Below are 135302 nucleotides of genomic sequence, written 5' to 3'. Positions count from 1 at the left end.
GCCCCGGGGGTCTCCTCACTAAAATGAGGGCATTGACCTTGACTGAGATCAGAGGCTCCGCAGAGCCCTGACCTTGGAAAGTGTGGTGCCCATGGGAGGGGCCGCTGCAGAGATTGGCACCGTGATTTTTGAGAGTTAGAAAGAACGGTCTTTTAAACCCTTTAAAGCCTTCAACAAATATTTGCAGAACGCTCTACTTCCACAGGGCCAGGGCAGGGAACTCTCTGGAAAGCCCTTGTGCTATCGGACAGCCGAGCAAAAAGGCCCTGGCTCGAGCCTCCTCCCCTCCTCCCAGCCCGGCCGTGGGACTGCCACTGCCTGAAGTCACCTGCCTTCTCCGGTGGCCTGTGATCCAGGGAGAAAATTAATCTTGTCACTGTGAGAATTCCAAGTGCAACAATGGCTGGAAAAATCACAGCTGAAATAATGGCTGGAGAAGGGGGCGCCCAGATGCGAGGGATTATGGTTACTCGATGACCTGTCGTTTCTTAAGGCACAAAAGAAAGGGAGAACCCTAGCCGCAGGGCTCCTCCCCACAAGCCCCTCTTCCTCCTCCCTTCCGCAGTCCACCGGGCTTTGTGAAGGAACAAATCCCCTCCCTGCCCTGCTTCCCACACCCGCGCCCCATTAAGTCCCTCAGCTTCCTGGTATCACTGTCTAATCCCTAAGCCCTTTCTCAGCAGTCTCTAGTTGTCTCTGAGAGTCAAATCCCTTTAGAATGAGGTGGCCCAGATAGCTGTGAACTGAGAGGCTGGGGGCAGGGAGCGGGGACCTCAGGGCTCCCCCAGAAGGGAGGGCAGGGCAGGAGGGGTGAGGGAGCCTCTGCTCTGGCTCTAGCTCTTGCCAGGATACTTCCCTTGGGAGGGTGGGTTGCCATTGGTACCCCAACGTGAACCAGGTTCAGGTCCTGGTTCTATTGCCTAGCCAAGTTACCTGGCCTCTGTGCCTCAGTTTCTCCTCCATAAAATGGCAATGATAACCTTAGTACTGAATACGGTTGTGATGAGATTAAATGAGCTGATTCATGAAAAGGACCTTGCACGGCGCCTGGAACACAGTGACTGCGTCGGCTGTCTTTACTTGTACTTTCTGTTTCTTCCCCTGGATATTGTTGCGTTCAGGCATCAACCCACGCACCCCGTCCCAGAGAGGCCTTCCTTCTCTGGGGAGGAGGCTGAAGTAGCACCCGGCCCCTAGCTCCTCTCTAATGCTGTTTTATCTCCTTCATGTGGCACTTGCCACAGCCTGAAATGATCTTGCCCGTGAATGTGGTCATGGTTGACCGTCTGTGCTCAAGGGCAGGAGCCGTTGCTGGTCATGGTCACTGTCCCACGCCTGGTGCCTGGAACCCAGCAGGCCCTTGATGTCCAGTGGTGGGCATGACCCCGAGGGCTGGATCCAAGGAAGGAGCGGGTCTCCCTCCACTTTCCAGCCCCTCCTTGCGCCGTGGCTCCTCTGCGTCTGCCCTGTGTGATCTTGGACAAGTGGTCAACCCTCTCTGAGTGTCTGGGTGAGTGGAGAGAGATGGCAATGGAACCAGGTCACTGGGGGACACTTTAAGATCTTCTAAGACAATTTGTTTTATGTCCTGGGGCTCATGCCTATAAGGTGAAGGGGTGTCAGGGAACTCCAAGTTCTAAAAACACCACCACCTCGGGCCCAGCCCTCTCTTGTTGCCACTGGGCCTGAAGCGTCACCGGTGGCGCATCCTGTGAGCCAGGTGGTGCCTTCCTCAAGGCCCTTTTTGTACAAAACTATAGTCACTGGGCCTCCCATGGCCTCATTCCCCAGGGATCAGCCTGCCATCTGGTGGCAGTTTGATTGCATTGCCTCTCTTCCTGGGTGGAGGGACCCAGGTCCACGGAACGGACGCATATTCCCGATGTGGATTTGCCTTCCCTGCCCTTCTACCATCTGCAGACTCACAAAATGTCTCACTCATTTTGATGGCATCTGTACAGCCTGTTGTCCAACTGAAGAACTCATTTCACAGCAAAGGAAGAGCAGCGGAAGGCTCATGCTCATGGACTTGACCGGCCTTACCATGGACTTGACCGGCCTTACCATGGACTTGACTAGCCTTACCATGGACTTGACCAGCCTTACCATGGACTTGACTAGCCTTACCATGGACTTGACCAGCCTTACCATGGACTTGACTAGCCTTACCACGCACCCCATGTACCAATTCTAAAGCATTTCACTCCCCACTCCCATCCACAGCAGGTAACACATCCCATATCTCACGCTTTGGCTAACGGCTTCACTTCTTCCTGGGTCCCCTGCCACTTCAGGGGTGAGGAAACATGGAGGAATGGGGGCCTCTCCACGCAGGTCACGGCCCAGCCCAGGGCCGGGAAACCTTGTATTCCAAGAATCAAGCTGCTTGGAATCACAGCATGTCTGATGAAAGGACCTCTCAAATTGTCCCAGTAGTCCAAGTTCCCATATTACAGTGAGGACACAGACCAAGAAAAGGGAAGTGGATTGCCCAGAGGCAATGAGAGAGTGACAGCCCTGTCCCCACCAGCTCCCCATCCTGTGCCGGAAGTCAGGCATGCTGCGATCTGTGGGCTGGGCTCCTCCAGTGGGAGCCCTCAGGGGCGAGTGTGCTGTCCTTCCCCGCAGCAGTGGTTCTAGTCTTCACTGCTCCTACACACACACACACACACACACACACACACACACGCACATGCACACGCACACGAACACACATGCACACGCATACGCACACACGCATACCCACCTCCAGCAGCAGAAGAGCCTGGCTGGGCCAGACTGCCCCCGCCCACATTGAGACTACATCCTCAAGTTCTTGTCTCTTCCGGCAATACCAAGGGTTCCCCCATAGTAGGACACACCACAGAGTAATTCTGGTTACCCACAGAATTTGCAGGGGGGCTCCTGCTCCTACTGGTGGAGGGCTAAGACTAGGATGTGGGTGTTTGTGGGGAAGTGGGAGGGGCACGCGTGAGCTAGGATCTGCATCCGGTTGATGTGTGTGTGCTGGGGGGCAATGAGGACCCTCTGCCCGGGCGGGCGGGATGGGGTGTAGGGAGCAAGTAGTGGGGACAGTGTATGTAGACCATGGAGCCAACAGCCTGACTAATTATAGGGTGTGTCCCTGCAACCCTGTCATCGGAGCTGCCCGATGGGCTGGGCCATCACAGAATTGGGGAAGCAAAACTCTCCGCAGGAAGCAAGGAACTTTCACAGTGCAATTTGCAACTTAAGAAGAGCGACTTCCTACGTACAAAAGGTTAGTAACAAAGACAAGTAGCGCCCCCTTATCCAAGGTGGATACGTTCCAAGACCCCCAATGGATGCCTGAGACCTCAGATAGCACCCACAATACACTGTGACTTTTTGATCTGGTAACAGAGAGGGCTATACTAAGTGACTACCAGGTAGGCAGTGTATACAGTGTGGATGTGCCGGACAAAGGGAGGGTTCGTGTTTTAGGTGGGACACAGGGGGATGGCATGAGGTTTCATCATGATACTCAGAACAACACACAATTTAAAATTATGAATTGTTTATTTCTGGAATTTTCCATTTAATATTTTTATTTTTATTTTTTGCCCAGGAAAAGAGGTATGTGGACCATTTACTATTTTTAGACTGCAGTTGACCACAGTTAACTGGAAACACAGTTAAGGAGAGGGGCCACTGTAGACCAATGGAACAGAAAAGAGAATCCAGCCACTGATCCACACAGATATGATTAAGTTGATTTTTTTTACCAAGTAGCAAAAGCAAGTTAATGGAGAAAGGATTGAAGGATTGTCTTTTCTTCTTTTTTTAGAGACAGGGTCTTCCTATGTCACCTGGACTAGAGTCCAGTTGTGTCATCATAGCTCACTGCAGCCTCAAACGCCTGGGCTCAAGCGATCCTCCTGCCTCAGCCTCCCAAGTAGCTGGGACTACAGGTGTGCCACCGCACCTGGCCAGGATTGTCTTTTCAATAAATGATGCTGGAAAAATTAGACTGAGGATAAGGGAGGATTACAGTGCAAAGAATAAAGAATGATACAATTAACACTCATGTGACTTGAGAAGCGGAACAATAGCAATGCCACTGGAGGCCTCTGGGTGTCTCTCCCCAGTTACATCCCGCTCCAGGGAACTGTATTGCTCATTCCCATAATTTTCTTTATACTTTTGCTACATATGAATGCATCTCTAAAAAATATAATCGGTTATGCGTGTTGGTTTTTTTTTTAACTGAAGTGAAATTCACATAACATAAAATTAAACATTGTAAAGTGAAAAATTCACTTAGCACATTCACAAAGGTATGTAACCATCACCTCTATCTAGTTCCAAAGCATTGTCCTCACCCAGAAAGGACACCATGTGCCCATTAATCAGTCATTCACTATTCCTCCCTACTCCCAGCCACCCATCTGCTTTCTGTCTCCATAGACTTCACTATGCTGGACACTTCATATAAATGTAATCATACACAATGTGACCTTTTGTGTCTGTTTTTGAGGTTTATCTATGTTGTAGCATGTAGTAGTACTTCATTCCTTTTTATGGATAAATGATATTCCATCATATGTACATACCATGTTTTGTTTATCCATTCATTTGTTGATGGACACTTGGATTCTTTCCATCTTTTGGCTATTACATATAATGTTGCTATGAATATTTCTGTACAAGTATTTACTTGAGTAGCTGATTTCAGTTCTTTTCGGTGTATACCTAGGAGTGGAATTGCTGGCTCATATGGTGATTTTGTGTTTAACTTTCTGAGAAGCCATCATTTTACTTTCCCACCAGCAATGCACTGGGGTTCAAATTTCTCCACATCCTCACCAGCACTTGTTGTTTTCCATTTTCTGAGGAACTCTCTTACTGTTTTCCACAGTTGCACCACTTTGCATTCCCACTATTGATCCCTTTTGAGTTAGTTTTTGTATAGGGTATGAAGTAGCAGTCCAAATTCGTGTTTTTGCATGTGGATATTCAGTTGAGCAACTTGTTGAAGAGGTGATTCTCTTCCCCAAGTGTCCATCTTGGCATCCTGTTAAAAATCAATCAATTGGCCATAGAGGCATGAATTTATTTCTGGACTCTCCCTTTTTTGTGGAGACAGAGTCTTGCTCTGTCACCCAGGCTAGAGTGCATGCAGTGGAGTCATCATAGCTCACAGCAACCTCAAACTCCTGGGCTTAAGTGATCGTCCTGCCTCAGCCTACTGAGTAGCTGGGACTACAGGTGCATGCCACCATGCCTGGCTAATTTTTAAATTTTTTGTAGAGACAGAGTCTCACTTTGTTGCTCAGGCTGATCTCAAACTCCTGGACTCAAGCAGTCCTCCCCGGTTGGCCTCCTAAAATGCTGGGATTACAGCCATGAGCTACCACACCCAGTCTGAACTCTCAATTCTATTCCATTGTTCTATATGTCTTTCTTTATGCTAGTACCATATTATTTTGATTACTGTAGCTTTGTTGTAAGTTTTGAAATCAGGAAATGTGAGTCCTCCAATTTTGCTCATTTTTTTTTTTCCAGTATGTTTGGTTATTCAGGGCCCCTTATGATTCCATGTGAATTTCAGGATGAGGTTTTCCATTTCTTCAAAAAAGATTGTTAGAATTTTGATCGCTTTGGGTAGTATTGCCATCTTACTATTAGGTCTGCCAATCCATTAATATGAATGTCTTGGCCCGGCACAGTGGCTCACGCCTATAATCATAGCACTCTGGGAGGCTGAGGTGGGCAGATTGCTCAAGGTCAGGAGTTCGAAACCAGCCTGAGCAAGAGCGAGACGCTGTCTCTACTACAAATAGAAAGAAATTAATTGGCCAACTAATATATATAGAAAAAATTAGGCCGGGCGCAGTGGCTCACGCCTGTAATCCTAGCACTCTGGGAGGCCAAGGCGGGCAGATTGCTCGAGGTCAGGAGTTCGAAACCAGCCTGAACAAGAGCGAGACCCCGTCCCTACTAAAAATAGAAAGAAATTAATTGGCCAACTAGTATATATAGGGAAAAAAAAATGCCAGCCAGGCATGGTGGTGCATGCCTGTAGTCCCAGCTACTTGGGAGGCTGAGGCAGTAGAATCGCTTGAGCCCAGGAGTTTGAGGTTGCTGTGAGCTAGGCTGATGCCAAGGCACTCACCCTAGCCTGGGCAACAAAGCGAGACTCTGTCTCAAAAAAAAAAAAAAAAAAGAAAAGAAAAAATTAGCCGGGCATGGTGGCACATGCCTGTAGTCCCTGCTACTCGGGAGGCTGAGGCAGGTGGATCGCTGGAGCCCAGGAGTTTGAGGTTGCTGTGAGCTAGGCTGACACCATGGCACTCACTCTAGCCTGGGCAACAAAGCCAGACTCTGTCTCAGAAAAAAAGAGAAATGAATGTCTTGCAGTTTATTTAGGTCTTCCTTAAGCTATTTCAGCATGTTTTGTAGTTTTCAATGCACAAGTATCTTACTTCCTTATTTATATGTATTCCTAGGTATTTTATTCCATGTAAGTGGAATCGTCATTTCCTTTTCAGATTATTCATTGCACAACTGATTTGTGTGTATTGATCTTGCAAGTTCTGACATTTTTGAGCTTAGATGGCATGTATTATTTGGAGACCTGCTTTTTGTTCTCTACATTAGAAATTATCTAAGGTGCTACATCTAACTAGTTCATTCATCTTTTTTCTGTTGTACGATATTGTCCACATGAAGATATCACAGTTTATCTCTTCTCATAGTGGTGGAGAGTTGGGCTGTTTCCAGTCTTTTACTATTCACTGTTGCTCTGCATGTGCTGAGGGATGGTTCTCAGCCAGGGGTTGGTTGTCAGCATTTTTCAGAAGATCTTTTTGATGCTAAAGGTCAGTCTGTGTTGAGAACCAAGTTCTAGAGCATACACCCAGGAGTATATACCCAGGGATACCTGACAGTGTGCACCTTCGGTTTTATTTGATGCAAAATAGCTTTTCCAGCGTGGCTATACTGTTCCAGTGCAGTATAACCAGTCTGCACACCATCGGCAGCATATAGATTCCACCGTTCCACATCCCCAACAACATTTGGCATTATCAGACTTTTTAATTTTTGCCAGCTGACCTCTCAAATGATTTTAATTTGTATTTCCCTGATTAATAACTAGGTCGAACATCTTTTCATATTTATCAACCATCCTTATTTCCTCTTTTGTTAAATGCTTATTTGTATCATGTGTACATATCTATGTTTATATATTCTGCATATGAATCATTTGGTTGCAAATACCATCTCCCAGTTTGTGGCTTTTCCAGGCACTTTATATGATATTTTCATTAACAGAAATTTTCCGTTTTATTGTGGATACATTTTTCAATCTGCTTTTTTTTTTTTTTTGAGACAGAGTCTCGCTTTGTTACCCAGGCTAGAGTGAGTGCCCTGGCGTCAGCCTAGCTCACAGCAACCTCAAACTCCTGGGCTCAAGTGATCCTCCTGCCTCAGCCTCCCGAGTAGCTGAGACTACAGGCATGCACCACCATGTCCGGCTAATTTTTTCTATATATATTAGTTGGCCAATTAATTTCTTCCTATTTATAGTAGAGACAGGGTGCTTGCTCTTGCTCAGGCTGGTTTCGAACTCCTGACCTCAAGCAATCCGCCTGCCTCGGCCTCCCAGAGTGCTAGGATTACAGGCGTGAGCCACCACGCCCGGCCTCAATCTGCTTTTATGTCATAAAAAATCTCTCATGACCTTGAAGTGATTAAGCTAATCTCCTGTTTCTTTCTTTCAAAATGTTTAAAGTTTTACTTTTTTCATATTTAGGTCTTTAGTCCACATGGAATTGATTTTCTGTATATGATGTGCAATAGGGGTCCAATTGATTTCTTTTCCTGATGATTAACCTGATTTCTCAGCACAAGAAGTCCACCACACTGACTCCTTTCATAAGTCCAAGTAAGTCCACCACATTGACTCCTTTCATCACCCCAAATGCAATGCTTCCTCTGACACACACCAGGTTTACATGTGTGGGTCAGTTTCTGGCCTGTTTCCTACCCTACCTGCAGTCTTTGGCTGATAATAGTCTTTTTTTTTTTTTTTTTTTTTTTAGGAGATAGAGTCTCACTCTGTTGCCTAGGTCGGAGTGCAGTGGAATCAGCCTAGCTCACAGCAACCTCAAACTCTTGGGCTCAAGTGATCCTTCTGCCTCAGCCTCCTGAGTAGCTGGGACTACAGGCATGCCCACTGCGGCCTGGCTAATTTTTTGTATATATTTTTAGTTGTCTGGCTAATTTCTTTCTATTTTTAGTAGAGATTGGGTCTCGCTCTTGCTCAGGCTGATCTTGAATTCCTGACCTCAAGTGATCCTTCCACTTCAGCCTCCCAGAGTGGTAGGATTACAGGTGTGAGCCACCATGCCAAGCTTATATTACAGTCTTATTCTCATATCTCACTCTTCTTCAGGTAACTCACATTGATGGTTATGCAGGTGTTTAAAATTCTTTGAATTTTTCTGGCAAAAACAGTGTCATGTCTCATCAGGCCTTTGCCCTTTTGTCAGTGTGCAATTTTTAAAATGCTCAGGTTTCAGACTGAGCCAGCTCCCCAGCAGAAAAGGACAAGTTTTAGGACAACAGTGGAACTTTCGCATTCCAGTAGGCATTTGAGATTATTTGTTGGTGGGTACTGGTTTTATATCACGCCCATTTCACAGATGGGGGAAGAAGTGACCCAGCCTCTCTACCCCACTGAAGGACTGTGACCTGCCTCATGGCTCCAAGCCCCTCTCCCTGCCCCTCTGAAACCCTTGCCTCAATCTTCCCCGTCTGCCTCCCACACGGAGCTCTGGTTCTTCGCCTCCTGCTGCCTGGTCAGGTGGAGAAATGGAGGCCCAGGGGAGAGGTGGGCGTGACTTGGCCCTGGGCACATCGTGGATCTGTTGGGCCGCGGCAGAGCAAGGGTAAGCCCCCAGGCCTCCAGATGTCTCTCGTTCCTGACCTTTCCGGGTTCTGATAGTGTCTCCGCCGCCCCAGGTCTCCCCTTCCAACTGTCACCTTGTCTCCGCCGTCTCTGACATCCGGCTCCTGCACCGAGGCCCGGGCTCCACCCCTCTCCAGAGCGCCAGTTGGAGCCTTTGCTCTCCTCGGCCACCAGGGGGCGCGCGCGGTCCAGCCCGGCGCTGGAGCCCCCGAGCGCGCACCCCGTCCGTCCCGACGCCCCGCCCCGTCCGGCCGCGGCCCCGCCCCCCTCCGCCCCGCCCCGTCCGGCCGCGGCCTTGCCGTCGCCGCTCCCCCCGCGCCCGGGACCCCGGCCCGCGTCTCGCCAGCTCGCCGGGTGCGGCCATGGGCCCCGCCGCTCGCCCTGCGCTGAGGTCGCCGCCGCCGCCGCCGCCGCCGCCCCCGTCGCCGCTGCTGCTGCTGCTGCCCCTGCTGCCGCTGTGGCTCGGCCTGGCGGGGCCTGGGGCTGCGGCGGACGGCGGCGAGCCCCGGGCCGGGGCGGGGCGGGGCGGAGCCCGCGCGGTGCGGGTGGACGTGAGGCTGCCGCGGCACCACGCTCTGGTCCTGGAGGGGGTCAGGATCGGCCCCGAAGCCGACCCGGCGCCCCCGCTCGGCGGTCGCCTGCACCTGGTGAGCGTCGCGGAACCATCTGGATCCCGCACCCAGAACCAGCCTTCACCCTGGACCAAGCGCTGAGAGTCCAGCGCCCCGTCCCCAGGCTGCCCAGGGCCCCAGCATACAGGCTTCCAGAGCCTGAGATCCAGATGCCCTCCCCTTCGGACTCGTTCCCAAATCCTGGCCTTGCATCCCCTGTGCCTGAACCCTGGCTCCCTCTTCCCCTCCTGCCTCCCTCTGGTCATGGCCCCTTGCCACACAGATGGACGTCGTGGATGCCGAGCAGGAGGTGCCGGCAGAAGGCTGGATTGCAGTGGCATACGTGGGCAAGGAGCAGGCGGCCCAGTTCCACCAGGAGAATCAGGGCAATGGCCCGCAAGCCTATCCCAAGGCGCTGGTCCGGCAGGTGCAGGGGGTGTTTGCCGGGGAGGAGGGATGAAGGAAAGGGTTCCAAGGCATCTGCTGGAGCCAGGCTACCAGGTGGGCCCTAAGGAGCTTCCAGAGAAACCCTAGGCCTGGGTGGGTCAGGGTACCCCAGTTTGGAGAATTGAGTCAGTATAGTGTCAAACCAGGGAGGTGAGGGGAGGCCAGAGAGAGGTCAGGAAGCTCAGCCGGGCTCTGAGAGTATAGGATCGGGCGTTCCTACTGGGAGCGGGTGGGGGGACTGCCCTGCTAGGACCAGGGAAGACACACCATTGTTTGGATCCCACAGAGCATCTGGAGGGAAGGCAGGAGGAATGAGTTTCTGCCCTTGACCTCCAGGAGCTTATAGGTGGTCCAGAGAGTTTCACTCACTGCATGGCCAGGAGCTAAGAGCAGCTGGGGCCGCAGGTGGTTAGACAGGTGCATGGGCAGGTGTATACTAGCCTCCCGCCTTCTGTCCTCCTGCAGATGCGGCGGGCCCTCTTCCTGGGAGCCTCTGCCCTGCTTCTCCTCATCCTGAACCACAACGTGGTCCGAGAGGTAAACCGGAGCAGGCTGTGATGGGGAGCAGGCTGGGGGACAGGGACCATGACCTGCTGACCTCCCTGTCCCCCTGCAGCTGGACATATCCCAGCTTCTGCTCAGGCCGGTGATCGTCCTCCATTATTCTTCCAATGTCACCAAGCTGTTGGAGGCACTGCTGCAGTGAGTTGGGGTCAGGCTCCAAAGGACTAGACCTGGGAGCTGGTTACTGAGGGTCCCTGCATCGCCCATGGGTTCAGGGGTCTCAGCCTTAAGACTGTTCTCTACCAGGCTGAAAAATGGGTGAGGGGACAGGCTGGAAGTGCCAGGGTCTGGAGCCTGAAGGTGGCTCTGTGGGCGGAGGGGACTGGCCCCAGCAAGGAGAAAGCCAGACACCTGATTGACCAGCTCTTCCCTGGGCTCATGGGCTTCCCTGGCTTGGCTGGCATGAAAACTGGAAAAACTAATAGCCAGGAAAGGCCTGGGGACCAAAGCAGAAGGCCTGCAGGGGTGACATTCTAGCGCATCCTAAAGGGCTGGGCTGGATGGATCTGTTTTGTTTCCCAAGAGCCCTTCCATCTGGCCTCTCTACGACTTTCCCTCCCAGGAGGACCCAGGCCACAGCTGAGATCACCAGTGGAGAGTCCCTGTCGGCCAACATTGAGTGGAAGCTGACCCTGTGGACCACCTGTGGCCTCTCCAAGGATGGCTCCGGAGGATGGCAGGACTTGGTGTGCCTGGGAGGCAGCCGTGCCCAAGAGCAGGTGGGTGCTAGCCAGTTACACGGGGCTAGGGAGGGGAGGCTCAGGCGGGGCTACATCCATGGCTTTCTCTTGCAAATCCTGTGGCCTCTCTCCGCCTTGGTGGCCAGGACAGCCGCTCCCACCCACAGGAGTGTTCAGTGACATGATGCAGGTGGGTATTCCATGCAGCACCTGGCTCAGGGTCCCGTGCGTCAGTGTCAGCTGTTGTGTGTTGCTCTCCTGCTCAAAGGCCGCCTTTGGCTCCCCATTGACTGCAGAATAAAGTTCAGTCTGGCTTCACAGCTCTCCTGAGCACTCACTTGTCCTAGTTTTCTGGTCTTTTCCTCATGCTCTGGCCACCTTATGCCATTACTTCCCTCCACACACACCCTGGTGTCCTGCCACTGGGGCTTGTCCATGCTTGGCTATAGGCATGGACACCCTTTTCCTCCAGAACTATTTTTATAACTTGTCCTGCTGGCCTTCTCTGGAAAGCTTCTGTCACTCCCCTCTGCTTGAATGTCCCCTCTCCCTCTGCTACATCACCACATGCTTTATCAGGCTTTTCCTGGCCCTCAGGACAGCCCATCCCGCGTGTGCTGGGGAGCGTGACTTTGTCTCCTGACAGCCAGGGCCGTGTTGTATTACCTCTGAATTTCCCAATGCTCGGCATCAAGGGGGTTCAAAGATATTCTGTCCACAAGCATTTCTTGAGTCCCTATCCTGCTCAGGACAGTCACACACCAGCCTCCTAGTGTGCAGCCTCCAAGCAGGCCTGGGCCAATGTGGGCCGTGCGGTGCTGCCTCAGGTTCAAATCCTGGCTCTGGGCCGGGCGTGGTGGTTCACACCTGTAAATCTCTGCACTTTGGGAGGCCAAGGCAGGAGGATCACTTGGGGCCAGGAGTTTGAGACCAGCTTGGACAATATAGCAAGACCCCCATCTTAAACAAAATTTTAAAAATTAGCCCAGTATGGTGGCCCATGCCTGTAGTTCCAGCTACTCAGGAGGCTGAGGCAGGAGGATCACTTGAGCCCAGGAGTTTGAGGTTACAGTGGGCTATGAGTGTGCCACCACACTCCAGCCTGGGCAACAGACTGTCTCTAAAAAAAAACAACAAAAAAAATCTGGTTGTAAGACCTTTGCTGAGTGATCTTAGGCCAAGTGTTTAACCTCTCTGGTCTTGTGTTCCTTATTTGTTAACACGTGGGCAGCCCACACAGACCTCTGGACAGGGAAGGCCCTTGGTAAGAGGCCAGGAGGTGGGAGTGTGTGCAGTCTGCAGGTCGGTCTGGCTGGAGCAGAGGGCAAAGCTGCCTTGGCCATCCTGCTGGCCAGGGTCAGGGTGGGCCTGTGCAAGCACTGCTGGCTGGGGTCGGCGTGGCCATGAAGCTAAGGCGTCTGAAGGGTGGCTGGGGCAGGCATCTCAGTGGCTGGCCGTTGGACTATCAGCCTTGATTCCAGGGCCCGGTCACCATCTCTCCAGAGCTGTAGCGCCCGTGTATCAGGAAGGCCTGCTGAACCATGTCCTTGCTGCTCTGACGATGAGCCCCTGCCCTGCCCTCCCGCCTCATCCGGGACTCTCGAAGTTATGCAGAGCCTGGGGAGGCTAGGTCTCTGCAGCGGCGCCTCAGGCTAGTCATACCTTCGGGCCACCCAGCACTTGCTGGCTGCTCCAAAGCACAGAGTTCTAGAGCAGGGTCTGCCCTGGAGAGCTTGCGCTGCAGTGGCCAAGCAGTTGGCCTGCCATGGGCCAGCCTGGCTCAGTATGGCATGGGACACAGCATAGCATGGGACACAGCATGGCATGGGACACAGCATGGCATGGGGCACAAAGGCAGGACAGCTCCAGCCCGGGGCTCATGAGGGCCCAGTTTGGGGAGCAGACAGGCCAGAGATACGCTGTCACTCTGCTGGGATGAGCACTGAGCTGGTGGTGGGCACAGGCATATCAGAGCAGCACCCGGAGCCACTGCAGGGGTCGGGGAGGAGGGCATATCAAAGTTACCTGAGCTCAGCCCAGAGCTTGGGGACAGCTTGTGGAACAGGTGCCACTGCCCAGCTGCAACTGGAGGGGAAACTGGGGCAGGTTGGAGGGAGGAGCTGGGGCTCACAGACATGTCTCAGTAAGAGCCCCCAGAGCATCTCCACCCCGAGTAAGAGCAACGTCTTGTGGCGCTAGCAGCACCCCACTTCATCTAGAGTAGTGGCCTCCTTAACTTTGAATCATTTCTAGGCCGGGCGCGGTGGCTCACGCCTGTAATCCTAGCACTCTGGGAAGCTGAAGTGGGTGGATCGCTTGATGGCAGGAGTTCGAAACCAGCCTGAGCAAGAGCGAGACCCTGTCTCTACTAAAAATAGAAAGAAATTAATTGACCAACTAAAAATATATATACAAAAAATTAGCCGGGCACGGTGACACATGCCTGTAGTCCCAGCTATTCGGGAGGCTGAAGCGGTAGGATTGCTTGAGCCCAGGAGTTTAAGGTTGCTGTGAGCTAGGCTGACACCATGGCACTCACTGTAGCCTGGGCAACAAAGTGAAACTATGTCTCAAAAAACAAAAACAAAACAAAAAAATCATTTCTCAGCTCCTTTCCCCGCACGCACGTGACAGTAGTTGAACTTCAGCACTGGTCAGGGAAGAATACGATGGCTGAGAGCTGTGTTTTGCTTCCTCTGACACATCCTCACCTGAGCCAACTGTTGGGTAGCCAGAGCCTAGCAGCATGCTGCAGGTGTGGGGGGTCAGTCAAGGTCCCCCTAGTACCTCTGCCCCCCACAAGGGGCCCAGGACCCCCATGTTTTCAAGTGTTTCCTTGCCAAATTCATGCATTCCACAAAGGCCACGTGAGGCGCTGGGGCTACAGTGGTGACCATGTCAACTGCGGCTCCCTCCTACCGCCAGGAGGACATGCACCCCTCAGGCGGCTGCATGTGCGGCCTGAGTGGGTGCGACGAGGGCGCGGCAGGGGGTGGGTGGGTCTGGGGGCCGCATTTGCCCTGCTGTGGTGGCCAGGGAGAGCTTCTGGAGCAAGAGGTGTCCAGGGGCTTTTGCTAAGGGAAAGGGCAAGGATGAAGACAGTGCCCAAGACAGGGAACAGTGTGTGGAAGAGCACAGACATGGGAGGAGGCCAGGAGCATGGGACGCTGAGAGGAGGGAGGCGGCACCGCAGGGAAGGGTGTGCAGGTGAGATCTTGCTGGCTGTGCGTGGGAGATGGGTGGGAAGGAGGGCATGAGACCCCCTAGGAGAGCCAAGCAGCAGGGCGTGGGTGCGGCTCCCACTAAGACTGAGGGTGCGCCAGCGTTCAGCCTGGGTGGCGGTGAGTGGGTGATGGCGGGGCCTGAGGAAGTACGGAGAAGGGGTGCGGTGGGAGGGTGTGCTGGGCTAAGGAGTCTTTGAGGCTGCCAGATAGAAGCTTCCATGAGTGCAAACACCAGGTTTGTTGCTGGGAAGAGGCCTGGGCTGGGGACAGATGTGGCTCTCCTCAGCAGTTGGACGGGAGATGTGTAGGGTGGAGGCAGACCCTAAGGAGGGCACACAGGTGGGAGGGACGCAGAGGCCCTCTGCACACCTCACCGGCTCAGGCCTTGGCGCTCCTGGGGTGGATGTTCCCGAGTGAAGAGTATGGGACAGCCCCAGCATCCTTGACACCTGCTTCCCTCCCCACAAGCCCCTGCAGCAGCTGTGGAACGCCATCCTGCTGGTGGCCATGCTCCTGTGCACAGGCCTCGTGGTCCAGGCCCAGCGGCAAGCATCGCGGCAGAGCCAACGGGAGCCGGGAGGCCAGGTGGGAGCCAGCCCGAGGGAGTCCCGGAGCCCCTAGCCCTTGGGCCTGCAAGACTGTGCCTGTCCTCTCCCCACAGGTGGACCTGTTTAAGCGCCGCGTGGTGCGGAGACTGGCGTCCCTCAAGACGCGACGCTGCCGTCTGAGCAGGGCAGTGCAGGGCCTCCCGGAGCCTGGCGCCGAGACGTGCGCCGTGTGTCTGGACTACTTCTGCAACAAGCAGGTCAGTGCCATGGCCGAGACCAGCCATCGGCTGAGCTGTGATGCTGCCCATCTGACTGCTGAGAGACCACCCCCACCAGGGCTACAGAAAGCAGAATTATGGGGCTGGGCAGGCCATGGGGTTTCAGTTTGCCAGCTTGGGTGAGGGGCATGGTACCAGGCACCCCCACCTGGAGTCCTGGCCCCGTGGCCTGAGCCTTCCTCCTCCCCGACCCCTGCAGTGGCTCCGGGTGCTGCCCTGTAAGCACGAGTTCCACCGGGACTGTGTGGACCCCTGGCTGATGCTCCAGCAGACCTGCCCGCTGTGCAAATTCAACGTCCTGGGTGAGCAGCAGACACAGGGCCCCTTGGCCGATGCCACCTGGCGCCCACCTGATCCCGCCCTCCCTGTTCTTTTTCCTCTTCCCCTGCAGGGAACCGCTACTCAGATGACTAGCTGCCTCCACTGGACTCTGCACGTGCAATGGACTCCTCTTGCCTGTACCTCGCCCTCAGCCTGGGCTACTGGGACAGGACAGTAGGACGGACAGGACAGCAAGCCCTGTGGGTGGAAGGAAGGATAAGGGCCCCCCCATGTCCACACTAGGAAGGAGGGACCCGCAGCGTCAGGCTGAGGATGCAGGGCTTAGAGCTGCCATCCAAGGAGGAGGGTTGCTTTGGTCCCTTTTCTGGAATCCTGGGACATCTGTGTCACCTCATCACAGGCAGCTCCCAGGTCACTGGGGGAAGAGAAATGTGGGGCTGGTGCAGCTGTCCCCGAGGCTCTGGGTGCTCTCTGTGGCCTGCCAGGGCATCCCTGAGGGCTGAGGCTGTGGTGGCCAGGTTTTGTGCTTATTTATTGGGGCCGTGGACTGAAGGAAGAGTGGGCTGGTGTTGGGACACCCTGTGGTGACCATCCTTCAGGATATGTCTTGGTCAAAGCTGTGAAGTTAAACCCAGAGACTCCTCCACTGCCTGTGGCCCTGGGACTCTTGGGTCCTGTGGCCTGTGCAGCTGGGCTGCCTTTCTGGGCCTGGCTGGGACCAGAGGCCTTAGAAACCATCTAGTCCTGTACTTCTGGTTGGGGCTGTGTGTCACTGACCAGCATACTTGAAGCCACAGGATAAATGTGGTGCATCTTCCAGGGCATCCATTTAAAAAAAAAAAAAAAAAAAAACAGTCAGGGTTGGGAAGGTTTAATAGTAAAATAAACATGGATATATTTTAACATAAAATGTAAAACGGTATGGATGTTTTAAGAAAAGGTCACCTTGGGTTCTACCGCATGTGGTAGGTGGAATTCTAAGGTAGCCCCCAAGATCCCCCCTTTGCTCCCCCCCCCCACAGACATGCCTTGTGTGATCTCTGAACTGTGACTAAGGGATTGCACTCCCATGATCAGGTGCTACATGGCACAGCTGACCTTAAGACAGGCAGTATCTGAGTGGGCCTGACCTAACCACGTGAGCCTGTGAAAAGCAGACTTTTCTCCAGCTACTGGAAGTAGTCAGGGATTGGAAGCACGAGGAGCATTCAGTGCCTGAGCAGCTCTCTGTTGCCAACTTGGAGCCAGAGGGAGCCACGTGGCAAGGGAGGTGGATGGCCTCTAGGAGCTGAGGGCCAGCAGCAAGGAAATGGGGACCAGTGCTACAGCCACAAGGATCAAGATTCTGCCAACCACCAGAGCCAGCTTGGAAGTGGATTCTTTCCCAGAGCCATGGCAGGGGAACGCAACTTGGTGGATACCTTGATCTCAGCTTTCTAAGACGCTGAGCAGAGAGCTCGGCCATGCAGAGCGTGCCTTCTGGCCTCCAGAGCTCAGAGCTAAGTAATAAATGGATGCAGAGTTGGTGGAGGCCTGAGAGAGTCGCTCAGCTGGGAGGGGCCCTTCCCTTGGGCCTGGGCACAGGCCTCCTGCTCAGAGCTGGCTCGCCCCTGTGAGGGAGGGGCCGGGGCCTCTCGGAGGCAGAAGTTGGGCAAACCTGGATGTGCCAGTCTGCTCTGCACACAGCACTTACTGACGCCTGTTAACTGAGGCATGCTGCCTGGCGGCCCCTTCACCCAGAGAGGATGCCATAGGCGGCTGGGAGTGTGCACCCTAAGTCCTCAGCAAGGTCTTGGAGCCTGTCCTTCACAGGGGAGGTGACTCAGGGCAGGCTGGAGGCTTTGTTAGCAAAACTTGATAGCTGTGTGCCTGGTGTCGCTGGCAGTATCAGTGCCCAGCCATGTGGCATCCTGGGTTGGGTGGGCCCCAGAGGACAGGCCTGGTCAAGCCAGAACTGGCTGGGGCATCCAGCTGTCTGGTTGTGCAAGGCCTTGCCCTGCCTTGAGTGGCCTCTGGGGCTCTCACCTCCAGGATTTAGAGAAACCCTTTGTGACTCTCACCATTTCCTAATGCAAGGAGTGCATTTAGGGAAAGGGGGCCTGACAATCTTGGGCCCTTCATGTCCCCAGCAGCAGGTTCAGAGCCAGGGTGGGAGGCTAAGGGCATTGCTGCCCTCTGCCTGCCTGTGAGCCCAGAGCCAGAGTCCCAGCCTCTGACTCCTTGCTCGTCTCAGGTGTCCTCACTGGCCCTTCCCCACACACCTCCACCCTGATCCTCCTTTCCTTTGGTGCCACTGAGTCCAGGTTTACCCCTTGGCCCTTGCTGTGGGGAAAGATTGCCCTTCACCTGGCCCCTGCACTAGAAGCTTCTTTCTGCCCTTGGTGTGCTCTCCTCTTCCATAAGTCTGCCAGGAAGGAGGCAGGAAGTTCCCATTTACTGAGGGCTCATAGTGCCAGGACTCTGCTGGCCAATGACCTGCATGGCTGGGGACTCAGTGGCCCCTGCCCAGGACAGGATAGGAAGGGCTGTTCCCCCGACTGAGCCACGCTGTGAGGCCAAGATTGCTGTGGGTACGTGGCGGGGCTTTATTACAGTGGGTGGGTGGCCAGCCGCCTGCCATCCAGCCCCAGCCTTGCTGCAGGCTACGTGGGCCGCTTCTGGGGCTGGTGTGCAGATCTGGCCTGGCTCCGGCCTGGTGACAATCTCCTCCTTAGCCTGGCCAAGGCCCGGATGGGGTTCTGGGCACAGATGGCTGAGTGGGTCACATCCTCCAGGGAGGGCTTGCTGGGCTGGCTGCAAGGCTGCGGAAGTGTGTCCTCTCGGGGCTGGCCTGGCAAGGTCTTGCTCGCACTGCCTGTCCTGCTGCCAGGAGGGTGCCCCTTGCTCAGGGGCCTGAGGGAGGACCAGATCCAAGATCCCCTGTGAGCGAGGGGGACCACTCCACCCAGCCATCTTCCCCACCTCTGGCAGAGCCTCACTCACCCTGGGGACACTCTCTGAGCCTGCACCGGGGGTGCTGCTCCCTGAGTTCCCTTGCTGAGAGGGGACCAGAGCTGGTCCTGCGGGATCAACTGCACAGAAAGCCAAGCTCAGATGGGCCCAGGAGGCTCCTCCCCACTGTACAGAGAGGATGTCATAGCTGGGGATGGGGAGGGAGGGCCCAAACCCATAACAACAGTCGCTTTCCTAAGGGGCAGGGTGTAAGAAGCCCTCCAGGGCCCATCCTCAGCTGCAGACTCTCGGGCAGGCAATAAATGTGGGAAGGCTGCTTTTCAACAAGGCTCTGGCTGCATGTGAAATACAGGTATGAAGGGCTGTAAGGGGCTTTGGAGCTAGAAGGCACTGGATCTGTACCATCCTTAGGCCTTGAAACGTGGAAGATGTTTCACAAAAGCACAGCCTAAAGCCACGGGTGATGAGGTGGGTTTTCAACACATTCCCATAGGACAGTCTAAAGACCTCGGATGGGTAGGGGCTTCCTCCAAGTCCCCAAGGGCTCACCCTCTCAGGCCCACCTTGAGGCCCCCCTGCTGGGCCACCTCCCGGATCTTAGACAGCATTGACTGGAGCCGCCCGTTCTCCTCCTGCAGGACCCGGATGCGGATGTCGTTGGCCTGCACTTGCCTCTCCATGTCGTCCGTGACGTTGCCAGAGTCTGCAGGGACAGGCTATCTGGGCCCCCACACCCCACCAGGTCTGCCTATTGTGCCCAGTAGGACGGGAGCACAGAGGGCAGGCACACCAGCGTGGGTGGGTGGCCTGGCAGGCACAGGTGAGCTGGGCAGAGAACTGGGCCTCCTGTCTTGTCTTCCTGCTCCTGAGGCCTTGTTCCCCCTTCCCTGTCCCCCCGCCAGCTGGGAAGGTGACCACAGTATTAAAAACCTTGAGAGCTGGGTGGGCCCTAGAGCTTGCAGAGGACTTAGCTAATAAGCTAATAAGAGGGTCTTTTCCAAGGCCGCCTGTTTTTGGCAGGCCAGAGAGAAAAAGTGAGCTGTCCAAAACCACACAGGACAGTGGCTCGGGGTGTGAGTCACGGGCATTCAGGAGGCTGCCCTTCCCCACGGCTGTGGGACGGACATTTCCTTCTGGCTGCGTGACCCTGGGAAAGCTGCTGCCAGCTCTGCTTCTCAGTTTCCTGGTTTGTCAAAAGGGGCTGCTGACCACCTCGCAGGGAGGTTGAGGGGGATGCAAGGCTTGGCACTTAGTGCCCAGGAGGGATGACTTATCACGAGCAGCTGCACTGAGCAGCTCCTCCGGATGCTCTGCGAGTGGACTCCCCCCAGAGCTTTACAGGGCTAGAGGGCTGGGAGAACCCAGGTTGCCTGACATCCAATCCTGTGCCAAGACAGAGACCTAGCACTCCTGTGCCATGGGGTCCAGGACACCAGACAACTGTGGGCTGTGTCCTTGGAACCAGCCCCACAGCGTGGTTTGGGGAGACACCAGGAAGAGGGGCATAGGGAAGTGGAGCAAGGGCATGTGACGTGGTGAAGAGCATGGGCTACAGAGACAGCCACTCTGGCTCTGCATTTGGCTCTTGTGACTGGGGGCAGTCACATCACCTCCAGGCTTCCACATCCCTGTCTACGCAGGGAGAGGATAACACACAAAGCACCTGGGTGGTGCTGTCTCCTCTCCTGCTGCAAGCTGGGGAACTGCAACCCTAGTGTCCCACCCATGTGAGCCTCAGCTGCCCGCCCCGGGCCCTGGCATGCCTTTGGCACCATCCCTGGTCCCCTACTTTGGATCTGGGCCTCGCTGGGCCTGTGCAGGTCTGGGAAGGCCACCAGCAGCCGCTCCCGCTCCCTCAGCTCCACCAGCTGCCGCTCCAGCTCCAAGATGGTCAGCCGCAGGTCTGTGGTCACCTGCTCCAGGCCTTGCTTCTCCCGCTGCAGGCTCTGCAGCAGCTCCTGGGGCAGGGGGAGGCTCAGGCCTGGCTCCTGAGCCACATGTTCCCGGCTCCCCTGGGGACACTGTTCCCAACCCCTAGACATGAGACAGGTCTGCAGGCACTCTGGTGGCTGGAGGCCCCTCTGGTGAAAGGGAAGAACCATCCTCACCTGCTGGGCCTGGAGCTGGCACTGCCCCTGCTCCCTCTCGCCCCTCAGGCTCTGCAGCTGCTCCTCCACACAGGCCCTCTGGGCCTCGGCCTCGTCCAGGCTGCCCTGCAGCTCCTCGCGCTCCTGGTCCAGGCTGTCCAGCTGCTGTAGCAGGGCTCGCTGCTTGGCCTGCAGGGACTAAGTGGGAATGGACGGGCAGGGAGGCCATTAGGCCCACGGGGCCAGGCCCAGCCACATGGGACTAAAGAGGCTCCAGTATCTGCTACCCTCCCGGCCGCTGCCCTAGGCTGTGTCTGTGCATAGGCGAGGCTGGCACAGCAGAGCGCAAGGGGCAGCCTGGTGGCACATGTGCCTTGGAAAGCACTTGGCTGACTCTGGGCCTCACCCTACTTCTTCCCAGTCACAGTCCCCACTTGGAGTGGAACTCTAGGAACCAGGCTTTTCTCAGAAACCTTAGGTGCCCAGTGTCACACATTAGCCCGTGTCACTGAAACCCACATTTCCCGACACCCACAGAGCATAAAGCAGGAAGAGCCTAGGCTGGTCTGCTCTGAGTCTGGGCTCCATCTCTCGCTAGCCGTGCGGCCTCGGGCCATTTCCTTAACCTCACCAAGCTTCAGATTCCACATCCTTAAAATGGGGATGACAACAGTATCCATCTCCTACCCTTGTGGCAGGGAGTGAGAATAAGAGGACTACAGAGCCTGAAGCCCAGTGCCTGGGTCACAGCAGACACCCCATACCTGGTGGCTGTGACTATTTGCAAGGCACTGAGAAAAGCACCCTCTGAGGCAGAAAGGATTCCCTATCCAGGGCCCATGCCTGACCCTCAGGACTCTCAACTGGGCTCCTGGCTCCCTACTGAGCCTGTGCGGTAAGCCCAGCCAGACCTGCCCCTTTCACTGGGTGACCTGTCACCTGTTCCCTCAGCCGCACCCCTGGGGACTTCTGTGAGACCCCACTGCCCGGAGTACAGCTGCACCCTGGCTCACCCTCTGTGCTCCCTGTCCTGCCCCTGGCTGATGGACTGATCACCAGCCACTGGCGTCCTGCTCAAAGGCCACCTCCTCCCAGAAGCCATTCTGGATTCCTATATCTGCTCATCCTTGCCTGGTGGGAAATCCTCCAGAGTGAGGCCTCTTGGGCAGTACTTGTCCTTGGGTCACTGTTCCCCAAGTCCTGGCTCAGAGCAGACTCTCTGTACATAGATACGTACATGAGCCCCCCAATCCCTGCCAGTGGAGCCCTCTTCCCGCAGCCCACATCGTGGGCGCCCAGGGCCTGGCCAGGACCCCGGCCTCACCTCCTGGTGGCGGACCATGCTGTCGACGCGGGCCTTCTCCTTGTCCAGCTCCGTGCTGGCCCAGCAGATCTGCTGGCTGGCCCCCTCCAGCCGCCCCGCCAGCAGCTGCACCTGCTCCTCCAGCTGCTGTACTTGCCTCTCAGCCGCCGCCCTGCGCTCACCTTCCTCCTGCAGCTGCTGGGCCTTCGCCTCTGCAGGGTTGAGCAGGTGTAGGCGGGGTGGGGCAGGGGAGCCCTGGGTGCAAGTCCCTGCACCACCTCTGACCCAGCTGGGATGGGAGGAGGGGGGTCACATCACATCTGGCATCAGTGTCCTCAGCCACAAAATGGGACTCTGGACCCCTCACCCGAAGTGGGTTTGTAAAACAGAAGGTGCTCTCTGGGTGGGAGGTGGCACCCCAGGTCGGTCATCGCCCAACAGGGTGGACGGTCAGGCCCACACTTTATCTTTGTCCTGGAAGCTCAGGGGACAGCAATGGAGGGTGCCTGTCCAGCTGTGGCACAGCTTGAGATGGGGCTTCTTACCCACAGCCTGTGTGGACTCCTGCTGCTGCTTCAGTTTCCTTTCCAGGGTGGCCACCTTTGTCTTTAGGTCACCGGTTTCTATGGCAGCCGAGAGAGAGGCCCTTCAGAGGCCCCTTGGGCCGGGCCGGTGGCCTTCATGCCCAGCGCACCCTGCAGCGTGGAGGCAGCCATCGCAGTGCAGAGGCGCCTGGGGTTACAGGAGCTCTGGGGAGGACCAGGGGGTCTGGGCCCCGTCTACTCTGCTCCTCACTGGCTGGCTGCTACCTGTCTGCACCTCTGGGCCTCAGTGCCCTCCATGGAGGCAACAGCGAGGGTGAGAAAGGGCAGTGACTTGCCCGAATCCCTCACGGCCTGCATCAGCAGGCACTGGCCGACCTCCAGTGCCAGCAGCGGCATCTCAGACAGCTTTTGGCAAGGCCACAGGGGCTGCTGCGCTTGGCTGGAGGTGCCGGGGAATTAACTCCCGGCAAGTAACCCTCCATGACCAGGAGAGTGAGTAGACACATAGCCCAGCCCCCACCCCTCCTGATGGGACAGGTCAGAGGCATCTCCTGGCATTTCCCAGTGGGACAGGGCTCCGGCTGCTCAGGATGTCACTGTCACTGCTGGATAAACACACCCTTCTTTGCTACCTCCCCTTCCCTGTTTCTTGCCCATGCCCCAACCTGGGTTTCTTCCATGCAGACTGCTTGCATTCGAAACCCTGTCCCAGGAACACCCATGCAACAGCTGTGGCAGAGCCCTTGGCACTGGGCGTCTGGCCCCTGGGGCACAGACCTGTGAGCAGATGCTGCTTGTCGTGCTCCCATTCGGCCAGGCGCTGCTTGGCCTCCTCCGCCTGCCGCTGCCTTGTTCCCTGCTCCCGCTGCAGCGCCTGCTCCAGCCTGCCCGCCTCCTTCCTCAGGCTGGCCTTCTGCCCCTCGGCCTCCTCCAGCTGGGCCCTGAGGGGCCCGACAAGCTGAGAGAGGGCCCCCACGTGCTTACTGAGGCGTGCCAGGTCCTTGCTCTGCTCTGCTGCCCAGTGGCCCACGGTGGCAGCCGGTAGCGGCCTGAGCCCCATGCTGTCCTGCACCAGCTGCTGGAACTGGCCTAAGGACGAGGGCAAGTTCTGGCTCTGACATAGGCTGATGACCACCTTGCCCACCTCCTGCAGGCTACCCTGGACGCTGGTGCATGCGTCACAGGGCACCAGGGCCGTCTCAATGGTCTGGCAGTGGACACTTGTGGTGTTCTCGGCTGTGGCTGGACACTGCAGGGAGAGTCTGACAGGGATGGTCTCCAGCTCTTGGCAGGTCTGGGGCAATCTTGGCATTGGGGAGGGGGCCTTGATGAACTTGGTAGTCATACGTTCAGGGCTCCTGGCTGGCTTGCCCTTGGCTGTGGGCTTGGAGGTGGGGGTTTCCCCTTGGTTTTCCCTTTGCTGTGGTCAGGAAAAGAAAAGAGGGGGGGCATGGGCAATACACATAACCTTAACATTTGTACCCCCATAATACACTAAAATAAAAAGAAGAAGAAGAAAAGAAAAGAAGGCAGGTAAGGGAGATGGGCCTGGGACTGACCGGTTCTCTGGGAATGTTCTGTGATAGCCTTGCCTGAGGCGCAGACCCTCAGATGTTATCTGACACCAAGTGACTGGGAGAGAACCATCTCCCTCTTTCTACTGACTCGCCTTACCAAGCCAGGCCTTGCTCTGCTGCCCCCACCCCCCACCCCCACCCCGGGCTTGATGTGATTACATACATGATATCATCAGGAGGGTAATGGTGACAGTGACAGCTGCCGGTTACTGGGCTCTTGCTTAGTGGACTTGCCTGCTCTCATGTCACTATAACCACTCTCACTTTTAGTTCCCTCCTCGACATGGTGATGGTGGTCGTTCCCCACTGGGTGGTTGTGAGGATTAAGGGAGAAGCCCTAACAAATAAGGCTCATGTTCCCTCATTGTACAGATGAAAAAAACTGAGGTTCAGAGCAGGGAGGATTTCTCCAAAGTCCTACAGCACAAATGGCAGAGCCAGGGAGCCCAGACACGGCCCCCAAGACCTGAGTTCTTAACTGGTGTCCTGTGTGGGCCTTGACTGGGGGGGCAGCGGGGAACCAGTGAAGGATGCAGCACACACGTGGTACCCCAGGAAGCTGGAGCTGCGCAGGGTGTGAGGGTGATCACAGTTGGGGGAGGGGGAGTCCAACCTACCTGGGGGGCCGCCTGCTGGTAGAGCATGCCCAGCCTCAAAAGGCTGTTCCAGAAGCGTCGCACTGTGAGCCCCACGGACATGCAGGGCCCCACTGCCTGGGCGGAAGGCATCATCTGCTCTGAGCCAAGGGTCTCCAAGTAGCTTGCACAGCTCTGAAGTAGCAGCAGGAGCCTATAGGCAGAGATGCCAGGGTTGCTGGGACCTCGGCTTGTGCCAACATGCTCCCTGACACTACACAACTGGCCACTACTGGCGCTGGGGAACCGGGCCAGGCATTAGGGCCTTGAAGAGTCTCAGCACATGCTGTTAGGCTAGCTTCAAACCCAACCCAGGGGTCACTCCCTCCAGGAAGTCCTCCCTGGTCCCAAGTTCAGTTCAGGGGCCTCTGTGGTCCTCCTGGGTGGCAGCACTTCTGCCTGGTTGTTTCCCCACTGGACTAGAAAGCTCTGGGAAGCCAGGCCTGGCCTTGCTTCAGTTGTATCCTGAATCCTTGGAAAGTTCTGGGTGAATAGCTGCCTATGCCAAGTGGCACAGAGCCTTTTCAGATGACAGAGCTGAGACCTCGAGAGGGGAGGAGCCTGCCCACAGCCACAGGGTGAGTAGGGCAGAGCAGGGGTGTGTGTGCAGTCTCCTGATCCTAGGCCGGGGCTTCTCCCACAGGGCGAGCTGCTTCTGTGACAATGGAGACTTGAGGTAAAGTACAGCTAGGTCTCTGTCCTAACCTCCAAGTTCAAAATTAGAGTCAGGTGCTAATTTTAAGGAACAAGGGCGTTAGAAAGATAAGTGGGGTCTTGGGTAGAGAAGGCCTGGGGGAGGAGGTGCCAACCACCTCTAGGGCCTGCCCCTTTCTGGCCAAGGTGTCCTCCTCTGTGAATGGGGACAACTGGCACTAGAGAATGGGAAAGCGTCTGGAAATAGGACAGATCATGGCCTCAACAGAGCCATCTGTCTGCCCAGACAGCTCCACCCTTGTGGTGGGAGACTGCTGTGCCGCCTGTGTCCTTAGCCACGATCCCGTCCATGAACTGAGCTCCTCTAAAGGCTACGCCATGGGCTGGAGACCATGGCCTTGACCTCCAGGCTTCCCAGGCTGGTCTGGGTCTCAGACCCAGCAGCCTCTGCCAGCAGTTACTTATACACACAGGAGCCCAGAGGCTCTGACTCAGTCAGAGGTGGGCAGTGGGGTCAGGCGGGGGGGGGGGGGGACATGTCAATAACAGCGTCAAAGAGAAGAGGGCAGTAAGCTGGGCCTTGATGGTGGAGTGGGGCTTGGCCAGACCAGGAATGGGGGTCAGGGCATTCCTAGCAGAGGGACAGCATGGTGCGTGGTGCAAAGCCGCAGAGGAAGGAAGGTGTGTTCTGCGCTCACACACGTCCAGTCCTTCATAGGTTACTAATGGTGCTTTCATATCGAGGGCTCCTTTAGGCCTCAGGGTGGTAACCCTGGCTTCTCTGTGCCAGGCAGGTTATCCTGCAACTGCTAGGGTCCCCCTCACATGTCTGCTGCCTGCCTGGCCCCAATGGCTTTATTAGTGTTTAAGGTTTTAGAGCACAGGGAGCCTGGGCTGGCGGTCCCCAGGAAGGAGAAGGCTGATGACCACATTAACCTTAATGATAGCACGGAAGTGGTGGGGCTGCAGGGGAAAAGAGCCTGGGATGGAAACTCTGAGAAGCAGCTATAGTGTCTCCAACACACAGAAGCCCTGAGGGAGCAGCTGGGAGCGGCTGGGAGACAGCAGCCAGAGCTGTGGTGCCACAGAGACCAACAGGCCAGCGACTCCCTGCGGCAGACAGGACAGCACAGCCTAGCACACAGCACAACCAAAGGCGAGATCGCTTGGAGGTTCCTGAGCTGGTCTGGTCCCTGTCAGGTACTTAGCCAGTGGTGAATGTTGTTCCCAATGTCGTCACCACCCCTGGAGGAAGGGGTGGGCTTCTACAGTTGCTACTGATTTAAGGGGCGGTGCCAGCATCCTGAGATGACCAGCATGGCAAGGCCCTCACCTGTCAATGACCAGCTCCAGCAGAACGGCGTGGGACAGCTGCGTGAACTCGGGGTCACCTGGCACATGGTCATAGTGCTCTAGCAGGGCCACCATGTCGAGGTCACAGGCCACGCGGTCAGGGAACTTCCAGGAGGGGAAGCGCACGGGCCCAGCACGGGAGAACACATCTACGATGGCGCCCTGCAGGTCAGTGAGGTCCCGGCGCAGGCTGTCCATGCAGGCCTGGCTGCCTAGCAGGTGTGCCATCCTCACAGCTCCTGGGGTAGGAGAGAGGGGTCCTGCTAGCCAAAGCCATGAGCTGCTATTGGAGGAACCCCCTAAAACCCTAATTTTCCTGGTGGCTCCTAGGCTGAAAGTCCACTGCAGACCATGGGGATAAGTCTGTTCTCCAGTCTCAGGTGACAAGGCCTTTCAGGACCCGATTCTGGGCAGCCTTGCCAGCCTCCCTGTCACCCACTCTTCCCCGTACCCCAACTGCTGAGCCCATCATCTCACGAGTCCCTCCTCAGAGCCTGTGTGTGCCAGGCCCCTGCTAAAGGCTGAGAGGACAGCTGTGAATAAGAATGTGCATCCTTCCCTCCCAGGGCAAACCCTTGAACATGGGCACAGACAACTGAAAAAGAATTACAGCTACAGTGTGGTGGAGTGTTGGGCCACACCAGGCCACTGTCATCTCATGCCTAGACCACTGCAGCAGGTTCCAGCTGGGCCACAGGTCTGCCTGCTCTGATCTGATCAACTTCAGCTCCAGAGATCTGGGCCAAACTCTATCTGACCACATCACACTGGCCAACAATGCCTCAGGACTCCCTGTGACCTGTGGGAGAAAGGCCACCTCTGGCCACAACCCCTACCCTTCCCTCTCCAGCCCCCTCCCATACTCTCCACTCCTACCACCAGCAGCTATGAGCAGCAGCTCGCGCACCAGGCACTTGTCTCTGAATCCTTGCCCACCTGCCCCTCTGCCGCATCATGCTTCCCCGTCCAATTCCCACCACCTGGCTAACTCCTTTCACCCTTCAGGGTTCCAGGATATCACCTTCTCCAGAAACGCTTCCCTGAGCACCCTCCAGGCTGGGTTAGATAAGCCCTCTGGGCTCCCCCATCTCAGCTCTGATTGCTCTCTGCCCTACAGCCTCCTCTCCAGGCCACCTTAGTCACTGTGGTGTGTCCAGTGTGGCCGGCCTGGGGACTAGCCCATTGTAGATGCTCACTGGCAAATGAAGGACTAAGGGCATGCTTCAATAGTGCTAGTTCTGGCAGATAGATCATGCCTATAATCCCAGCACTTTGGGAGGCTGAGGCAGGAGGATTGATTGTTTGAGGCCAGGAGTTCAAGACCAGCCTGGCAACAAAGTGAGACCTCATCTCTCTCTCTCTCTCTCTCTCTCTTTTGAGACAGAGTCTCTCACTCTGTTGCCCAGGATAGAGTGCCATGGCATCAGCCTAACTCATAGCAACCTCAAACTCCTAGGCTCAGGCGATCCTCCTGCCTCAGCCTCCCCAGTAGCTGGGACTACAGGCATGCGCCACCATGCCCGGCTAACTTCTTCTATATATTTTAGTTGGCCAATTAATTTCTTTCTATTTTTAGTAGAGATGGGGTCTCACTCTTGCTCACGCTGGTTTCAAACTCCCAAGCTTGAGCAATCCGCCCGCCTCAGCCTCCCAGTGTCCTAGGATTACAGGCATGAGCCACCATGCCCAGCCCAAACAAAACCCAATCTCTTCAAAAAATAAGAAAAATTAGCTGGTGTGGTGGCATGCACCTGTAGTCCCAGCTACTCAGGAGGCTAAGGTGGGAGGATCACTTGAGCCCAGGAGTTCGAGGCTGCAGTGATCTGTGATCATGCCACTGCATTACAGCCTGGGTGATAGAGCGAGACTGTCTCTAAAAATATTCTTTAAAAAATTGTGCTAGCTCTAATTAAACCTACTGTGTGCCACTTCCAAAAATCTTCCTCCTTTATACAGAAGAGGAAACTGAGGCTCTGGAAACTTAGGGGACTAGCCCAAGGTCGTTCAGGGAGCTGGGACTCTCAGTCCAACATCTCTGTTCTATCTTCAGGCCATGCTGTTTCTAGAGCAGCAGTGTCCAAAAGAAATATAAGGCAAGCCACATATGGGACTTTAGATATTCTATTAGATACTGATGGGTTACAGGAAATGCTACCCCAAAATATAGCACCTTGGAAACTGAGAAAACTGCAGAAGCAGGAAGACTACAATCACCTTCCCCTCATCCATTTCCCTGAAACAGGCCACTAGAAAGGTCCCTCTCTGACCTTCTCTTTCCCTTCTCCTCTGTGACAGGTGTCCTGCTCTGTACCTAGTTGAGAAGGAATGTCACAAAGGGACATCTAGAAGAATCTGAACAAATGGGTTTTGCTAAATTCTCCCCCACTTTATTACTAAGATCATGCCCTTCTGTCTTCCAATCATACTTCTGTACAATTGTCTACAAAAATACATAGATCACCCCATTTCTTTGAGTCTTCATTTCTGAAGGCTCCCATGTTAGGGAAAAATTTATTAAATAAATTTGTATACTTTTCTCTTATAAATCTTTCTTGCTATGGGCATCTCAGCCATGAACCTAGCAATAAGTGAGGAAAAGATATTACTTTTTCTTCCCTACACATTAAAAATAAATTAACAAATTTAAAAATAGGCAAATTAATTTTAATAACATATTTTATTTAACCCAATATACCTCAAATATTATCATTTCAATATGAACTCAAGATAAAATTATTAAAGAGATTTTTTTACATTCTTATTTTTGGTATTATGTCTCAAAATCCAATGTCTATTTGACACAGCACATCTCTGTTTGGACCAGATACCATTCAAGTGCTTGAAAGCCATATGGGCTGGTGGCTACTGTATTGAACAGTACAGGTGGAGAGGGTCAGATGCTATGTGCTCATTCAGCAAATGAGGACTCATTATCAACTACCATGTTTCCCGGAAAATAAGACCTACCCATAAAATAAGCCCTAGCAGGATTTCTAAGCATTTGTGCAATGTAAGCCCTACCCTGAAAATAAGACCTAGTGATGGGCATGGCTACCCAGCTTATCTGCACAACCCATGCATTTCGTCACTGTCCCGGAGCTGTAAAGAAGAGGAGCAGCCCTTAGCAGCCCTTCTCATCTGCCCCATGAGAGCTCTATTGCTCAGCATGAGAGACTGGGGCCAATGGTTCTAAAGGAAATAGAGTTGTAAGAAATTCAGGATGGAATTCCGGGTTTGGAGAGTTATGATGATGTTCCAGGAGAAGATGACTTAACCATATTTGAATAAATGTAGATTGTGGTACCGTACTTAAAAAAAAATCCCCTGAAAATAAGCCCTAGGGTGTCTTCTTGAGGAAAAATAAATATAAGACCCTGTCTTATTTTCAAGAAAACATGGTATGTGCCAGGCACTGTGTCAAGACGAGGGACACAGCAGGGCACATGGAGCCCTGTCCTCCAGGAACCACCAACTATGTCTGAAAGTCTCTGCAAGGTGTAAGCTTGGGTGTGTCAGCTCCGCCCACATGATGGGAAGTGATGTATGTCCACCCCACACTCACACACACAAACACACACATGCCCACATCCCATATACTGCCTTGGCAACTACCTCTCATGAGATACTGCTGCCCAAGAGATTTTATGTCCCCAAGGAGGGAGACAGAAACAAAGGAAAACAATAGACTAAAACATTCTGGGTTTCCTTCTTGGAATGAGCATGATGTAAATAAATAAAGCAATCAAGAAGCCCCAACCTGGGAGCAAGCGTATTCGGGTGGCAAAGCACCTTAAACTCATAAGCTTGCTTGTGAAGGCACCAAGAAACACTGATCTCTTCACTTTCAAACAACTGCAGCTGCCGTCTTGGGCTATCAACTCCCATTAGCTTCTGGTTCAGATAAGTATCAGTGAATGCCAGAGTATCAAGACTATCCAAGGTTACCTTATGTCCTTTCTTCTGAAAATTGAGGTTATGCAGATATAGGTATGGTTTTGAAGCACTTAGGTGTGTGTCAAGTGAAGGAGCATCTGACATGGGCTTTCTCTGTAATTCCCGGATCTTGAGTGGAACCCGCAGCCTAAAGCTGTCAGCCCTGCACTGTTCCTGTGACCAAACAAGTGACAGCACTAATTTCGCTAACACTGCCCTTAGGGAGCAGCAGTGGCTAACTGTGCTTCTCCTCAGTTCCCTGAGGTTCAAGGTGGACTTTTGACTCCCAGGGAAGGGCAGAAGCCTTTCCTCCACTCCCATTCAACACTCAAGCCTCTCTGAGAACTAGTACTCTACCCCACTGATAAAGATTATTTCTACCTCCCAGCCAATGTGCCCACTGAGATGCGAAGTCACCACCGTGAACACACTTTGGAAACTCTAAAACCAACTACATGGCAGTTGTCAGTCTCTGACCTGAGGTGGTTAATTGCCTGGATTCCTGGGGACACTGAAGGGACCGAGTGAGAACAAACGATTGCACTAATAGTGGAGTAAGACTGGCCGGTGTTTGGATTCGCACTCCACCAACGCCGAACTTCACTGTCCTTATCTGTAGATTGCTACAGGGAATAAATGATGTAATACGTGAAGTGTTTGGCACAGGGTCTGGCTCATGGTAAATGTCCAATACATCCCAGCTATCATTCCACATTAATAATAACAATGACATAAACCAGCTACGATGTGTGTGGGGCAGGGAGGAAGGGGGAAGGGGGCCCGGGAGGGGCGAGAGAGGAGGGGATCCCAGGAGAGGGAGAGAAGCCCGCAGAATTCGAGACACGCCTCTGGGACGCGAGGGGCGTGGTCTGCAGCCGCACCTCTGGGAGTGAGGGGTGGAGCCTAAGGAAGCAGCCCAGTCTTGAGAGGGTCCGGTTGGGCTTGCGGGCGGGGCTAGGGAAGGCTGCAGGTGGAACTTAGAAAAGCAGGGCCAAGGGAGAAAGGACCAGTGGGAATTAAGGGCGCTGTTTTGGAAGGGGTCCTTGGAGGAGGTGGGCCTGGAGTGAAAGAGGGAGCTGCAAGGGAGTAGGGAGGTGGGGCTTTGAGTTCGCAGGCCTGAGGGGAGAGGGGCTCTCCTAAGTGAGAGGCCAACGGGCGGGAGCGGGGCCCGTGGACTGCGGGGTCGGAGGGGGCGAAGAATTGGCTGTGGAGTAAGGAGGGGTCAGGCCTGCGAGGTCAGGTGCCGTAGGACATCTCACCTGCCTCCAGCGTCGCGGCTTCGGCCTCTGTGTCTGGCTGGCTCGTGGAACTGCCCGTGGCGCGCCTCGGCGATCTCTGAAACCCCTATCCTGGCTCCGTGGCCGCTGCCATGGCAACTGCGTCGCGAGCCGCGGCGCCCGCGGGGAGGGGCGGGAAGCACGCCACGGCGAGGGGGCGGGCCCGGAAATGCGTCAGCCTCCCCTCCTCGGCGACGACTCCTTCGGCCGCCGCCATCTTGGGAGCTTGTCGTACCGTCCGGCAGGGAACCTGTCTTGACGCTGCACCTCTTACCGATACCGAGGCGGGCTGGCAGCCCTGAGCGTCGCAGTCATGCCGGCCGGACCCGTGCAGGCGGTGCCTCCGCCGCCGCCGGTGGCCACCGAACCCAAACAGGTACCTCGCCGCCACCCCCACCCCACTCCGCACCTCAACCTGCAGCCCGAGCCTAGGCCTGGGCGCTCCTCCCTCGTGTTGGAAGAGGCGGCCTCTCTGGGAGGGCTCGGAAGGACTGCGAGTCCCAGGAGGCTGAGCGCGTCCCGCGCTGCCTTCTCGTAGCAAACGAGCGCTCTAGAACAGTGGTTCTCAAAGTGGTCCGCGGACCATCGGTATCGGCGCGACCTGGGAGTTTGTTTGAAATGCGAAGTCTCTACCTCTAGATAGGAATCCCAAGGTGATTTCACTAAAGTGTGAGAAGCATTGTTTCACCGACTGGCTTTGGCAGTTGGGCCTCCAGCCTTTGCCCAATAATCCCTAATTTTCCGGTCTGTACGGTACATTTTTGGATGTTAATGCTCAGCATCTACTCATTGTTTACCCTAAACCATACACCGTGCCAGGCCCCGACGTCACCGGAATGAATGAGGCACGACCCTTGCCTGTGGAGCTCACAGACTAATGGGAAGACAGACATACCTGAATACTTGACAGATGTTTATTGTCTGGATCACTATAAATGATATAGTGTCATCAACCCATCCTTTAAAAAGCTCTCAATCGTGCTACTGAAGACCATCTCTTAAAAAGAGAGAGAGAGAGAAAGAAAAAGCTCTCAATAGAAGGGAAAACTGTGCATAATTAATTGTGTATATGGTATCATATACCCTATGCTAGAAGGACGTGGTAATCTAATCACCATTGCTTGCTGGAGTAAAGAGGATATTAAGGTAGGGGAAGGTCACAGGATTGAAAAGTAAATTGCTTTTAGTAGGATGAATAGGAGTTCACCAAGGAGGTGATTAGGGAAGGAAAATAGTAATTTTTATTAATTCATCAAACATTTATTGTGCACATACTATGTGCTGATCACTGCTTTGGGTTCAGAATAAAATAGGGACATGCCTGAAGAGTGTGCTCTTTCCACAAATATTTAAGTGCCTTTGTATCTCTGGTATTTTCTCAGGCACTAGGGGAAAATAAACAAGATAGTACAGGATAATAAGTACAAAGACTGAGGTAAGAATCAGATGTTGCCTCTGGTCAAGGGTAAAGGAACAAGTGTTGAAGTGTAAGGTTAGGAGAGCGGTGGCAGGAGGTGTGATTCTTAAGATTTGAACTTTTCCTTGTAGACAATGGCAAGAAAAGGAGGGGTTTTACACCGGATAGTGACATTTGCATTTCAGAAATTCAGATAGGCAGACAGTGATATAGAGAATCACTAGGAGGGTGGGAGACCAGTCAGCCACTCTATTCAAAAGATGCTGAGCTTCAGAAAGACCATAGGAGACAAAGGGAAAAGAAAGAAAAATGAAACAACAAAAAGTGCTGAGTGCCTAGCCTAGATTGGGAAAGGAGGATGGGGCAGAGGGGATAGGCAAGCTCTTGTCACAAGGTGGCTGATGGTACAGGCTCTCCAGCCAAAATGATGTGTTGAAATCCTGGTTGTGCCAATTGGACATTAAGCTCTGCATTCCTCATCTGTTATATCTCATCTGTAATATGGGGGTAATAAGAGTATTTAACCTCATAGGGTTCTTGTAAGGGTTATAAGAGTTAACATAATTAACGTGCTCAGAAAAGTGTCTGGGACCTACTCTGCTTGATAAATGATGACATTTATTGTCATTGAGTGTGGAGGCTGAGGAAGGGAAAGTAGGCCCAAGTTTCTGGCTTGGATAACAGGATAGCCACTCATGAGGAAAGATGTTAGAGATGAAAGTGCCCAGGGGTCCGCGGCATCTAAAGACACAAGAGTGATCTGTGACATGGATTTGGGTGGGATTATTCAGCCTGGAGGTGGGAGGGGAAGTGAAGGACGTGGCTGTGAGTGCCTGACTTAGGTGTGACTACTGTGCCAAGAGAACCAAGAACAGAATTTTGGGGGTCTCTAGCATTACAGGGCAGGAGGTAAAACAGGAGCCAGGAAGGAAACTTGGGTAGAATGGTGAGCAAGAAGGACAGACAGGTGAGAATGGGGTGTGGGAGTTGAGTGGAGAGTTTTGTGAAGGAATGGTCACTAGTCAAGGCCAGATAATGGCTGTAGTTGGCTGTAGGCCGTTTTTGATTTTGGCCAGAGCACTTGAAATGAATGGGAACTAAATGGGAGGTGAGGAAGTGGGAAGGCCAAGACTGAAAAGAACTCAGGATGTTTAGCTACTAAAGGAAGGGAAGGGAGAAGGGACCAGCATAAAGGAACTTGTAGTCAGGGGAGAAACTTGATTTTTCTAAGATGAGAGACTTGACCGTTTATTTACTAAGGGGACGAAGCTGCTGAGGAAAGAATATTGGAGTTTATGGGACAATTAATATTGAATATTCCAGCAGAGTTTCACAAAACATTTGAGCGTTGAATGGGGGTTAAGAGTGTGGAATGGATGCTGAGGGAAAGGACATTCAGGGCAGAAGGAGCTGCCAGTGAGGAATTTCCCGTTTCTTTATTCAACAAACAATTACTGAGTGTTCCATGCCAGGCACAGCACTGTGTTCAGAGTTACAGACATGGCCTTCTGGATTCTGGACCATGGTTTCTCAGAAAGTAGTCAGAGCCCCTGCATCCTGTATCATCTGGACACTTGATACAAATGCAGGTTTCTGGTCCTGCTGAGGCAGTCCAGCTAGTTGGGAGCCAGGAGGCTGCTCTTTTCCCTCCTCCTGGTTTCCCAGGAGTGGCCCATGCAAGCGCACTGCTGTTAAGAGAACTGCTTTTCTGAAGCAGGGGATCTAACCTGAGGGAAGTCTGTGGGTGACAGTCTATGCTCTCAACAGTATCCTAGAGGGGTTTAACAGTATTTCCTTGTCTTGTTTTCACAGCCCACAGAAGAAGAAGCATCTTCAAAAGAGGATTCTACACCTTCCAAGCCAGTGGTGGGAATTATTTACCCTCCTCCAGAGGTCAGAAATATTGTCGACAAGACTGCCAGCTTTGTGGCCAGGTAACATAGCTACTTCTGCTAGGGTGGGTCAGAGGTGGATTTTAGGAGGAAGAGTTCCTGAATCAGCACAAGGATAATGCCTGGGCTTTTGGAGAGGCATTGTTGGCTTAGGCCTTTTAATTTGTCTAGAACCACAGCATGGCAATTAGGTGGTAGCTTCTCTGACACAGCACAGCAGTGGCCAAAGTGAGAGTCACACCTACCTCTATAGGCACCAGGAGCTTCTGCTTTCAAAACAGGCTTGAGGAAATGCCTGGAAAGCTGCTTTGGCAGAATGTATGTGTTTGTGTCTGAGCTGCTGGCCTGAATAAGATAAAACGGAGAATTGATCATTCTCATTATGCAAGGACTGCATTCCACAGAGCTTCAAATTACCTATCTACAAAATTGAACAAAATACCATCTCAGAGTTGTCCTGTCTGAGGCAGGAGGGAGGTAATGGGACTGAATGCAGTTCAGTTACGTCATGCAGGTGTTAGCTGTCATCTCAGATGGCATGGAAATTGGTCAAGAGTTCCTCCCCTCTCTCATTCCCACTGCACTTAATGCACAAGGATGGAATCTTCTTCTTCTTCTTATTTTTTTTTTTTTGAGACAGTCTCACTTTGTTGCCCAGGCTAGAGTGAGTGCCGTGGCATCAGCCTAGCTCACAGCAACCTCAAACTCCTGGGCTCAGGCAATCCTCCTGCCTCAGCCTCCTGAGTAGCTGGGACTACAGGCTTGCGCCACCATGCCCAGCTAATTTTTTCTATATATATTAGTTGGCCAATTCTTTCTATTTATATAGTAGAGACGGGGTCTCGCTCTTGCTCAGGCTGGTTTCAAACTCCTGACCTTGAGCAATCCGCCCGCCTCGGCCTCCCGGAGTGCTAGGATTACAGGCGTGAGCCACCACGCCCGGCCTATTATTATTTTTGAGACAGAGTCTCATTCTGTTGCCCAGGCTAGATTGAGTGCCGTGGTGTCAGCCTAGCTCACAGCAACCTCAAACCCCTGGGCTCAAGCAATCCTTCTGCCTCAGCCTCCCGAGTAGCTTGGGACTACAGGCATGTGCCGCCATGCCTTGCTAATTTTTCTATATATTTTTAGTTGGCCAATTAATTTCTTTCTATTTTTTAGTAGAGACAGGGTCTCGCTCTTGCTCAGGCTGGTTTCGAACTCCTGATCTCGAGCAGTCCACCTGCCTTGGCCTCCCAGAGTGCTAGGATTACAGGCGTGAGCCACCATTCCTGGCCTGGTGGAATCTTCTTGATGGCCACTTGACTCCAAAGGTCAACAACATCCACCTTGTCTAAAGTATTTATAGTATTCCTTTGACAGCCAGTAGGCTACATATAGCTTACAGATGTTTTGTTTGTCCTCATAATATTTTTTTAAAACTCAAATTAGTTGCCACTATTTAAAAATTAGGAGATTTTATAAATTTCTAATCTAGATTACGGTAGCTCACGCCTGTAATCCTAGCACTTTGGTAGGCTGAGGCAGGAAGATTCCTCAAAGTTAGGAGTTCAAGACCAGCCTGAGCAATATAGCAAGACCCTATCTTTACAAAAATAGAAAAATTAGCTGGGCATAGTCTTGCTCACCTGTAGTCCCAGCTACTCGGAGGCTGAGGCAGGAGGATTGCTTGAGCCCAGGAGTTTGAGGCTGCAGTGAGCTGTGATCAGCTCTTGCCTTCATGCCCAGGCAACAAAGTGAGACCCTGTCTCAAAAAAAAAAAAAAAAAAATCTGGATTTCTGGCTTCTCTTGACAAACCAGACAGCTCTTCCTGCTCAACTGGCCCTGAGCAGACTGCTGCCCTTGGAGCATCTATTCTCCAGGGGGCCACGCCTTGACAGTCACTTTCCTGAGTCAGCATATACATCACTATACGTCATTTAATAGATACTCCTTCCTTTCTCTGCCTTCTAATAAAATTAAACAGAATTACTCTGGTTAATGTGTTTCATTGTGTTAGCCCTGTGCAGTTTCATCTCTTCATATTTCTAGGTTTTTTGGGTTTTTTTTTTTTTTGGTTTTTTTTTTAGACAAGAGTCTCACTCTATTGCCCGGGCTTGAGTGCCGTGGCATCAGCCTAGCTCACAGCAACCTCAAATTCCTGGGTTTAAGCTATCCTTCTGCCTCCCGAGTAGCTGGGACTACAGGCATGTGCCACCATGCCTGGCTAATTTTATATATTTATATTTTTAGTTGGCCAATTAATTCTTTCTATTTATAGCAGAGACAGGGTCTTGCTCTCGCTCAGGCTGGTTTTGAACTCCTGACCTTGATCATCTGCCTGCCTCGGCCTCCCAGAGTGCTAGGATTACAGGCGTGAGCCACCGCGGCCGGCCCTCTAGCTTTTAATTAACCTGGGTATTTTGTTAAAAGCTGCCCTGTGCTTAACTGAACATTGTTAGGTCATGTCAGATTTAGGGAAGCAGGTGTTGTTTAAGATAAGTGTTAAATGTCTCATAGCAACACTCATGCTTCCCCTTTTCTCCTGATATTTTAAAAACAATAAATAGGAAAAGGGTGTTGGGTGAACAGTCACCACGATCTCATTACCAGAATAGTTTCTACCAACTGTTTTCACTTTTTCCTGTTTCCTTCTGGCCCTTGGTATCCTTTTTTAGATTCTTATAATGCTAGCAGAGATACTTTCACATCCTTCTTTTTCCTTCCATGGTGTGTTATAGGCATTTTTCTGTGTCGCTCACTGTTTTCCTGATGCTGTAAGGTTCGCTGTGGAGAGCACGCACCATGTGGAAGTGCGTGCTGCATGCCGCATGAGCACATGTGAACCTAGCAGAAGTGAAGCTGAGTCCTACATGCTTGCTCTAACCTAGTCCCTTTACTGCAATGTAAATGAAAGTAAGTTTGAAGATTTTAGAAATGCCTACAAAACCAATCTCTGTAGCTAAAAATCTATCTAGAGATGTACTAAAAATCTATCTAGGTCCTAACAAGGACCTACCTTCCTTGACTGGGCCGTCTCCCCTGTATTTTCCTTAGAGATTGTTTCCAACATTTCAGTTTGGCAAATGAAACTATGGGGAAGTCTTTGAGCATTTTCTTTTTCTTTTAGATTGTTTCCTTTGAAGAAAATTCTGTGTAGCACATTACTGGCTAAAAGAGCATTTTTAAAGATTTCTTAAACATTTTTGTCAAGTAGCTTTCCAATAGTTTTGTGACATCCTCTGCTGCTACAGAAATAAGAGTTTGTCAAGGTCCCTCAAAAATAACTATACATGCACATCTCTAGATAGATTTTTAGCTACGGTGATTGCTTTTGTAGGCATTTCTACCATCTTCAAACTTGCTTTTGTTTACATTGTAGCAAAGGGACAGACTGGGTTAGAGCAAGCATGCAGGTCTCGGCTTCACTTCTGCTAGGTTCACATGTGTTCATGGAGCATGCAGCAGAAATCCATAACTGAGTGTGGTTTTCCAGAAGGAATTTTTTCTCTCTTGGTTGGGTCTTCCCTTTCCTACATTTTTCCTGTCAAGAAACTGAAGTGGAAATTACCCTTAAAAAGTCCCACCATCTGGTTGAGTCAGAATCATGTCTTTTCCTGCTGAAATTACTCCTTGTGTTAGAGAATATATTTCTAAAATTAACATTAAGCTAATTTAAAGCAACAGAATAGCTTGGAATGAACATGCCTGCCTTCTCATAGTTTTATCTTTCTGATTGTTCCCATATGTGGTGAGGTTATGGCTTAAGCAGTGATGTATGAGACAACAGGGCCTCTTTTTCTAGCAGCCCTTCATCTACCCTGGGCATTTGCTGGGAATGGTGGCCTTGTTTAGCAGGATTTAAGTGAACATTCAACCCTCCTCTTTGTGTGTGGTTTGCATGATTTAAGGAGTGAGGGAAATGCTTTTTCCTAAAGCATGAGGTTCCAGTTGGACTAATTCACGGTCAGATTGAGACCTTATGGTGTTAGTCACACTATAGGGTGTGACCAGAACTTGCTGAGCAGCTGGCCTGGGTGTTGACCACCAGCGTGGCACAGATCATTGTGGCGAATCTGGAGCACAGTGCTGTCTGCACCTTGTCTCCTGGCTTCTCACAAGACCAGGTGTGTGAAAGTCTGAAGAAAGTCACACCCTGTGGCCATGCCCAGGTGTGTTTAGGGCAGCTCTTAGTGCAAGGTTCTGGCCAGAGAGCGATGGAAGCCCACAGATGTTCTGAATATTTATGGAACAGCCCCTGCGAGCCGTCAAAAGAGTAACAGCCCCTTGCATTTACCGAGCACTGTATGATTCAAAAAGGCTTTGTCAGCTCCTTAGTTTGATCTTCTCAGTGATACTAAATGGTAGAGAGGGAATGTGGTGTTAGCTACATTAATTTGTACATGGGGAAATCAAGGCAGAGAGTAGTTTGGTAACTTGCTGTGGGTCAGAGTGAATTAATAGTGAACCTGAAACTTGAAATGTGTCCAGACCAATGTAGGTGCTGTATGTAAGTGTGGCACCTTGAAATATTACCACTGGGACTTTTTAAAAATCAGAGTTCCCTAAACATTGTGACAGGGGCATTTTTTTCATTATCCTGAGTTGTTGAAGGTATATAAACTGTGACCATGGGGCATATCTGGGCAACCATTTCAGTCACAGAAAGCAGTGGGAGACCATCCCCTGCAGATTTTACCACCCCCTGTCACCTGAATGTGCCTTAGACAGTAACATAAATCTGCGTCCATGTGGAGCAGGTTTCCTGTGTGGGCTTCACCAGTAGTAAGTGGGAGGATTTTAGATAGTACTTGGACAAGGCATTAAATCATCTAAATTTTTATGTTTTTTTAGTCTTTTCTTATTACCTAAAGGACAGAGTCTCAGTTTAGTGCTATTATGTCTTTAACACCTCTTCAGCACTTAACTAATCTCCCCTTTTTTTTTTTTTTTTTTTTTGAGACAGAGTCTCACTTTGTTGCCCAGGCTAGAGTGAGTGCCATGGCGTCAGCCTAGCTCACAGCAACCTCAAACTCCTGGCTCAAGCAATCCTCCTGCCTCAGCCTCCCAAGTAGCTGGGACTACAGGCATGCACCACCATGCCCGGCTAATTTTTTGTATATATTAGTTGGCCAATTAATTTCTTTCTATTAGTAGAGACGGGGTCTCGCTCTTGCTCAGGCTGGTTTCGAACTCCTGACCTTGAGCAATCCGCCCGCCTCGGCCTCCCAGAGAGCTAGGATTACAGGCGTGAGCCACCGCGCCCGGCCCTAATCTCCCCTTTTAACTAAGAACTAGCATCAGCAAACTTTGAGCTAAATAAATGTTGACAACTTTGTTTTCACTATATTCATTTTTGACTCCTTTATCTTTAATTTTTTATTGTTACTGGTAGAGACAGGGTCTTACTATGTTGCCCAGGCTGGTCTCAAACTCCTGGGCTCAAGCAATTCTCCCACTTCAATTTCCCAAGCAGCTGGGATTATGGTGCAAGTCACTGTGCCCAACTTAAATAAATTTTTTAAATAAATGAATTTTGTTAAAAGAGCAGTAGCCCAGATGGTTTTAGAAATGGCAGAGGAGCTGAGGAATGACCGAGGTTGGGGAGACCGTGTGTGGAGGTGGCCTGGGCCAGGCTGAATGAGGCAGATAGCACTAACAGCTGCTCCTAGGAGGCCTGAGGGGGATGCCTGCTGTGCTGAAGGATGGGTTGGTTTGAGCAGTGGGTGGTGGCATGAAGGAGGCTCAGTGGACAGTGTTCTGGATCTAAGTAGCCACAAGGGTTGTGATGATAATTATTTTTTCTTGTTTCCAGAAACGGGCCTGAATTTGAAGCTAGGATACGACAGAACGAGATCAACAACCCCAAGTTCAACTTTCTGAACCCCAATGACCCTTATCATGCATACTACCGCCACAAGGTCAGCGAGTTCAAGGAGGGAAAGGCACAGGAGCCCTCAGCTGCCATCCCTAAGGTCATGCAGCAGCAGCAGCAGGCCACCCAGCAGCAGCTGCCCCAGAAGGTTTGGAGCCCAGCCCCTCTCCTCACTTCCCCAGGGATGGGAGGGAAGCAAAGACAAGGAGGGTATCTGTAATTCCAAACCTCACAGCCACCCAGGGAGAGCAGCGAGGTCATCATCCCCTTCTCACAGAGGCGGACACTGAGGCTCAGACAGTGAAGTACTGATAAGAGTGGAATTTCTTGACCACTGCTTGTCAAGCTCTGTGCTCCGTACTGTAGGAGCCCTGTCTCATTGACTCCACAGAGGCTGCATGAGGAGGGTGGTAGTTGAGGAGTCTGAGGGTTGGGGGAAGTGTGATTTATCCAAGGCCTTGATCATGGTGAGAGGGCAGTGCCCTGGTGTGCGGAGGACTCCCTACCCTACTGTGCTAAAGGAGGCAGTGTGGGCTGTGGGCCCCTTGTGCCATCCCTTCCCTTCTGTTTCATTTTCCCAGGGCCCCTCCACCTGGCCTGCCCTAATACCATCCTCCCTGAGCTGAGGCCCAGCCCTAGGGGCTGTTAGCATTGTGAATGAAGACAGGGGCTGACACATTTTGCTTCCTCTGCAGACCTGGACCAGTCCCTTCATTTTGCTGCACTCCTGAGCCATGGTAGAAAAGGCCGCCTCTTGTTTTGCAGTGGGATGTAAAGGTTAAAGTCCAGTTCTAAGAAATGCATTGCAAATTACTATTCCTAGGGCCTCAGGTTACCTCAGTATCTACGTATATAAAAAAGATTCTTATGACCTGTTTTTCTCATGGTTCAATTGGAGGTCATGGAAACAACCGTACAGTGAAGTTCTCTGCACACATATAGGCTTTACTCCATTCCATTCCCCTTGGGTGGGATTTTTCCCCCCTCTGAGACTTTTTTTTTTTTTTTTAAATTTTAGCGTATTATGGGGGTACAAGTGTTAAGGTTACTTATATTGCCCATGCCCCCTTTGGGTAGGATTTAATAAGCCATGTTCCTGTTGGAACTTCTGCCATCCAGATTTGGCTCTTGATTTCAGGGCAGGGGCAGAGATACAGAGGGGCACAGGTCTCACTCAAAGCTGTTCGGGGAGTTGAGGCCACATTTGGCCAGGAACTGATGCTCTTGTGAGTTAGGATTCTTTCACACCAATGCCAGTGGCGTGTACATAATTAACGGAAACGTAGTGTTCCACAGCCATCCTGCTGAGGGGGAGGCATTCCTGCCCCTTCTCTCTGGAGCCTGTCCACCCCATGCCTCCTGCCTCACACTCCCTCTGCTTCTTAGGTCCAAGCCCAGGTGATCCAAGAGACCATCGTACCCAAAGAGCCTCCTCCCGAGTTTGAGTTCATTGCCGATCCCCCCTCCATCTCGGCCTTTGACCTGGATGTGGTGAAGCTGACAGCTCAATTTGTGGCCAGGAATGGGCGCCAGTTTCTCACCCAACTGATGCAGAAAGAGCAGCGCAACTACCAGTTTGACTTTCTCCGCCCACAGCACAGTCTTTTCAACTACTTCACGAAGCTGGTGGAACAGTATACCAAGGTGCCTGGGCAGGGCAGGGGCTGGGGTGATGGGCCCAGGGAAGGAAGGCATCTTACCACCGGAAACACTTTCTCCACTCATTGTCTATGGGACAGTGCTTCCCTGTGGGGACTCTGAGCAAATGGTACGAATGAATCCCAGTTTAATGTAAAATTTTGATTTCTATTCACTTGTTTCTTTAAACATAACACTTGTTTCTTTTTTTTGAGACAGAGTCTCACTTTGTTGCCCAGGCTAGAGTGAGTGCTGTGGCGTCAGCCTACCTCACAGCAACCTCAAACTCCTGGGCTCAAGTGATCCTCCTGCCTCAGCCTCCTGAGTAGCTGAGACTACAGGCATGCGCCACCATGCCCGGCTAGTTTTTTCTATATGTGTTAGTTGGCCAATTAATTTCTTTCTATTTATAGTAGAGACGGGGTCTCGCTCTTGCTCAGGTTGGTTTTGACCTCGAGCAGTCCGCCTGCCTCGGCCTCCCAGAGTGCTAGGATTATAGGCGTGAGGCACCATGCCCTGCCAGAATACTTGTTTCTAAAGAGAAATAAAGCACATGATTGCCAACTACTGTTAAGGTGGTTGGCTATTAGGTGACAAGGCCAAGTGGTGCTAGCTGTTTTTAAGTACATTTCCATTTTCAGTTGCCTAATACAGAGCCTGAGAAGAAGCAAGCCCTTAATAATTGCCTCCTATTATCTAATTTAAGTGTTTTTCCTCCACTTTTCTGAAGCAGAAATAAGCTTATAGAAGTAAAGTTATGTAATCACCATCTGTCAGCTAATAGAGGTTTTAATCCACATTTGACTCTAAAACCTTTGTTCTTAACCCTGTAAAGTCTCTTAAATCACAAATATCATTTAAATAGGCATTGAGGAAATGTAATATAAGTTAATATAACTGACATTATTGAGAACATTTACATAATCGGCTCATTTAATTTCTAATAGTCTGTAATGTAGCCATTATTATGATGTTCACTTTGTAGGAGAGAAAACTAAGGCCCAGAGAAGTTAGCTTGGTCAGGGTCACACAGCTAGGAGGTTGCAGAGCTGGGCCTTGAGCTCTGGCATATTTACTCCAGACCCTGATTCTAAATTACCATGTGACATTGCTGCGATCAAGAATCAGAACAAGTCAATACTGGTATCTAACTCATTAACTGTCCGTGTGAGTTGTATTATATTTAGCTCAGGCTATAGTTTTGAGCCCAGGGTCTTGTGAAGCAAAGCCCTACAGTTGATTCATGAAAATCTTACTTGTTGATGTTCTTATTGTTACAATTAATATTAACAAATCTTAAAATGTGGATTGCATTGCATATAACTCACTCACAGAAAACAATAAATAACAAATTAGAAAGGTTCGTTTTGTTTTAATAAAACACTGTGGCCCCCAGGAAAAATCTATTTTTTTTACTAGGATAGCAGTTGATATGTTAAAATGTTTTAATTAGATCATTAATTTATTGCAAAGTACACTGGTGTAGATTTGCCTGTGGCACATTTTTCTTGCTATACTTATAGTGGAGGTTATTTTCCTTTTCAGTGGGATGGTCTATACATCTGGGGTTTTTTTTAGTTGTTTTTTTTTGGTTTTTTTTGAGACAGAGTCTCACTCTGTTGTCTGGGCTAAAGTGCTGTGGTGTCAACATAGCTCACTGCAACCTGACACTCCTGGGCTCAAGTGATTCTCCTGTCTTAGCCTCCCAAGTAGCTGGGACCACAGGCGTGTGCCACCACACCCAGCTAATGTTTTCTATTTTTAGTTGCCCAGCTAATTTTTTTTCTATTTTTATAGAGATGGGGTCTTGCTCTTGCTCAGGCTGGTCTTAAACTCCTAAGCTCAAGCGATCCTCTCTCCTTTGCCTCCCAGAGTGCTAGAAATACAGGTGTGAGCCACTGTACCCAACGTGTGCATCTATTCTTGATGTCTCAAACCAACATGTTAAAAATCTGACTTGAAAGGACTCATAAGGATTTCCTCTAACTTTGCTCAAAGTATATAATTAGAAAGAATTAGCTAAAACGTAGCTAATTTAATTATTAGCATAAAAATGTGTGTGTTTAGAACGTGACCAAATACAGAAGCAGAATAGCTAGAATAACAACCATTGAAGGCCAAAGGGTTACTGTAAGTAAACAGTATCAATTTTATTAATAAATGAGCCCTGGGTTAATTTCCCTCAGCAGGCTGCTTCCAGGGTTAAAGGTCTTTTTATTCTATTACTTTCCTGTTTTTCCTCCCTCGGAACTTGGGTATTGGCATTTGCTATTCTAACCTGAGGTACTGGTGTCTGTCTCTAGCCATGGAACACTGTGCACAGGTAGATTCTTGGGTAGAGATACGAGGAGGATTGGGGTGGGGCTCAGCCACTTGGCCAGTGGCAGTAGATACCATTGGGGAATGTAGAATGGCTGTTTAGCATAAACGCAGCATTCATTCTCTCAGTAAACATACACTGTCAGACATTATTTAGGGTGCTGAATATGTAATAGTGAATAGAAGACAGAAATCCCTGTCTTCATGGAGTTTCTTGTCTAGTAGGGAGGAGACAAGTGCAATGTCAGCGTATGTCAGATGGTGCTAAATATTATGGAGAAAAGGAAAGCAGGAGAGACAGAAATATAGGGAGGTGGGGCAGGGTAGGTTACAGTCTTCAAAGCATAGTCCGAGGAGGCCTGAAGTAGTTCAAAGGAAAAAGAGAACAAATCATTTTCAAGAAACCAGCCATCACGTACTCACTATTCTGTCAGTGTTTTGCATTCTTTCCTGCTTAGTCCTTGGAGCAGCCTTTTTATTTTTTATTTTTATTTTATTTTTTTTGAGACAGAGTCTCGCTTTGTTGCCCAGGCTAGAGTGAGTGCCATGGCATCAACCTAGCTCACAGCAACCTCAAACTCCTGGGCTCAAGCGATCCTACTGCCTCAGCTTCCCGAGTAGCTGGGACTACAGGCATGCGCCACCATGCTCGGCTAATTTTTTCTATTTATATTAGTTGGCCAATTAATTTCTTTCTATTTATGGTAGAGATGGGGTCTTGCTCTTGCTCAGGCTGGTTTCGAACTCCTGACTTCAAGCAATCTGCCCGCCTCGGCCTCCCAGAGTGCTAGGATTACAGGCGTGAGCCGCTGCGCCCAGCCTGGAGCAGCCTTTTTAAGTTGATGGTATCAACTTTAAGTGATGGTGTCACCATTTTGAGGAAAGAAACCAAGTTACTGGGGTTAAGTAACTTGCCCAAAGTCCCATGGCCAAGTGGAGTTGGGATTGGGACCCAGAATTCTGTGTTCTCACCTCCTGAGCCTTACCACAGGCCCAGGACAGCCACCTTCTGTCCCATGTTGTGATACACTGACAGTTGCTTTAACTCTTCTGTGTTTTATTTAGATCTTGATTCCTCCCAAAGGCTTATTTACAAAGCTCAAGAAAGAGGCTGAAAACCCCCGAGAAGTTTTGGATCAGGTAAACAGTCACTGATGGTGCAAGTTCTGCTGTGTGGGTTCTGTTTTGTGTTTAGAGACAGTCTCTGAGGCAGTACCTTGGTATATTCTAGGCCCAGGAAGAAAGGCCTTGTGGCTAGAAAGGCCAAAGAAACCTGGATTCCATATGCTTCCCATCATACTGCTACTTTCTGCTATGCTCTCAGATTCAGTAGGTTTCTTTCTCCTGAGCAGGTCTTCTAGTGACCTCGCTTTTTGAACCCCCAGGTTTTCAGAGTCATGAAGGCATATTGGTGTTGGCTGTGTTTCGTGGCTGCATGAAGGCTTTTGTTTCTCAGGGTCTGAGACTGCTGCTTCTCTTGAGGACAGTAGGTTGTCATGTAGACTTCCTGGAGGGTTTTGCTACTCTGTGCACAGAGCCCCTTGCCAACTTGAGCAGAAAACTTATAACAAATATTTGCTCTTGAGTTTAGACAGAGGGTAGTTTCCGTAGCATTTAGAATTTTCATCTGTCCAAACTTTGGGCCTGGCTGAAATCAGATGCAAATACTATAGTTTGCTCCAGGAAGTTCCCCTTGTGGGCAGAGCAACATCCTGTTCTGAAGGAGGTTCTGGTTTGGTGAAGGCTCTGGACATGATAGGTCCTATGGGGGACAGACTCTGATTCAGCTTAGCACCTTGCTGTTTCCCATCTCCTGACAGGTTTGTTACCGAGTGGAATGGGCCAAGTTCCAGGAGCGTGAGAGGAAGAAGGAAGAAGAGGAGAAGGAGAAGGAGCGTGTGGCCTACGCTCAGATTGACTGGCATGATTTTGTGGTTGTGGAAACAGTGGACTTCCAACCCAATGAGCAGGGTAGGTCTGTGAAGGGAGTGACTGGGAGCCAGGAACTCTGAGCCACCGTGGGAGACCTTGGACAAGTGTTCCCAGGGAGCAGCCAGATCTCCCAGGTGGCTTTATCAGTGTTTGCTTCCTCTCTGCTCGCAGAAGACTTCAGTTATACCACTTTGCCCAAATTATGTCCAATTCGATATATATGTATTGTGCCAGACCCTGGGTGGGCCTCTGGAGGTAGGAAGAGAAATCAGACAGAGCCCCAGCCCTTGGAGAGTCGAGACAGACAGGACAATAGGTGGGTCTTTGATAAGGAATCCCTTTGACTCTGGCTCATCCTCTGGTAGGGAACTTCCCTCCCCCAACCACACCGGAGGAGTTGGGGGCCCGAATCCTCATTCAGGAGCGCTATGAGAAGTTTGGGGAGAGTGAGGAGGTCGAGATGGAGGTCGAATCTGATGAGGAGGATGACAAACAGGAGAAAGCAGAGGAGCCTTCTTCCCAACTGGACCAGGACACCCAAGTGCAAGACATGGATGAGGTGAACTTTTGGGTCGGCCCATGGGATGACTTTTCTCCCTGGAGCCCCAGCTGGAGTCAGAGGTCCAGCTCCCTTGTGTGCCTTATAAAGAGGCGTGGGTTCTGAAGAGGGCTGTACAGTTACCCAACCCCAGACAGCACAGAGCCTCTTTCCAGCTCTGGCAATAAAGATTCATTCAAGGCAAGGATCTAAAAGCTGTGCTGGCCCTGTTCTTGGCCTTCCCCTTTGCCTACAGGCCCTATACCCACTGCCTCATGCTAGCCCTCATTTAGGGGGCACTCAGTATGACTCTATGCCTTGGTATATTTTGAGCTCTTAGCCAGGCCCCAGGCTCCCAGAGCTTTTCTAAATGTAGCCTATGCTTCCTTCTGGATATCCCTACCCCCTTCAAGCCAGGCCCTCCAAGCAGGCATAAACTGTCCAGAGCCAAACTGCTCTCCCCCTTGGAAAGAATTTATGTACAGTCTGAGAAGAAAGGGCCCCTGTGTCTGTGGGAATTGACTTTTTCTCTCCCTCCCAGCATTGCTCTGTGAGCAGCTACCATTGAGTGACTTGCCTCCCGCACCCCTCCCAGCATGTTAAGTGCCCTTGGCCTCTTGGGACTGCCTGGTGCCAACTGCTGGAAATGCCTGGGAGGAATGTTAGCACCATGGCCCCCAGTGTTCCCATTCATGCTGTAAGGAAGCAGCTTGGCCTGCTGCCGGCTGGCCTCAGCTGCACTGAGAGGCTTAGCACATGGATGCTGGCTGGCAGAGGCCAAGGCTCCCTGCCACCCTGAGAGCTGCAGGGAGGTGGCCTCTCATCCCCTCTGAGTCCTGCCACTGTGTTGCTTTTCAGGGTTCAGATGATGAAGAAGGGCAGAAAGTGCCCCCACCACCAGAAACACCCATGCCTCCGCCTCTGCCCCCAACTCCAGACCAAGTCATTGTCCGCAAGGATTATGATCCCAAAGGTATGATCTGCTTCCTAGCCCTTAGACTGCCCAGGAAGGTCCTGTGTGCCCTTGTGATTCCTCAGACCTGTCTGTTTCTGAGAGGACTTGAGGTGGCTTGTTGTAAAAGCACTGATAGTCTCTCTTTTATAGGCATTGTGGTAGGGAACAAGACTTAGTCATCTCTGGTGCATTGGTGCCTTGTACAGTGTCAGGTACAAGGGTACCACTGAATGGATGTATCACTTTCCCCAGGCTGCCATCCTGTGTTCTTACTCAAACATCTGTTTCCTTTTAGCTTCTAAGCCCCTGCCTCCAGCCCCTGCTCCAGATGAGTATCTTGTGTCCCCCATCACGGGGGAGAAGATCCCTGCCAGCAAAATGCAGGAACACATGCGCATTGGGCTTCTCGACCCCCGCTGGCTGGAGCAGCGGGATCGCTCCATCCGTGAGAAGCAGAGTGATGATGAAGTGTATGCACCAGGTGAGTGGGGATTCCAAGAGATCCCATGGGAATTTCCAAATTACAGTCAGCTGCCTTGAAGCAAATGTAGGAAGCAACAGTTGAGGTCAGCAAAGCTTTCAAGGATAGATGTGGCCCTTGATGTTTTACAAGAACTCTCCATTTTCCAGAAGAACTCCCCATAGGAATCCTCCAGAGGCAGGCACTGACGTACATGACACATGCCTACTGACATCCCAGAGCAAGATCTGGCTATGGGGGGTGGTGGTGGTGGTTTGCTCATTCCTGTGGCTTTCTTAGAATGAGGGCACTGATTCCTGGAGTACTCTGAGCTCCTTGGAATGGAACAGGGCTCCTGTCACTGCAGTTTGAGAAGCAGACAATAGGGAGGGAATCATGCCAGAGGTGGGGGACCAGGCTTTTAGTTCTGACTCTGCACTTACCACTCATGTGACCCTGTCTGCACAGTTGCCTTCTCTGGCCCACCATCTTTTCAGAAGTCAGAAGGGTTTGACAAGCATTGGGTTTATAGGCTTAGTGCCAGTTGGGCAGCTCTCCCTAGGCTCAGAGGACAGGCGTGCTGTGTTGGAGTCCAGAGTCACCCTCATCGCATCCTCCACCCTGCACACCAGGAAAGCTGCTGCCTTGTCAGAAGGACACATAGTTTAGTTTCCTTTTCTATCCCTTGCTCCTGTTCTGTGACTGTGTACAGGTCTGGATATTGAGAGCAGCTTGAAGCAGTTGGCTGAGCGACGTACTGACATCTTCGGTGTAGAGGAAACGGCCATTGGTAAGAAGATTGGTGAGGAGGAGATCCAGAAGCCAGAGGAAAAGGTGTGGCTAACAGATTCTAGCCTTCCCTGCCTTTAGTTTCCCACACTGGATTCAGTTCCAGGAATCCTGACGAGCTTTGCCTTTGCTTTCCCTTATAGGTGACCTGGGATGGTCACTCAGGCAGCATGGCCCGGACCCAGCAGGCTGCCCAGGCCAACATTACCCTCCAGGAGCAGATTGAGGCCATCCATAAGGCCAAGGGCCTGGTGCCAGAAGACGACACCAAAGAGAAGATTGGCCCCAGCAAGCCCAATGAAATCCCCCAGCAGCCACCGCCTCCGTCTTCAGCCACCAACATCCCCAGCTCAGCCCCACCCATCACCTCTGTGCCCCGACCACCCACAGTAAGCCAGCAGCCAGCCTGTGACTGACGTTTTAGGGTTCTTGGGGTTGGACACTGTTGGCTGAGAAGGGCAGCTGCCTTAGAGTGGGGCCTGAGTGCTGAGAGGGTCAAGTTGAAAGAGCAAGAACCCTTTAAAAGGAAGTGGGAACCTCTGGCCTGATCTGTCTTCAGAGGAGGATTCCTTCCAGGCAGGAAGACAAGGGGCAGTTTGCAGCAGAGAAAGGCTACAGGGCTTAGTGGGTCTTTGAGGACTGCTGGCCTGTCTCCAGGAGGCTAAGTCAAGGTTAACCTCTTTAATGGCTCTTAGTGTTTGACTTAGTGTTTGAGCAGCTTGTTGAGTTTAACTCACTGAGTCCCAAGTGGAGAGAGTCGCCCTAGTCCTCTCAGCAACACTGTTTCTGTCAGATGCCCAGCGTGAGGCTGTAGTCTCAGCCCCAGGGTGTTGAGGTGGAGCTGTCCAGTCCCATCCTCCAGGTTGTAGGTGGCCAGTTGCCCGCTGTGTGTACCCTTGGAATTCAGCTTTGGCTTCCTGTCACGTGTGGGTCCTGTGTCCCCCACAGATGCCGCCTCCTGTCCGTACCACAGTTGTGTCTGCAGTACCTGTCATGCCCCGGCCCCCGATGGCGTCTGTGGTCCGGCTGCCCCCTGGCTCAGTGATCGCCCCGATGCCACCCATCATCCATGCACCCAGGATCAATGTGGTGCCCATGCCTCCCTCGGCCCCTCCTATCATGGCACCTCGCCCACCTCCCATGATTGTGCCAACAGGTCAGTGTCTCAGCAGCTTTCCAGACCACTGGGTCAGGGACCACAGGCCGAGCAGTGGCTGATGTTAGTACCACACGTTTCAGCTTTGTGATCTCCCCTTTCAAATCCTCACCAGCCCAGAGGAGAGCCTTGGCTTCCCATGTGAAAGATTTCCAAGCCTGGGGCTGGGAGCCACAGTTCCTGGGGAGATGGGAGTCTGAAACAGCATAGCTGGTGTCTGCACTTAGAGGTCAGGCCCCAGACAGGCTCAGAAGCCTGGGAGGTGTTTGTTGGCTAGTACCCACTCCATCCTTCAGTCCTGCCTCCCCTCCAATCTCTTGCTGCCTAATATGAGCAGCCTCCCAGGTCCCCCTGCCAGGGAACCTACTGCCTGCCAGACTCAGCAAGGAGTAGCACTTGACACCTCTGACTGGAGGGAACTTTTGTAATCTCCTCTTCCAAATCCTCACTGGCATGAGTCCTGGGCCCCTTCCCCTCACTCATGGGGCTGCTTATTCCTGTCTTTGCAGCTTTTGTGCCTGCTCCACCTGTGGCACCCGTCCCAGCTCCGGCCCCAATGCCCCCCGTCCATCCCCCACCTCCCATGGAAGATGAACCCACCTCCAAGAAACTGAAGACAGAGGATAGCCTCATGCCTGAGGAGGAGTTCCTGCGTAGGAACAAGGTATGTGGTTGCAGAGTGCTGCCTGTGGCCTGGAATCTGTAGCTAGGGCGGTCCAGTTCCATCCTAGGCACATGTTCCCCTGGCTGACCTGTTTCCACTCTCATGGTTTTGGCTTCTGGGGTCTAGGTCAGCCATTGGAGGCTTCTTAGGGCCTCTGAGTGTACACGAAATGTGGGATGAGCAATTGCAGGAATGGTGGTGGTGGTCCCCCTGGTGTGGACTCTTGTAGAGGCCAGCAGGGACACCCAGCTCCACAGGTAGCACAAGTCAGATGTGAGAGGGACCCTAGACACCTAGAGGAAATCCTGGATGCAGTTCCTAAATTCACTGTGGCCTTCCTCCTCAGTTCCAGCCCTCAGGAGGTTTGCCTGTTGGGGTGGGGTCCTAGTGGGGACTGGAATAAGGGGAGGTGGGAACCATGTCACTGCTGGTTTCTAGGAAAGCTGGTAGGCTCCAGTGAAGAGGCAGAAACAGCCCCTGTTTCTGCCAGCTCCTCTGGTGTATTTAACCAAGTCTTTTTTAAATTTTCTTTTTAATGATAGTGCTCATTTCTTTCAGCACTTATTTGAGTGCCACGGTAGAGCTAAACTTTATAGGCGCTTTTCCATTTAATGCCCACAACAGTTATGATCAACTGTGTTTTACTGATAATGGCATTGAGGCTCAGAGAGACCTAGTGAGCTGGGAAGCTAAATTGGGGACCCAGGTCTTCTCTTGTAATGCTTTTTGGGGTTTGCAGAGCTACTTTAGCTCTAGACTCAGCAGGAAGCAAGGTAAAGGTGGTTTTAAAGAAAAGAAACCGAATCTTGAAAAGGGGAAGTGACTTGTGCAACATCACAAGTGATACCAGTTGTCAATTGGGCCAGAATCCAGGTGCCCAGATACACAGGTGACATTATCTGGACTGGCCCAGAGATAGCACTGTTGGGTTCCTGATTGGCTCCAGGCTCCCCAGCCATAATGACCACCTCCTGTTTTGCAGGGTCCAGTGTCCATCAAAGTCCAGGTGCCCAACATGCAGGATAAGACGGAATGGAAACTGAATGGGCAGGTGCTGGTCTTCACCCTTCCGCTCACAGACCAGGTATGGGTTGCTGCCACCAACTGGTATCAGGTGCATGGGAACCAAGGGGTCAGGGTATATCTTCTTCCAGCTGGCCTTAGCAAGGGTGTAAATGACCTCTCCTTGGTTCCATAGGTCTCTGTCATTAAGGTGAAGATTCATGAAGCCACTGGCATGCCTGCAGGGAAACAGAAGCTGCAGTATGAGGTGAGTCAATGTCCACGGTCCTGCCCCGGGGTCCCAACACCTGTGCTATCACAAACTAAATCCCATGTGGAAACCCAGTGGGGAGTGGAGAAACATCTGGGTGTGGCCATCTGAGTCCATCTTAGAAGCGATGAAGCTGGCTGGGAGTGCTGGGGCAGCCAGGCCTGACAGTGTGAGGCTCTGGCAGGGTCACAGTGGTCATAGTACAACTGTGACCATAGTACAGTTGTAGTCATAGTACAACCGGAAAACCCTTTGCCTCAATGATTAGGTAGCAGGTAGAGATCTGGTTACCAGACTTGGGAGTGGCTCTGGAGGGTTCCTGACCCAGTGGTGGGGCTGTCCTAGCATGCAGTGTGTTCTCTAGCAGCTTGGCATTACACACGGGCACAGAGGTGATAGTCCAGCCCAGCCTGGTTCCTGCCAGATGGCACGCAGGGCCGGTGTTCTCTGTCTCTGGACCTCAGTTTCCTACACTGTAAAGTGAGGTTGTTTGGCTAGGTGATCTCTAAAGAGCTTATGATTTGAGAGTCAGAACTCCATGGTTGGTCAGGGCCAGCTTTTTAGGGAGTTGAGCTTTGAGTCATATGTTGACAAAGGGGAAGAGCATAAATTGGTGGGAAGGAAGGAAAAGAGAGAAGGAAGAAGGAGAGCCCTCCAGTCCCCCACCCACTCTGTTCCCTCAAGCTCCTGTGTTTGCTAAGTTCAGAGTTGTAAGGCCGCAGTGGTGTGCCCCAGGCCAGGTTGCTCCTAACTAAGGCATGGTGTCTGTTTTCCAGGGCATCTTCATCAAGGATTCCAACTCACTGGCTTACTACAATATGGCAAATGGTGCCATCATCCACCTGGCCCTCAAGGAGAGAGGCGGGAGGAAGAAGTAGAAGAGAAACCCATTGTCAGGTCCCTGCCATTTTGCCTCTCCTGTCCCCCACCCCTCCCCAGACCCAGGAGGCTTACCTGGGGCCTTGGCCCCTGCCTGCATATTAGTTTCCCTCTTACTCAATTTGGGAATTTAAATTGTCCTACAGAGGTTCATCCCTCCCACCCCTTCCCCACGTTGGTAAAAGTAGCAGGGATTTCTAAGCCACTGTCTGGAATCCCTTTGTGTTAGGGTGTCTTTCTTCAGGCAGCCCATTAGGAATTGAGAGCCCAGAGATGTCCTGCAGGATAGTTTCATAGAGCTAAGTGGTACTTGGCTGATAGAATGTGGTGGTTATTGTCATTAATCATTTTGTATCTTACCATGGGCTAATAAACTTCCGAACCCTCTTGTGAAATCAGTGTAATAAGACTTGTCCCTTGGCCACTTGTACCCTGTCCAGACGCAAGGCACTGGGAATACTACACAGTGCTGTGTGGTTTCTCTCTGCTGTGAGCAATACTGGGGTTTGCAACTAATTCTTGCTGCGATCTTATCTTTTATGTTTTAGATTATTTCTGAAATGTTTAAAAAGCGTTATATTTGTATTGCCCTTTTAAAGCTTTGGGACTCTTGCAAAGCCTATCCCTGTGTATTTATCAAATCAATACAGGAAGCCTTCAGCATGCCAGACCCCCACAGAAGAACAAGGACAGAGATGGTACAGTCCCTGAGTCAGTGGGCCACAGAGACACATGCAGATGAGACTGAGGGTAGTGGTTTCCTGCAGGCCTGGAATCACCCATCACCTGATTGGCTCTGTGGCCCTGGGCAGGTGCCTCACCAGTGTGTGGATACAATAAGGTTTCTTTTTTTTTTTTTTCTTTTCTTTTGTTGTGACCTCGTGGCCTAATGATGAAGTTTCTTTAAAATGTATTTATTTAATACTTAATTGTGCCAGGGTCATGCACTGTTGTAGGGACTTCATAAAATTTAATTTAGTCTTTACTGTTCTAAGCACTCTAAAATTCTAACTCATGTAATCCTCATGTGACTATTCCTATTTAACTCTTGAGTAAATTGAGGCACAGAGAGGGTCAGTTGCATGCCTACAGTCACAGGGTATGAAGGGGAAAAGAGAATGTGTGCAAAACACTTATCATAGTCCTGTTGCCTGAGTAAGGGCCAGACATAGGCTGTTATTTTTGGAATCGAGCTATCACGGAGATAGGCGCTACTGTGGGTGTTCAGAAGGAGGAAGGTGAGAGCCTGTTGATAACAGTTTCCTGGTTTTAAAGCTAAGGCTAATTTCGTTTTGCAGATCTCATGTGTGTGGCCCCTGAGGGTTCCCAGTGCCTTTTATTTTCAGTCCCTCCATTTGATCCTCCCAGCTGCTCCATCAGGTCATCTCTAGGGCTCAGGGGTGAAATTATTCCGAAGGTCATAGAACCTGCTCTCTAGTCACCACCCTATCCCTGCCTCTCCCCCTCAGCCAAGCTCAAAGCCTTGAACTTCAGATTTAGGGCCCAGGCAGCCTATCTACAGTGCCAGTTGTGTGGCTTCATTACAAATTGCTGGATCCTTTGCATATTTCAGTTGGTTAATAGGATGTCATTTCTCACCCTGTCTGACATTTGCCTCCTTGCCTGGTTGCTGGAAGTTTGTTCCAGGGGCCAGAGATGAAATGTGGCTTCCTGAAGTGGGCTTCATGGTTTGGGTGCCTAAAGTGAGCCCACTGCTGGTTGCTTCTCCATGGTCAACACCAGAAATCCCCCAGTACCACTTGAGACTCATTCCGAGAGGGGGTCAGGAGACCTTGGGGAGTCCCACACTCCAAGTTCTCCTTTCTTTCTTAGAAGTAGGGGTCAGGGCATGGTGTCAGGGCACTCGCCTCCACAGACTGCCTGACCCCACAGGGCCTCAGTGGCCGAGGCTGTGATTAGAGGCCAGGAATGCTTTTGGGCGGAATGTGAGTGAATGGGCCCTTTCAGCCGCCTTCTGGGGAGCGAACCCAGTTTCCCAGAGCTCCTGAATGAACATCTGTCCTGGCTTGCTCAGTTGCAGAAAGCCCATTGACCAAGAAGCCTTTTGACCATCAGTGGCCACAGGCCCAGTGCGTGGCCTGGCACTGCACTTCCTGTTTAGGGCCTGCAGCATGTAGGAAGCGCCTTGCTGTTTACAAAGCTGCTGGCACAGCTTTTCTGATTCTTATTGCAATCTCCTGAGGATTATCTGTCCCATTTTTAAAATGAGGTGGAATACCCAAGGTCATATAGCCAGTTAAGGCTCTGGAAAGCCAAAGCAGCTCATCTGCTCCTGGTGACCACACTGTGTGCACCACTCTACCTGAGCAGACTGTGAAATAGGAAGAACTATTCCTGTTGTGGGACTGCTTGGAAAACCAGGTGGGATGGAACTCAATGCTTTCAGAGTCCCCATAATTTTAAAGACATGTACTCAGGACTCCCAGAGTCATAGACATTAAGACATTAAGGAATGTCACTTTTAATTCCACCCACTGCTTGGAGTGAGTAGCTGTTACGTAGCTAAGAGGAGACCACTAATGATCAGATCCATTTTACTTTTAAATTATATAGTGTCAGAATATATACAACAGTTACATTAGGTTATGTTAGGCTATAACTTGAATGGAAATCTGCTGTATACTGTAACTATAGCAATCATATATAATATCCCTGTAATTAGAAAATTGGAAAGGCAAAAAAGTACATCTCATATTTAAGGGTATACATGGGTATACATACTACTAGTATATAAGATTTTCAAAAGTTTACTTTTTAAAAAAAAAATGCAAGATCTTGGAGTTATCATTGTTAGCTCTTCCTGATTTGGGTATTTGCTCTTAGCTATTCTGCTTTCTTATATTTTAAAAAACATGGGAGCAAACAATTCTAGGTACTCTTGGGCCCTTCAATCCATGAAGCAGGACAAGATAAACTGCCAGGTGTGGTGGCATGTGCCCATAGTCCCAGCTACTTGAGAGGCTGAGGCAGGAGAATAACTTGAGCCCTGGAGTTTGAGGCCAGCCTGGGCAACATAGCAAGATCCTGTCTCAAAAAAATTTTTTTTTCTTTAGAAAGATATACCCCTGTTCTTTATTGTTATATCATTACAGAGAAAGTACCACTGTTGAATTTAGTTAAGCCTGTCAGTGTTCCCTATTGCTGAACTGTGGTGATTTAGTTCAGGGATAGACATTTGACCCATAAGGGAATGCAGCCTCCTTACAATTGAACAGAACCTACCAGAACACTTGTGTGTGTGTGAGGAAGGATATAAAGCTTGGAGCTACTGTCATTAGGGGCTCTAGCTTGAAGATGAAGCAGCCACAAGAAGGAGTACAAAGAAAAAATGAGACCACGGTGCTGGTGATACACCTCTGGATCAAACTGTTCTTGAAGCTTACACTGTGAATTCTTTTAAGCCCCACTGTACACTAAATACAGTTTAAGCCTGTTTGAGTTGTGTTTTTTTTTGCTGTTTGGACCAAAAGATTCTTCACTGTTATTCTCCACATTAGCATAAATATACTTTATGTTTTGCCTGCTCTTCATAGGCTGCTGGGCTCCAGCTGTTACCTTCTGAGCCTCAACTCTGCTGTCATTATGAATAAAGACTATGGTATCTAGACTTTTGCTCACGGCCAAAGCTGACAGGTTTCCTGAGCACATGCAAAGTGCATGTGCCAGGATCCAGGAGAGCGGCCTGTGTCAGTGTCTCTGGCCCAGCTTTTAGTGATGACTCCCCCAGCATGAGACTCCAGGATATCAATACATTCCTGTAGCCTGGGAAGCATCTCTCATCTTCAAAAGAATGTCCACAAGTGCTGGTTTGCCAGGATGTTTCACTGCATTGCCTAAGGCTTCTTATTTTGTATTCCAGTGAACTACGTGATTCTGCAGGGTATTCCTTTTTGATCATTTATTCACTAGTTCGCTGCTCCCCTGCTTTCTCAACACCAATCTAACCTCACCATCTTTTGAGCCTGCTTCTCCTTCAAGGAGAAGCTTTGCCTCTGCTGCCCTGCTTCTTGTACACTATTCTCCCAGGTCCCCTAGAAGGGCTCCATCATTTCCATCCCTCCCTCAGCCTCCTATCCCAGCATTCATTATACCTTACCCGGCTTTTTCTTCCTTATGCTGCCTAATGTTCTATGCTTCGTCATGTTGCACTGTAAACTATTGGGCCAAGACTACTCTCTTGTTTACTAGAGTATTGTCTGGTTATATTAAAAGAGCTCTGGAGTTTGAAGGAAGCAAGGAAACGTGATATTTATTAAGTGCCTACTATGTACTGGAAGCTTCAGAGACATAGCTGATTGACTTCACTAAGTAATTACTGACATTCCTGTTGCTCAGAAGAGGAAAATGAGATTCTAAAAAGTGAAGCAATTTTGCACAAGAACACCCAGTTGTCGAGGGGCACAGGCATGAAGTAAAGTATTCCAAGCCATGTGCCATTGATTAAATTGGGTAAACTGCTGCAGCCACAGGCTGTGGTGGGGAACACTCAAGACAATAATGAATTTGCACATGCTTTGCAAACTACAAATGCCACCACTCCTGGCTACTATTTACTGGGCATCTCCATGTGTCAGATGCTTAGCATATATTGTCACAGTGAAGTCCCAGAACTGCTCTTTTTCAGTATTTCCATTTTACAGATGAGGAAGTGAGAGAGAAGTAATTTGCTCAAGATCAGAGCAGAAATTTGAATCCTGGGTCGTTATATTGATACAAGAGAATGAGAAGCTGGGGCATTAAGATTTTATCTGAGTAATATCTATCCTGTCTCCCAGAGATGAACATTCGGGGCCTCTAACCTGTCCCCCCCAAATACTCTCGGGGTAAACATCTCTGTATATCTGCCCTCTCAGAGCTGAGTAAGAACATGTTTGGGATGTGGCCCTAGGACCAGAATTATGAAGCCGAAGGGTTGTGAATACTTGGCTTCGCCATGCTTGGGGCTTCACATCTGCTCCTGGTATATCTAGCTCCTCTCTCCCTTTCCTGGGTGAGGCCCACACTGCCTTTACTATGCCCACCACACTGGAGCCACTGGAGAGGGAGGAACATCCAGACTGAGGATTTAAGACCAAAATAGCCTGTGCCCACTCCCGTGTCTGCTGTTGCCCTGTTTATGGAAAACCAGAAGCCCATGGAATGTGAGAACCACACAATGAAGTCTTCAAGAATGTCTGGGCCATGAGGCATCAAGGAAACGGCTGGTGAAATTACTCAAGGCTTAAGACCCCCTCTTGCATCCCTTAGCAGCCTGTCCCAGGCCCTGCAGCCAGGCCTGAGCCTGCCAGTCCCTTCCCCTCTCTGGGCCTCTCTTTCCCACAGGTCTACAGTGAAGTGTCAGGCAACACATGGTTGTGACTTACTAACCATAAAGTACTAGACTTAAGTGAGGAGCTATCATTATCGCTCCAGGAGTTGACAATCTCTGAGGTCAGAAGTTGGCTGCTGAGGGCTAAATCCATATAGATAAAATTGGCCCATCCCTCCCAATATAAGCAGTTAAGAGCTGGGTTCAAATTCTGTCTCTGCCACAGTCTAGTTCTGGTACCTTAGGCAGCAGACTTTACTTCCCAGCACTTCAGTTCCCTTAATGTGAAATGGAACTAATAATAGTATATACCTCATTGCTAAGAGATTACAAAAGAGGTGGTGCAACCAATTTGGAAAACAGTTTGCCAGTTCCTCAAAAGGTTAAACAGAGTTACCATACGACCCAGAAATTACACTCCTAGATATCTACCCAAGAGAAATGAAAATAAAATATACGTCCATACAAAAGCTTATTCTTGAATGGTCAAAGCAGCATTATTCATAATAGCCCCAAACCAGAAACACCCAAATGCCACTGATGAATGGATAAACAAAATGTGGTATATCCATGCAATGGAATATTATTCAGCCATAAAAAGGGATGAAGAAACTGATATATGCTGTGACATGAATCAACTTTGAAAACAATGCTAAGTGAAAGAAGCCAGTCACAAAAGACATTATATGACTCCATTTACATGAAATAGCCACAATAGGCAAATCTGTAGAGACAGAAAGTAGATTAGTGGTTGCCAGGAACTGGGGAATGGGGAGTGACTGCTAATGGGTAGGAGTTTCTTTTCAGGGTTATGAAACTGCTAAAAGTAGATTATGGTGATGGTTGCACAACTCTGTAAATATGCTAGAAACCATTGAATCACACATTTTAAACAGGTGAATATATGGTACATTAATTATATCAATAAAACTGTTGGGGGAAAAAGATTACAAGAGAAAGTAGGTAGAACTCAGAGCAGTGCCTGTGGCTCTATAAATGTTGATCATTATTATTATTATTATTGGTCATTGGTATTATTCATCTCCCATGAGCTAATTTAAAGCTCCAGAAGCAGTGAGCAGGGGGATGGGGTTGCTAAACTTCTATCTCAGGCCTTAAGCAACTCTGAGACCCTGGGAGAGTCCCTCTTAAGTAAATGGGTGAAACAATCCCCACCCATGTCCCTGGGGTCTCGCGAGGAGCGGGGCTCAGGAGGCAGATGCGGAATCCCTGAAGGAAGCCCTTGGCCTCCGGCATGAGCGCAGCAGCCGGTGACAGGCCCGGCCTGGGGCCAACCCGGAAAGGCCGAAGGAGCTCTGGCAGGTGAGTTCCTGTGATTGGCAGCCCGGGAAGGAGGCTGAGGTGACGGCTGCCCCGCCCCCTCACGTCGGGCCTGTTGGCGCCAGCATGGGGGAGGTGGGCGGGGCCCGGGGTCCGCGGCGCCCATTGGACGTGGGGGCGGGAGCTCCCGAGTGGGCCTAAAGCTCCGCCCGCAGCCTTGCGGCAGCCAATGGACACAGCGCGTGGGCGGGGCGGCGGCGGCGGCGGCCGGGCGGCTGAGGTAGCTGAGGTGGCCGCTGGGGCTCAGGCGGCGGGCGCGGCTGGGATGGCGAAGAGCAGCGGAGAGAATGGGCCGCGCGCGCCCGCGGCCGGGGGGAGCCTGTCGGGGACCCGGGAGAGCCTGGCCCAGGGGCCCGACGCCGCAGCCACCGACGAGCTCAGCTCTCTCGGCTCCGACTCCGAGGCCAACGGCTTCGCAGAGCGCCGCATCGACAAGTTCGGCTTCATCGTGGGCTCGCAGGGCGCCGAGGGCGCGTGAGTAGCGCCGAGGGTCGGGACCAGGCGCGGTATCCACGCGGGGTGGGGGCCTGGATGCGGACAGAGCCGCCCTCGAGACCGACCGACTTGTCCCCCTCCTAAGCAGGGACGACCCACCCTTCTCTCCCCTGCCCCACCCCCACCTCCCTCCTTCCCCCAAAGACCCGCCCCCCTGCAGCAATCCTACTTCCGACCTAGGGCCCGACGGGCGACAGCTCCTCTCCCCTACCCTCGACCCCCAGGCAGACTGGCCCGCCCTCCAGGAAGGACCGACAGTGCTCTCCTTTCAACTGCGGGACAGAACGACAGACACCCCCCTAATCCACCGCTGCCACCCTGGCCTTAGGGCTGATTGACTTTGCCACCCCCTGACACCCCCTGACAGTCTCACAAATGGTTGGCGCCACCCCCCAAACAGATATTTTCCATTTCTTCCCCCCACACCCCCACAATCCAGACACCTTGCCTCACCACCCCCCTGCCTTCACTCCAGGAGACCTTAGGCACACTTCAAAAGGACTGACTGCCCTGCCTCCATCCCAGGACAGACTGACCCTTACCTGCAGGCACACAGCCCTCTGGAGGGACTGACAGTGGTGTTCTCCCTCACAGACAGTCCCATCCCGGGACAGACAGTCCCTTCCCCTCATGGAAGGTTCAGAGAGTGTTCCCCTCCCCCCTCAAAGACAACTTTCTTCACTGCCCCTGGCAACAGGTGGGCTCATACAACCCCTTCCCAGTACTACCTATAGGGTGACAGTGCCTCCCCTCCAGGACAGACTATCAGCTCCAACAGCCAGAGGAGCCAGCAGGCAGACTCCATGTATGCTGTGGGGACATGCACCTCCTCCCAAAACACAGATCTGGGCGGGGGAGGGGCAGGCAGGGAGACAGCAGGGTTTCTGCTCATATAGCACACCCAGATGCCCCACCCCTAGAGCACCCAGGCGCCCAGCTGGCAGACCGAGAAATGTGAGGCAGTGGAGCAGAACCTTCCCTCCAAGCTGGGTGGTACTTTGCCACATAGAACCCCCTGAGCCCAGTCTTCAGATTGTATGTATACGCTGGCGGACCCCTGAGGGAAGAGGGACTCCAGATCCCACTCCTATCTGAGCTGTCCCCCAGTGCTGTGCACAGAACAGACAAGGCTCCCTCCCGATGTGTGCTGCCCATTCAACAGAGACAGCTTCTCAAAATCACCAGTGGAGGCCTGTGGGGCCCAGCCATGAATCTACTTCAGAGGGTATCTCTCCTCCCCTTGTCTGACCACATGTGACTGTCCAAGTTTCCCCCAGCCTCTCTCATGACTTAAGGAAGTGCCTTGACTGTCTAAGAACCCCACCCCACACAAGCAGCCCCATAAAGGTCACTTCCGGTATTTTCCCCAGCCCCAAAGCCTCTTTATTCACCAGGACTCCTCCCCCTTTGAGAAATCTAGGCCCCTCCCTAAGGGGAGTTCCCTCCTACCTACTGGATCTGTCTCCTCCAGCCCCTCCCCATTTGGGTACAGCAGCCTAAGCCAAATCTAGTCCAGGACTCAGAGAGCACCCCTCATTTTGAGTGCTTTGTCACAGATCCGAGATTTAAGGTGTGATTTTGAATTGGGGAGCAGTCACCAGGGATTAGGACCCAGGGAGGGATGTGATCTTGAGAGCTGGGAAAGGAGTTCCCAGTTGCATTTGTGGGAAGTTGGAAAGAAGAGCTCAGATTTGTTGGTCAATTCTAGGGCTTGAGAATTCCTACTACATTGTTCCTAATAATGTGGCCAATATAGAAAAAAGGAAAAAAAAGAAAAAGACTACTACATGCTTATCAGGCAGTCAGCCAGTCTTGGGGTGCAGAGCAGTGTGATATAGTGGAAGAAGGCCAGACTTTGGAATCATACTTGCTGGCTGTGTGACCTTGGTCAAGATCCTAAATCTCTGAGCCTGTTTACTCACAATAAAGGGCATCAGTAACACCTACTTCCAACATTAGTGTGGAGGTTAAATGAGATCAGGTATGCAAAGGTGCCTAGCACACTGCCTGGCACAAGTAGTAGCCCAGAAAATGTTAGTTTCGTTTCTTTTCCTTCTAAGGGTCTGAGAAATGAGAAGAAAAATGAGAGCATATCTCTGGTATTTGTGGGCAGAGAGAGGCCCCAGTGGGAGCACCTCCCTTTGGCTGTAGTCCCCAACCACCCGGCCAGACATCTGTCTTCCCCACCCCACAATTGCAAACCCAGGATGTGGCTCTGCAGACACTCTCTGCATCGCTAGTGTCGGTAGGCTGAAGTGGGATCCCAGGTCTCCTCCTCTTTCCTGCCTCACTTTCTTCAGCTTTTCGGTCAACCTAAAACCTCTGGTATCTGAAAGCTTAGATGTTCCCTGCTTAGTTTATGTTGTGATTTCAAAAAAGCCAAGAGTAAGTCCCTATACAAGGCCTTAGAGGGGAAGTTATGAGAAGTTTCAGGGTGACTGCCCTGAACCCAGTCTTGTGGTTGAGGACTAGGAGTCCATGTGCTGTCCCAGAGAAGTGAAACATTAGCACTGATGGCTGCAGTGGAGATGGTGGGGACTCTGGCTCTGGTTTAAAAGGTCCATTTCAGCTACCCTGGGCCAAAGGTTGTCTCACAGTTTGGTTTTGGTATTTGCTGGGGGTTGGGGGGATGGGGAAGAAAGCAAAATCAGAGGCTGCCTTGCTCAGGTACCTGGCATGAGTATATAAAAAAATCATAGACTATTTGAGGTGGAAGGGATCTTAAAAGATTGACTAGCTTAGCCCTTACTTACTATACAGATGAGGAAACTGGGGCCCAGGGAGGCAAATACCTTGCTTAAGGTCACATAGCATAGTGGCAGAACCAGGACTTGAATCCAGCCCAGAGTTTCAGACTCCTAGGTCAGTACAGTTTTTACTGCCTTCACCATCCATAAATATGGCCTGTGGTCCCTGCAGGAAATCAGGTGCCAGACAGATAGAACAGAAGGTTCTTAGCAGGAACCTGCCTGGCCTCACCTTCCCTGGCTGGGCTCAGCACTTCTGACTCCTCCAGCAGTGTAGGAGGCTGACAGGGATGGCCCAGAAGGGTATGAGTGTGTCGTCATTATCAGTTCATTAGGCTGATCAGCTTCAGAACTGGAATGAGATTATTCACCTTTTTCCCTCAGGCCTGTGGTAGAGTGAATGCTGAATTAATATTTATTTACTGGATGATTTATTAATAGACATTTTAAGTTAGAAAGCTGAAGGTGACCTTAGAGATAGCTCTCATCATACAGATAGGTAAACTAAGGAGGCCTGAGGGAAGTGATTAGCCTCTCCTCCTCAGTCTATTAGGAGCAAAGCTAGGAATTGAACCTGAAATTCCTGATTCCCAGCCCTAGGCCTTTCCACTTCATCTTGTCTGTCTTTTAAGCCTACTATGCAGGGAACCTTTGGTGGAACTGAGTTAGTTTCTCCCTGCTCTTGAGCAGTGCCAGAGACAGCAAATGACCCTGTGGGTATTATAGGCACAGACCAGGGTGTTGGCAGCATTAGTTCTGGCTTGACTGGAGACTGAGCTGGACACTGAAGCCCGAGAAGGACCAGATGACAACAAAGGCATGTTCTTAGCAAGGAAGAGTGGGAGGAATGACGTTACCCTTCGTATCACTTTGGGATAGGAAGAACAAGCTTGTTTGGTGTCCCTTCTGCAGCGTAGAGGAGGTGGTCAGGAAGGGAAAGAAGCCCTCCTGGTCTGAGGGAGATGGCCTGAGAGAGGTGGTCCCTGACCTCCCTCTCCTTTTCCCATGTGATTGTCAGAACTGGCTTCCTAAGGCTGAAGCTTCCCACCCGGCCTCAGTCTGCAGGCCAGATGAGTGAGGAGCTATGTCTCTGGGATCCCGTGGGTGTTGGCTTCCTGTTAGGGGAGTGAGGGATCTGAGCTAGGCCCAGGGAGAAACATCTGGAATAGCAATGTTGCCTTCTTTAGTTCCCTGTTCCCTGGGCCCTCCACTACTGGCCAATTATGGCAGCCCTGTAAGTTTGGAAATTGTAGAACTGGCTTAATTGGCATCCCTATTGTTTGATCTGTGCCAGTTTTTGTTGGGATGGGGCCAGGGCCCTGGCAGGCCAGAGCTTGCCTCCTTGCCTTCCCATCACCTTTTCCAGTTCTTGAGCTCAGAGCATCCATTTTCTTGAGCTATTACAGGTCTTAGGAGAGCGTGGAGCTGGCAATGGAGTGGTCCTTGGGTGGCCCATCTGGAAAGAGGCAGTTGTACATGTGGGGTCCAGTTCTGTGGCACTAGACCACAATCTTCACCCCCTCCATTTTCTTTCCTCCTTCCCTTCTCTCAGCCTCAAAGGAAAATCCAGTTTGGTGGCCCTGTGGCATGTTCTAGGGCCTCAGACAAGACCTGACTGGTAAAGGAGGGAGCTGGTGTACCAGCTGCTATCCTGGGAAGGTGCCGGTGTGTCCGTCTGCTAGGAAACCCTAAGCTGTGGGAAAGAGATAAGGCGGTGGGGCCTGCTTGATGTTTTGTGCTCCCAGCATCTGGATCTGAAACAGGACCTCTAGAGGGGCAGCAAGGCCTGGCTCTGGTCCAGCCACCCAACCTGTTTACACCGAGGTAGGGGAAGGAAGATGCTTTGTGCTCCCTCCTCACACAAGCTGTGGAGTCTGGCTGTCTGTGTGACCTTGGACATATTGTTTCACCTCTCTGATCTTCAGTTTCTCACCTGCAAAATGGTTATGACAATACTAACTTTGCAGGATTGTAGTGAGACTTAAGTGAACTGATATTTGAAAAGAGCCCAGCACAGAATAGATGCTCAGAATGTTCTTCCCCCTTTTAAAGACTGGAGTGGCTACTGATCCTGTCTTTTCATTTTCTACTTCCCACCTCTGGCTGTGATGATGAGTATCAGTGAAGTCCAGCCCCTGTGGGCAGGGGCTCACTTCCCCAGAGAGGGGCAGTTATCCCCAATCTATAGATAAACACACTGAAGACCTGAGAAGAAAGTGCCCGTGGTGTGCCAGCTGGTAAATGGTAGAACTGGAACCTGTTTCTCGACATTAATTCCAGTGACTAAGCCTTGCTAAGGTGGCAGCAGGCAGGGTGCCAGGTGCTCACCTGTCCCTCAGGCCCCCACACCCAGGGCAGGAGTTAGCAGGCACCTGGCTACCTCCCAGTGTGGAGGGCAAGACAGGTCTCAGTACAGTGAAAGTTAATAGCCTAGGAGAAAGGCCCAGGGAGAAAGATCACTGGGGAGGCCCTGGAAGTGTGGCCAGAGTCCATACTGCATTGGTCTTGACCCCAAAATGCTGCATGATGGCCATCTGACTTGATATCCAACCTGTACCTTTTGAAAGTAGTGATTCCTTGTAGGCAAAGCAGGGATTCTGTTCATTGTACAGATGAGGAATTTGAAGCTTGGATGACCCTTGCAGTTAACAGTGGAGCCGGATCAGAGAGGGATCCCAGGTCTTTCGACTCTCAGCCCAGTGCTCCTCCAGCTATGGCACTGCCCATTCTCTTCCTCGCTGTCAAGCCAAGTGAGCCTCCAGGCCCAGGATGTATTCATTGCCCACCAGAGCAGAGAGCCCTGCTGTCATCCACCCATTGCCCCTGCCTTAGCTGATCACTTTCTTTATCCTGCAGGCAGCACGCTTGAGGGGGAGGTTTCCTTTAGCTGATTAGTCTGCTGCTGGTAAATCTGCTGCTATCCTGGGCCCAGGGACACTCCCTGGCAGGGAGGAAAGTGTCACTGGCAAATCAACGCTCCATATGCTTAACCTGCTTAGAAGTTCCCACCCAGGATTTCAAGGGAGCTGCCAACTTTGGCTTTCCCTGTCTTACCCTTCCCTTCCCCGTCTCTCCTACCCACACCCCACCCTCATCCATTCTGTGTCCTGTCCAGCTCCTCAGAGGCTGTCACAGCTTAGCTCTTTGCTCCTCTTCAGGTAGGGAAGTAGGCAGCAAACTCAGCAGCCTGGAGAACAAGCCAAGGCTTACTTTTGCCAGCTTATCCATCTTAGCAGTGAGCTTACTTAACAAACATTTATTGAGCATCTACTCTGCCAGACCCATGATTGGGACAAGGGGTACAGAACTGAACAAGTTTTCTGTGTCTTGTTGCCCTGAAGGCATTCATTGATTGGTTGAAAACTGGAACCACAAACAGATCTTGGCGGTGTTGAGTGATAAAGGCTGTAATTGAGGCATGCGGTTGCTCTGGAAGCAGAGCCAGCCCCACCTACAGCAGCCTGGAAAGAAGGGGCATTTGATCCAGGCCTCTGAAGGGGCAAGAAAGGGCATGGGAAGGGAAGGGATGGGGGGGACCCATGTGCAAAGTCCCTCCCAGAAGCCACTGTTTGAGCATTTAGTGTGTGAGGAGCAGAGGTGACAAGAAGAGTGGGAGGCAGGAGGAGGATGGGAAGCAAGGGTAGGCTAGGGAAGCGGGTTGGGCAGTCGAGTCTGGCTGAGTGTCAGGCTGAGGCCTCTTGTGTTTCAGGAAGGTTGGTCTGGGTCCAGTGTGGAAGGCAGTGTGAACAGGAGCTGGACTGCAGGCACTGACACCTGCTGGGAGGATCCAGGGTAGCCCAGGGGCTGTGGTGAGGCCTGGAAGAGATCTGGAGCTGTGAGGATGAAGAGGCCAGCAGATCATTAGGGCTTGGTTCCTGACTGGCCGTGTGGACTGACAGGGAGGTGGGAAGTCGCCCTGGCCTCTCTCAGAGCCCATTATGGAGCCTTCTGGCTACAGGGGGCAAGGCCATCTATGGCCTTTCTCTGAAGTGGGCAGTGAGATCTTGCTGACTCTGCTTTGTCACAGCCCTGGGCTCCTGAAGGTGCCTGGCATGGCTGGCATGCCAAGGGCACATCAAGGGGTTCTTTGTCTCCCTCCAGCAGGAGAGTGGGTTAGCTGACCTGGTTGGGGAGGGAGTAGGGTGAGTTGTACTGAGCTTTGTGGTCTCCGCCTGGTAAACATATTGGATGTCAAGGAAGGCTGACCAGCCTGCTCTCCAAGGAGAGAGGGGTAAGGCCTGAGGGCATGGAAAACCTACCTTAGGGTGACATGGCACCTTTGTGGGGGTAGGTTTGGGCCTTTGGGCATAGCAGAAACTCATCAAGAGGAAGCAGATGGCAGCTGAGGGCCTGCTGGACCTCACCTAGTGTCCTTATTCTGTTCTTGAAGTTGGGCCTTAGCTGGGACAGTACAAGCAAGCCTAGCATCTGTGAGAAGGCAAACCTCTCAGCAGTACTTAGGGGCAACACCAGCGGCTTCTCAGAGATGAGAGATTCTGGCTGGAAATGTGGATTTTGGCTTGTGTGTGAGAAAGCACTCTGAACCAGGTATAGGGGCTAGGCTGCCCCTGACCACAGGAGTAATCCTCCCTCTTTTTCATCCAGCACTTACTGTGTGTGCAACCCTGTGCTAGGCTCAGGATACAGACCTGGTCCTGCTCACAGGACTCAAAGCCTAGCAGGGAAGTCAGCTAGTAAACAAGTAGTTCCAGGTGTGGCTGTGTACGAGGGATTGTGAGAATCAAATGAGATAACTGGATTAGGAGCACAGCATAAACAAAGACTGCCCAAATAGGGATCAGGAGATCCGTGTCCTGGGCCTCACTGAGCCACTCGCTAGCTGTGTGACCTTGAGAAAGTTGCTTAGTCTCAAAACCTCAGTTTCCCCCACATAATAAAACAGTTTTAATGGGATGATGTTGGAAATGTCTACTTCTAACATTCCAAGATGGAAACTGGAGTAAGTGAAAAATGCTTTGGGAAGTTGTTTGTGTAGAACCACACAAGTGCAAGGGGTCATCACGGCGTTTCCCACAGAAGCCAGTGCTTCTGCCGTGCTCTGTTCCTTTTTTAAGCGGACCTCTCTTTGTGTGCAGGACCTCATGTTTTTGGGGGTGTAAGCACATCAAAGGATGTTTTGGTTTTTCTAGCTCTTTAGTCTGCTAGTGCTTTCATTCCCATTGCCTTGCAGTAACCCTTATAGCAACAGTGGGAAATTAGTAGGACAAGTATTAACATTATTTTACCCTGTTATAGACAAGGAAACATGCTGAGCAAGGGATGGAACTCAGCCTGGAACTTAGGACTCCTCCTTCCCAATTTTCCATCTTATACAGGCTTACCCAGTGGCTGGTGGCTACCATGTGGCCTCTCCTCCCAGCCTTAGAACTTCAGTCTAGCCCCAAGTGTCTACATTTCTCCTAATAAGCTTCTCGGGTTGTTTTGTTGCAGAATTGTTATGATGGATGACACATCTCCTGTCCCAGGTCTCCATACACAGTCCCTCACATGTGCCCCAAGACAAGCAGCTGGGTTGTGAGGGGCCTATCGAGGGAGCCTAAGTGTAGAGAGCTCTTGTTCCTCCTCAGTGCACTCTGGGCCCTGGGCCTGTGTGTCCAGAAGCGATCTTCCTGGCCTGCCACTTTTGGAGGACACTGCTTCTTTCCCTCCCCCCTCTGTCTTGGCTTCACAAGAAAGGAGAATCTAAACTTGGGCCAGGGAGAGCCCAGATTGAAGACACCAGCAGACCTGCCTTCAGGTCCTGGCTCTGTCACTTTCTAGGCATGTGACCTCTCTGAGTCTATAAATGGGCCAGGCTGGCATTGGGAGGTGGGGTGTTATAAGGATTAATGGTGATGGTGTTGGTAAAGCACCCAGCACAATGTCTGCCGCAGAGTAAGGGTTCCATGGAAGATGGTGGCGCTCACAATTCAAGTGTGAATTACCCTCTGAGATTTCACCTCAGGCCTTTGGCATAATGGTGAGGGAGCAAGGCACCATGGGTGTGAAGATCTGGCTTCCCTCACATGCTCTGCCCACCCACTCCAGGGCTTTGAGGGTTAGGCAGTAGCCAGTCCTACTCAGCTTGTGGTCTGGAGCTTCCCGGCCTGCCAGGGCATGTTGGAAATCTCCCCACCAGTTCCTTACTGAGTCATTGGGAACAGGGCCCTGATCTGAGGGTCTAGTCTTCCTTTTCCTTGGCCTGTGAAGACAAAGCAGAAGTGAGAACAGAGGTGGGCTTTCTGAAAGATTCAACTCAAGGTGTGTAGCCATAGTGCTGCCCGGGGCCTCTGCCCTCCTGGAAGTCACCTGGAGAAGGAGTCCAAGTTTGCTTCATAATTCCTACCACCCTCCTTCTGCATTCCTTGTGGACTTTGATGCTGAGCTTCCTGTCCTGCCTCTGAGTGACCCCCTCTGTCCTCCTACCATAGCCATGGTAATGGCATTTCACAGAAGAGCCCGTATGGTGGACCAGGCTTTCACCTACACCACCTCATTTAATTCTGTGAGATATAGTTATCATCACATTTTACAGAGGAAGAAACCAAATTCCAGAGAGGTAAAGTGATGTGTCAGACATCGCACAGTTTGTGGCTCTGAGTCCACTGAGCTTCAAGCTCCCTGGGACAGGGTCGTGTGCCCCCAGCCCAGTGGAAAACACTTAATACTGGAGTTGAGTGATAGTGAGAGAAGAGCAGAGCCTCGATTCACTTCTGGGCCATCCCTTGCTCACTGTGGACTTGGCTTACTGGAAACCTGAGTTTCCCCATCTGCACAAGGGGATTGAGAATTAAAGGACCTGTCTCGCAGGCTAGTCAGGATTAAATGAAATAATGCAAGTTAAGTATTGAGCACAGTGTCTGGTGCTTGGCAAGTGCCTGGCAAGTGTTATAACAGGCATTCAGTTAAGTTAATTGAATATTAGAATTATAATGTTGTAAAAGGCCATTGTCAAACAGATCTGTACTCAGCCCTGTGCTGGGCTTTGAGGAAGATGCAGAGCTGGCATGAGGCCAGAGAGGATGCCCTTCATCAAGCTCTTACTGTGTTCAGCCACCTGATCTCAAGGTAGAGGACAGTATTCCCATCTCTTGCTGACAACATTGAGCCTGTAGTCACAAAGCTAATGAATTGGTCAATACATGTTTATTGAGTGCCAGGAGGTACCAGGCACTATTCTAGGCCCAGGACGCACTGCACAGAATGAGGCCGAGAGAGCCCCTGCCCCCCCGGGGAGCGTACCTTCCCGTGGAATGCTGCCTCAGCGGAGTGGACAGGCGGTGGAGAAGCTGCACTGCTCCACGGGACTGCTCACAGTCCCCAAGCAACCAGGCCCTTTCCTATTGCGCTTGCATACACTGAGCCTTCTGCCTGGTGTGTCCTTTCCCCTTTCTCAGCCTGGCTACTTCCTGTCACCCTTCAAACCCCAATTCAAAAGTCAGCTCAGCTTTAAAACTTTCCCTAAACACCTTGCCCTCGCCCTAGGGACTTCTTGCAGTCTCCTAGCACCTTTTCCATGCTTCTGTGATGGCATTTCTTCTATGTGTGCTAGTTATTCATGCACTCATCTGTCTCCTCTGCCAGATTGACCTCCTCAAGGGCAGGGCCGGCATGTTATTCATCTTTGTAGATTCAGGGCCTGGAACACAGGCTCTGGAGAGATGTGTGTGGAATATAATAAGGGGCTGATCGTGCTCTGTCCCTGGAGTAGTTAGGGAAAGCTTTGTAGAGATGAGAGGGAGGTCTGAAAGAGGGCTCCCAAGATAGTGGGACCAAATTAGAATGGGGGAGGGGGGTTGAGGGAGGGTGGTCAGGAGAGGCACCTGGACATAGGACTAGGGGACATAGGACTAGGGATGTGCAGGGGAACAGGAGGGCCTGAGAGCCAGGGCCTTAGCTTTCTGTTGGACAAGGAGGGCAGTAGGGAGCCGTGAAGGAGTCTGGGCAAAAGAGGGGCCATATATAAACAAGTCAAGACTAATTTTGGTAAGATCTAGCAATTTGGTAAGGATAGGTGAGGGCCATACATGAGTTAAAGTGGCCCCTGAGTGCCTGCAATGAGATTGTGATCTGAGGACCCAGTCACCAGCAGGGAATTGTAAGCAGCACTGTCTGGTAGGGTGGGGGTTGGGGGGGGTGTTGGGGAAGTTTGTTGAGACTAGCCTCCATAGCGCTCTACAATGTCAGAGCTGCCCTGGGGGTTTCTGCTGTGGTCTTAGCTCTTCCTAGCTGAGTAGGGCAGAGGAGGGGGGGGGGAATTCCTTGCATTTTGGAGCCAGCAAGGCTGGTAGCCAAAGGAACCATTTCTTCATTGAGCGGGGTGGACCTGGGCAGAGGCCCAGGACACCAAGGCCAGAGAAGGGTGGAGAGAACCTGTTTACCAGTGTGCACTGACCCAGTGCTGGAAGGAGCAGAGCCAGGAATTCCTCATGGGAAAGAGAAGCAGGCCCAGAACTAGCCTGCATGGGGAGCGAGGGAAAGTGAAGCTAGCCAGACTCTCACCTAGACAGGGAGCCTGGACACTGCCAGCTTCAAGGCAGGGGCAGCCGGGCTGCAGGAGGGAGTGCCAGGCTGCTGCGGACCATCTTCCTTTTCCATACCAACTCGCAGCATGGCCTGGGGCAGATCACTTACCCTCCGGGCCACAGGCCTCCCGAGCTGTTTGGGGAAGGAATGGCCTCCTTGGGTGATCTTACAGGGCTCCCAGCCCTGACAGCCAGCCATTTGTACACCACCTCTCCTGCACTCTGGTTTCCCATCATCACTTCTTATGGAACTGGTCTAAAAGCTATTTTTACTTTCAGTCATTACCAGCTCTTAGGGTAATGAACTTCAGAGGTTGTTACCCAATGTGCAAAGTAGGTCAGCCTTTTGTTTATCCTCACTTCTCTTTTGAGCTCTGGGCAGGAGAGGGAAGCTCCCTCACCCTCGTTTGTCCCTGGATCTGTGATTGGCTGTGCCTTCTCTGCACACCCACTTCCCAGTTTTCCACACTGCCTCCTCTCCATCCTAGAGACCCAAATGTGAGAGGCCACTTTCATGTTATTCACTCCAGCCCTTCTCAACCTTGGGCAGATTATTCAACCACAATGAATCTTAGTGTTCTTGTCTATTAAATGGAGATAATAAAAGCTCCTTCCTTGGGGAATTGCGTACCTCCGTAGTATTTGGCAGAGCTAGTACATGGCCAGTGCTCAAAACATGTCAGCTTTTACTGCCTCACGTCATCTTTACTGCTGCTGTCTGAAGAGGTGGCATTGACCTCATGCTATGGCCAAGGACCTGGAAGCTCAGAGAGTGGAGCAACCTGCCCTGTTTCACACAGCTGTAAAGTGGTAGAGCTGGGATGAGAACCAGGAGTTATAATTTGTCATTGAGCAAATTATGTAATCTCTCAGAGCCTCAATTGCTTCATGGGTAAAATGATGATCATCATGCCCTCCCTATGTCAGCAGACTGTGTATGGGGACCAGTCAGATGAGAAGAGGGATATGAAAGTGCTAGGTAAACTGCAAATGCCAGTTGCCTAACGGCTACCATTTGCTAGCCACCTGTCAGGCTGGGCCCTTGCACACATTTATCCCTCACTGCAGCCCTATAAAATATGAGGTGTGCGTTATGGCTCCACTTAACGATGAAGAAGCTGAGATTTAGGAGGTCAAGTGAGCTTTTGGAAGTCTCCAGCCTCTGGGTTACAGAGAAGGCTGGAGAACTGGGAGTGTGCAGAGAATGGGGTCAGCAGATTCTCTGCCACCTTGGGCCGTGGCATGGCACAGCACAGCACAGCTAAGTCTAGCTCAGCCCAGGAGCCTGACAGGATCTGTGATCAGGCACCATTCTGTCTCTTCTGAGCCTTTCCTGCTCAGGAGATGGGGTGCTGGCAAACAGCAGGTTGCCCAGGCTTACCATCTCCAGCTGGGGTGCTGGCAAGCTACACCCATCAGTGTATTGGTGCCACTGAGCATGCATAGGTATGGGCAGGCTGCTCTCTGGGGGCAGTCAGGACACTGGAAGAGGAGATGGGGTTAGACTATCTCCAGTGGCTTAAGGGCCAGAGATCGAGACACACAGCAGCATCCGGAGGGAGGAGGGCCTGATTTCCAAACAGCCTTCCCTGGGGAGTTAGAAGCAGCCCATGAGTCACTGAGGCAGAGGTGAAGCCCTGGTTCAGCCACTTACTTATTAGCTTCGTGACTTTGCCCAAGTCATACAACCTCTCTGATCAGGTCAAGTCTCCCATGGGCCAAATGGAAATAGTAGTTAATCCATGAGGGTTCTGCTATTAGAGGGACAAATAAAATTGCTGTAGGCAGAGTGGCTTATAGCCCTGAATACAGTGGCAGATGAAAGTAATGATGTCATGGAGGAAACCAGGCAGGCACCTGTGAGGTGTATGATGGGAGTTAGAGAAGTTCAAGACCTGGTCCAGGGAGGGAGGGGCAGTGCTGATCACGGTGAACAAGTTGTAATGAAGTACTCATTTCAGACTTTATGGCTTGACCTATTCATGAATTGGTGCTGAAATCAATTTCAGGGGATTGTGATAGATATTTAAAGGGGGAAAAACAGAATAGTATAAAATTGAACTGAAAATATCAGTGTAATAGTATATGTTAGCACAACTTGTTTCACAAAACGTATTTGCGTGTGTGTGGGTGTGTATAAACTCAGTATGAAATGTATTTTCACTGTGGGTCTCAGTTTAAAAAGTATAAGAAATAATGTTCTAAGGCAGGTTGAAGGTCTTCAGGCTGGAGGAAAATTAATGAGATCTGGGCAGCAGGCGTGCAGGCCATGTGGAGGCAGAGGAGTGTGTACTTCAAGGGTCAAGAGCAAGGACTTTGGAGTAAGGCAGGCCTGGGATTTAGTCCCAGCTTTGCCACTTACAGCCACGTGGTCTTAAGCAAGCCCTCAACCTTACTCTTGGATTCTACTGCAAAATGGAGAAAATGATATTACTGTAGGATTATTATGAAATGTACATGTGATCAACACATATAAAGTATTGAGAAAAAAATTGGCGAGTAGTAAATGATATACAAATGGTAATGACTGTTACTAATGTTATTATTGCTGTAGTTGTGGTTTTTAATGTCATCTTGGGCCCTGAAGGGTTACTGTGACTTGGGAGAAGAAAGGGCATTCCAGGTAGGAATGGGTGGATGACAAAGGATAAGCACATGTGTGTGAGGTATGAGAAAAGTCTGAGAATTGTGCGGCCTCTGAAGAGGGCATTTAGATTATAGGTAGGAGATGCTAGGAAAATTAACAGTAGGGTGGCTTCATGAGGAAGTCATGAGGCCCTATCCCTGGAAGAGTTCCTGCGGAGGCTGAGCTACCCCGAGGCCGGCCGTTTTGTCCCTTATCCTGGGTCAGCTTCACTTTCACTAGCAGCTGGCTAGTTTCCTCTCTCCCACTGTCAGGAGGAACCCATCAGGGCCTCTACACCATCACACTGTTTGCAGGGACCCCCCGACCCCAGGTTCATCTCACAGCTCCTCTCTGGGTGTCCTTAGAGGTTCAAATTCACAATGCAGGTTGTCCAAGAATATAGGGAAGCTGAGGCTCAGAGAGGGAAGCAGACTTGCCTGTTGTAGAAGGGATTCCTGTATCAGACAGCAGTTGGATCAGATGCTTTCCAAGATCCTGACTGACTTAGTTGAAGGATACACGAACCTTCTGATTTTTAAACAATGAATAGGCTGCAGCTTTTCAGGAGCAAATCCTGTGCACAAGAGATGTCTACCTGCAGTTGGAGAGCATGTGATGTGCTGAGTGCTGGGAACAGCCAGCCCTCCAGTAGCTTCCTTCTCACCATCCCCAGGTAGATTAAATGCCAAGGCTGTTGAAGGAGAAGCCATTCAAATGACCATATTTCCTCAAAATTTTTCCAGTTTAAGATTTTAAAAATCAAAATGGATCTTTTTGATTACCATGTACATTTAAAATAGTAAAATAGTAAAAGTGGGTTTAGGAGAGGGATTTTTTGTTTGTTTCTGAGAATATCTTGCCAAATCAATGGTATAACTTAAAATCAGTGGTGTCTTAGAATCCAGGAAATATGGTAGTTTGTTTTGTACCCTGTTGAAATTCCGGTTTGAGGTTTGAAGTTGGGGCTTTGAAACTGCCAAAGCTGTTAGCTGGCATCAGTTTAAAGAACTCAACAAGTTCCTCTGTGTATCTACAGTTGGGAGAATGGGTATTTCTGAGGCCCTGCAGTCAGATTTTATCAGCAAAGCCAGACTGAGGTGTCAAATGGGCTTGTATTTAATCACATGGGAGTTCTTTAGAAACTGGTAATCTAGGGTGAAAGTCTTGCCCTCTTTGAGCCTCAGTTTCATCATCTGTGCAGTGGGGGGATTGGATCAGCTATTATCCACATCCAGAACTGCCTGTCGGCTCAGTGTGGGCACGCTTTCGTTTAGTTAACTCTAAGGCTTATCCCTTCACGTTGCATAAGTGAGTGTGTTGTATGTGGTGGAAGGCGTCATGGCCTGGGATGTGTGGGCCTTGGTTTCTGCTCCCTGAGTATTTGGGGGTTGCCTGGAGATGAGTGTCCCTAAAGGCCTGGTTCCTGCTTTGCTCTTATCAGAAAGAGAAAGGAAGGGAGTGGTTTTGTGCCCTAGTTCTGCCTCTAGGTGGTGAGAGGGTCAGCAGTTCAAGGGGGGTGACTTCTCAGTGTGTCAGGGACCTGTTTTGCCCTTGGCTGTAGTCCCTTCTCAGCTCTCCAGCTCCAAGGTTGCTCTTAGGCCTGGGCAGTTCCCCAGGTAAAGTGCACTGAAGAAGAGGACCTGCCCTTTTGTGTCTTGGGGGCTTCTGCTCTGCCAGGGCCCCTCCTCTCTCTGTTCTTCCAACCAGTAAAAGTCACAGCAGCACATTTCCTTCCGGTAGAGAGAGAATCAGAGACTCGAGGCCTGAGGCAGGCCCAAGCCCCACCAGGTCCTGTTCCTGAAAGCCTCCTCCAAGCTGCCTTGAGTGCCTTTGACCCTGTGCTCCTCCCTGGGAGGTCAGGCAGCGCTGAGTGTGGCTCTTGGCAAGGACCTGACTTCGATTTGCGTGCAGGTTTTTCCACTGAGTTGCTGTTTGACTCTGAGCAAGATACCTTTCCTGAGTATCTTACCTCTCTGAGCCTCTGTTTCCCTGTTTGTCATTAATATTTTATTCTGTTAATACTGTCAAGTACTTTTTTTTCCCCCTCAGCTATGATCAGTTAAGACAAGTACTTTTTTAATTTGGAAAAAACCACAAAAAGCACAAAAAAGAAATGTGAAAGATCTATAATCCACCACTTCAAAATAATTTTAAGAAAAGAGAGTGTGTGTGTGTATATATAGAGAGATGCACACATACATTTTGTTGTTATTACCAAAATTGCTCTGTAAGCTAAATTAGAAAGCATATGTAGAATGCTTAGCCTACAAATGTTAGTCTCCTTCTTCTCTTTGCCGCTTAGTTATGTGAACTTGTGAATTTCCAGGCAATCACTCCTTGGAGGAAGTCTACTCAGTTGATAACTCGCTCTGGCTAAGCCAGGGGTTCCTGCCCTGGCCCACCTCTTGCTGCTTTGGTGCTAGTCTGCCTGCCGGGGGTGGGTCTTTATGCTGAGCTATTGTCCCCACATTTAGTGCCACCAGAACATCAACCGCATGAGGATCGGGACTTTGTCATGGTCATAGGAATATATCCTCACAGCTGGCCCAGAGGCCCTCACGATAGAACAAAGCACAATTTTGACAGCTGCCCAGTCAGTAGATGTACAAGTACAAGAGGTTGTGTTTGATGGGGTTTTGAAGTGTGTGTAGGATTTTGATGGGTGGAGACAGCTTGGGGAGCATTCCAGCAAAGGGACTGGCGTGAGTAAAGGTTGAGAGGTGGGAAAGGGCCAGGGCGTAATTGGGGAAACTCTGAGTAACTAGTTTGGCTCGAGTGAGGAGGTGGCATGTTTCTGTACTTGTTTGACTAGTTTTTACGTCCAACTCTGCACCTTGCACACAGGCCCTCCAAAAAAGACGTGTTTACCAAGGCTAACCCAGGACAAGAATGCTTTGCTTTGGTGCACAGATGCAGACACTCACTTAGCCTCTGCCCCAGAGAGGCACAGTGACCCCTGGCCCCTGTGCACATTGGGAAAACACTTGAACCCGCTGTTTCTCTGGCTTGTGTCTTCCAGGGAGGAGGGCAGAGGGGTGTTTATGAATTACCAGTCCCAGAGGGAATAGCAGGGATGGGGGGCGGGGGAACGGAGGTCTGACCAGGCTGGTGGCTGGGGCGAAAGCCAGGGCCTTTGCTTTTCTTGGCACCTCTGACGGGCCCTGCCCTCTGCTCCGCAGGCTAGAGGAAGTCCCCCTGGAGGTGCTGAGACAGAGGGAGTCCAAGTGGCTGGACATGCTGAACAACTGGGACAAATGGATGGCCAAGAAGCACAAAAAGGTGAGGGGCCTGGCCTTGGTCCTTGGGCTGGGAGTTAGCAGCCTGGGGAGGAGGAGGAAGAGGGAGAACTTCATCTTAGGAAGGCACAGGCTTCTCCAACTGCCAGGTGCCTTAGTTGTCCTTCATCTGCCAATGGTGGATAGAAGCTGGCTGGAGGGCAGGGGGAAGGTTGGGACCTCATAGACAACTTCAGATTCATGCAAAACTTTGTCCTGGAGTTCAACTTCAAAGTCACTTTTAGCCAGTAGCCCTTATAGGTAACTTTCCCCTAGCATTCCTGGGAGAAGGCCTTGAGTGCTACTTACCCCGTCAGGGAGGATTTTATAGTACCAGTAACAGCTAACATGTATGGAGCATTTGCAGTGTGCTTGGCACTTGTCTTGGATAATTCTTATAACACCCTGGTGTGAGGTTAGTGGTCGTAGTAGCCCCACTTAGGCTGGCCTGCAAGGTCAAGATTTGAACCCACGCAATGTAACTTTAGCACCTGCCCTCTTCACCACCACAATAAGGGGCCTTCTTCATCCTCTAGATTCATTGGATGACTTCCCTCTTGCCTCCTGGCCAAAGGGAAAAGAAAGGAAATTAACCTGACAGTTTAATAACAGTCTTACAAAAATGAAAACACCCAGTAGCCCTTTATCTAGTCAGGCTCTATCCTCCCGGGAAAACATTCTTGGCCACCATTCTTAAGTGTGTGTGGGTCAACATCCTTGGCCACCCTCACCAGGATCTAGTTACTTCCTGGCTTAGAGGAGGCCTGTCTAGAGCCTCACAGCCAGGGTCTCTTCTGCACAAGTTCCCAGTCCACAGAGTGAACCCCATTGTCACTGTCGTCTGTTGACATACTGGTCTGGTCCTGACCAGCACAGCTGGCTGCAAGGCCTAGCAGAAAACTCAGGACCAAAAGTCAGGTCTTCCCTCCCTCCCTTAGTGCCAGTGGCTGGCCATGTGTCTTTCGGCAAATCACTTCACCCTCTCAGCCTCAGTTTTTCTGGTCAAGTGGGAGTGATAATCCTGTTTTAATTTTCCCACAGTGTGGAGACTGTAAGTACATCATAGACTGTAAAGCCCTGTGTCATGGGAGAGGCTCACCCAAGCCAAGGCTCTGTCCTATTGTTCTACATGGACTTTGGGGCACTCATCTTTTGCTTATAAGAAAATCAATCTCTGTCTCTCTCAAAAAATTTTAAGGCAGTTATTCCTCAACTGCTTCCTGCCTGACTGTGGGGTCTGTTTTCCTGCCTCGTCACCCCTTCGGCTCTAACCCTGAGCTGTAGCTCATTCTCCAGCCGTCTCTTGTGGTGACTAGTGGCTGGCAGGGACTGTGGCTCTGGCCTTGTTGCAAATGGGGATTCCAGAGGGGAGCCTTGGGAAGCTCCTGTCAGCAGAGCAGCGAGCAGCACTGCCTCTTCCCCTTGCTTCCCTGGCACTATGGCTAGAGCCCGAGCGCTGCCCTGCCCAGCAGAGGCTTCCACAGGAGTGTTTCAGCCCACTCTGCCCAGAGGCCCAAACTCCCTGCTCCTCTCCACAGACCGAGACAACCAGAGGGTGGCCCTCCTCCTACCTCAGCTGTGGCCCCACCAGGGCCCTGCCCTGGGAGCTCTTCCTGCCTGCCTGTGGAGGCTCGGGCTCTCCCTCTGATCTGGAAGTCATGGTACAGGAAGGACAATACCTGTTTCAGGAAGTGGGCTCAGACCTGTACATAATCCTGCTGGGAGAGTGCCTTCCTTCCTCAGCCATGTCCAGGACAGAATTCTGGGCCTGGAGGGAGGCAGAGCTGTGGCTGGAATGCTGTTTTCCCCGGTAGAGCCCTGCCCTCCCAGAGTTGAGCAGGCAAGGGTGTGGCCTCACTCAGCTTCATCAGAGACCTCCTCTCCCCAGGCCTTGCCTCAGAGAATGGTAGTCCTTTGTGGTTTCTGAGAGCACCTTGTCATGCTTTCTCCCTACTGCTTGCCTAGGGCAAGTGTCTCTAGCACCTTTGTGCTGTGGGGATACCAGAAGCCAGAGTGGGAAAGGGCTCTCGGTCCCCAGCTCCCCAGCCCTGGGCCCACAGTTAGGGTGAGGCCTCTCTGGGAACTTTAGTGGACTGAAAGTGTTCCAGGGCTCTCCTGGAGGAGGCCAGGGATGATGGGGGGGCTGTGACAGGGGGCTGCCTCATGCTGAGCTTGGCCCTGGGACAGCTTGAAGGGCCTGTGACTCTGGACTGTACTATGTTCCTTTGCCAAGGCCTGACCAAAGTGGCTTCCTTGAGGAGACCCTTGTCCCACAGCAGCAGGAAACTGTTCCCAGAGTCTGGGGCAGTTCCTTCCATTACCTTCCTCTGCCCCCTTTCCAGGCAGTCCCAGAAGCTCTTACTTGGTGCCTGTGACCAGCCAGTGCTGCTCTTCCCCTGTCTGCCTGGCTCCTTCCTGGTTCTTGACTCTCTCTGACCCTTGGAAAGTTTTCTCTTGTTTGCACTGGTCATCAGGAAGGCCAGGGCTTCTGTGCTCCCTCCTCCAAGAGCTGCTAGGAAGACTGTTTGAGGGGGTTTCCAGGTGAGGGGAAGTTAGGTGTAAGCTGAGGCCCTGGGGCTTCTGTGTCAGGCATCCTGTTAGGATGGAGGGGCGGAGAGGAAGCCGTCACTTAGTGAACACAGACTGTGTGTCAGGCCTCACAGAAAGCACGTTTTCCCCCTTCTAGTGGAATCCTTTCAACCACTCTGCCAAGGAGGAGGTATTATCATTCTGATCTTATAGTTGAGAAGAGATTGGCTCAAGGTCAGTGCTGGATTTAAACCCACGTCCAGATGTTCTTCTCATGCCCTGGTGCCCATCTACTTTATCCCAGTGCAGGGGCTAAGGGAGTGTCACTGGCCATTGGGCCATGTCCACCATTCCATAGGAGTAGTGCCTCTGCATTTGCCCCCACCCTCCCTGACTGGTCAGGACAGCTGCCTTCAGAGCCTCATTCCGGTCCCAAGCCCAGGGGGAGCTCCCCTCCTGCCCATCTCTGAAAGGCCAGTGCAGTGGAAAGGGGGTGAGTCTGGATCCCTCCAGCCTGTGTGGTGTAGCTAGGAGGTATTCAGGTCTCTGATTGTGTGACTTTAATTTTTCCCACTTTGTCCTTGGTTTCTCCATTGTAAAAAACATAATAGTTTTTCAGACTGCGTTTTAGCAGTAGAAAACTTCTGATAAAAACAGCTAGTCTGAATTAAGCACTAGCTCTGGGTCATGAGCTACCTCAAATACTTACTTTCTCACTTCTCCCGTTCTTTGAGTGGCAGGGAAGACCTGGGCCATTTTAGCAAGGGCTGGGATTAGGAGTCATACCCAGGCTGGCTGCCTCTGCCCCAGGCTCGTGATGCTGGAGCTCAGGGTCAAAGAGAGGAGAAGAGAAGGGATTCTTGACCAAAACAAAGAGGGAACCATTCGAGCAGCTCCCATCTTCTGAGTTCTGGTGCAATTTCTGTCCGTTATGCTGGTTGTGTACTGCCACATGGCTGCTTAAAACAACACCCCCATGAAAGTGTCTGAGCCATGCCTCACAGAGTGCAGTTCCTTCCCTGGTGACAAATCATGGGGCTTACCCAAATTGTGTGGCTTCATTTTGATTCAGAAAATAGTTTGGAGGGTCCAGAATTCTGTGATAGACTTCAGGAATGCCTGTGTTGTCACTGGACCAGGAGCTGTGCGACTCTGCCATCACCTGGTGGCAGCATGTCTAATTGCAGTCACCTCCTCCCCCCACTAAAGGATCTGCATTATAGCAACAGTAGGAAAGTCCTCTCTTCTCCCTGTTTCTGCTCTTGCTGCTACGTGCACTGAGGGCCTGCCAGATGCTGGCAGAGGGGCTGGGCTGGGGAGCTGCCTGGGCGGATGCACGGACACAGTGTCCTTTTGACTTTCAGATCCGTCTCCGGTGCCAGAAGGGCATCCCACCTTCTCTGCGGGGCCGAGCTTGGCAGTACCTGTCAGGAGGCAAGGTCAAGTTGCAGCAGAACCCTGGAAAGTTTGACGTGAGTTTCCCTTCCTTCACCCTGCCCTTCCTTCGGCATCTCTTAGCGTCCTCCCCATAGTTGCGATCCCCCATGTGCTCACCTGGACCTCAGCAGGATGAACTGTTAATGGCTCCTCCAGTCACATGCCTGACGGCCTGAGCACCTACTGTCCTGGGTACCTGTGATTCCTGGAGGCTCTGCTCATCTAAGGCTGCAGCCCTGAGCAGCCCTCAGTGGGATGGACAGACTTGCTGCAACCATTCCAGCTCTTTCTCTTGGTAACCACTCAGGGTTTGCTTTCTTATGCTCAGTAGGCTTTAGGACATCTGGAGAGGACACTCAGATCACTTCTGTGACTGAAGTCAGGGAAGCCCCTTGCCTAGTGGGACCACAGGCCCCTCAATACTTCCTAGCCTCCCATCCTCTGCTCTTTCTCCTTTCTCATCCAAGCCTGGCCAGACACAGTCCACCTGTGTGGCTGGTGAGGTCATTAGCCCTGGGGTGACACTTCCCTAGGGGTCAAAGCCAGTCAGTGGCCAGAGAGGGTACCCTGTGTAGTCACGCCTCTCTCTGCCCCCACCTCCCTCCTGCTGCCCCTGCCCCATGGCTGGCCAGAGTGAAATACCTCTCCGTTCACTGAGCTGGCCAGCTCCTCCAGCCTGCTCCCCTAGGGAACTACAGGGAGGCGCCTGGCTTCCCTGGGGTTGCCCTAGCTTATCTGCCAGACCTGGCCCCAGACATCAGGGCTTCTCCCAGGCCCTTGGGACTGGTGGCAGGCAGACAGTGAGACAGCTGCCAGCCACCAGCTCTTTGTTGACCTGCCTCAAGCTTTAAACACTCCTGTTCTGCTAAACACATTGTCTGAGAAGGGTGGGCAGGACAGGACCAAGCAGCCTAGAGTTTCTGCTCTTGACCTGGAAAAGGTGAGAGCTGTTTGCCAATAGCACTTGGCCCTGGGGGTGGGGATCCCGGGAGCTGGTGGAGTGTTGGCTGAGGTATCCCTGAATCAAGGGGATTGGATTATCCCCCAGGACACCAGTACCAGGCCCCAGTAGAGCACCTCTTGACTCCAGAGTCTTCCTCCAGTTCCTCCCAGTGGCTACATCTCCTCCATTTTAAGAGGCTCATTCCCAAGTCCACAGCCTGTGTCAGGCTGCCAGAGCCAGGCGTGAGAGCCGAGAGTGTGGGCAGCCTGGCAGCCTCCTGGTCATTCAGTTCCACAGGTGTGAACATGCCCACAGGGAGCACAGCAGCGTGCAGAGCTGTGTGCCTGTGTGGGCAGAGTGCTGTGTCTAGCGAGGAATAGGCCACCTCTGCGGGGTCTGGAAGGTTGCTTGTGCGAGGAGGTAGATTTGCTGAGAAAGGTCTTCTCAGTGCGTGAAGCTGAGTGACAGGGTTCTGCAGCAGTCCTGGGGCTGGAAGAGTGGTTTGTGAGCACCCCTGGAAGGACTTTGCCTGCAGGGGACCCAGAGGATTCATGCATGAGAAGCTGCTGTGGGCACATGAGCCAAGGCAGGGTACAGTGAGATGGCTGGGGTGGCAGCACATACCCGTTCCTGTGCTCCCTCCCCCGGCCGGGGCCCTCCATCAACACACAGTCCAGGTGGCCAACCCCAACTGCAGCAGTTGGGGCGGGTTCTGTAGGCCCTGCCAGCTCTACATTCTCCTGGATTTGCTATTTCTTCCTCCTTCTTGGGCAGGCAGGACCTTCCTGTCCTTTTTACCCAGTTTTCTTCTGGCTTCCCTTCATGATGGCATGAGTACCTTTCCAGCTGGCGGAGGCCGCAGGCCCACTGACTGCAGTACCTGCTCGCCCGCCAGCGCCCTTTCTCTCAACAGCTACACCTTTTCCTGTCTCACCAACCCATGTGTAGCCGAGCACCTTGAGCTGCCGAGGTACCAGACGAACACATCTAGGAACTGACTTTTGGGGTTCTCAGACCCCTATTTCATGGGAATCACCAGGAGAATTTTGGGGGCCCTTTCTGACAAAAGTGAACCTGCACTGTGCTCAGACAGTACCCAAGAGTGCACAGGACAACACCGGTCCCCGTCTTGAGGGTGCTTACCCACCCCCTCTGCTGCGCGCCTGCTCCAGGGCGCTCTGTGGAGGCCCCAGCCGCTCCCTACACCCTCCAGCCTTGGATACCGTCAGGCTTTCCCCTCGGTACACTCTCTAGTCAAGCTCCTGGCACGCTGGGTTCCTTAGCTTAATGCTGGGACACCCCCACTGAGGGGCATGAGAGGGGAAGGGGCTTGTATGAAGTCACCTGCTGGCCAGGGCCAGGGCCAGGGTCTGCACCCACTTGGTGTGTTTGCTGAGGACCTGGCCTCCCTCCCACGGGCCTTCCCTTTGCTGCCCCAGCCTTGCAGGCAACTTGTGCTTGCTCTGCATCCTTGCTCAGCCCTCTGGGTTTCCTTCCTAGTTATTTTTTCTTTCCTTTTTTAGAATTGAGATATGAATTTATATAGAGTAAAATGCACAGATCTTGAGTGTGCAGTTCAATGAGTCTTGACAAATAATATGCTTCCATGGAACCAGTATTCAAATCAAGATAGAGGACATTTCAAATGACAGAGAAACGATTTTTCTTTTTGTAATAGTTTCATTATTTTTATAAAGGTACACATGCTAAAATGTTCACAGAAGTTCAAAGAAAAGAGTAAAACTTTGTTGAAACCCAGCACCCAGACAAGCATCTGAGTTTAATGGTTTGACAGATGTCATGTCCTTCTAGACAGCGCCCTGTGCCAGTCACTCACACACACCCCTCCCTGATAGGTGATGCCACCTGCACAGGGAGGTGGGTAGCAGAGGAGCTGAGACTGATAGCTCTGAGTCAGACCTGGCTTCAGTCCCAGCTCCACCATTTTTCCAGCCACGAGGCCTTGGGCAAGTGACTTTAGTTGACACTCAGTTTTTTGTTGTTGTTGTTTTTCCATTATGGTCTGAATGCTCAGTTTTCTCATCTGTGAATCGGGTGTTGTGATAGGACCTGCCTTAGGCAGTTGAGAGGAGAGGAGTCAGTGAGGCCCACAGGTGCTCCATACTCAGTTCGGCATGTGGCTCAGAGAGGTATTAACAGATGGTAGTTATTGCTTTGACAAGGAGCCTTCCATCTTAAGGATGTGACACAATGTGAGTCCTGAATGGAGTGCCTAGAGGTTCTTTCAGCCACAGCTAGGGTGGACACTCTTGCCCACATGGATCTTCCTAGAGCTAGGATCCCCCCTCAGGGTATCCAGAGCCCTTCCCTCCTTGACCTTTTGTCCCAACCCAGGCATCCTTTCCTGGGCTTCCCTACCTGTCCTCAGGAAGGCCCAGTCCATGATAGGACTAGGTGGGCATGGCCCCTGGTGCCGGGCTCCTCCAATACCTAGGACAGCTGTGTTCTATCAGGAGTGGCTCCCTCCATCCTCCACAGCCCCTAATGTGTGCCTTTGCCCTTCCTTTCAGGAGCTGGACATGTCCCCTGGGGACCCCAAGTGGCTGGATGTGATTGAGCGTGACCTGCACCGGCAGTTTCCTTTCCACGAGATGTTTGTGTCCCGGGGGGGTCATGGGTGAGCAGGCTGGGCCTTGTGGGCTGGGAAGTGGCTCTAGGTCCAGTTTCTCAGGGGGCAGAGGAGGTACAAGTTTGGGGATAACTCAGAGGTCCAGAGCAGAGTGCCCAAAACTCCACTGTCAGCATCCCTCCTTTTTGGTTTGAGTCTGAGGTGTGCACTTAGTATCTCCTCTTACCTCTGGGGCAGCTTTCATCATCTCCCCAGAGTACTAGAGCTTGCTCAGCCTGGGCCTCTCCTGGAAACAGGTTTCACTGGGGAGAAAGAGGGTTAGGGGGAGTTGGGTGGGTGGAGTGTATGCAGGAGGGGTAAGATGAAGCAGCCAAGGAGACTAAGACAGACACCTGGGACATAGCTGGTCTGGCCAAGGGGCTACAGCTGCTGTGTGAGGGGCCCCCACTTTTAGCCCCTGACACATCCCTACCCTGTGCTGCATCCTGCCCTGGCCCTGCTTCCTCTTTGAGCCCCGCCCCACCTCCCTCCTCTGGTCATGTGGGTGTTCATATGTTGCAGTGGGAGACTGACTCTTTGGTGACCACAGCAGGTCACCTCCCTTCTCCAGGGAAGTGCAGATTCTGAGACAGGTCTGATCCAGTGGGACAGAGGGGAGAGCAGTGGGTAGCAGAGTCACACCTGTCATTGCTACCCTGCCTGGCCTCTCCACAGCCAGCAGGACCTGTTCCGTGTACTGAAGGCCTACACGCTGTACCGGCCTGAGGAGGGCTACTGCCAGGCCCAGGCGCCCATTGCCGCTGTCCTGCTCATGCACATGCCTGCTGAGGTGCCACCAGGCCCTGGGAGGGTAGGGGGGCTGGTGGGGAATGCCCAGCAGCAAGGCCTCACGTCTCTCTTGCCCACAGCAAGCCTTCTGGTGCCTGGTACAGATCTGTGAGAAGTACCTTCCCGGCTACTACAGTGAGAAACTGGTGAGCGCTCGCCTGTCCTGGGACCTGCCCCCGGCTACAGCCACGGCCACACCCTCTGTGGCCCCTCCAGGCCTTTCTCTCCACAGCAGTCCTGCCCAGGGGCTTGTGTTGCCTGCAGGCTAAGTCCCAAGGCCTGCCAGGTCAGGGCTCTTGGGCTCTGCCATCATCAGTCCCACACTCACCTACATCTCTGCCCTCTGCCGCTCTGGCCACTTGGTGGGACGAAGTTCCTCCAGGGCACTAGGTTCCTCCCTGCCTTGGCCTTGGCCTAGGCTCAAACCTCTGCCTGGAAGCTCTGTTCCTGCGCTGTCCCATGATAACTCCTTTGCCTCAGCTTTCAGCCCTCAGGGAGCTTCCTTGACCCTAACAGGCACATGCTCCAACACATGTTCAAGAATGTTGCTGTTCCTGCCTTGTCCTGGGCACTCAGTCCCCTCCCCTTCTCCACATTCTCTTTGTGCTCATGTGGCCCCTTCTCACTGTGAGCTCCACGAAGGGAACAGCTGTCTCTGCTTTGTTCATTGTTGTATCCCAGCGCGCGTATCTGGCACCCTGCAGGCAGTAGCCATCCGAGGAATGAACAAATGCCTGCCTGATGCTGGGCGCTGGGGTGTAGCCCCTGCCCTGGCTCCTACAGGCCATGGTCATGGCCCTGTGGCTTCTATGTCCCCCTAGGAGGCGATCCAGCTGGATGGGGAGATCCTCTTCTCGCTGCTGCAGAAGGTGTCACCGGTGGCCCACAAGCACCTCAGCCGGCAGAAGATTGACCCGCTGCTCTACATGACAGAGTGGTTCATGTGCGCCTTCGCACGCACCTTGCCCTGGAGCTCTGTGCTGCGCGTCTGGGACATGTTCTTCTGTGAAGGTACCGGGCAGGACTGGAAGGAGAGGCCCTGCCCCCAGTCAGCCCACTGGCAGCCTCTCTTTCCAGAGAAAGCCCCTAACGGACCCTTGCATTCACCACCTGCCCCCCACAGGAGTCAAGATCATCTTCCGGGTGGGATTGGTGCTGCTGAAGCACGCGCTGGGCTCCCCCGAGAAGGTCAAAGCCTGCCAAGGCCAGTATGAGACGATCGAGCGACTGCGGAGCCTCAGCCCCAAGATCATGCAGGAGGCCTTCCTGGTCCAGGAGGTACGGCCCGCACCTGGCACTCGCCAGAAGGCAGGGGGAGACGTGAGAGTCCTTTGGAGGACAGCCTGGTAATCCTCTGCCTCTGGGTCACCTGTGCCAGGTCTGCTGCTCAGCAGCCCAGGAGGGCATGGGTGGACCTCATCTTCCTGTCCCGGTGACGAGTGTGGGGGACAGGGAGGCCTAGCTTTGCAGGGCTTGCCTTATGTGAGGTGCGCAGGAAGGAAGAGGAGTGGTGACCTGTCACCTTCTCCCTCACTGGTACCATATTCCCAGCTTTGGCTCTATTATTCCCCTTTTTCTTTATTTATGGCTACTTGTCTCTTAGGGGCTGTAATGAGGTGACACATGCACAGTCAGCTTCTCTGGGTTGAGGCAAGGGCTGGGCTGGGGGTAGGGCTGATGCCGGTGTATGGGGCAGAAGCAAAGGAGCAATGGCCCGTTTTACACCTGCTTCTCCCAACAGCTGCTGAGGGCTGTGGCAGCGCCCCCAATTCACATGTGAGGAAATAGAGGCACAGAGGCAGGATCACAAAGCAGCCTCCTGCAGAGTCACCTAGCCAGAAGGTGGTGGAGCTGGAATTTGAGCCCAGGCAGCCAGGCTGCCCTGGACAGAAGTGCGGACAGGTTGGCAGAGAGCAGGTTTTGCCCTGCCTGAGCCTTACCTCCTGCCTCACAGTGGGGCAGGTGGACTCAGGAGTTGTAAGAAGCCTTCTCCTCAGAGGCAGAGTGTCTCAAGTGTCCAGTTCCCCTGGCATTCAGCTCTGGGACTTGTGACCACAGCTTGGGACTAGATCCCCATCATTTCTGAGGTCAGCCTGTAGTGGTCACGGCTGGGGGATGTTGAGGGAGAGGGGAGGCCCTGGATGGGAAGCAGAAGGGGAAGGTCCTTCTTTCTGGTGCCCACCTGCCTGTCACTGCCCCTGCAGGTGGTGGAGTTGCCGGTGACAGAGCGCCAGATTGAGCGTGAGCACCTCATCCAGCTGCGGCGCTGGCAGGAGACCCGAGGTGAGCTGCAGTGCTGCTCCCCGCCCAGGCTGCATGGCGCCAAGGCCATCCTGGATGCAGAACCCGGCCCCCGGCCTGCCCTGCAGCCTTCACCGTCCATCCGCCTGCCCCCAGACGCCCCCCTCCCCAGCTCCAAAGCCAAGCCCAAGCCACCCAAGCAGGTCCAGAAGGAGCAGCGGAAGCGGACGAAGGCGAGTGGGCAGCTGGATAAGACCCCAGCCCCAAATCAAGCCATGGTGGTGGCTGCTGCAGGAGACGCATGTCCCCCACAGGATGTGTCCCCAAAGGACCCGGCACCCCAGGACCTGGCACCCCAGGACCCAGCCCCTCAAGACTCAGCTCCCCAGGACTCAGCCTACCACCACTCCCAGGAGAGCCTGACGTCCCAAGAGAGTGAGGACACCTACTTGTAACCCCGGCAGCTCAGTCCTCCGGGTTGGGATCTCCACACACCTACATGATTCATGGACTGACACTCCAGGTCCACCCTCTGAGGGCCCAACCGCCTGGCTGCTGAGCTGGGAGAGAGTCTGGCTGGCCCAGCACAGATTCTGCCTGAGCCTCCTTATTTATTTTCTCTAGAGTGGAGCTCGGGCTGGCTCAGCCAGGGCAGGCAGAAGCTAGGGCCAAGAGGGTGGGGCCTCACTCGGCTCCCTCCTCATAGGGGGATGGTCCCCAGGGCTAGGGTGCTGGCGTGAGGGGGGAGGGTGGGGTGCTCTTTGTGTAAAATAGATACATGGTTTTGTACAGAAATAAACAGGATTGTGTAGACCTGGTGTGCAGCTAGGGACTGGGCAGGGGGTGCCACCATGGTGCTCAGCATCTCTTCCCCATGCCCTACAGAGGCCCCCTTCCTGGGCCCCAGCCCAGCACCACAGCCTCTCTGAGAAGTACCTGTGCCAGAGGACATGCCACGCCCAGGGCCAGCCCCTGTTCTTAGCCCCCAGTTTTATTCACCCCATCCCTGCTGCCCCATGTCCACCTTCTGCCATGGATGAGGGACACCAGGGCTGGAGCCCAATGCTGGGGCAGGGCAGGGCATGCTCCCCAGGTCTTGGTCCCCACCCATCACTGAGAGGGAGGGGGCTCCTTAAGGAAGAGATTTTAGGGTCTTGCTCCTCCAAAGCCTGGGCTGGATGCCACTCCAGGCCCCAGTAAGCTTCTGAGCACTGGTTCTGGGCCGGGGGCTGGCAGCAGGGGTGGAGCACCATGCACGTCTCCACATTCTCAGCCCAGGCCTCGGTCAGAGGCAGCGCAGTGAGGGGAGAAGTCTGGGTCCTTGATAAAATGCTGCCTTCCATTTACTGAGCGCTTACCATGCGCCAGGCTGGACTGTTATGTCACATGGCTGATCAGGTAGGTTCTGTTATCCCCATTTTACAGACAAGGAAACAGGAGCTGAGTGGGAAAGGAACCTCCCCTAGAGAGGAAAGCCCAGTCAAATTTGCACCTGGAGCCCTCACTCAGCTCCCTCTCCTGGCCAGGCTTCCAGGTGACCTGACTGCAGTTGAGGGCCACGGCAGGCCTGTGGTCACAACCTGATGACTGGCGAGGGTGAGGACAGGGTGTCTCTGGGAAAGGCCCCCCTTCTGCTGAGGAAGCAGCTTTTCCAGTCAAACAATAGCGGCTGTTCTTGGCAGACACCAAGCTGGGCCAGGCCATAGGGGAAGGGGGGGGAGGGAGGAGTAGAGCCTCCCTGGGAGCTTTCAGGCATTGCCTTGGCCTGGAACATCCTGTCCTGGTACAGCTGGGGATACCAAGGCCTAGGGAGGTGAAGGGTCAAAAGAGACCTTCAGGGCAGGCCACCCCACTGCTGCCCCCTACCCCTCACCCCTGTGATGCCCCACCCAATCGGTACCTGCCATTGACAAGATGGGCTAAGCCTTTAAGAAACTCTCCTCCTTCCCCTAGTCCTCCAGGGGACAGGCCAGGATGTGGCGGCTGTACAGCGTTCCACAGGAATGTGCTGAGACTGAGAGTCCAGGGAGGAGGATTAGCTTGTTTTTAATCTGCCTATGGTGGAGGATCCAGAGCAGGCAGATGGCCTGCTCAGGCCTGCTAGGTCCCAACCAGGCCTGAGGCCTGCTTTAACCTACTTGGTGCAAAGCCTCAGCTCTGAGGCCTTAGGGTGCTCGAGCCAGACAAGGGACCCCTGGAGCATGGCCAGCCCTACTATGGAGCCAACTTGGGCATCCTGATGCCTGCTCAACCTTGGGGTCGTCTGGGACCTGCAGAGGCCTGATAAGATCTGGGGTGTCTGCCAATGCTGGGGGCCTCCCTGGGCCTGAAGCAAGTTAAGGTGTGCTCGGGCCTCTTGGGTTCTGTTAATGGCTGCAGGCTTTGGGGAGACCTTGGCAGGGCTCCAGTCCTAGGCCTAAGATCTGAGTATCCAGTACACCTCACCTGTATGGCCTGACCCCCAAAGTCTGTGCCCTGGGCATTCCTGGCTCAAGCACTGCTGGACTTGGTTTGTATTGTGGGACCTCAAGCCCTTAGGCCTGGGCCACCTTCAGTCCCCTACCCCAAAATATGTTGCTTTTATGGAGGTGGCTGGTACTCTCCTATCTTTGTGCCCCTGGTGGGGAGCCTTCTACTCTGAGAGTTGAGTGAGAGTAAGGAGTGGGGCACCAGGCCAGGTTTCATCTTGTCAGCCCACTCACAAAGCGGGGGAGGAGTATGCATCAATACCAATTCTGGGTTGTTGGCCCTGCCACCTGCCGAGCCTTGAGAGGAAGGAGAAAGGTGCCACTGCTGGAAGCCAATCACAGGTCCGACTGAGCTGTACAGCGGACCTCTGGCCCTCCACGCTCCGAGGGTTTGGGGGCAGCGTTCGGGTCCCAGCTGAGCTCCGGTTCGTTTCACCTGAGTCTTAATGACCTTAGTCTTAAGACCCACGTGTGGGCCTGAAGAACAGAAATGACCCCCAGCTTCCGGGATGCTCCCACCCCAGCGCTGCAGGCGTCCTGCGGAAAGGGTGGAGCTGAGGGAGGGGGCGCGGCAGGGGCGGGGCCTGGAGGCCGCGGAGGAGGTGGGGTCAAGCAGTGATTCGGCAGCCAGGGCTAAAGGGGCGGAGCCACGGGGCGGGCTCTGCGGGCTGGAAAGCGAGGTGAGGGCCTGGTGTTGGAAGGGGCGTGGCCACCCCATAGGCCTCGCCTCGCGCGAGGCGTGGCTGTCAAGGAGCGGGTCACCACACTGGTCTGGGCGGGTCCGCCAAGTAGCAGGCGGCGTGGACGCGGCCGCTCAGCGGCTCCTTTAAGTCCTCGGCGCCACCCTCGCCGCCCCGCCTCCCGCGCGGCCTGGGTCTAGTTTGCCGCGGGGTCGGGTCCGCGCGAGCCGCGATGGAGCTGCACATCCTAGAGCACCGGGTGCGGGTGCTGAGCCTCGCCCGCCCCGGTCTCTGGCTCTACACCCACCCGCTCATCAAGCTGCTCTTCCTGCCCCACCGCAGCCGGTGCGCGCCTGGGTTTGGGGGCGCTGATGGGGGTTGGGGCCTCTGCTGTCGCCCTGGGCTAGGGTCGGAGGATTAGGACCGCCGCGAGGCAGGCGGGCGCGCGCGGGCGGGGAGGGCTCTGCCCATCCGGCCTGGGCCTACCCTCCCCGGGACCGCCGCCTATCCGGCCCCCTCCCAGGGCCAAAGCACAAACAGCTTGGGGTGAGCGATGCTTAACTCTGAGTGGTGTCAAACGGGGGCATTGCTACCTGGCCGCTGCGGAGACCTCCTTGAGACTCCTCCCTTCAGGTCAGAGAGGCTGGACCAAGGGGCCCAAGGTCCAACGTCCCTGGGGCTGTTGCCACGCTGTGAGCCTCCCCTCCCTCCAAGCATGGATGGCGGAGGGCTCCTGGGAAGGTCGGGAGGCGGAAAATAGCTCCGGGGATAGAGCCCACCCCCCATTGCCTTGGGAAGGAAGTTGAGGTTTGAGGGGGGTAGAAGGCGCCCGGCGGGTCTCTCAGGGACGTCTCTCAGCGATGTCCACCCCCTAGTTCTCCGCCCCAAGCTGAAGATGCTCCCCACCCCCAACCAGGTGCAAGTTCTTCAGCCTGACGGAGACCCCTGAGGATTACACGCTCATGGTGGACGAGGAGGGCTTTAAAGGTGGGGGTCTGGGAAGGGGGAGCACGGGAGGGGCTTGTTTTGCTCCCCTCTGCAGGATTCTCACCATGTGTTGGGATCCGCCCCAAGAGCTTGGGCCCTAAAAGCATATGGATCAGGGTTCAGATGCTACTCTACCGCTCACTGGCTGTGTGCTCTTGCCCACGCTGAGCTGTTTCCTCTTGTGTAAAATGGGCACAGTTATGGTTCTGATAGAATAGGGTCCCCTGAGGGCTTTATAAACTTAAAACCTATGGGGGGCCGTGTTTGAGGGGCACTTAGCAGTCTCAGGCTAGCGGCAGGGCTGCAGTTATGGTTCCCTGTGGCTGTTACAACCTCCTGGACATTATTTCCTCCCTGACTTATCTCCTTGGTTTGGGTCCCCTCCTCCCCTGCTGTCTGAGAACTCCGGAGCTGAGGGCTGAGAAGGAATGCAGGACAGGCAGCCATCCCAGGGCAGGGTCCTGGAGGCCTCCTAGCTGTGCTTGGGTGAACAGCAGCCACCCTGGACCTGGCCTCTGCTCAGGGCTGGACACCAGCCTGGTCCCTCCCTGGGCCCTGGAGCAGACGTCTGGCTCCTACCCCTGCTGGCCTGGCTCATCCTCACAGGCCTGGAGTCTTAGGCCAGCCAACTGAGTTTGGCCTCTGCCCCCCTGCTCCACTTCAGGCCTTAGTTTCCCTGTTTGTACTACAGGGAAGTCTGAGTCTGCACAAGGGGAGGGGGAATACCCAGCCAACCCCACCTGCTGGTGCCCCCTGGTGGTGCCATGTGGTGTAGAGCTTCTGCCAACCCACAGAATATACCATCATGAGTTAGATGTTGTCATCCCATTTTATAGATGAGGAAGCTGAGACTCAAATCACTTGCCCACAGGTCACATGGCAAGTAAATAGCAAAGCTGGGATTTGAACCCAGGTCTGTCTGAATCTGGAGCTCTGATCTTTAATGGGAAGTTTCAATCCCCAGCAGGCTGGCACCCAAAGCACTTCTCAGTCTTTGCATACGTACAGACTTCAGGAGCAGAAATGGGAGGAGATAGCACTAGTCTCCAGACCTGCCCTTACCTTGATAGAGCCCTCCAAGGCACAGACAGGGAAACTGAGACTCAGAGAGGGGCAGGGGTCAGCCCTGCAGGCCCTGACTAGGCATGTGTCCTGCCCACAGAGCTACCTCCATCCGAGTTCCTGCAAGTGGCTGAGGCCACATGGCTGGTGCTGAACGTGTCATCTCACAGTGGTGCAGCTGTACAGGCTGCTGGGGTCACCAAGATCGCCCGCTCGGTCATCACGCCTCTGGCTGAGCACCACGTGTCTGTGCTGATGCTGTCCACTTACCAGACGGACTTCATCCTGGTAAGTTTCCCACCGGTGCGGGGCAGAGTAGTTGTGGGTGCCTGGGGACCCACGTGACGTTTCACCTGCCTGTGCCCCAGGTGCGGGAGCAGGACCTGTCCGTGGTGATCCACACTCTGGCCCAGGAATTCGACATTTACCGTGAGGTGGGCGGGGAGCCTGTGCCTGTGGCCAGGGATGATTCCAGCAACGGCTTTCCCCGAGCCCAGCATGGTGAGGGCCACCCCCTGACACCCAAACTTGGGCAGGGCCTCCTCTTCCCTCCGGGGTCTGTCCCTTGTGTGGGTGGGTCTGTGGATGTGGGGAGACCAGCTGACACTGACAGTCTCAGGAGATGGGCCCCAAGGGCCTGCTCCTGGAGAACATGGCCCCTCCCTGGCCCAGGCCCCTCCCTGAGTGGCCACCAGGAGGCGCCACAGCCCATGAATGCCTTGGTCCCTCCTGAGCAGGGCCCAGCCCCACGGTGCACCCCATCCAGAGCCCACAGAACCGCTTCTGTGTCCTCACTCTGGACCCTGAGACACTGCCAGCCATCGCCACCACCCTCATCGATGTCCTTTTCTACTCGCACAGGTGGGCTTTGTTTGCATTTTGTCTCTGTCCTCACACCACTGTTTGCTATGCCGTGTCCCACCACCTTCTGGTCTGTGCCTTGTCCTGTGTCTCGGGGTTCCTGACAGCCCATCATGCTCACTTGCCCTTCACTGACCTTCGGGGAGAGTCCCAACCCCAAAGCTGGAGCTCTCTCCTGCGGTCCTGGCAGAGCCACCCCCGAGCTGTGCCCTGGTCCCGCCCTCTGCCCCGGGTCCTTTGTCTTTGGCACAGGCAGGGTCCATCCTCCTCTTTCCCGCCCACACCTTCCAGAGGGCTGGGGCCTTGCGCAGGGGAGCAGGGACAAGAGGGCCTGCCCAGGCCATCCGTGCCAGCCCCTTCCCAGGGGCCTGGAGGCTGAGTGGGAGAGCTAGAGTGGGCTGGGTCCCCGGCAGAGCTCTTGAACCTCCCATCCCTCCCCAGTGCCCCCAAGGAGGCAGCCTCTGGCAGTCCTGAACCCAGCTCCATTCCGTTCTTTGCCTTCTCCCTCATCGAGGGCTATATCTCCATTGTCATGGACGCTGAGACGCAGAAAAAGTATGTGACCCCTGACCCTCGGGCCACAGAGCCTAAGCAGCCCTGGGGAGGGGGGTGTGGTTAGACCCTGAGGTTAGTGGGCAGACCTGCCCAGGCGCTCAGGGCATGGCACGGCAGATGGGGTGCCCTGCCCACCGGCCGCCTGCCTCCCTAGGTTCCCCAGCGACCTCCTGCTCACCAGCTCGTCGGGGGAGCTCTGGAGGATGGTGCGCATCGGCGGACAGCCCCTGGGATTTGGTGAGGGCCGCTCCGTGGGCTGGGGGTTTGGGAGGGCCTCTGGGCGACGGGGGTGAGCCACATGCACCCCTCCTCCACACTCAGATGAATGTGGGATCGTGGCCCAGATCGCAGGCCCCCTGGCTGCTGCCGACATCTCCGCCTACTACATCAGCACCTTCAACTTTGACCACGCCCTGGTGAGCACCCAGGCCGGGGTGGGGGGGTCGTGCAGGGACAGTGAGGCCCAAGAGTGTGGGTGGGCAGGAGGGGGTCTCAGCTGGGCCAGGAAGTTGGGGTAGCCCTGGCCTACTTCAGCCCTGACCGTCCCCTCCCACTTACATGCCCACAGGTGCCTGAGGACGGTATTGGCAGTGTCATCGAGGTCCTCCAGCGGCGGCAGGAGGGCCTGGCCTCCTGAGGCCTGTGAGCAGCAGAGCAGCCTCCCTGCTATCTCTTTGTCTCCAGGTTTCCAGAGACTTTATTTTTCTGAGACACGGTCTCACGCTGTTGCCCTGGCTAGAGTGTGGTGGCGTCATCATAGCTCACTGCAGCCTCCAACTCCTGGGCTCAAGCGATCCTCCTGCCTCAGCCTCCCGAGTAGCTGGGACTGTAGGTGTGCACCACCACGTCTAGCTACTTTTTTCTTTTTATTTTTTTGTAGAGACTAGGTCTCGCTGTATTGCGTAGGCTGGTGGAGACTTCTTTAAGCTATTTCCTTAAGCTCTGGGATGAGGCCCCTGTTCCTGCCTGGGCCCCCTCGTCCCACTTTCTATGTGTAAGCTGCGTGCAGGCCCGGCTCTCGAGTGGACACGAGAGTGCCCCCGCAGCTGGAGCAGGCAGGTGCTAGCCCCACGGAGCATCGGCCCTGACAGGCGAGCACGGTGCTGGGGCCTAACCCATCACTCCCTGCAGGGCCTTGGCATTTGCACAGTCCCTTACCTGAGGCCTGAGCCATCCCCACCCCACCCCCCAGCCAGCTGTCACCTGGACCAGGCCCTGACTTCCGTTCTGCCTCTGGCGGGGCTGCCTTCCCTGGGCCGGTGAGTCCTGACAGTGCCTTGCCCTGCGGGGCCTCTAAGAAAAGTATTTTTACATCTCTCTCTCTCTCCTTTTTTTTTTATTGACTTGTTAATAAAGGACTTTGTAGCGGCTGGGCTGGGCCGTGGTCCTTGGGGCTCACCTGAGTCTGAGTCTCGGCCACGGCTGTGCCTCAAGGCCCCTGTGTATTGGAGCAGGCTCCCTTCACGCGCTGGCTTCTCACCACGGCTCCGTGAGCCATACGTGAACCGTCACCATCTTGCACATGAGGAACCCAGGCTTTGAAAAGTGACATGACTTAGCCACGGTCACGTGACTCCCATCCCGGGCTGCCTGCCTTTGATGTCTGGGCTCTTTGATCTTCATTTCTTGCTGCTTCCAGAATAGTCCAGAAGGTTCTAAACATGGGCAGACTCCCAGACCCTCCTTGCTGGGGGTCCCCTGGCCTTCCCTGCCCACTGTAGGTATGGCTGGCCTGCCGGGAAACCCACCAAGGAGGGCCTGAAATCGCTTTTCTCCAGGCTGTTGTGTGCTTTCTTTTGGGTCTCACCTAAGCTCTGGCCGTCCTTCCTGTTGGCTGAGAGATCAGTCAGTTCTTGCCACCAGGGCTCTCCTGGGCTTGTGGGAGGGACCCTGCACGCTTGGCCTCTCCCTGCTTAGGTGCAGGGTCAGGGGGACAGGACAGGGGCCCTGTTTGTCCTCAGGGGCCGCCACCCCAGGGAGGCGAAGATTCTGCTGTGGCCTGAGGGGCCCGCAGAGGCACAGGGGTTATCAGCTGCCCTCAGCCCAGACCCGCCCACTCTCGAGAAGAAGGGTGTGACTTCTGTGTGCTCAGAGGTCAGCGCAGCTCCCCAGAAAAGCCAGAACAGGGACCAGGCCTCTGGCAGTGCGCCCGCCTTGCCCCTGGGGACCAGAGTCTGGGGCCTCGGGCTGCAGATCAGAGGAGCTGAGAGCACAACCCCGGCCCGGTGAGTGAACAGTAGGGGACCGGGACCAGCCCATTCCCTCCAGCCTCAGTTTCCCCATGTGCGTGGACACCCAGGAGACAGTTCCTTCAGGAACACTGGGAGGAGGGGGGTTTTTCCTTGGAGCTTTGTGTGGGGTCGGGGGAGTCCCACTTCCTCTCCTTGGAGGGCCTGGTACAGGCCCTGGGTTGGTGGTGTCTGGGCTTGAGGTGGGGCTTTCGAGTCAGGATTCTTGGGGCTGCTTAACCTGCAGCCAGAGAGCTCCTGGCCCGTGTCCAGCGCTCAGGCTTACCTGTGAGTCGCTGCCTGTGCTGGTGTTTGTCTCCCTGGCTCTCCCAGGGCCTCCGGCCTCTCCTGGGTCCCTCATACCAGGTGCCACCCTGGCCTCGGCTAGTTCTCGGGCAGCCCTAGTCCGTGGCAATCTGTGTCCCCTCACCCAGGTCCACAGGACTCAGACCCAGACCTGGAGGTCATTGTGTCCACGTGTGTGTCTGCCACATAGCCAAGTGTGTCCGTGTGGAGGGTTTTTAGCTCCTAGATGTTAAGGTCATTGAGGGGTGGTCACTGGGCCAGCTCTTGGCTTCAATAGGTTACAGACAGGGATATCTGCTCAGGAAGGCTGGGGAGATCCCGGAGCCACCTGGGGTCAGGGGCACAGGGCTTGGGAGGTGCCCTGGGGACACAGCTGAGAAGCGGAGGGGCTTCCATGGTTGTGACTGTGGACCTCACACGCGGCTGCTGTTCTGGGTCCACTCAGGCAGATGGCGGGGCTCACAGGAACGCCTTCTCATCCAACTCGGGCCCCCAGAGAGTTCCCAGGCAAAGGAAGCTGGTCTGGTCAGCCTGGCCTGGGGCTGGGGACACCCACTGGCACACAGCCCATGTCCCTGAGTTTCAACCCTGGGGGTCTCGTTCTCCTGCCCACAGCAGCACAGACTGGGGAGACTGAGAGCTGCTGGGGCCGGGCCCTGCCCACGGTCTCTATGGGAGTAGGAAGGGGGTCTCAGGCCCCCGGCCGCCAGCCCAGTGCCCAGCGTCTGCAGGGAGGATGGGGGGGGGCATGAGGCAACCTCAGCCAGGTGGAGGCAGCGGCTCATTTCCACCCTTTCGAATCTTCATGCCAACACAGAGGAAGTCACCTCCTAAGTCCCCCTCTGAGCTACCGGAGCAGAAATTCCGGGTTTAAAGTTCTCATCTTCCAAACCCTGCTAGGTGGGGCTGCCTGGTCCCCATGTTTGCCAAGTTGCCCCAAGGCTGGCTTCTCGGTCCTGTCTCTGTAGAGGTGAGAGAAGAAACTGCGCATGCTCTGGACAAGAGTGGGGGGGGGCGTGCTCCGTTAACAGATACAGTCATGTGAACAGAACAGGGACACGTTCTGACAAATACGTCACCAGGCAATGCAGTTGTTATCGGACCGCCATAGGGTGTGCTCTAGGCCACGGCGTGAACAGCACGTTCCTGTACTGAGTACTGTAGGCAGTGGCAACACAACGGTATTTGTGTGTCTAAACACAGACAAAGCACAGTGAACAGGTAAAAATGGTGCCCTGTGTAGGGTGCTCACCCTGGGTGGGGCTTGCAGACGGGCAGCTGCTCCCCGTGAGCCAGTGAGTTGGGGGGGAGGTGGTACAGCCTAGGACATCACTGTGCCCTGCCGCACTTGGGCTACACTGCATTTATAACACAAATTTTTTTTTCAAGAATAACCTTAGTTGGAGCTGATGGGTGGATACCCATGGGCACAAAGCGATGTGAAGGACATGAGAAACCAAGAAGGGGGGAGGGCTCGAGGGTGGGTGAGGGATAAAAGCTTACCTGTTGGGTACAATGTACACTGTTCTTTCTGGTGACAGGCACGCCAAAAGCCCAGATCTAAGCATTATACAAGGTAGCCACGTAATAAAAACCCTTGTACCACCTTAATTAATATTTTGAAAAAAAAAAAGGATAACCCTAGCTTACTGTAAATGTTTTACTTTATAAACTTTTTTTTTCTTTTGAGACAAAGTCTGGCTCTGTTGCCCTGGCTGGAGTGCCGTGGCGTCAGCCTAGCTCACAGCAACCTCAGACTCCTGGGCTCAAGCAATCCTCCTACCTCAATCTCCCGAGTAGCTGGGACTACAGGCATGTACCACCATGCCTAGCTAATTTTTCTATTTTTAATAGAGATGGGGTCTCACTCTTGCTCAGGCTGGTCTCAAACTCCTGAGCTCAAACAATCCTCCTGCCTCGGCCTCCCAGAGTGCTTGGATTATAGGTGTGAGCCACCACGCCTGGCCAATTTTTATTTTTTTTTAACTTTTTGACTCCTTTGTAATAACAGCTTAAAACACACATTGTCCAGCTCTACAAAAATATTTTCTTTTTATCCTTATTCTATAAGCTTTTTTTTTTCATTTTTAAAATTTAAAAAATTTTAACTTTTTAAAATTAAAAACTAGGACATAAACACACACATTAGCCTAGGGCTGCAGAGTTAGGATCATTAAGACTTCACCAGGTGATAGCAATTTTTCAACTCATTATAATCTGAGGGGGCCATCCTCATCTATGTGGTTCGTTGCTAAGATGTCACCATGTGGCGCATGACTGTATATTCAACATGTGCTTGTGTTACCTCCATTTTACACAGATGGAAGTGAAGCACAGAGAGGTGAAGTGACGTGCCCGAAGTGACACAGCGGGGCATGACAGAACCAGAATTCCAAAGGGAGGTTAAGCATGCCCACAGGAGCCTGGGGAGTTTCCCTGGGGGAAGAGACACTTTCGTTGAACCCTAAGGACAGGGAGGATTTTGCAAGATCCCTTGCAAGCCCAGCTGTCTGCTTCAGTGGCCGGGTGTCTGCTGCCGCTGGCAACGGCTGCGTGGGCAGGCACGCGAGGCCTGGCCCTGGCTCCTCCCTGACCCTGGCAGGGCAGGGTGAGTGTGTTGGGCAACGGCCACAGTGTGTGTCTCATTTTTCCAGGCCAGCCCTCGTGCTGGGATTCCAGGGCTAAGGCTGCCTCTTACGGGGGTGCCCAGAGCTTCCTTCCCAGGGGGTTGGTCACGGCACCATGTGGACGTGTGTGCCTCGCGGGGTGTGTGGACGGGATTACACTCGCAGGCCTTTGTGTGTACGTGTCTGCAGATGAGTCATTGCAGGAAAGTGTGTGTGTGTGTGTGTGTGTTAGAGAGACAGAGATAGTCTACATGCGTGTAGAAGTGACAGTGTCCCAGTGTGACTGCGTACTTGGAGGTCTGGAAGTCTGTGGCTGCACATGTGTGCATCGGCTTATGTGTGAACACCCACTGCATGCCTGGCTCCTCTCTTCACGCGTGCCCACATGTGTCTGTGTATCTGTGCATGTGTACACATGTGAGCGTGGCAGGGCTCCTGTGTTTCTATATGTCTGTGTTGGTACGTGTCCCAGGCCGGTTTTGTCATCATAGTGTGTGTGCATATGTCAGCACCTTTTGTGTTTTTGTGTTTGCACGTGTCCCCAGGTGTGGCCTCCCATCCACTCCCCACCCCTGGACCCACATCCCCTGTGCCCTCCCTGCCTCTCCGGCTGGACAAGAGCTCAGCAGAACGGGGAGGCGCCAGGGGAGGCCCTCAGGCTTTCCCTTGTCCCCTTGCAGCTTGACTCGCCACTTTCCAGCCCCCCAGCTTTCCTGGGGTTGCTGTGTTTTTAAGCTCTGCCTTTAGAAAAAATGTTTAAAGGTGAAATTCCTGTAATCCAGCATGAACCATTTTAAAGTGAATAATTCAGTGGCTTTGAGTACATTCATAATATTGTGCAACCACCACCTCTAGTTCCAAACGTCATCACCGCAAAAGGAAATCTCGTACTCGCTGGCGGTCACTCCTAGTTCTCCTTCCCCGCAGCCCCTGGCCAGCACCAGCCTGCGTGCTGCCTCTGCAGCACGAATTGCGTTTGCAATTCGGGATATTTCATATCCGTAGAATCATATATGTGACTTTCTGCATCCGGCTTCTTTCGCTTGGCAGACTGTTTTGGGGGGTTCATCCGAGTCGTAGCAGGTGTTGGTGCTTCGTCCCTTTTTATGGCTGAGTACTGCTCCGTTGCGTGGCTGGACCACGTGTTGTTCATTCCTTACCTGTTGAAGGACATCTGGGTTGTGCCCACCTTTTGGCTGTTAAGTCCTGCCTTCTTGACCGCGGAGGTGCCCGGCATTTGCGTTTAATGCCATAGCGTTCTGCCTTCCTTACACACTTGTTCGGTGGACAGGGTGACCTGGCCCCAGCCGGTCATACCCCATCACCCACTGAATGGTCACCAGTAGGTCCTTGGATAGAGCAAGGACCTCAGGACTGCAGGATTTTTTTCTCTTCTTTGTATCAACATAAATGCCCAGAGTATCCCGAGTGAGAGTGTCCGGAGAAGGCAGCTCTTCCGCCACGCCTGTCCCAAGTCATCTCTGGGTGGCGAGTCTCACCGCTGTGTCCCAGGCTTCTCCCTGGGGTCGTTACAGGCCCACTGGGACCCTGGCCTCTTCCCACTGTCCTTGTCCTTTCCGGCTGCCTTTGCTGTTGAGGAAAGGCTGTGACTCCTGCTGTGCCTGCAAGGCCGAGTCCAGCCTACTTCCTCCTCTGCCCGCCCCACCGCCCTGTCCCCACACGCGCAGGGCCAGGGACTCCCGGCTCCAAGTGCCAGAAAACCAGCTCAGCTAGCAGAAGAAGACACCAGCACCTTGTCCCGTGTGGCTGGGACACACTGTGTGGATGGCCCCCACTTCAACAGGGACCAGGGCTCAGGGAGACTCTGAGCCCCTCTGGCTGTGCTGGACACGTTCCTGCCCGCCCTGCAGGACCCCAACCCTGCCTGCGAGCTTGGGGAAGGTGGCTTCCCACAGTGGTGAACTGGTGACATCCCCGCCAGAACCCCCAGCCCTGTGACAGGGGCGTGCTTCCTATGTCTGACGTCAGTCCCAGGGAAGGGTTCTGGTTGGTCCTGCTCAGGATGCAGGTGCTTTGCTGGACGTGGGGTACCACGAAGGCCAGGCTGGGTCAGGCGCTCCGTCCTGATTTAAGATATGGGCAGTCCAACACGTGGGTCTCCCAGACCCTTCCGTGTGCTGGTGGTGTTGGCACGTGTGTGTTTATTCACCCTTCAAAAGCCGGATGTAAAAAGGCATTCACAGCAAATTCGCGCGACCTTTAGCCTGCTCTTTCTCTCTGATTTCTCCCCCGCACCCACCCTGGTGCAGCACACAGTGGGCACTTAAATATAAGTTGAATGAAGGACTGAAAAGCCACTGTGATTTGTCTGCCTTGTTTTTTTTGCAAAATGTAGGACTGTCACCTCCTGTGAAGAACTGGCCTCTTTGTATGAGACCATCAAGTGCCACTCATGCAGAATCCATTCCGAGACGAATTCTTTGGAGGAAGCATCGGTGGCTTTCAGTTTATTTTCCAGGAAAGTGTTGAAATCTGCAGTGTGAGAAAGAGCAGATTTTGAATTCGCTTTAAAAAAAAGATCACAAAGGAAAATGTCAGCATCTTTGAAACGGAGGCTGCCCAGAAGCAGGAGGCGTGTGCTTCGGTGCGCTGTGCAAGAGCAGAGGGTGCACGGAAATGGCTCTGAGAGACCTGCTCCTGCCCTGCCAGGGGCCTGGCTGCAGGTGCGCCAAGTGGGGGACAGATGGGGACACACTTGCGTCCTGCAGCATGGGAGCCACAGCTCACCTTTCCCGGGGCTTCTGCAGATGGACACATGGCCATGGCCATGCATCCATCCATTCTCCAAGGATTTACTGAGCACCTACTACATCCTGGGGCCTCTGCTGGGCTCTGAGAGGCTACGGGGGGACGCAACCTCAGTGCGCATCCTCTTAGAATTTAGTTTCAATGGGGGAGACACCCTATAGCTGTTAAAATTCACACCTGTGAAGAATGTGACACAGAGGGATACTGGAGGGTCACAGGGACCAGCCTGGGGTGGAGGAAGGTCAGGGAGGGCTTCCCTGAAAAGGTGAAACTTGGATTGGACTTTGATGTCTGGGTGGCAGTTCAGCAGGTAGAGTGCTCAGGAAGAGGGAACAGCATGTGCAAAGGCCCTGAGGAGAGAGCTCGCCCCCACCCCACGAGGGACTGAGGAAGGTCAGAGAAGGTGGCAGGTGAGAGAGAGTTATGAGTGGGGCTGGCAGGTGGGCAAGGCCTAGTGGCCATGGTAATGACTTTGGCCTTTTGGGAATAGCAATGGGAAGCCAGGGAAGTGTTTTAAGCAAGGACGTGTGACCAGGCTGCGTAGCATCGGCCCCTTCCCAGGGGCCACAATGGCAGCAAAGCCCGGCGGGATGTAAGGACCCCTCCTTCCTCGTTTTCTTCCCTTCCAGTCAGACTTCGGGCCACACCTGCTGTTCTCCAAACTGGTCCTGTGCTGTCCTGCTTTCTGTCCAGGTGGGGGGTGGGGGGAGGGGATCTCCCCTTTCCCCCCATGAAAACCGTGGCTTTTGATTTTCCGCCACTTGGCAACCTCAGTACTGGATGACCCACCAGGCGCGCTGGGCGACCCCACGGCTCTAGGAGGGCTGCCTGAGCTCAGACCTGTCTTTGCTCCCTCCAAGGACTCCGCCTCTCAGGCCTCAGTTTCCCCATCCACAGGGCAAAAACAATGATACCTGCCTCCTAAGGTGGTTGCAAGGATTCTACAAAGTGGCCCAAGTGAAGTGCCTGGAACTAGGCTCCAGAAATGTGCCTGGTTGTTACCATACCGCCCCGGGCACTCAAACATTCTTAGCCAGAATCTGATGTTTCAAAATAGGCATTGTACACTGGGCATGGTGGTGCATGCCTGTAGCCCCAGCTACTTGAAACGCTGAAGGAGAAGGATCGCTTGAGCCCAGGAGTTGGAGACAAACTTGGGCAACATAGCAAGACCCTTTCTGAAAGAAAGAAAGAAAGAAAGAAAGAAAGAAAGAAAGAAAGAAAGAAAGAAAGAAAGAAAGAAAGAAAGAAAGAAAGAAAGAAAGAAAGAAAGGAAAGAAAGAAAGAAAGAAAGAAAGAAAGAAAGAAAGAAAGAAAGAAAGAAAGAAAGAAAGAAAGGAGAGGAAGGAAGGAAGGAAGGAAGGAAGGAAGGAAGGAAGGAAGGAAGGAAGGAAGAAAGAAAGAAAGAAAGAAAGAAAGAAAGAAAGAAAGAAAAGAAAGAAAGAAAGAAAGAAAGAAAGAAAGAAAGAAAGAAAGGAAGGAAGGAAGAAAGAAAACAAAAAAACAAAATAGGCATTGCACCCTATCATCCTGAGCAAAGTCAGGACTCAGACTACCTTACCCTTGTTTAACGTTAGAGTTTTTTTATTTAGAGTGACACTTCAGTGTGCAGATCTGCTAGGGGCCTCTGTCTGTGTGTAAGGTCTGAGCTCTCTGTGGTCATCTTGCCTGTCCCCTCATGTCACAGACAGGACCCGGGGTACAGAGAGGGCAGCGGGGGGTGGTCCAGGCCAGCCAGAGAGTGGACGGCAGGGCGGCACGCCAGCACCCCAGTCTGCCGGGTCATGGGCGTGCCGTCTGCCTTCCCTCGGGCTGGGGCTCCCCGAGGCAGGGCCTGGTCTGAGGACCTGAGGAAGTGGCTGGTGCCAGGCAGATGGTTCGAGACCACCGAACAGAAGGGAGCCCCCCCCCTTGGTTGTACTTCCCTGAATAGGCGTTCGGGCCCCTAGAAGGGGGTCAGTTTCCCAATTTGGAGGAACCACTGGGCACGAGGGAGACATGGTTTCCTACGCCTGTGTATGCACGAGGTCCCTGAACTCTGTGGCAGGCTGCAAACCAAGGGATCCCCCAGCCCTTGGTGACCTCGGTGACCTGGGGAGGGCGCCTTGGTAGATCTTTGCTCACCCCGGGTTTATGTAACACGGCCTTTCCCAACTGCCCTGGAAGTCACCCTGTGACATAAAAGTCCTCCGTCTGCCTCAGCGGCTGGCGGGTCAGGTGCTCACGTGCTCACTGAAGCACGCTGACCGTCCTGTGGGGCGCACTTGCCGCTGCATTTTTAAAAATTCAGATACAAGTCATATGCCATTAAATCTATCATTTTAAAGCGTATATGCTTCAGGCCGGGCGCAGTGGCTCACGCCTGTAATCCTAGCACTCTGGGAGGCCGAGGCGGGCAGATCGCTCAAGGTCAGGAGTTCGAGACCAGCCTGAGCAAGAGTGAGACCCCATCTCTACTTAAAAATAGAAAGAAATTAGCTGGACAACTAAAAATATATAGAAAAAATTAGCCGGACATGGTGGTGCATGCCTGTAGTCCCAGCTACTCAGGAGGCTGAGGCAGAAGGATTGCTTGAGCCCAGGAGTTTGAGGTTGCTGTGAGCTAGGCTGACGCCACGGCACTCACTCTAGCCTGGACAACAGAGTGAGACTCTGTCTCAAAAAAAAAAAAAAAAAAAAAAAAAGATTAAAGTGTATATATTTCAGCAAATTTTAGTATCTTCACAAGGGTGTGCAACCATCACCACTATCTAATTTCAGAATATTTTTGTCACCTCTCACCCCTTAGCTGTCTCTCCCATCCCTGGATCCCCCCACCCCTGGCAACCACCAAACTACTTTGTCTCTCCAGAAGTGGCGACTCTGGACATGCCATACAACATGTGGCCTGCTGTGTCTGGCTTCTCTCACTTAGCAGAATGTCTTCATCCATGCTGGAGCATGTAGCCATGCTTCACTCCTTTCTGTGACTCAATATTCCGTTGCATGGATAAATCACATTTTGTTTATCCATTTTCTATTGACCGACATTTAGGTTATTTCTAGTTTTAGGCTATTATAAATAATCGCTCCTATAAACATTTGCAAGTTTTTGTGTAGGCCTGTGTTGTCAATTCTCTTGGGTATATATCTAGGAGTGGAATTGTTGGTCATATGATAGATGATAGTTCTATGTTTTGCCATTTGAGGAACTGCCAAATTTGTTTCTTTTTTCTTTTCTTTTCTATTTTTTTTTTTTTTTTTAGAGATAGGGTCTCACTCTGTTGCCCAGGCTGGAGTGCAGTGGCACGATCATAGCTCACTGCAACCTCAAATTCCTGGGCTCAAGGGATCCTCCTGCCTCAGACTCCCTAGTAGCTGGGACTACAGGTGTGAGCCACGACACACCCAGCTAACTTTTACATTTTTTTGTAAAGACAGAGTCTCACTATGTTGCCCAGGCTGGTCTTGTACTCTTGGAATCAAGTGATCCTCCTGCCTTGGCGTCCCAAAGCGCTGGGATTACAGGTGTGAGCCACCTCCCCCGGCCCTGCCAAAGTGTTTTCCAGTTTGGCTGCACCATTGCACATTCCCACCAGCAACGTACCAGGGTTCCAATTCCTCCACACCCTCGCCGACACGTGTCCTCATCTGTCTTTGATCATAGCCACCTTAGTGTGTGTGAAGTGGTTCGATTAGCATTTTGCATTTTCCTATGATGTGCATCTTTTCATGTGCTTATTGGCCACTTGTCTACCTTTTTTTTTTTTTTTGGAGAAATGTCTATTTTAATCCTTTGCCCATTTTGAAATTGGATTGTTTGTCTTTTTGTTGTTGTGTCACTGCAGTTTATGCAGGGGGAACAGGCCCAGAAAAGGGGTGTGACCAGGCCAAGAACACAGGTGCTCACTGCAGAGTGAGCCTGGAACTTAGGTTGGGGGCCACCTCTGCCTCCCGCTTGGTACACCCCGCCCCGCCAGGCCACCCCGGGGCCTGTCCTTGCATTTAAAGGGATAGGGAAAGACCATGAAACAGCGCTTCTGAGGAACCAACCCTGTCCCCTCTTCCCCTCCAAGTCACGAGGACCAGGCTGACGTGGCCCGGGAAGAGGGGACAGCCCGGGCCCTGTGGTCGGGGAGCCTATTTATACTGGCTGGGCCGTGTTGCAAGCTCTTCCTGCTGGCGAGAGGGACGTCACTGGGCGCTGACCTCACCAGAAGCGCTGACGCATCTTCCCTCATGCTTCGCTCCAATGCTCGGGCCTCCCGGCCTCGGCCGCTCCTGGCCTCCTGCACGCCCCCTGCTCCGGGCCCTCTGCCAGGGTCCCCAGCCCCTGCAGCCCTCGGCCGCGCGTCCTCTTGCAGGCGGCCCGGGTTAAATCTCGTCCCCCGCCGCATTCGTGTGCCGGAGTCCTAACCCACACCATCTCAGAACGCGACCGTTTAGGGCCTCGAAAGCGGTACTTACGGTGACATGAAGTCACGGGGTGGGCCCCGATCCAGTCTCACTGGTGTTCTAGAAGAAGAGATTAGGACACAGACAGGCAGAGGGAAGAGCGGGTGAAGAAGACACAGGGAGAGACAGTGTCATCGACGAGCCAGGAGAGAGGCTTCCGAAGTGGCCAACCCTTGACCTCAGGCGTCCGGCCCCCCGAACCGTGAGAAGACACACTTCTGTCATCCAAGCCACCCAGCCCGTGGGACTCAGTCACGGCAGCCCTAGCAAACTGGTACACAAGCTGTCCTGCCTTTGGTGACCGTGGTCCCTGGGCCTGTGGCTGGCACCCTGATCAGCCGTGTGCTAAGAACATGGTCGTGTGGCCTGGTTTGGACGTCCCTCTTCTCCTGCTGCTCGCAGGCGACCGCAGTGTCACGGAGGTGCCTTTCAAGTGACGAGACAGGGCGGCCTCCCTGGCCCTGGTGGGCAGCACAGGGTGCAGGCCCGGCCGACTGTCCCTGAGTCCGGCGGGTGGTCAGCCGCCGCGGAGAGGGGCCGGTGCTCACCTGCCCCCAGCCAGCCCCGGCCCTTCCCAGAGCCTCAATCTCTTTCTCGAAGTGGGTGTGCGTGAGGCATCCCAGACCCGCCTGTCGCAAGATGAGATCAGGGCTGTGAAATGCAGAAGGATCCTGGCCTGGCACGAGCCCCAGGACCCAGCACCGCGGGGGTGGGCGCAGAGATGAGGCTTTAGCAGAAGCGACATTCTCAGGATGAGGATCCAGAGATGGCCACCGTGGGGGTGGTGGCGGTGAGGTGTTAGGTTTTCCCTGTGTGTGGGGCGTGGGGAGAAACCGGGAGGCGCGGCCTACTGGGCGTGGGCTTGTCTGGTTTTGCCTACTGCTGGATCCTCAACACCGGGCAGTGGCTGGCCCAGAGTGGGGCTAAATAAAGGTTTGTTGAATGAATACATGATGGTGGGCGTGTCTACAGCAGCAGGAACAGCCTTGGTGGACATGCAGAGCGTCTCTAGTCCTGCTCTTCTGGCTTCCTTGGTTCTACTTGTCCGGGCTCTGCAGGCCCAGCGGTCTCTGCGGCCTTAGCAGCGTGTGCCCCCCCCCGCCCCGGCAGCCCCCAGGGACCCCGCCCTGGCTCTGCAGACTTCTGCAGCCTCCTCGCAGCCGGGCCCCTCAGGGTGCAGGCCAAGGACACTCTTCCTGGCCTGGCGGATGTGCCAGAGTCTCCCAGCCTGGCCCTGCCCCTCAACCTCGCCTTGTCTACCCTCACCTGGGCCTCAGTTTACCCCACAGTAAAGTTGCAGGTTGGCCAGGCAGGCGCTGTCTGCAGGGGCCCTTCATTCTGAGCTCAGACAAATCTTCAAGAAGTGGAGGGCAAACCCACGATTGCTATCTTTCAGAGAAAGTGAAACCTGGTCCCCAACCGTTGCAGACGCAGCCCCACCTCCCGGCTTCCCCTCTGAGCTCACAGCTTCCCCATCCTCCCCAAACCCAGCACACCCGAACCTCACCACTCCCACCCGACAGCGAATACTTGGAATTAGATCTTCATCGTTTCTTTTCCCTTCAAAGGCTTTTTGCCTTTTATGTCCATGATAGCCAACAGCCTGTGAGGTGAGCTGGGAAATGCTTTTCTCCTCCTCATTTGATAAGTGGGGGCTCTGAGGCCCAGAGAGGTTAAGTGACTTGCCTCAGATCACACAGCACATCAGGGGGCTTGACCGCTGGTCTCCTGTTTTTCTTGCTGCAAGTGTCCAGTTCTCCCCAGAGGACACTGTCTGCAGAGAACAGTGGCCGGGTCTGGGCTGTGGGCCTGGGACGGGGAAGGGTGGCAGGGGTGGCAATAAAGGACAGGAGGCAGCGGGGAGCTGGGCTGGGGGATGCTGGTCCCGGGGCCAGAACCACAATCTCGGGGCTGCCAGCCTGGGTCTGGCTCTGTGCCCAGAGCCCGGTGGTTTCCGCTCACAGATGTCCCAACAGCTCGGGCGAGAGGGCGGGAAGGGCACTCAAGAAGGAAGATGTCTCACTCCCCTCAGCCCCAAGCCTGCGGGGACGGTGGCTCCCGGGGAAGAGACTGGCCTGGGGCCTCCAGAGGCCAGTCCCTCCCGCCCACCCTGGGCCCGGCCCCGGCCCCCCAAAGGTGGCACGGACCCGGTCCCTGCCCACTCGCCCCAGGAAGGCTGAGCCTGCGGTTCGCATCATCCCTGGGCGTGGGGCTGACCTCGAAGAACGAATTCGAAGAAAACAGGAGGAGGAGCGGGCACCCCGCCGCGCCCAGCGCCCATTGGCCGCTGTGGAAATTTTGGTTTTTGGGGTCATGTTCCCAGAAGGCCTGCCCTCCCCCCACCCCCTCCCCACCCACCTCACGAGGTGTTGGCCAATCGCCCCGGCGGGCATAAAGTGGCTGCCAGCCCGCAGGGCTCCCAGCCTTGAGGTGTCACCCCCAGCAGGCACGGGCCGGAGCGCGGGCGCCCAGCATGCCGACGCAGACCACAGGGAGGACGCTGCTCAGTGAGTACTTCCTTCCTCCCGCCAGCACCGCTGTGCCCACGGGCGCCCTGGGCAGCAGGGCCACCCTCTGCCCTCTGGGACCTGGGGAGACCGGGCACCGGGCAGAGGGATGCTGAGAAGGGGCCAGAGCCAGGAGGTCAGGCTGAGAGCCAGCATCCCCACAGGTGGAGAAGGGGTATCCCTGGAAGGCTTCCAGGGGGAGGCGAAGTAGAGGCAATTCCAGGAGCCAGGGTAGGAGGGAAGAGGATGGGCTGAGACAGGCAGGGGAAGCAGGAGGGAGGCTGCAGGGAGCCGCAGGAGCCAGGCAGGGGACAGGGGACATGTGCAGGGGCCGTGGGGGGCCGGGATGGATAGAAAGTGCTGGAGGCCTCCCCATCACACAGCACGCACAGCCACACCCACATGGCAACGCGCACCTAGAGCCACGTGACGCCATCAGAGCCCTCATCTCACCTACCTGGGAGCCCCACATGCAGACCAGGGCCCTGGGGTGAACGGAGCAGGTGCCCCTGAGCACCTTGCACAGACCCGGACGCACGGCCTCGCAGACACCCTCGTCCCGTGTGCACATTGCCGCACATGCGGGCCCCCAACTGGAGCCTGGCGGTGGACACCTGGGGAGGTGGCAAGGGTGCCCTGGGGTGGCGGCGCCTGGGCGCCCGGCCCCTCTGCCCTCCCCAGAAGCCAGTCTTCCCCCGGGGCCGGATGGTTCTTAGGACGGGAATGATGGTGTCACTGCCTTCCGGGCCATTGCGCCACAGGCCCCTTCCGACCACGTGGCTGCCGGTGCCCCGTGGTGGCGGGGGGTGGCGAGTAGTAACTGCGCCCGCCCCCTGGAACCTTCTGATGGGCTCACAGCGTCCCTGGTGGGCCTGACAGAGCAGCCACTTGTAGAGAGAGGAGGGAGGCACGAGAGGTCAGGACAGAGCACTGCCCTGGGTGACCTGAGCGAGCCCTATCTCCTGCCACTCGGTTTACCTGTCAGTAAAACGAGGCATGGACAGGGTGATCCCCACATTGCTCCCAGCCGAGCCTTTGGGCGGAAAGGCGCCCCTCCTGGGTGTGAGACAGAGCTCGGGCACCGGCTGCGCCCGGGCTGCAAGCCCTCCCAAGCCCTGCGTGGACGGCGGGGTCCATAACTGGGGCCCGGGGTAGCTGACGAGGCCGGGCCCTGGGGCAGTGGTGGCCCGAATGCCCGAGGTCTTGCAGAGAGCCAGCCCCACCGGCCGCCCGGTGTCAGCTCCTGGGGTTGGCACTGTGGTGTCTGCAGGACTGAGCTCCAGCCGGACGCTGCCCCCTGCTCAAAAGACCTGTTTGGTAAATAGCAGCCAGTGTCCCGGGCCCTCCCACTATTGTTTCGAGTCCCAGGCAGTGACTCACTGCTGGTGGCCGCAGCGGGTATTCCTGTGCACACAGCGCCCCACGGTGCCCAGCCCTGCCCTGGGCCGCACAAAGCCCAGGATGAGGGGAAGCGCCTCCCCCAGGCTCCCACCTGCGGCTTCCTGGCCAGGTCAGGTGACACTTCCCTTCTCTGCCCCAGGTCTGGTCCTCGGACTCCTGTTTGCAAGCATGGCAGCTATGGGCAGCTGCCCGGGAGATTTCCACGTGCTCCTCGGCCAGCTGCAGAAGCAGGCACACGCCATGCAGGACCCCAGCTCGCTCCTGGACCCCTATGTGAGCACCTGGCCCCGGTGGTGTCTGGGTCTCCGGGGACTGCGGCAGTCAGGGAGGGAGGGAGCCGCCGGGAGGACCCCCACTCGGTATGGGGGGTGGAGAAACTGAGTCCCCTGTTATTCCAGCCCTAACCCCGAGACGCTAAGTGCACGATACAGGTTCCCCAGTCCCGTGGGCCCGGAGCACGAACCCAACACCGCTGCCCTGTCCCCCTCATGCCCAGCACGCGTTTATCGCACACCTGCCACATGCTTTGTTCCACGCACGAGGACACAGCAGTGAGCAAAACAGAGTTCAGCCCTCTTGAAACCCCCCACTCCCAACTGACACCCCCACACCACAATTACCACCTGTGCAGTCACCCCTGCTAGCCCCCCAACATCCCTCCTACCCTGCCTGCAACGATCTTGGGGTCCCCTGCCGGGGTCCCCTCTCGGGCCTCAGTTTCTGGACCTGTACAATGGGAGGGTCAAATAGGGGTGTGTGAGGTTTACGTTTCAAGGCCGACCAGAGCAGACTCGTCTATGTGTGTGTGGTTGGGGTCCCTGGCGCTCACCCCCTGACTCTCTTGTCCCCCCAGATGCGCATCCAGGGCCTGGACTTCCCCCAGCTGAGAGAGCACTGCACGGAGCGCCCGGGCACCTTCCCCAGCGAGGGCGCCCTGCGGGGGCTGGGCAGGCGGAGCTTCCTGCGGACCCTGGACGCCACGCTGGGCCTCGTGCTGCGCAGACTGGCCGCCGTGCAGCAGCAGCTCCCCGAGGCCGGGCGCCTGGGGAGGCCGCCCGCAGCGAGGCTGAGAGCCCAGGACTTGGAGATGCTGAAGATGGCCAGGCTGAACATCCACGGGCTCAGGAACAACATCTTCTGCATGTCCCGGCTGCTGGGCAGCTCCTGGGATGCGGCTGAGCCCACGCAGGCAGCCCCAGGGACATCGCCGCCGCCCACCCCCGACCCGGGCGCCTTTCAGCGCAAGCTGGAGGGCTGCAGGTTCCTGCGCGGCTACCACCGCGTCCTGAGCTCGGCCGGGCAGGTCTTCGGCAAGTGGGGGAAGAGCCCGAGCCAGGGCCACAGACACAGGCCCCCGCGGGCCCTGCCGGAGGATGCCAGCAGAGCCAGACCTTCCAGGAGGGGCAGGAGGCTCGTGCCTAGGGGGCAGCTGCCCCGGTAGCCTTAGGGGCACCCTCGCAGGAGCAGGATGCGGCAGGTGTCTGCGGATGCAAGGGGCAGGAGGCAGGAGGGAGGACACCTCGGTCTCCAAATCTGCTCCCACCCTCAGCCCGCTCAGAAGTGCACTTTAAGAGGTGGGAGCTGGGGAGGCCCCTCTACCTCCTCCGGGCTGGGGGTAGTGTCAGGCTGTGGCACCCCAGCCCCGAGTTCCCAAGTCCCGGTGGGGTGGCCAGGTCAGGCCACGCAGGGCCGACTTTCCATTGATTCAGGGGTCTGATGACACAGGGTGACTCACGGCTGGGCAGACTGCCCCCCTGCTGTGCTCCCCGGAGGCCTGTGGCCCTTCCCTCTCATGACTTGCCGGGCTGGTGCCCCCAGACTTCCTCCTTTCCGTGGCTCTGAAGGGAGGTCACCGCCCCAGCGGGCTCCTATGCCTCACTGCGTCTCGGCCAGACACCTGGATGTCTGGGTGACCTCGCTGTAGGCAGCCGAACCAGGGGCAGGGTGTCCTAGAAGGAGAACCGATCTGAGGGTCCAGGGAACAGGACTCAGGTCCCAGCCCAGCCCCCAACTTGCTGTGTGACCTCGGGCAGGTCACTTTACCTTCCTGGACCTCAGTTTTCTCTTTGGGAAGCCAGGGAGTTGGGGACCGTGTAAGGTCCCCTCTGTCTGTCTGTTGCTGGGACCGTGTGACATAGGGTGGCCATCAGATTCTCTGTAAATCAGGACACGAGGTGACAATGGCGATGGGTGGGTCAGGCCAGCTCTCCGCAGTCCTCCCAGCCGCGGGCAGCACAGCCTTGGGGCCTCGCTGCGGCTGCTCCCCCTGGTGGTGTCTCCTGGAATTTTCTCACGCTGGAACCATTGCCCTCCCAGAGGGAGTTCCAGAAGCTACTGGGCCGATTCCCAGGAGGGACATGATTAATTTATCAATTTTTATCAGTTTCATATTTATAAGGCCTATTTATGATGTATATTTAATGTTAATATTGTGCCAACATGTATTTAAAACTTGCCTGGTTTCTAAAGCCCCTGTGTCTGCCTCTCTGTCACCTTGTGGGAGACGAATTTTGGGGGAGGGGGCTCAGCTTTTTGGAGAAAAGGGGGTTCCCAGGGGCCAAGGCCAAAAGCGTTCACACCCTGGGGGTGCACTGGACATCGTTCTGGCTGAGTCGGGCTCCCTTGAGACGCTGGGGTGTTGAGTGGGAGGAGGGTTGGAGTGTGTGGGGTGTCCCCGGGCCCCTGTGGGCGTGTGGCTGGTGTGTATGTGCTACTGCGTGTGGCAGGTGTATTTCTCTCGCCTCATCTTGAAGCCTAGATATTGGTGGCATCACGGGCGCTTATGTCAGTATCTGTATCTGTGTGTGTGTGTGTGTGTGTGTGTGTGCGCGCGCGCGCATGGATATCTGAGTGTGTCTCTGCACACGTATCCATACATGTGCATGTGTAGGTGTGTGCCAGTGTGTCACATGGGCACATCCAGTGCCTAGAACACGGCAGATGCCCTAAGCATTTATGGAATGAAGCAACACGTGAGCTCACAGCCGCACGCCTGCCACCCGCACCCTGCCTGCTGCGCAGTGAGCACTCGGCCCGGCCGTGTGTGCCCAGAGCAACAGGACGCCCAGGGCAGGTGGAAGCACAGGATTCGAGGCAGACAGACGTAGCCGGGTTCAAGATCCTCTCTTAGCCCCGTCTCATCTCTCTGTGTGACGTTGGGAAAATTGCTTGCTGTCTCTGGGTCTTTGGTTCCTCATCTGTGAAATGGACAAAAGAATAAGAGATCCTGCCTCAGACAGGGGCTGTGGTCTGACATGTGTTTAAAACTGCTTCCTGGGGAGCCCCAAAGAGTTAGGGTTTCCATCTCATCCCCAAAAAACCGGGTTCCCTTCACAATGCCCATGGCTGGCACCTGTGGGCCAGTGACATGCTGAGCCAAGAGCTACAAGGCAAGGGCTCACAGAAGCAGATGAACTTGACCTGGATCCGTGCCTGGCCACCCCACTTCCTGTCTGAAATAGCAGACACAGCTGAGGACAGGATGGGAACCGGGCTTGACATCGGCGTAGAGGGCCGGTGTGGAACTCCCTGCAATAGATAATGATCCATTTCGCAGATGGGAAGAGTGAGGCTCAGAGAGTTTGGGTGGGCTTGCCCTCGTCCTCAGAGCAAATTAACTGGGGGTGGCACAGTTTGAATTCAGGCCTGTGGGACTCTAGGGCAGGAGCATCTTCCTCTGCCTCTGTCACTTGGCTGACAATTTCATGAGTCCCCGAAGGCACAGAAGTCCGGGGCAAGGGGCAGACAGACAACAGACAGGCAAAAGGACCCGTCAGAGCATCTGAGAGTGCGGTAAGTGCTCAGCCAAAGGACAGCAGGGTGATGTAACAGAGGGAGCGAGCCAGGCTATGTGAGTGGTCAGGGCCGTGTCTGGAGAGGTGACGTCCTCCCTGTGGTCTGAGTGACATGCAGAAAGGGAGATGGGACAGCTGGGGCAAAGGCTCCGACGTTCGGGGATGGGAGTACAGTGAGCGAGTGCATCATGACTTACTCAAAGGCCCAGAGAGGGGAAGCATCTTGCTCAAGGCCACAGAGCTCAGCTGGGCGAGGTGGCTCATGCCTGTAATCCCGGCGCTTTGGGAGGCCGAGGCGGGAGGTTTGCTTAAGGCCAGGAGTTCAAGACCAGCCTGGGCAACATAGTGGGACCCCCGACTCTACAAAAAAATTGAAAGATTAGCCAGGCGTGGTGGCACATACCTATAGTCCAGCCACTCAGGAAGTTGAGGCAGGAGGATCCCTTGAGCAAGTTAGTGCAGGGCCCCTGACTCCCAGCTAGCTGTCTTCACTGGCAGCTGCCTGTATAGTCCAGGCTATTTGTCAAGCCCCCATAAGTGCCCTCTGCTTCCCACACTGGGCTCCCCCTTGTCCTCAGGGCTCCTGTCATAATGGCACCTTTTGGCTCATGAAATGCTTGGGGCTCCCTCCTACCACAGGGCCCCTGCCTATACTGTTCCCTATGTCTAGAATGCTGTTCCCTGTCCTTGTTATTAAGTTAACTCCCCTCCTCGTTGGATCTCAGCGCCAGGGGCCATCCTCGGCAATTCTTCCCCACCTGCCCGTGGTCTGCGTCCAGCAACTGGGTCACACATTCTCTCAAACTGCCCCAGACCCCGAGAGGTGTCTGCGTTAGTGGCCGCCCTCCCTGTTAGCCTGGAGCAGCTGAGGACAGGCACGCCATCTGCTTTGCTCCCTCCGTCCCGCCGCCCAGCACGGTGCCTGGTATACAGTAGGAGCTCAAGGAGAAGCAGGGCAGGTGGGCCCAGCCTCCCAGCCCACAGAAGATAGAGGGGAGGGTGGCGCAGGGGACCTTGAGACCCTGCGGCGTGCACCAGGGAGCCCGCCCTAGACGGGGCCCCCCAGCCCTGGCTGGCTCCCACCCAGGAGGGTGTCTGAGGCTGGCGTTGAATTGGGGCCCGCCCGCCCCACAGGAAGCAGGTGGGGGTTTGGCTCTGGGGAGGGGGTCTCATGTGCCCCATCTATGAGGACTGTCACCTCTGTAGTGTCTCCTAGTAAGTCACACACAGTGGCAGGTAACCCCAAACCACCGTCTCCAGCCTGATCTCCTCCCAAGCCCAGATCCGCCAGACCCAGCTACCAGGACTCTCTGGGGTGCACTGGGGGTGCCTCTCAAACTCACCACCCTCCCCCAAATCCTGTGCTTGCTTCCCACGCGCCCCCCTTGAGTTCCAGGATCCCAGCCCTTCCCCCCTTCCCTTGCTTCTCCCCCCACCCCTCCCCCACTGCGCTCCTCCCACCAGCCCATCTTCTCCTGCCCACAGTCCCTCCCCCGATCCTCCTGCCCCACTGCCCCCGTCTGTCCCCAGCTCCTCGTGGTGGCATCAGAGGCCTCCAGCCCCCAGGCCCCATTGGCTCTGCCAGCTCCTCCCTGTGTCTCCTCCTCCAGCGGTTGGCACCTCCCCCCACCCCCGTGTCCCACCAAGTGCGCCCTCCCCATTCCGTCCCCACTCCTTACACCCCCAACCCCTTTGAAGTTGAGAGCCGGCTCAAGCACCCCCACCTCTCTCTGCTGCCACAGCCTGACATGACACCCGAGGACAGACACCCGCAAGGCACGTTTCCCTAGGGGCAGTGCCCTGAGGGGACAAAGCCGTCAGGGGCAGCCGGGAGCAGCCACCAGGCTCGGGAAGATAAACGGGTCCTACCTGGGTTTCCTTTCTTTTTTTTTTTTTTCTTTTGAGACATTTCTTTGCTTCCAGGTTTCCTTTTTCTTATCTTTTTTTTTTTTTCTTTGAGACAGAGTTTCACTCTGTTGCCTGGGCTAGAGTGCCGTGGAGTCCGCCTAGCTCACAGCAACCTCAAACTCCTGTGCTCAAGCGATCCTCCTGCCTCAGCCTCCCGAGTAGCTGGGACTACAGGCATGTGCACCATGCCCGGCTAATTTTTTTCTATATATTTTTAGTTGTCCAGCTAATTTCGTTCTATTTTTAGTAGAGACAGGGTCTCCCTCTTGTTCAGGCTGGTCTCGAACTCCTGATCTTGAGCGAGCCGCCTGCCTCGGCCTCCCAGAGTGCTAGGATTATAGGCGTGAGCCACCACGCCCGGTCTGGGTTGTTTTTCGTTTTCAAGTTTTTCAGAGTGACAGTCACCCACTTTCAGTCAACGCTGCTTGGAACACCCGTGGGTTCCACTTCCCCAGGGCAGGGACACTGCGGGAGAGAAAGGCAGGACCGGGGGCCTGGCACGTGCCATTCGTCCACAGAACAAACTCCCAGCTTGGAGACGGCAGAGCCGGGATGCGAACCTGGGTCTTCCTTGGGTCTCCGCCACCTGGGTTGCGCTGGGCCGGGCAGTTGTGACGTGAATGTTTTTCCTCTTTCTGGGGGGATGAGAAAGTACTTTAGAGTTCAGCCAAAAGAGTCAGAGCCGGGCCCCCAGCCCTTACAGCCGGGTAACCTGCCTGGCGGGGCCTCAGCTTGCCCCTCTGGGTAATGGGCTGCCTCGGGCCAGCGTGGTGGCAGTGTGGTCTTGGCGTGGGTACGAGGCCGCTGTTCTCTCGTCTCTGCCTCTTACTGTCCCTGTCCTACGTGCTGGTTTCTTTCTTCTCGGCTCTTCTCTCTCTGTCTCTGCCCCCCACGGCCCCCCACCCCCCTCCACGCCAGGGCTGACGCGGGACCCCTGCTCCAGTGATAAGGGAAGGGTCACAGTCCACGGACGGCGAGTGGCAGCCCTCGCTCAGCCGCAGGCCGCTCCCTGGGGCGTCCGCAGGGCCGGGCTCGGGGAGGGGCGAAGGTCTCGGGGAGCGGGTGGAGCCCTGGGGCCTGTGGCGGAGGGTGGGTCAGATGGACAGGTGGCTCCGGGGCTCTGCGGTGGGTGCCGGGACAAGGAGTGGTGGCTTGGCACCACCGTGTCCAGGGGGCAGCTGCAGCCCTGTGCCTCTTCTGGGGACAGGGACGAGGGGAGGATGGCTGTGCTGCACACGGCCCGTGGCAGGTCTGACTCAAAACACCTAAGGCCGACCCCGGCCGGTCATGCGGAGGGCTGCCCAGTCATCGCCTTATGCCGGCCTGGGTCACCCAACGGGCCGGGTGCCGCCCAGTCAGCCGTGACTCAGGCCCCAGCGTCCTGGCCACGCAGCACCGGGCAGGGGCATCGGGCACAGGGACGCCCCCTCCCCAAGCCCGGCCCCGCTTCTCCCAGGCCACCCTGCAGACCCTGCCCCCACCTGTGCCAGGTGCAGACGGGCGGCCGGAGCTCCCTGCTCCTGCCGGCCGGCCCTTCAGCCGGGGGGCGGGGTGGAAGTGGGGGAGCACTGGACGGGAAGTCAGTGGGGGGCAGGGTGAGGAGCCAGCTCCAGAGGAGACTGGGCGGGAGAGGGAAGCAGAGGGGCCTGGCCCTGAAGACCAGAGTGTCCCACCGAAGACCTGGCAAGCCACCCTCAAGACTGCGGAGGGCCACACTCGGGCACAGACCACGGTAGGCTTCCCGACGGGGCAGGGCGGGGGTGACGCCAGCCCCCAGACTTATCCTCCACTAGGGCAAACATGACTCCTTATGTGGCCGGGGGTACCCGAGGGCCCGAATCCTCTCCAGGCCTCAGTTTCCCCATCTGTGTAACGGACAGAGTCATGAACTCCCCGAACATCTCTCTGAGGATGTTGAGGCAAAGCCGGAGAGACGGGCGTGACGGTGTCAGGTGGACATGTGAGGGGTTAAAGATCTCGGAGGGGTTAAAGGGCAGAGGAGGGACGCTGGACCGGGAGCTGGAGGGAGGCCTGGACTGGAACCTGGCTGCGCAACCCTGGGAGTCGCCCCCTGGGGGTCTTGATTCCTGATCCCCAGGGACCCTCAGATTCCCTTTTCCCCAGAGCGGCGGAGGGTGCCGAGCCCGTGGAGGGCTTGGAGACGGAGGGGAGGTGGGTGGAGGGTCTCCGTCCCTCTGGGGGGGTGTCACTCGGTCCCTCATAGTTGGCTCTGGGGAGTGTGGTAGGTCAAGGTCATGGCCCCTATATTTGTGACCTTGGGCCAGTGCAGGACTTGACCCCTCTGTGCCTCACTTGCTCTGTAAAATGGGCCTAAAGGTGGCGCCCGGCGCAGAGGGAAAGCACAGGGAGAGTCCTCGTGTCGCGGGCTTGGCACGGCACTGGGGCCGGGCTGCAGCCCTGCCGTCCGCAGTTCCCAAGAACCTGGGAGAGGCTTCCGGGCGGGCAGGGAAACTGTCCCCCGGGGCCGCCCCGGGTCTGGACACTGGGGTCACCTGGCCTCCCAGGGCAGGGCTCAGCAGCCGGGGCCCTGGCTTTGCTCGAGTCTGCCCTGCCTGCTTCCTGCTGTGTGACCTGGGGGACTTGTCTGGCCTCTCTGGGTCTAGGTCTGCCTCTGTGAAGTGCAGAGGGTGACCCCATCACGCACAATGGTTGTGGGGACCGGACGTGGTGCCCGGGCAGCTAGGGGATGCCTTGGGGGTCATCCCTGGGTGGGAAGGGGCAGTGAGGCCCAGGCTAGGGGAGGAGAAGTTTCTCCTCCTCCTCCTCCTCCTCCTCCTTCCTCCCCCTCCCAGAGCCTCAGTGGGGCAGAGGCATGTGGTCCTGGCGCCCCCTTGTGGCCGGTCCCCAGGGCTCCCCTAGGAGGCACTGGACAGGGAACAGGCCCCTCAGCTGAGCCCCTTCCCTGCCGTGGCCTCTACCTGCCCACTTCCATGCTGAGCCTCAGGCATCCCCACACGCTCCCTCAAGTCCCCAGATCCCGCCCTGTCGGCCTGGGGCAGGCACTGGCTGCAGGCGGGCTGGGCTGGCAGGGCTGTGGCCATGGTGCCTGCGGCCCGCTGGGCAGTGGGGGGCGCTGCTGCCTGTGGCTTGAGCAGGGCGAGGCGGCTGCGTTGGAGAGCGCAGGGCAGGGGACCAGCCTGGCGCTGCCCTGGCGCTGGGCCCAGGTTTACAGGGGACAGGGTAGCTCCATCCCCCACCCCACCCCAACCCAACCCAACCCACTCCTCAAAACGGCTTTTCTACACCCTTTGAGACTGATGGCCTAGTCAAGGAAGGGAAACTGAGACTCTTTCTGGAATTCTCACAACTAAATCGGGACTGAAACCCAGGTTCCCGAGTCCCTGTCTGGGAGCCCAAGAGAGGTGACTAGCACACGTGCTATTGGGGATGTGCCACTAGTTTGCTGTGTGGCCTTGGAAAAGTGACTTCCCCTCTCTGGGCCCCACCTGTGAAGTAGTAGCGGCTAAGACAATATAACAAAGGCCTGTCTGCAGTGCCTGCTGGGCTTTCTCAAGGACGACCACAGTGTACCCCTATTTTATAGATGTTGGAACTGAGGCCGGAGCCCTGAGGTCACCTGCCTGAGGCTGCATGGCCAGTCTGCTCCAGCCTCCTTCTGATGGCTTGAGATTCCCCCAGGCTGCGTCCCTCGTGAAGGCAACTGGGCTCTCTGAGGGCGGGGGCCCCAGGTCACTGTCCTCTCTCTCCGAGGGTTCCCTGCTGCTGCCCGCTGGCCAGAGGGGCCGCATGGGGAGACCTCGCAGCTGAGGCCTGGCAGCGACACCGCTCTCCCGACAGCCCAGGGTGACGCCAGGCCAGGCCCGGGTCCCACCCAGAAGGGAGGAAACGGAAACAGGGTCCAGGGGTGTGGTGGGGGCGGAGGCTGGGCCGGGCAGGAGATCAGAGCGGGATTGTGTCATGGAGTCCCATGGCCGATAAGCCGCGCCGGCAGCCCAGGCAGAAGGAGGGGCTCCCGGGCGACTCGGCGACAGGACCCCTACGGCCGCCCACTGCTGGGGCAGCGCCTGGCTGCCCGGACACACCTGGGCCCCCAGGCCTGTTTTAGGGGGCCTGGAGGGCAGGGGTGGGGCGCAGAACTGGCTCTCTTCCACACTGTGTGACCTCAGACACGTCATTCGACCTTGTGAGCCTCAGTTTCTACGTCTAAGTGAGGATTAAGAGGAGCATGAGGGTTAGGGCTGGGGACCACAGGGGCCGCTTAGCACTTTGGGATGCTTTGTTTGGGGCTAGGGGTGGGAGAGCGGCTCTTGAAGGCCTCTGGGCCCTGTGCCATGCCAGCCACGTGCCCCAGGAGGAGTGTGACGCGGGGCCGGGATGCTCCTCAAGGCCTGGGGGGGCCGAGGGTGCAGGGCTGGAGGGAGGTGGGCATGGTGCCCGGTCGCCGGGCAGATACAGGAGGAGCCCCCTCTCATCCTGGCTGCTCCCCTACCTGCTCCTGTCCCTCCCCTGGCCTTAGGCAGCTCATTTGCCTTCTGGCCCAACCCCAACCGGGTCTCAGCCCCTCCACCCTCCCCACCCCCGGGATGGATGGGACCACTTTGCTTTTTCCCTGGGGTCACCAGGCCTGGGGCTCCCATCGCCCGCCCGCCCACTGTCTTCAGAACATTCCTCAGGTCCCCCCTGGGTGCTGGGTCAGGTCAGGGTGGCCCCAGGAAGCTTGGCTGGGGGTGGGGGGAGGGACAGGAGACCAGGCCCCACCTCTGCACAGCCAGTTTCAGGCTGCATGGGTCGGCGGGCGCTTCCTGTTCTGTTTATTGCCTCTGAGTTCAGGAAATCATTGAGTGACACATCACCCCCAACCCGCCCCGCAATTATTTAATAGGAGCCGCGCTGTGGTCTCTCTCTTTTGGAAAATCCAGTGGGAGAAGGAAACTGTCAGCTTGGCTCTGACATCAGCTTTGTCCCTGCGCCAAGAGCCAGGGTGGCCAGGGTGGGGGGCGGCGGGGGGAGCCGGGGTGGGGTGAGGAGGAAACCAGCTGCTGGTGGCCCCTGTGACGTGAGGCTGCCACATGTCCCAGGGGCGGGGGCTGGAGGGTGAGGAGCAGAGATTGTCGGAGACACGCGCTGGGGCACAGACATGCACAGGGTCACGCCTCCCACTCACCGGGCCATCATGCCCAGAGACCAGACACACACGAGGTCAGACACACACTCACACAGGAGTCACGCCCGCGTTGTCACACACACACAACCACATGGAGGGCTCGCAGTGTCAGCTGCGGTCTAGTTCTCTCCCAGCTACACAAGCAAGCAGTGCAACTGAGTCCCCGCACACGTGCACACGCAGGCATGCACAGGCTAATGCCCTCTCAGTCTCAGACAGACCCAGCCATGTCCCCAGCCCCACAGGGTGTGTGTCCCCCCACAGGCTGGGCTGCCCGGGGAGGGTGGGCCCTGGCCACTTCCTCCGCCCGCACAGGCGGTGAGGATGAAGGGCGGCTGTGGCCAAGGGAGGGGAGGCCTGTGACTGTCCCGGGTCCTGCCCAGGTGGGACAGGGCAGGGCAGAGAGCCCAGGGGTCTGAGGCTGCAGGAAGGGAGTGGACAGTGAGAGGCTGGGCTCTGGGAGGGCCTTTGTCATGGCACAGGGTGGCACCAGCCCCGCCCACCCCCCACGGTGAGCACCTGCCCGCCCCGGCCCGCCCCGCGGCACCGCTGGCCCATTCCGGAGCCGGAATGGAAGTGAGCAGCCCCACCTGCCCACCGCCGAGTGACCCCGGGCAAGTCCGCTCCTCTGCCCCTCTGGGCCTGGCTTTCGTCATCGATACCAGCGGCTCACAAACGTTTTTGCCCACAACCCACAGTAAGAAACACGCCGCACCTAGCAAGCGGGAGGCGGCGCAGTAGCCAGCGGTAGACAGTGGGCGCGACTCCCGCCCTCCACCTGGGCAAGGCAGGTGACGCTGCTGTTCCATTTCCTTTCTGGAAGTGCTGGTGGCAACCCTCTAAACTGAGTCCACGACCCAGGCGGAGGCTGGGACCCGCGGTGTGAAAACACTGCCCTCGCATCTGCCATCTGCCCGCGACAGTCTCGGGCTGGTTAGAGATTCAGAGAGCCTGGAGGGGTGAAAGTGCCTGCAGTGCCTAAAATGTCACACACACTGCATGTGGACCACCAGGGTGGCCCCAACCCATTCCACAGGTCGAGAGGCCGAGGGCAGAGCCCCGAGGAGGACGAGCCCTGCGCAAGGCCACAGCCAGGCCTCTGGCCCTGATGGCAAAAAATGCAGTCACTGTGATTCACCTCCAGGGGTATTTGATTTAGATTCCTGACCCGGAATAATTGGGGCAATGTCAGGGTGACAATGGGGGCTGTGCAGGGGGCCAGGGTGGCTTCTGGCTTCTCCTTGGCCCTGGGGGTATTGCTGGTCCCTGCAGGGATGGGCTGGGATGCAGGTGAGGGGGGCAGACTATCGGCCCAGGGCTGGGGTTTGAGCCCCTTCTGGGGCCACACGGAGCTCTAGTCAGAATGGCTGTCACACGTGGAGCACTTTATCTGCATTCTCCACTCACCACCCCCATGACAGCCTCATGAGGCTGCTGCTACAGCACCCTCATTTTCAGAGGGGAAATCGAGGCACAGAGGGAGGAAGTTGAGTTGCCCCAGGCCACAGAGCCAGTATGCGGTGTGGGCAGATTCAAACCCAGGTCTGCTGGCTGTAAGGCCCACTCCCTCATGCACCTGGTGCCACCAGCAATCTACCCCAGACTACTCAAAGCTGACTTGCAAACCCACGGCAGTGGAGGCAGCTCGTGTGGCCGTACCCTCACTCCTAAAGCATGGAGGTGCCTTTGCCTTTTGGGACAGGACATTCGAGAGCCTGGGCTATGCTTGTCTCCTCTGGCCACCCTCAACAGCCCTGGGCTTGGGATCCTCCAGCCCCCTCCCTGGGCCTACCTGATGGCTCTGTGCCCATTTCCTGGGTGGGGGCCGCAGACGGGTGGGGGGGGCTAAGAGCTGCTGCCGGCGGGGTTTTCAGAGAAGCGAGTTCCTAGCTGGGGACAGGGAGGGGGTGGTGAAGGAAGGAGGGGGGCTGTCCTGGGCAGGGGGGAGCCGGAGCGCTCAGTTTCTGGGTCACTGGTCGTGGGGAATTCCCGATGCCCGGAGAGCTGCTTACCTGGTGAGTAACTGCTGCTGCTGCCCACACAGGATGCCCGGCTGCAGGGGACCGCCCCCCACCCCTGCCGATGGCCACTGCCATGCTGCCCTCTCTCCTGAGCGCCCCGGGGCCCAGGGAAGAAACAGACAGACAGGCAGGGGCTGGCTGCCGCCCCCTCGTCCCCCCCTGGGGCTCTGCAGGGAGCGTCTGGTGATTCAAGCCCCTCTGAGCAGAGCTGTGTCTCCTTCCTTCTCGGACGGGGCCTGGGGGTGAATCAGCCTCTGGGGGCGGCGAGGCCGGGTCAGCTGCTGTCCTCAGCTCGGGCCTGGGTGGGGGTGGTGAGGGGCCAGGCCAGGCCAGGGGGCACACCGCCACTGCCATGCCAGCCCCCAACCCATCTGATCTTTCCAGGGCGCCCCTGACGCTGGAGTCCCTGAGGGGGTCCTGCCTCTATTTCCCATCAGGAGGAGGTTGAGGGGTGCCTCCCCTGCCCTGCTCGCACTCTGCCCTCAGCCCTGCAGAGTGCCAGAGTGTCCTCATCTGTCACACGGGGACATGGACCCCTGCTGCACAGGGGCGTCAACACAGTCAGTGCCGACATGGACAGAGAGGGCTTTGGGGTGCCCAGAACCACGCTGAGCCCTGAGCCCTCCCAGCAAACCCGCTACGCAGGTACCATTATTCCCATTGCTCGGATGAAGAGATTGAGGCCAGGAAGTGGTCCCTTCCCCCAAGGCACCCAGCTCGTGCCTGGCAGAGCCCAAGCTCCAGCCTGGATGGGAATGAGGCCGGAGTGTGTCCTTCAAGCCACCAGACCTCCCCGTCTCCTCCACCAGAGATTTGGCACAGACAGACTTGGACATTGTAAAATGCTTTCAAAAATACTTCGCATCAACTCTCGGTGTGACCCGAGCCACGTGCCATCGACAGTACAAATGAGTGTCAGGCCCCTTAAAAGCCCTCAAAGATCGGAGAACGAGACCTGTCCCCAGTTGAAACAGCAGCAGGCGGGACAAGGCAGACCAGAGCTGGTGGGGGCACAGGAGGCTGCCTGGAAGAAGCCGGCCTGTGTATCCCTGCCGTGTCCCTGCCGTGTCCCTGCCGTGTCCCTGGCTCTCCTCAGGGGAGGGAACCTCATCAGGTGCGGGGCCGCTGTGCCCTAAAAGCCAGAGGCCCAGGCTCCAGACTCGGCTTCACTGTTAGCTCTGTGTGTGGCCCTGGGAAAATGCCTTCACCTCTCCCAGCCTCAGTTTCCCCATCTGAAAAATAAGCAGCTGTGACATTCTAGAAGAGGCTGTGGATGACATTCTAAAAGTCGGCCGGATGGGAGGGGCGGGTGGCCGCTTGTGCCACGGTGTGTGAGACAGAGCGAGCGCCAAGGGCTCCCAGAGGCCCGGGCCAGCGCCTGTGCTCACTGCCTACACGGGGGCCATGAGGGACTGTGGAGGCAGCACCCCAGCCTCGCCTGGCAGCCCCTGCCCAGCCTTGGGGGAGGTGCCCCTGTGGGCCTCAACTGTCCCCCCCTGAGGCTGGTCAAATCCCCAGCAGGCCCATGTGCAGGAGCCTGGGACGGGCTGAGGATGAAGTCACAGCTGGAAGGGGCTGGGCTGGGGCTGCCACTCCAGGGTGGGGCCTGGGGTCACGACCCCAGGAGCAGGCAGCCAAGAAGGGAGGATGCCTTCTGTGGAGGAGCCGGGGAGGGGGGACACACACACACAGCAGCATAGAGAGGGAGGGAAGAAAACAAACTCCCAGAGACCAGAGCTGGCCTGGAGCGCAGCCTGGGCGGGCGATTCCTGGGGGGCCGCGGCCACGTTGCAGGCGGCTCCCAGACTCGAGCTCCGAGCCCCTGCCCGGCCTTCCTCCCAGAGGCCCAGCACAGGTGATGCCTGGACATGGACAGGAGGGGAAGGCTGGGCCCAGAGCACTTGGGGAGCACGAACCAAGCCAGGTACCGAGGGAGGGGAAACTGAGGCATGGGAGGGCCTGGTCAGGGCTGGGATTAAGTGGCCCTAGTGTCAGTGCCTTCTGGATCTTGTCCTCACTTCCTGTTTCCTGTGGGGTGGGGCCGAGATTCAATGGCGACGGGGGGTGGGGGGGTGGATTATATGGCTGGTGTGGGGTCTGGGGAGCCAGAGGCCCTGGGAGTCCACTTGGGAGGGTGGCACGGGCGACAGGCGGGGCAGGACAGTGGACAGGGCAGTGGCCTCCAGAACTAGAGCACCTAGTGAGACACTTAGCCGGGGAGGGGGGAGGACAGGGGATTGACAGTTGGGGCCACAACGGGGCCCTGGTCACATGGGCTTAGGGTCCAGGGCAGGGCAGGTGACAGGCTCTGGGCAGCGTGGGAGTGGAGCCGAGGCTGATGCAGAGCTCACGTGCGGGAGCCGCTGCGGGGAGGGGAGGAGAGGGAGGCGAGCTGGGCTGTCCTGGGCCAGGCCGGGCGGGTGGGCCTCCTGGGGTGCACGCTGACCCAAGAGCAGGTGTGTGGGAGCAGTAAGTGCCAGGTGGGCCCTCCGTGACCCCCAAAGAAGAGACAAGAGATGGGGGAGGCAGGAAGGAGGGCCAGTCTGGGCTCTACTGGCCTCCTTCCTGCTGGGAAATGCCCGCTGGGACGGTTTGATCGCCCCACATGTGGGCCCCTGCAGAGAGAGCATGGGGGACCAAAAGCCTGGATAGGGCGGGGTGGGGGGTGTGGCCGCAAGATAAGGGCTCCTCTTAGCGCGGTGAGGGAGGAGCGTGTGGCTGGGCAGGTCCGGGATGTGGCAAGAGGCAGGAGCTGCGGTAATGGAAGGTGGCCAAGGGGGTCACAGGGGTAGGGGCAGGCCAAGGCTGCAGGAGCTCCCTGACCTTGAAAAACCGACTCTTCCACCTTGATTTCAGGTCAGTGTCCGGCGGGAGGGCTGGAGTGGGGTCCCCAGGGGTTGAGACGTCTCCTGGTACAGGGTGGGGCTGGGGGTTGGCAGCTTCGGACACAGCATGGCCCCGGGTGTGTGGCATGTTGTCTGGCCAGCGCCCCCACCTCGTGGAGTGTTTTGGTTTTACTTTTTACTGCCTTTCTCGGAGGAGTCGCTGTGCTCACTTTGCCGTGCTCACCACCGTTCCTTGCTGCCCACCCTCCTCATTCTGGAACCTGCCTGGCGCTGGCAGACACCAGAGCTTGTGACTCCAGAAGCGCCTGCTGGGGACCGCCATCCTTCCCCGAGCTCCCAGGGGCTTCCCAGGCAGGTCTGGGAGGGGCTGGCTTAGCTCTCCCCGCCCCCACCCCCCAGCATCCTGGGGAGGAAGTCGGGGTCCCGCCTTGCCAAGGCTCCCTGGGTCTTTGCTGTGGGTGTCCCTTTCAGAATGGGAATGCCGGACCACCTTTTCAGAAGCTCCTTTGCGGACTGTCCCTAAAGAACCGGGTCACAGCCAGCCCGTCCCCACGTCTTCCTAGCCGAGGGACCAGTGGTCAGTAGAGCAGGTACACTGATGGCGCACAGGAGGCCTGAGCCTCTGGGGCCCTGGGCAACGCGTTCCCCTTGGAGCCCCTCTTGGCCCAGTGGCAATGGGCAGGTTGAACAAGGCTACCTCTGGGGTGGCTTCCAGCGCCCACGTTCAGTTCCGCTTTATTACCGTCTAAAGTCCAAGCCGGGCCCCAGCCCCTCTTCCTGGAGCCTCCTTCTCAGCCAAGCCCCAGCCGGCCGGCTTCCACTGCCCCCCCAAACCTCCAGTCCAGGGGGCCACAGGTGCCAGCCTCCATCTCTTGTCCAGGGTCTCGCCACCTCCCCAGACCCAGGTGAGTCAGGGCGCCCACTGCTGGGGACCCCGCTGACTCGCTCCGGGGTCCCCTCCCCGACATCCCCATCTTCAAACAGTCCGAGGGCAAGCCACTCAGGAAAACCGCAGGGCGTTTGGTGGAAGGTTTCATTATAATTTTATCAATCAGATTCTTAGAAGAGGGAAAAAGGCTGCTCTGCTCACCCTCCCACCTCACTCGTCCCCTCCCCCCTTCACTCACTTTCTTCCATTCATAGTTTCCTATGATGCACCTCAAACAACTTCCTGGATGGGGATCCCGGCTAAATATAGCTGTTTCTCTGTCTTACAACACAGGCTCCAGTATATAAATCAGGCAAATTCCCCATTTGAGCATGGACCTCTGAAAACTGCCGGCATCTGAGGTTTCCTCCAAGGCCCTCTGGAGTCCAGCCCATAATGAAGGTCTTGGCGGCAGGTAAATCCACCGCCCCGCGCCAGCTTCCGCGTCCCTGCTGCGGGCAGCGGCGGCAACTTGGGGCACTCGGCGAGCCCGATGGGGACACCCACCCGCTGCAGACACACGGACGCTTGGGGCGCCCGCGCAGCGCCAGGGCGCCGGAGGCGCTGGGTGGCGGCCGGAGCGAGCGCAGGCACATGGTCCCGGGCACCGCGCGCCCAGCGTGGCCAACAGGTTGGCAGCCAGGGAGGGAGCCGCTGCAGCCTTCCTCCTCTTCCTCCTCCTCCTCCCCACTCCCGCCACTGTCCCGTGCTGCTCTTCCCTCTCTGCTCCCTCCTGGATTCACCCCGTCTCTTTCTTTTTCTTTCTTTCTTTCTTTCTGCTTTCTTTTCCACTGGCGCCGGGCTGCTCCCTGGGAGGGCGGCTGAGCAGCTTGCAAACTCTGGCCTGGGACGGGAGCAGGTGCCGCCTGTGTCTGCTGGCCCCCGGATAGCTGCGATCTGCGCTAGGTGAGATGGGGGCGTGGGGGCCCCCTAGCCATCCCGGGCCCTGAGCTCTGCCTGGGGATGCTGACATGAACAGGGACCCAGAAGAAGTGGCTGCCACCATCCCTCCTGTCCCAGCAGGGGGATGCTGGCTAAGGTCACCAGCCTAGTTGGTCACTGCCAGGACCCCGCTACCCCTCAGGTGCCTCCAGCTGAGCCCTGGAAGGGCGGGTCTCAGTGAGCCTGGACGGGGAAGCACCCAGCCTCTCAGTCGCTCTGGGTGGGGGGAGGGGCGATGTGAGACAGGCCCGTGCAGCTCCCAGCTCCCTGTCTGTCACCTTTCACTTTCCTTCCTCCCCGCCCACCTGGCTGCCAGTGTGACCTTTTCCCCTTTGTCCTTCCTCATGCACCATTTCCTCTCCCTCCTGAGGCTGGGTGGAGGAGGGTGGCATGTGGGACCCTGGTGAGCAGAAGCTCACCCCAACCAAGGCCCCAGGCAAGGAACTGCAGACAAGGGGGGTGAGCTTATGGAGTCGGGGCTGCCCAGAGCTGTTTGGGTGGGAAGTTTTGAATGATGGTTTGGGATGGAGAATGGGGACAGACCTGCAGAAACGGGGTGAGGTTGAGGGTCCTACATGGGGGTACGTGGCCACACTAGGGAAGGGCAGAGAGGGAGGAGGGGGTAAGGATGAGGGGGAAGCCATTCCAGGAAGCCAGAATCCAGTGGCAGGTTGGGAGGGACAAGAGGGTCCATGGAAGAGCCCCGCTCTACCGTGGTCCCATGGACACCCGGTTGGGAGACTTGGGCTGCAGTGGGCCATGAGCAGGACGCCGTGCTTAGGTCTCTGGCTCATCGTGGGAGGTGAGGCGGGGGCCTCCTTTCTCCTGCGCCCGCTGGGCCGGGCCAGTGGACCCTTCCAGCCAGAGGCCATGAGGCCATGGGGCTTTTACCACCTGAGGGAAAGGCTGGCGGTTGGGATCCCCCTGGACCCCACTTCCCACTGGTGGAGACAGCTGATGTCCTGCCCCTTGTCCCTTCACCCCAGAAGAGAGCAGGGAGGGACAGGATGTTGGAGAGAGGGAGACAGAGCGACAGATGCTGCCATGGAGGGAAAACTAGGTGCCGGGGAAGACAGCTGCTGGTGGCAAGCAGGGACGGGTATCCTCTTCCACGAGCACCCTGCCTGTCCCCAGGTCGCCCTTTCCCGCCTTTCTGCTCATGGCTCCTTCCTGCCCATCCCCAGGAGTTGTGCCCCTGCTGCTGGTTCTGCACTGGAAACACGGGGCAGGGAGCCCCCTCCCCATCACCCCTGGCAACGGCACCTGCGCCACACGCCACCCATGTCACAGCAACCTCATGAACCAGATCAGGAACCAGCTGGCGCAGCTCAACGGCAGCGCCAATGCCCTCTTCATTCTCTATGTGAGTTGTCCTGGGTCACCCAGTGGGGTGCTGGCGGCGGGGCTCACACGTGTCAGCAGGTGCTCCCTGACCCAGCCAGCCGAGGGGGCCCTTTTGGAGCTGGAAGGAGAGAGTGGGGAGGGGGCTTCCTCCTCGTGCTTTCCCGGGGTGCCCAGTCAGTGAGGGCAGACTAGGGGGTAAAGGGGGCCCCAGCACTTCTAGTCCTGGCGCTGCTCCACTGTGGGGATCGAGAGGGAGGCCGGGGGAAGCAGGGACTGCAGGCACCGTGTGTTGGGGGACAGTGCGCTGGGAGCGCTGGCTTGGAGGGGTCCCCAGGAAGAGCTGAGCCAGTAGAAGGAAGCTCAGGTAGAAGCAAGCATAAGCATGCGCACCAGCTGGGACAAGCTGCTGCGTTTTCCCTTCTGTCCCCGTATGGTAATGCTGGTGATAATGATGTCCACTTGCCTGGTCCAGATCTTGCTCTCCAGCAAGGGTGCTCACACTACGATTACTCCCGGCTGTCATGACTATTCTAGACGCCTATAGAGCAAGGAGTTGGGTCCCCATGTCACAGGTGGGGAAACAGAGGCCCAAGAGCTTGCCCAGAGGGTTGGTGGCAGGGCTGGGACGCTGCCCCCCCCGACACTTCCCCTCTGCCCCTCTGCTCCTCAGTACACAGCCCAGGGGGAGCCGTTCCCCAACAATCTGGACAAACTGTGTGGCCCCAACGTGACGGACTTCCCGCCCTTCCACGCCAACGGCACGGAGAAGGCCAAGCTGGTGGAGCTGTATCGCGTCATCGCGTACCTGGGCGCCTCCCTGGGCAACATCACCCGGGACCAGAAGCTCCTTAACCCCAGCGCCCTCAGCCTGCACAGCAAGCTCAACGCCACCGCCGACGTCTTGCGGGGCCTCCTCAGCAACGTGCTGTGCCGCCTGTGCAGCAAGTACCACGTGGCCCATGTGGACGTGGCCTACGGCCCCGACACCTCGGGCAAGGACGTCTTCCAGAAGAAGAAGCTGGGCTGTCAGCTCCTGGGGAAGTACAAGCAGGTCATCGCCGTGGTGGCCCAGGCCTTCTAGGCAGGGGTCTCGGAGTGCGCCATGAACCGAGGGATTTAGGGAGTGGGATCCAGATGTGGGGGGATCTCAAGGGGTGGCCAGGGACACACCAAGCCCAAATGGGGGCTGCTGGCAGACCCCACGGGGTTCCTAGCTGTCCACTGCACGCCGGGTGGGCTGTGCTGGAACTGAGCAGGGTCGTCACTTCTGTGGGCAGGGCCTACGGCCAGCGCTGACTCGAAGAAGGTGCCCCTTCCTCTGGGAGATGCGACCACGTGTCGGATTGGCAAGGGGGGTGTGGGCTGGACTTCTGCCCCCTCTTGTCCCCTCAGCCCATTGCTCACTGTGCAGTGAGCAAACCACACAAGTTGTCTGCAGCAGCCCTGGCCACAGGGCGAGCCAGCAGGGCTCAGGGGAGTTGCTGGCCCCAGCGAATGACAGCCTTTGCTGTCCCTTGGGTAGACTTCGGAAGGCTCGAGGGGCACTTGAGTGGGCCAGAGGTGCTGGGATCCCAGAGGACACCTTGTCCTCTAGAAGTTTGGTGAGTGGAAGACAGAGAAGGGGCCCTGGGGTGGGCTGCTGTCTTCTCGTGAGCTCAGGCTTAGGGACTGTCAGGTGGAAGTTTCTAGAAGGAGGTCACTGGTGTGCAGGCTTTTGGAGAGGCAGAAAGGCCACCTTCAGGCCTGGGAAGGAGGAGAGACCATGGAAGCCTTAGCGGGCTCGTCTTCTCTTCCCTGCAGTCTTCCCTGCAGCCTTGGCCAGCCAGGGTCTGGCGGTCACTGGAGGTGGGTTTGTGCAGGTGAGCAGGGCAGGACAGGTTGCGAAGGTTCTGGGAGACCCAGCGTCTTCCTTCTGGGCAGGGTCCGTGGGGGAAGGGCTGGGGTGGCTCAGAGCAGCAGTTCCCATCTGAGGCCCACAGAGGCCCTATGAGGTCACACAAAGGTACTTGAGGGAGACCAGAGGCCGTCTCTGGTCCCTAGTGCAAGGGGGCAGTAGAACTTGAGGTCAAGGTCTCAGGGAAGCCTGAGGTCCAAGAATGCTGTGTCTGACCCAGCGTGATTTCTATTTATTATGATGTCCTATTTATATTAACTTATTGGTGCTTTCAATGGCAAAGTCAATTCCCCTTTCCTGCTCCTTAACTCAACAAAAATACTGTGCGGGCTCCTTACACAGGAGCCAGCTCTGGGGCTTGGCAGGGCCTGGTCTGGCAGGCGGTAATGTTACAAGTGGAACACGGTGAAGCTCAGAGAAGTGTCAGGATCTGAGAGAACTCGAGGCCCGGGTGGAGGTGGGGGACCTGGCTCCGTCCCCCAGCCCCACTGTGACTCCTTTTGGTGGTGTCAGGGTCCGGGCTATAGGGGCTAGGCCAGATGCTTGATTTTCTTGGCCACAGGGGGCTGGTTCACCCTGTGCTCTGGCACCCCTGGCTTTGTGCAACAAGCAGCACCATTGCTGATTGAAAGGGCACCCCCAGCAGTGGGCAAGGCAGCCCTGGTGGCCTGCCCCATCGCTGTTCCCTTGCCCCCAGGCTGCCTCTGAACTAGCAGTCAGGGGCCCTGGAACAGTCCGCAGCACCCAGCATGCTCCCACGCGGCGGGGAAGCTCCTCCGGTGGCCCGAACACCCACGGAGGGCGTGGGGGCCTGGCTGGACCCCGGGAAGTCGGAGCAGCGGTGGGGAAGCAGCCGCCCCTCCTCCAGGGAGGGCGAGCGAGGCCTGAGACGGCTGGGACTCGGACCAGGAAGCTGTGGTCCCTCCTGCCCCACCCCCTCCCACTCCCACCCATGTCTGGGCTCCCAGGCGGGGAACCCGATCCTTTCCTTTCGCTGGGGCCAGGCGAGTGGAGAAACGCCCTCCGTCTGAGAGCAGGGGAGGGACACGCTGCTCAGAGCAGCCGTCTGAGCCCAGAGCAGGGCACTCCTCCAAGTTCAGCCACAAGATTGTGGCACTAATGAGGGCACTTCACTTTGCACCTTTCTCTGGTGTTCTCTAAGCACTTTACCTGGATGGCAGGTGGGCAGGCCCCGAGGCCGGGTGGGCGTGGCGGGCTAGGAGTTGTCCATCCCAACAGCGAGACTAAGATGTGGCTGTTTGAACGTGGGTCGCAGAGGCTTGGCGTGGACCTAGCTGCGCTCCCCCAAGCTGGGCTTCCAGAAGAACACACTTACCTGGAAGCAGGGGCCTGCCCACTCTCTGGTCACCCCGCGGACACGGATGCTGTGTGGGGGCCCCGCCGGGCGGCTCCAACGGCTCAGGAAGCAGAGTATCTCCTTGCTGTCCGCACGGTGGCCGGCTCTGTGACACCCTCCTGCCCAGCCTGGACTCAGCCCTTGGGCACAAACCTCAGCTCTGTCCAGACCCCGCTGGGCCGCACGGCACCACTGAATCGCGGAGCCCTCGGGCGACACAGCCTCGCGGGCTGGGAGCTGCACTTCTGTTCCTTTTCATCTGCTCTTGTTGGCCACACCTGTCCCTGGGCCAGAGGGGGAGGGAGGCACCATTGGCAGAGGACAGGGCAGGACAGTCACTTTGTAATTTATCAGGAGAGAAGTATGGGGCCCTTATTTATTATTTAAAAATTGAAATGAAAAAGCACTGCTAGTTTATTCATCTCTCCTCCCGGTCCTCCTCGTCCTCTTCTTTGTCCCTGGCTGCGGGACGTCCACCCTGGCCCAAGCAGGCCGGCTCTGCAGAGGTGACGTAGCGCAGCGGGTTGGAGCCCCGGACTCCAGCGAGGTAGTGATTTCCCTTCGGACGGTACAGACGGGTACCTTAGACCCGTCTCCAGTCCCCACCTGACCCCGGTGCCACGTGCTGGCCCGGTGGCCCACCGTGTGGCCTTAGAGGTTTCCCTCCTGGCTTTCTGCTGGAAAGGACTTGGCCTTGGGTTACAATTTCCTCTTTGATGAATGTACCCTGTGGGGATGTTTCATGCTGACAGATTTTTTATTTATTCAATGTCATATTTAAAATATTTATTTTTTATACCGAAGGAATACTTTTTTTTTTTTAAGAAAAAGGAGAAATGAATAAAGAATCTGCTCTTGGCTGGCTCTGCAGAGTGCGCTGATGTGGGGAGATGGGCTGGGCGTGTGGGACCGTCCCCATCCTGGGCACCGGCCGCGCGGGGTCGGCTCGGCCCAGGGCAGGAGGGGAGAGGGGGCGCTGCGGGGCAGGGGTGGGTGGGCAGGATTTGGGCCCAGGTGGAACAAGGTGGTGGTGCCCAGATCATGGGGTGCCACCAGAGAAAGGGGTGGATTGCTCAGAAGTGGGGAGGGTGTTGCTTGATGTCTTAGCCCACTTGCTCCCAGCCCCCCACCTGACTCCCACAGACCCATCCCCACTTCCCAGAGGAGGACACTGAGGCTCAGAGAGAGGAAACCACGCACCCACAGTCACCCGAAATGTTTAGGGCCACCCCTTTACCTCTAAATCTCATGCTCTTTCCCTACTTGGAACTTCAGGGACCTGGAAGATACGAATTGGCTAGGTCTCTGTCACCAGGAGTGGTCCATTGATGGTGTCCCTATCCACAGGGACATAACAGGACAGGCCTGAATGACTCCAGAGCAGGAAGGACAGGAGTCCTGCCCAGAACCACACAGGATGCTGGGGCCAGAACTGAGGCTGACTCTGCCCACCCTGATGGCTTTTCTGTGGGGCTTTTCTGGGCCCGAGTAGCTCTCCCGCAAGGGACACTGCCGTCCTTCCTCCTGCTTCACCCTTGGGGACCTCCTTCCACTGCAACCTTCTTCCCAGCCTCCTGCCACCTCTTCCTTGGGGAATTTGAGGTCAGAACCAGGAAGCCACCGGCACTGGGGCTCTGGAGTGGCCCCAGGCGTCTGCCTGTGCTTTGCTCTGGGGGCTGGGG

The 135302-nt window shown here is 54.8% G+C and overlaps 7 protein-coding genes and 2 long non-coding RNA genes across 16 annotated transcripts; 7 read left to right on the top strand and 2 right to left on the bottom strand.

Annotated features, from left to right (window-relative positions):
• Positions 1–9244: 9244 nt before the first annotated feature.
• Positions 9245–16483, top strand: RNF215 (ring finger protein 215). Its single transcript, XM_012763904.2, has 9 exons — positions 9245–9579; positions 9827–9970; positions 10456–10527; positions 10607–10692; positions 11117–11273; positions 14927–15043; positions 15120–15263; positions 15484–15586; positions 15676–16483. Exons 1-9 carry the CDS (start codon positions 9295–9297, stop codon positions 15696–15698), a joined length of 1131 nt encoding a protein of 376 aa, XP_012619358.2. The 5' UTR covers positions 9245–9294; the 3' UTR covers positions 15699–16483.
• A 1644-nt stretch (positions 16484–18127) lies between these two features.
• CCDC157 (coiled-coil domain containing 157) lies at positions 18128–32023 on the bottom strand. 4 transcript variants are annotated; one of them, XM_075996697.1, is made up of 12 exons: positions 31865–32023; positions 31083–31228; positions 26653–26911; positions 24648–24819; positions 23438–23873; positions 22454–22531; positions 21930–22120; positions 20627–20803; positions 20308–20476; positions 19082–19221; positions 18549–18637; positions 18128–18458 (listed from the first exon to the last, which is right to left on the bottom strand). In XM_075996697.1, exons 3-12 carry the CDS (start codon positions 26898–26900, stop codon positions 18209–18211), a joined length of 1950 nt encoding a protein of 649 aa, XP_075852812.1. In that variant the 5' UTR covers positions 26901–26911; positions 31083–31228; positions 31865–32023; the 3' UTR covers positions 18128–18208. The 4 variants fall into 4 exon arrangements, with proteins under 4 accessions (XP_075852812.1, XP_012619353.2, XP_075852813.1 ...); XM_012763899.3 differs by having other exon boundaries at positions 23231–23873; positions 31865–32022; XM_075996698.1 differs by lacking the exon at positions 20308–20476 and having other exon boundaries at positions 19082–19150; positions 23231–23873.
• A 57-nt stretch (positions 32024–32080) lies between these two features.
• Positions 32081–54044, top strand: SF3A1 (splicing factor 3a subunit 1). The gene is made up of 16 exons (XM_012763900.2): positions 32081–32258; positions 35112–35233; positions 40987–41194; positions 42433–42690; positions 46069–46143; positions 46824–46974; positions 47301–47494; positions 48332–48446; positions 48724–48909; positions 49601–49722; positions 49821–50066; positions 50626–50833; positions 51343–51497; positions 52480–52581; positions 52696–52767; positions 53547–54044. Exons 1-16 carry the CDS (start codon positions 32196–32198, stop codon positions 53646–53648), a joined length of 2379 nt encoding a protein of 792 aa, XP_012619354.1. The 5' UTR covers positions 32081–32195; the 3' UTR covers positions 53649–54044.
• A 6448-nt stretch (positions 54045–60492) lies between these two features.
• Positions 60493–89366, top strand: TBC1D10A (TBC1 domain family member 10A). Of its 3 annotated transcripts, none has more exons than XM_075996699.1 (10): positions 60493–60793; positions 77892–77991; positions 81881–81988; positions 85428–85534; positions 86201–86315; positions 86395–86460; positions 87136–87325; positions 87438–87592; positions 88519–88597; positions 88684–88948. In XM_075996699.1, the coding sequence occupies exons 1-10, from the start codon at positions 60585–60587 to the stop codon at positions 88806–88808; spliced, it is 1254 nt and encodes a 417-aa protein (XP_075852814.1). In that variant the 5' UTR covers positions 60493–60584; the 3' UTR covers positions 88809–88948. The 3 variants fall into 3 exon arrangements, with proteins under 3 accessions (XP_075852814.1, XP_012619355.1, XP_012619356.1); XM_012763902.2 differs by having other exon boundaries at positions 60494–60793; positions 88870–89366; XM_012763901.2 differs by having other exon boundaries at positions 88519–89366.
• A 2409-nt stretch (positions 89367–91775) lies between these two features.
• CASTOR1 (cytosolic arginine sensor for mTORC1 subunit 1) lies at positions 91776–96538 on the top strand. Of its 2 annotated transcripts, none has more exons than XM_012763906.3 (9): positions 91776–92048; positions 92620–92690; positions 93853–94040; positions 94121–94253; positions 94490–94613; positions 95055–95168; positions 95323–95405; positions 95490–95584; positions 95737–96538. In XM_012763906.3, the coding sequence occupies exons 1-9, from the start codon at positions 91936–91938 to the stop codon at positions 95803–95805; spliced, it is 990 nt and encodes a 329-aa protein (XP_012619360.1). In that variant the 5' UTR covers positions 91776–91935; the 3' UTR covers positions 95806–96538. The 2 variants fall into 2 exon arrangements, with proteins under 2 accessions (XP_012619360.1, XP_012619361.1); XM_012763907.3 differs by lacking the exon at positions 91776–92048 and adding an exon at positions 92220–92336.
• Positions 96539–102653: 6115 nt separating this feature from the next.
• Positions 102654–110762, bottom strand: LOC109729873 (uncharacterized). Of its 2 annotated transcripts, none has more exons than XR_012914279.1 (4): positions 110497–110762; positions 109891–110120; positions 109680–109819; positions 102654–102822 (listed from the first exon to the last, which is right to left on the bottom strand). It is a non-coding gene; the product is annotated as an uncharacterized LOC109729873 (long non-coding RNA). The 2 variants fall into 2 exon arrangements; XR_012914278.1 differs by lacking the exon at positions 102654–102822 and adding an exon at positions 108680–109306 and having other exon boundaries at positions 109750–109819.
• LOC142863483 (uncharacterized) lies at positions 106351–108479 on the top strand. The gene is made up of 2 exons (XR_012914280.1): positions 106351–106811; positions 107955–108479. It is a non-coding gene; the product is annotated as an uncharacterized LOC142863483 (long non-coding RNA).
• On the top strand, positions 109959–113908 carry OSM (oncostatin M). The gene is made up of 3 exons (XM_012763895.3): positions 109959–110039; positions 111580–111713; positions 112294–113908. Exons 1-3 carry the CDS (start codon positions 110006–110008, stop codon positions 112879–112881), a joined length of 756 nt encoding a protein of 251 aa, XP_012619349.2. The 5' UTR covers positions 109959–110005; the 3' UTR covers positions 112882–113908.
• A 14484-nt stretch (positions 113909–128392) lies between these two features.
• Positions 128393–134484, top strand: LIF (LIF interleukin 6 family cytokine). The gene is made up of 3 exons (XM_012763894.2): positions 128393–128498; positions 130210–130388; positions 131040–134484. Exons 1-3 carry the CDS (start codon positions 128480–128482, stop codon positions 131448–131450), a joined length of 609 nt encoding a protein of 202 aa, XP_012619348.1. The 5' UTR covers positions 128393–128479; the 3' UTR covers positions 131451–134484.
• The last annotated feature ends 818 nt before the right edge of the window (positions 134485–135302 follow it).

This window comes from Microcebus murinus, chromosome 22, assembly GCF_040939455.1.
Source record: "Microcebus murinus isolate Inina chromosome 22, M.murinus_Inina_mat1.0, whole genome shotgun sequence".
NCBI classification, from domain to species: domain Eukaryota; kingdom Metazoa; phylum Chordata; class Mammalia; order Primates; family Cheirogaleidae; genus Microcebus; species Microcebus murinus.
The sequence above is the reverse complement of the archived record's forward strand: the minus strand, read 5'-3'. Positions and strand labels throughout refer to the sequence as shown.

Excerpts from the sequence above, each read along its gene's own strand:
- RNF215 (XM_012763904.2), top strand. The coding sequence starts at position 9,295 with ATGGGCCCCGCCGCTCGCCCTGCGCTGAGGTCGCCGCCGCCGCCGCCG. Across the intron at positions 9,971-10,455 it reads CCAAGGCGCTGGTCCGGCAG|ATGCGGCGGGCCCTCTTCCT; the intron begins GTGCAGGGGGTG and ends GTCCTCCTGCAG. Across the intron at positions 15,044-15,119 it reads AACGGGAGCCGGGAGGCCAG|GTGGACCTGTTTAAGCGCCG; the intron begins GTGGGAGCCAGC and ends CTCTCCCCACAG.
- OSM (XM_012763895.3), top strand. The coding sequence starts at position 110,006 with ATGCCGACGCAGACCACAGGGAGGACGCTGCTCA. Across the intron at positions 110,040-111,579 it reads CACAGGGAGGACGCTGCTCA|GTCTGGTCCTCGGACTCCTG; the intron begins GTGAGTACTTCC and ends TCTCTGCCCCAG. Across the intron at positions 111,714-112,293 it reads GCTCGCTCCTGGACCCCTAT|ATGCGCATCCAGGGCCTGGA; the intron begins GTGAGCACCTGG and ends TTGTCCCCCCAG.
- TBC1D10A (XM_012763901.2), top strand. The coding sequence starts at position 60,585 with ATGGCGAAGAGCAGCGGAGAGAATGGGCCGCGCGCGCCCGCGGCCGGG. Across the intron at positions 77,992-81,880 it reads TGGCCAAGAAGCACAAAAAG|ATCCGTCTCCGGTGCCAGAA; the intron begins GTGAGGGGCCTG and ends TTTGACTTTCAG. Across the intron at positions 86,316-86,394 it reads TCATGCACATGCCTGCTGAG|CAAGCCTTCTGGTGCCTGGT; the intron begins GTGCCACCAGGC and ends TCTTGCCCACAG.
- SF3A1 (XM_012763900.2), top strand. The coding sequence starts at position 32,196 with ATGCCGGCCGGACCCGTGCAGGCGGTGCCTCCGCCGCCGCCGGTGGCC. Across the intron at positions 52,582-52,695 it reads CCCTTCCGCTCACAGACCAG|GTCTCTGTCATTAAGGTGAA; the intron begins GTATGGGTTGCT and ends TTGGTTCCATAG. Across the intron at positions 52,768-53,546 it reads AACAGAAGCTGCAGTATGAG|GGCATCTTCATCAAGGATTC; the intron begins GTGAGTCAATGT and ends TCTGTTTTCCAG.
- LIF (XM_012763894.2), top strand. Across the intron at positions 130,389-131,039 it reads ATGCCCTCTTCATTCTCTAT|TACACAGCCCAGGGGGAGCC; the intron begins GTGAGTTGTCCT and ends TCTGCTCCTCAG.
- CASTOR1 (XM_012763906.3), top strand. The coding sequence starts at position 91,936 with ATGGAGCTGCACATCCTAGAGCACCGGGTGCGGGTGCTGAGCCTCGCC. Across the intron at positions 94,254-94,489 it reads CTTTCCCCGAGCCCAGCATG|GGCCCAGCCCCACGGTGCAC; the intron begins GTGAGGGCCACC and ends CCTCCTGAGCAG. Across the intron at positions 95,585-95,736 it reads TCAACTTTGACCACGCCCTG|GTGCCTGAGGACGGTATTGG; the intron begins GTGAGCACCCAG and ends ACATGCCCACAG.
- CCDC157 (XM_075996696.1), bottom strand. The coding sequence starts at position 26,900 with ATGGCACACCTGCTAGGCAGCCAGGCCTGCATGGACAGCCTGCGCCGG. Across the intron at positions 24,820-26,652 it reads CTGGAGCTGGTCATTGACAG|GCTCCTGCTGCTACTTCAGA; the intron begins GTGAGGGCCTTG and ends CTCTGCCTATAG. Across the intron at positions 20,804-21,929 it reads GCATGGTCCGCCACCAGGAG|TCCCTGCAGGCCAAGCAGCG; the intron begins GTGAGGCCGGGG and ends ATTCCCACTTAG.